The 144179-nt window shown below is 41.7% G+C and overlaps 1 protein-coding gene across 4 annotated transcripts; it reads left to right on the top strand.

Moving 5' to 3' along the window:
• The first annotated feature begins 23816 nt into the window (after positions 1 to 23816).
• TJP2 (tight junction protein 2) lies at positions 23817 to 142083 on the top strand. Of its 4 annotated transcripts, none has more exons than XM_057720969.1 (24): positions 23817 to 24003; positions 52464 to 52584; positions 104667 to 104720; positions 107269 to 107393; positions 108164 to 108266; positions 109654 to 110296; positions 113848 to 113951; positions 114683 to 114836; positions 116308 to 116416; positions 116524 to 116657; positions 118083 to 118149; positions 119026 to 119176; positions 122743 to 122851; positions 124037 to 124247; positions 125253 to 125440; positions 126437 to 126532; positions 127251 to 127330; positions 127754 to 127964; positions 133814 to 133914; positions 135475 to 135687; positions 136851 to 136961; positions 138157 to 138486; positions 140063 to 140148; positions 141139 to 142083. In XM_057720969.1, the coding sequence occupies exons 3-24, from the start codon at positions 104676 to 104678 to the stop codon at positions 141302 to 141304; spliced, it is 3537 nt and encodes a 1178-aa protein (XP_057576952.1). In that variant the 5' UTR covers positions 23817 to 24003; positions 52464 to 52584; positions 104667 to 104675; the 3' UTR covers positions 141305 to 142083. The 4 variants fall into 4 exon arrangements, with proteins under 4 accessions (XP_057576952.1, XP_057576950.1, XP_057576951.1 ...); XM_057720967.1 differs by lacking the exon at positions 23817 to 24003 and adding an exon at positions 48204 to 48224; XM_057720966.1 differs by lacking the exons at positions 23817 to 24003; positions 52464 to 52584 and adding an exon at positions 66883 to 67081.
• Positions 142084 to 144179: the final 2096 nt, after the last annotated feature.

Here is a 144179-nt window from a genome sequence, read left to right as displayed (position 1 = left end):
CCCCTTTTAAAGGCCTTTTGGTCCTTTCATTCGATTTTGTGGCATGTCACCTACAGGGCCCTGCTTCTTCCAGATCTGACAGCCAGTCCTTTGAAACCCCAAAGGACCCATTTATATGGCACAGGGGATGGAGGAGGGGAGAAAGTGAAGAGCCTTCTCATTCATCTGCCCTCAGGGTGCGCTATGACAAGGTAATGGGACCTGACTCCTTTCTCCTAACTGAGATGTGCCCAACACTGGGGGTAGCAAGAGTCAGAAACATGAACCCTGCCTCCTGCTCTGGGCTGGAGCTGTCTGGATGGGCAGAGGGCTCTGCCCTGCTATACGCCCTGATATTGCTTCCAATGCGGACTTCCTGCCTGTGTAGGCTCATGGTGGGAAAAACCAGAGTAACCCCGGTCGGTAGGGTCTTGCAGGGCTTTTAGAAAGAATTACTAAGGGGAAAGTTGGAAGACTGCAAGATGCCATAAAAACATCACAGTAGACACCTTTCCAAACTCATCAGAATCCAAACGCCATCCCATCACAACTGCCTGGTCTCATCTTTGTGGTTCACACGCTGGGTGACTTAGTAGAAGAACTCCAGCTCGGGTCTGGCTGTTCTTTCCTCTCTCAGGATTTTTCACCAATGTTTACAAATGTTTTGCCCAGACTACCCCATGCCCAAGGTAAAAAGTGCAAGCCATACAAAAGGTAAAATAATCTGACTCCCAGGGAGAGTTTTGTTCACCAAGCAAACTCCTGGACAAACTTCTCGGGCAGGGCAGAGATCTGCATCTTTGACCAACTCCCCAGGGGCATTCTTATGTAAATTGCAATCTGAGTGCAGAAGGAGAGAAATTAAGGGCTTTAGAGATGTTAAGAGCGGTTATTTGGAAAACCGTAGAATAGGGTGGATTCTGAAAAGGAGGAGAATCCAGACCTTTCCTTTCTTTCTGCTCTGAGAGAAGGCTGCAAAGGGCAATTATTTCCTGGAGCAGTAGCCAACTTGGATCTAAGGAAGTGGCCAGGGCTGGGAAGGGAGGGAGGAAGTTGGAAACAGGCATTATTACCGTCCCCTGCCTCACCCCTCATCTCTTCCTCACTGTCCCCAAGACTGGCGCTGGGACCCAAAGAGTCAAAGAGGTGGGAGGCCGGGCAGGGGGACACATTAACTCCCTGGCTGTAGGGGTGCCAGTGACAAGGAGACCCAAAAGAAAAAGAATCCCGAGTGCAGTTTGAAACCGAGAGGAGCTTCCTAGGGGCTTTGGGAAGTGAGGTCAGTATTGGGAAGGTGGAAACTGCCAGCAGAAAGCATTCAGGGTTGCATTTGGCTGCAAACCTATAAATACATTCTTTTCTCAGATCAGATACACGAGTCTAGAAGACTGGCCATTAAAAAAATAAACAGTATTAATAATGTTAATAATCATGAGTGCCAGTAGTGTTGAAATTTTTCTGGAACCCTTTCCTGAATTGCCTAATGCCCAGAGAAGGAAAATAACAGTGTTTACTAGACATAAATTATAGGATCAGTGCATGTAGCTATCCGTGCACGCAGATGAGAAGCCGAGGCTTGTTAAGTTGGTTTTGTTTTGGTCTAATTAGATGTTTGTGGTGTGTGTGTTTCATTTCATGACTTTTTTTTTTTTTTTGCCTGGGACTCTTCCTGATTTATAAAACAAAACAAAACTTTAAAATGGTAGGAAGTGACATATACCCTTGATGGATATGTGTTTATGTTAAAAATTGGCTTAGTAAATTTAACTGAGCAAAGGAAACTGTTAAAGGCAGTATTCCTGCCTTTATTTAATGATTCCTTTATTCAACTGACTTTTATTGATTGCTTATTTGATGCAAGCCACGTGCTAGGGTACAAAGGTCAGTGAAGGCATTCCCTCCCCTCAAGAAAGTCATGGTCTCCTCCAAGAAATAGAAAAGTAAACAAATAAAATGCAGTGTGAAAAGAGTGTGTACTATAGGCATACAGAGACCACCTTGTATTTATCCAGGCATATGTAAGACTGTTTTTTAAAATTATAAAAAGAAAAAATAAATTATAAAAGATACTACACTGTACCAACCGTCCAGCCACCTTGGTTTGTTTCTTTTTTCTTTGATTGATTGATTCTTTTAATTCAAGTATAGTTGATTTGGGGGTGTTGTGTGTGTGTGTGTGTGTGTGCATGCAGGCGCATTTTGTTTTTTTTTGTACAATATTCCCTGGAGATCATTCTATTGTAAAGAAAAAAATGTTGCGTGCCATTCCAGTTTTATAAGGATCAAGCCATTATCCACTGCAGTGCACCTTGGGGGAATTCAGAATAGAGAAAAACAGGAAACATTCTGTGCTTTGGCTATACCAGCCCCTAGATAGTTAAGATTCATATCTAAGGAAAATTTTCAGTGACCCCAGATTCTTGCATGTTTCCATACATAGATAAGCACTAAAAAAGAATGAAATAATGCCATTTGCAGCAACATGGATGCAGCTAGAGAGTATCATACTAAGTGAAGTAAGCCAGAAACAGAAAGACAAATACTAAATGATATCACTTGTACATGGTATCAAAAATATGACACAAATGAACCTATCTACAAAACAGCAACAGTCTCACGGACATAGAGAACAGACTTGTGGCTGCCAAGGAGGAGGGTATGGAGGGAGGGATGAAGTGGGAAGCTGGAATTAGCAGATGTAAGCTATTATACATAGAGTGATAAACAAGGTCCTACTGTATAGCACACGGAACTATATTCAATATCCTGTGATAAACCATAATGGAAAAGGATATTTTAAAAAAATGTATATATGTGTACAACTGAATCACTTTGTTGTACAGCAGAAATTAACACAATATTGTAAAACAACTATACTTCAATAGAAAGGAAGGAAGGAAGGAAAAAAAAAGTATAGGGGATCACTTTCCAAAAAGAAAAAAAGAAAGAAAAGCACTAAAATGATTAACTTGAGATGTCTGTTCTTTGTGATAAGCAACAATATTTTCCTGCTTGACTACATGATTTTCCTCAGCAAAATATTCGTATATATTCTGGCTCCTCCCTTACCTCTTCAGAACAGTTTCCTCAGGCTATAGTCCTCAGTAAAACACTGAAAAATTCTACTTACAGCTCTCATGTAGTGCATTTTTTTCAAGAGGACACTATCTAGTAGCTGTGCATTTAAAATAGATCCTCTGGCCCTAGGTGAGTGATGGGTAGGAGGAACTGTGACAATGGAGAGCAAATCAGGGAGGAGAATTAGCAATGGCGGGGCTGTTGTGGCATTTCATGGTTTGATGCCTGGTTGGGAGTGGAAGGCATCCAGGCTGGTGCTCCATCTAATGGACACTTCACTCACCCTCTTGCATTACTTCACGGTTTCTCTAGTGGAAGAGGGAAGTGGTGTCAGTGTTAGGGCAAAACTGAGAAGCTATTTTATTTATGCTGCAGATATGGTAGGCTCAGTGCTGTGCTAGTGTCCAATAATTATTGTGGTAAATACAATTTACTGTAAGCCTTAAGATCTAGGTAAGTCCATGGGAGGATGTTAAGCATCTATAATTTTTTTGGGGGGGTGGGTTGGGGCGCACCATGCAGCATATGGGATCTTAGTTCCCCCACCAGGCATCAAACCCGTGTCCTCTGCAGTGGAAGCATGGAGTCTTAACCACTGGACCACCAGGGAAGCCCTGATCTCTTCTTAATGTAACTATCTATGCAATGACCCTACTTACAAATAAGTTTACATTCTGAGGTACTAGGGGTCAGGGTCCAACATATTTTGGCCGGGGAGGCGGGGGCACTGTGTGTGTGTTCCAGAGACACAGTTCAAGCTATAACAACCCCTCCACCCATATCTGAACAACCCTAATTATTAAATCTTCACTCAATGTTCCAGACATACAGTTCTAAAACTTCAACCTGTTTTAAAGATTTTACCATATACATTTCTAATTGAAGCATTAAATAAATAAAAATTTGCCAGTTGTAAAATCCTCTGGCTCAATTGAAAAATGCTTTGTTAGAATTATTTCTGGGTGGTGAGAATTGGGGGTAAATTTTAATTTTCTTATACTTTCCTACATTGCAGTTTTTTCAAATAGTCATATTTTTACATTTTGACAATGAATGATGCATCTAGATTTTCAGAGAAATGAAGAAACCCATATTACTGTGTCTGCACTAAAATGATGATCACTGGGAGATGGGCTGATGGGACAAAATGGGACTTGTACAAAACAAGATAGAACATGACCAGAGAAGTCACAGTGAGGCCAGGCGTGGGAAGGGCAAGTAAGCTCTGAAAGGGAACTTAGAGTCTCCATTCCAGCAGCTACCCAAGTGAGTCCCAGGGGTCTAAGGGAATAAAAGAAGTCTGTGGCCAAGGAAATCTGGGACACCAGCACTACTCTCCCTCTTGAAAACTTACAACACACAAATCTGAGAAGTCCTGCAGTACAGAAACCTGTCCAGCCCAGAATTTCCCAGACATTTGGATTCAAAACCCTTTTTGGGAAAACCTATTACATCTATTAGAACTGGTGTTTTACTCTGCTCTAGTCCGCCTCTCCCATTTTATTCATTAGAAAATTGAGGCCCAGAGAGGTGAATCAAGGCCACACAACTAGTCAGAGGCAAAGCTGGGACAAAATCCAGGATTTATCCGCAGGCCCGCTGTTTCCTGCATTTCTTCCTGCTCAGGGTTGGTGAAGCTGTGTGAGGAACACTGGAGAAGAGAAAGATGAGTAGGACATCTCTGTGGGATTTAGGAAAGAAGGAGTCAGGCTGTTTCTAGAATAATAGCAGTGTGTTTGTTTGGAACTGTTGTTGAGTTTGTTTTTGTTTGCTTATTTGTTCTGCTATCTATCATAATTCTCAAATAACTTAAGCAAAATTTTTTAAAATGTTTATTTTCCTAGTTCATACTTCAGAAATCAGCCAAGTTTTGTGCATGAGATTTGCAACTTGCACATTGAGTCTCCAACTTATCTCCATCTAATCTTCCACTGGCCCTCGGCTGCGCTCTCCCATGAGAGAGATGTTTGCAGTGACGTGACATGGGGTTTCCTGCAGGTCAACATGGATTTCTCCCTCCATGCCGACTCAAAGGCAGAGGCTGACCAAGCTCTGCTTTACATGGTTTCAGGATCCACTTATCAGAAGCCCTTTTGTTCCTGTGATGACACACAGTAAACATCTGCCCCGGCAACTCCCTCAGAAACTCCACCAGGCCTAAGGGCTCAATCAGGTGGACACAGACAGGGCCATCTCTTCTCTCTGCCAGTGAAGTCACACTTGGCATCACCATGTTCTGGCATGACACAGCCACCAGCACTCACGCCTAAAGCTGACAGCCTCGATCGAGTGTCTGGCTGTGGAGAGTGTAAAGTCCTGGAGGCATACGTGACTAGAAGCCAATTCTGACAGATGAGCTTTGAGCACCTATTGTGTACACTGCCACACTCCTCTCAAAGTTTACGGTCTGGTCATGAAGAGAGGCAGAGGCATACAGGACGCTGATCTAAAACCCAAAAGACTGCTTGATGAAAGTCTTAAAATACCATATGAACTCAAGGAAATTGACAATTGCTTTTGATTTGGAGGCGAAGGTCTTGAAGGATGAGTCACAACTGTGGCAGGTGGAGAGGGGAAAGGGGTACAAAAGGGTCAGCTGCAAAGGGAAGTGGGGACATTCTGGATACAGGGGAGGTTTGAGCAGAAGTAAGCGGGGAGGAACACGGATGTGAATGAAGTGAGTAGAAAACCTACTCTTGCTGGGGTGTGGGGAGCACAGCAAATGGGGGAGGAAGCAAATTTCCTCTACTCTTCTGAGTTTTTCTGGCTGGTCTGAGAATTAAATTAACATGAGAGAGATTAGCAAAACTCAAACAGAAGTTGTTGTTGTTTTGTTTGTTTTGTTTTGCTTTAAAGTAGGTGTTTTTTATTTTTTTATTTTATTTTTTATTTTATTATTTTTATTTATTTATTTATTTGGTTGCACCAGGTCTTCGTTGCAGCAGGTGGGCTCCTTAGTTGTGGCACGCAAACTCTTAGTTGTGGCATGCGTGTGAGATACAGTTCCCTGACCAGGGATCGAACCCAGGCCTCCTGCATTGGGAGTGGGGAGTCTTAATCACTGCACCACCAGGGAAGTCCCCAAAAAATAGTTTAATAACACGTAAACGTGGGAGAAACCCAGGAAAACTAACTTGCCAAGGTGGCCCAAACCCTCACCTTAAATATCATCATCAGCTAAAGACAAAAGAGGATATTGGGGGTTGTGGTTTGGGACTTCAAAGGGAAAGAAGGTAATGCACATGAAGATGGAAAAGCAAATGTTTGGTAAATAAATGTTTCCCAGGACATGCAGAGACGATGTGACACAGAGTGGACTCTGATCTCTAGGCCCTGCAAAGTTTCCCCCACCACACCTGGCCCATATTCTTTGCAGATATCTCTGGTGATAGGTCTATTCCAGGAACAGGCTTTTTATGAGAATTCCTTTAGGCAGTTAAGGGGACAGTAAGAAGAAAAACTTCCTGAGTTTTCTGTTTCTTAAAAACAACCAGCCTAACTTAATCCTCATGCCAAAGAGACATTTGGGGTAGAAAATTTTGCTCCCCTACAATGGGGTGGAGAGGAGATGGAAAAAGTTAAGTAGGGTCTAGATTGTAGAGGCCATGAATCTGTAGATAAGAGTTGGATTACACTCCTGTATCCCTGCTCCATGCAGCGATTTGGGGGAAGGAGAGATGTGCTTATAAATTATATGGCTTTATTAATTACTATACTAGGACTGTTACATTCAAAAAAATTGACATGTCATGCTATATATTAAATTTGGACATTCTACTACAATTAGTAAAAAGCACAGCTGGGGGCCTCCCTGGTGATACAGTGGTTAAGAATCCGCCTGCCAATGCAGGGGATACGGGTTAGAGCCGTGGGCTGGGAAGATCCCACATGCCGCGGGGCAACTAAGCCCATTCGCCACAACTACTGAGCTTGTGCTCTAGAGCCCGTGAGCCACAATAAGAGAAGCCACCACAATGAGAAGCCCGTGCACTTCAATGAAGAGTAGCCCCCACTGTCAGCAACTACGGAATGTCTGTGCATAGCAATGAAGACCCAACACAGCCAATAAATAACAAATAAATAAATAAAAATAAAATAAAACAAACAAAAGCCACAGCTGGTTTGAGGAATTTTTTGTTGTTATTCATGGTGTTGGTTTGCTTATGGCCTAGTATCTTTGTTAACTCTTATATGAGGCTTTGACATGCAGAGAAACTAGGATTTCTGAGTTGATCTAGGTAACATTCTGTGGTTATCACTTGTTATTTCTTTCCCTTTTAGAAACAGTATTTGTTTTTCTTCTAAATGTGCAGAATTTGAAAGCACAGGAATAGTAAGATCAAATCTATGTTTTAAAAAGAAAACCCAGATAACTCTAGGGTCAATGTCTAAGCTGGATTGGGTTAGAGGGAGAAAAACTAGAGATGGGAATACCAGTTTCAGACCTAGCTTGCTAGGTTGCTTTTATTCATTCATTCAGAGAATCTGTAGGAGTATCTACAATGTGCCAGGCACTGTTCTGGGCATCCCGAATAAAGGAGTGAAGGGACTTCCCTGGCTGTTCAGTGGTTCAGACTCCATGCTCCCAAAGCAGAGGGCACAGGTTCAATCCTTGGTTGGGGAACTATGATCCTGCATACCTCAGGGTGCGGCAGAAAAAAAAAAAAAGGAGTGAAGAAAACAAATCTCTCCTGGATCTTCCTTTCATCTGGGGGAGTATAGATTATAGAAACATGACTCTACACTGTTGGGTACTGATGTGCTAAGAAGGAAAAAGAAGCCGGTGAGAAGGATGAAGTGTGCTGGGTGGAGCTATTTTTCTTCCTTCCTTTTTTTTCTTTTTTTTTCTCATTGTGGTAAAATGTCTGTAACATAAAATTTACCATGTTAATCATTTTAGGGAGTTCCCTGGTGGCACAGTGGTTAAGAATCTGCCTGCCAATGCAGAGGACACAGGTTCGATCCCTGGTCTGGGAAGATCCCACAGCCTGCGCAGCAACTAAGCCTGAGCGCCACAACTACTGAGCCTGCGCTCTAGAGCCTGAGAGACACAACTACTGTGCCCGAGTGCTACAGCTATTGAAGCCTGGGAGTCTAGAGCCCGTGATCCTCAACAAGAGAAGCCACCACAATGAGAAGCCCGTGCACCGCAATGAAGAGTAGCCGCCACTCACCACAACTGGAGAAAGCCTGCGCACAGCAACGAGGATCCAACACAGCCAAAAAGAAAAATCATTTAAAAATTACAGTTCAGTGGCATTAAGTACACTCACATTGTTGTACAACTGAAATAGGAGGGAAGGGGGCAGGACACAACCTTTAAAAGAATGACAGCTGTTGGGAATACAATATAAACTGGTTAGAATCAACTAGGTTCAAGATGGTGGAAGATTCCAATTCCAGTAGACCTAAAGCCTGATTATACGCTCATTGTAATACAGCAACATGCTAAATGACACACCCACCAGCGCCATGACAGTTCCGAGGCTAACCATAAGGGCCAAAAAGTGGGTGGTGGCCCAATTCCTGGAAATCCCCACCCCTTCCACAAAATAGTTGGAATAATCCTCCCACTTGTGAGCCTATGAAATTACCCAGCCAATAAAAACTAACCACCCCCATATTTCGGGCCACTCTTGCCCTTTTTTTTTTTTTGGATGACCCATCAATTTTATTTACTTGCCGTTCTTAAGGTTGGCACCAGGCTGACTTTGGAAACACACATCCCATTTTGCAAATGGTAAAACCAAGGCCCAGTAAAATTTCACTATGTATAGCTGTGGCTCCTTCAGTTCTGCGTTCTCTCACTCATTCCCCTTCCCACTTATGCTCCCATCTCAGTGTATTTCAGTTCATTAAGAGATTGGGATGTATTTCTTCTCGCCTCCTCTAAGCCTTTTATTCTGACTTCATTCTGTGGATTCAGGTCATGGTACTATATAAATTCAAGGTGCTGGTGGTATTTGAACTCCGTAGGAGCATGTTTTAAAAGATAAGATTCATACTGCTCAGTGGAAATGATGACAAAACTCAAGTTGTCCTCACTGTCCAGAAAGTGATCAATTCTTTAGGGTCCTAGGCTGAGTTTGCCTGTTAGGTTCTATGACACTTGATACAAGGTCATCTTTGCAGTCTTAGATCTGCAGAGTCTGGGATGCAGCTCTTGAACAACAGAAATACATCTGCTTTGCATGTACTTAGGATCATATGGCATTGTGATCTGTCCATAGGTCAGCTACAGCCCTGACTTGATTTCTTCTTTACCTTGTCCCAATGTTTCTTCCTAGTACCGTAAGGTTCCCTGTACTAGCTTTCCCCACTATTCTGTATAATCCTTCGTCCTCCTAAATTCCTTCTATTTAGTTTTTTTTTTTTTAACTCTTTATTGGAATATATTTGCTTTACACTCTTGTACCCGTCTTTGAGGTACACCAAAGTGAATCAGCCGCATCTACACATATATCCCCATATCCCCTCCCTCTCGCGACTTCCCCCCACCCTCCCCATCCTGGCCCTCCAAGGCATCTCCCATGAAGTTGACCTCCTTTTGTTATACAGCAACTTCCCACTAGCTATCTATTTTACAGCTGGTAGTGTAAATATGTCTATGCTACTCTCTCACCTCGTCCCAACTTCCCCTGAGCCCCTCACCCCAGCCCCGTGTCCTCAAGTCCATTCTCTACTTCTGTATCTCCACTCTTCCCTGTCACTGGGTTCATCAGTACCATTTCTTCAGATTCCATATATATGTGTTAGCATACAGTATTTGTTTTTCTCTTTCTGGCTTACTTCACTCTGTATGACAGACTCTAGGTCTATCCACCTCATGACATATAGTTCAATTTCATTCCTTTTTATGGCTGAGTAATATTCCACTGTATATATGTGCCACATCTTCTTTATCCATTCATCTGTTGATGGGCATTTAGGTTGTTTCCATGTCCTGGCTATTGTAAATAGTGCTGCAATGAACATTATGCTACATGTTTCTTTTTGGATCATGGTTTTTCTTTGGGTATATGCCCAGTAGTGGGATTACTGGGTCATATGGTAGTTCTATTTGTAGTTTTTTAAGGAACCTCCAAACTGTTTTCCATAGTGGCTGTACCAGCTTACAATCCCACCAACAGTGCAGGAGAGTTCCCTTTTTTCCACACCCTCTCCAACATTTATTGTCTCTAGATTTTTTGATGATGGCCATTCTGACCAGTGTGAGGTGATACCTCATTGTGGCTTTGACCTGCATTTCTCTAGTAATTAGTGATGTTGAGCAACTTTTCATGTGTTTGTCGGCCTTCTGTATGTCTTCTTTGGAGAAATGTCTATTTAGGTCTTCTGCCCATTTGTGGATTGGGTTATTTGCTTTTTTGGTATTAAGCTGTATGAGCTGCTTGTATATTTTGGAGATTAATCCTTTGTCCGTTGCTTCGTTGGCAAGTACTTTTTTTTTAACCACTTTAAAAATTACTTATTGACTGCGTTGAGTCCTCATTGCTGTACATGGGCTTAGTTGCTCCATGGCATGTGGGATCCTCCTGGAGCAGGGATCAAACTAGTGTCCCCTGCATGGGCAGGCAGATTCTCCACCACTGTGCAACGTAGGAAGTCCCTTGCTCTTGCCTTTTGAGACAGATGGCATTCTATGGAATGTGTATCTAAATAAATCTACTTCTTACCTATCACTTTATCTCTTACTAAATTCCTTCTGCACTGAGACATAAAGAACCTAAGCTTCGTTAAGTCCTGAGACCAGGTATGCAAGATTTCAATTAAAAGACAGTAGGTTCAAGTCCCAGCCTGTGGATTTAAGTCCTAATCTGAGTTGTGCAGTTTCACAACCATAACCACCACCCATCTCCAGAACTGTTTTGGGTGGAGGAGCTCTTTTTGGTAGAGTAGTTGAAGACTTCTCCAATACACTAGCATCTGAGTAGAAGCCTGAATGAAGTGAGAACAAGCTTTGTGCATAGCTTAGGTCAGTGCGTTCCACACCCAGGAAACAGTTAAGATGACATCAATAGCCCAGGTGAGAGTTGATATAATAAAGTTTGATGTAGCTGAAACCCCGCCCCCAGAGCACAAAGAAGAAGGGACTTGGGAGTCACTTTTCTCCCAGAAGTAATACATTTAACAGAGATGCCAACCCAGATCTGTGAAGAGACAGACAATTCAGTGCTAAGCACAGGCTCTTAAATCATGAAGTAGATCCTCATATCTGTCCTGGAATCTGGCATCAGAGAGCACGTGGTGGCTGTGAACGCAAATTTATGAGGCTGTGAAGCTTACCGAGTTTCCTTTTTGAGTTATAGAACTTTCTTCCATCAGATATGATTGAGGAGTCATGAGTTTTCTTTGGAATGTCCTTTAGCTTGTTGGTACAAGTTTCCCCTTTGCAGGAGCAACTCAATATTGAATACATTCCATTTTTCTAGGTACAGAGGAAAACAGGGACATGCCTGTATCTCCTCTACTTTGCCACCAGAAATACCTTTAGACCTTAATCTATTCAGCTAACCTAATAATTTGTCATCCATGAAACTTTCATATGTTCTGCATTCTGCATCTGATTCCTCCTGTTCAATGAAAGATCCAAATCATGATTTCTTAGCTGGGTATTTGAAAGATTACCTTGCTGTGCTAATACCATACAGGAGTCACAACACCAAGCCTTGTGCCACAGTCACGTAAAGGAAATTAAGGGATACACAAAAGAAATTGAACATGTTGTCCTCCTCTGAGTTGCTCTTTAAATTTGCTTTCTTTGGAAACTTGCATAGAAACTTAAATATGTTTGCCCAAGGTGGGTTTTTGTTTTCTTATTGATATGAAAAGCGGTAAGAGGAAATGGAGTTGTTTTACCTGTAAGGAGGAACAATCCTTATAAACAGAGGCAAAGTCAGTGCAAATTTACAGTTTAAGAATTTGGGGGTGTATATAAAGAGCTTGCAAAATTTTCTACAGGGCTGATACAGTGTGCAGTAGTTAGGGTTAGATGTATTGTGTGTTTGGGCAGCGAAAGCAGAGACTCTGCAGTTTATAAAGAAGCTGCAAGTACAATGTGATGTGTTGAATAACCCATCACTAACTACACATCTCCCAAGGGTTTAATTTTACAAGTTCACAACCCTTTATCTGAAACTCTTGGGCCATATGTTTTGGAATTCAGAATTTTTTCAGAAATATGGTACATATACTACATAGCATTACGTGATACTTCCAACAGAGTCTGGAATTAAACCCATTGATATATTCCCAGTGAAATGCATGATTATTTGTACTAAGTAGAATAAATAAAGATTATAAATAGACTTACATCATCAGTTCAGGTCAGATTTTGCTGCTAAATTAGTTTGAGCACCAAACCTTTGGTTTCAGAGACAAACTCTGAAATTTCAGAATTGTGGCTAAGGCATTGTGGGTTCATATAACCTTTCTCTGTGTAATTCCAAAAAGCAAGCAATTGCTTGAACCAATCTCATAAGTAGCTAGGATGCTATGAATCAAGAATCTGGGTTTGGGCAGGAGGGAATTACTCAACACCACATCCTTCTACACACAGTGAATGTGTCTGTAATAGGGGGTCCTTTGTTGGGGTATATATATTTGGTATATATCACTGGCACCTGAAAACACACAAGTAAGAATAGACATTTGCGGGGTGCTTTTTTCTGTCTGACCAAAAGGCAGAAACCCAATGAATCATATCCCGCTAGGCAGGTGCAGGCAACAGACAACCGATATCTCCCAAGTGTGTTTGAAAGGATCTCATTACCTAAGATCCTAAGGGGGTTGTTGCCTTGTTGCCTTGGGAACCATAGGTAAGGATAATGAAGTGAGCTCCTTATTGTAGTCATTCTTCAGTTCTCAATACACTTTCTTGCAGACATGGCTGCCTGACAGTTGCCAGACCTGCACTCGGGACATATTCCTTCTCCTTGAAGTTTCACGTGGCACCTGTGGCTGCTCCATCCCTGGGCATGCTCGTGGACCATGCTCTCCAAGCAGGCCACACGCTGGACGGCCTCTGGTTTCTGTCTCCTGGGCTTCAGATTAGCTAGCCCGAGGCAAAGCAACCTGGACAGTGTGGGTCATAGCATGGCTTGGGAGCCAGGTGAGTATATTTTTATTTTTTCCTCACTGTGGGTATTTCCTAGTGAAGGAATATATAGAACTTTCTTGACAGGAGCCTTTACTTATATCAAGTCAAGGAATTAATATTTTGCTTTTGACTTACTGTTCATATAGGAAATCTTACCTTGATGAGGAGACAGTTTAATTTTTCAACTCAACACATTATTGAGCACATATTATGTGTCACTCTGCCAGGTGTAAGCTATATCTGCAAAGAGTTTAGAGGCTAGAGTACGTGTGTGTGGGTATGTGTGAGTGTGGAACTAGGAATAGCCTTAGGATCCAGAAAAGCTTACAGGAGAGCTCACAGGCTGACTCAGCCGTTGTGGGCTTTTGCCTACACCATACTCTAGATGCCTGAAGGTGGAGGACCCATCTTGGACCCATGAAGATCAAAACCACAGGCAAAGATGGCAGAGGAGAAAGAATGGAAAAACCTTGTCCCCTGTATTGTTGTTGGCTTTTCTTGTCCTCTGCTTTAATCTTAGAGTTGCTGTCAAAACAAAAACAAAAAAACAAACCCACAAACAACAACAAAAAACCCCCAAAAACTGAACTATCTGCCTCCAGATATTTTGTGATGTGAAATAAAATAAAGGCCTATCCTGTTTGGCCACTGTGGTTGAGATTCTGTTATCTATTGCCAATTATAGTCCTGATACAATATTCTTCTAGAGCTTTTCCTCTATGTATATAGATACATAAATTCTAATACTAACAACAATCTATTAAGCAGGTAATATTAGCCTTACTTTTAAAAGGGAAAACAGATTCAAATAAATCCAGTGAGCTTACCTCAGTCACTCAGCTGGAAAGTGACCACGCTGGGATGTATGCCCAGGTCTGGGGGACTCCAATGCGCAATGCTCTTTCTCCTGTACCACGTGCCTCTCTCTAGAGCTCTTGGGCTGGCAGAGAAAGATACCCCTCCAAGTCTCTTTTTAAAGTACACATTGTTACAAGGCTTGAAGCAACAGATTAACATGTGTTTGTTAAAAGGAAACATGTTAGCTCAGATCTCATTGCTCTTCCTGATACTTTTCCTTTTTGCACAATTATTTTTAATCCCTGTTCATCTGCATGCACAGCTGTAGCTATTCTATCCATACGAATTATGCTTTTTTTCAGCTAACAATAGTATTTCTTGATGTTTCTATATATCTCACAATATTTGAAATTAAAAAATACTCAGTACAATCTGCAAAATGATGAGGAGGGGGGGAAATCATCTGTGCTATTACTACCTCCCAAAACCCCACAAAGTTTGTATTTTGGTTTATTTTTCTCTGTCCTTTTGCCCATGCATTTCATTTTTGTGTTGGGGTAGTTACAGTATGTGAATTCTGTAGTCTGTCCTTTACGCTGAATATTATATTGTAAGTGCTGTCTATCCACAGGCTCTGCGAGGACAAGACTTGCTGCATTGTTTTGCTCACCATTGTATCACTTGTGCTTAGCATGGTATATAGTAAAGCTGGCTCAATAAATACTTGTCGGCTGAGTAAATATTGCTACATACTCTTCACACCTAACATACAGATGCCTACCTAGTGTTCTTTTTAGTGCTTATGCCTTAATTTACCTAACTTTCCCATAATTATTGGATACTTCTGTTGTTTTCGGGTTTTGCTCTTATGCTGATGAAAAATTTTGTGTGTATAGTTTTCTCTGCATTTGTATTATTGGCTTCAGATACGGGTCCCAGGGTAAAAGCACAGGGTCAATGATTTTTTTTTTACAAATCTTTATGCATTTTCTGAAAATACTTTTTAAAACAGCTGGAGCAGTATACAAAGGCAATAGCAATGCAGCAGTGTCACCACACCCTCACCTGCCCCGGTTTTTGTTGTCTTTTTATTTATTTATTTATTTTTTTGTTTCTGTTTTATGTTTTGGTTTTTTGGCCCTGAGGCATGTGGGATCTTAGCTCCCTGACCAGGTATCGAACCCACACCCCCTGCATTGGAAGGCGAAGTCTTAACCACTGGACCGCCAGGGAAGTCCCAGTTGTCTTTTTAAATTGTGGCTATTCTTAAGCAGAAGAATCCCTCAATCAATTAACATGCTTATAGAACTTCAGTTTAGTGTCACAGGCATTCTATGCCAAATAAATACTCATTAAAATGTGAGCCCATCATTTTGGTCATGTCCCTAATACCTCTATTATGCGATGCATAATAAGCACAGGTGCAATTCAACGGTTTCTCAGCCTCTAACTTCTATGATCTATACATGTAAATACCAGTTGTAATTATTACAAAACTATTACTTTCTTGTTTAGGGCTTTTTGAGCATCATAATGAGAAAGATGATTTTTACACGAGACACTATAATCACATCCTCGTTTTTCTACTAAGTTGTTCAATGAATTTATCCATGTATATTTCTATCTCCCTGGAAATTCCAGCACCAGGGAAAGTATGCTTTTCATGTGTATTTAAAATCAACATTCACCATAGGCTTAACTAAAACTACAGTGAACTTTGGACTAACAAGTAATCAGGACAAAGTACTATATTTTTATGAGTTGTTTGTCAAAGTCCAAATAATTAACATTGTTGAATGTCATAAAGCAAGCAGTGCGCCACTTACCTGAACAGATATTTTCTTAGAAACACTTCCAAAGCTTTGGCCATAGGAACAATGACTCTAGAGGTAACCCCAGCTCTAAACAGAGAGTTATAATTTGGATGACTTAGGATATCTCGCCAAAGTAGAGGGGACTACAAAGGGTGTTAAAGGAGATCAAAGTGATCTTCAACCCAGTGGTTGCTGAGCATGGGTCTTGCCTTGCTTCTCAACACTGTGACTGGCAGCCACACACAGGGTGTTTACCTGCCCCATTTCTGCCTTTGCCCAGGGAGAAGGTGGGGCTGCTGCCTGCTGTGGCCCCATGGAGGAGGGCCTTGGCCCAGGAGCAACCCTGCTCTCAGGGTGTGTCTGGGGGATGAGGCCAGGGTAAGGGGTGTTGAAAGAGCACTTAGCAGTCCCTTGACCCAGGCAATCATGGCCTCTGTTTCTGGGAGCTGCAGCTGGCCTCATTCAGTCTTCAGAGAGCACCAGAGCCCCATGACCACAACTTCCCACCAAGTCCCCCTCAAAACTGCTGTGTTCCATCCCCCTAGGATCACTGCAGGTGTCAGCCGGAAGACACCTGGCAGGTCTTTCACATCATGCGTTCATTTGACTTTTGCTTTTAATTAAATTCAAACAGTGCCCCCACAAATGCAGGTCTATATTCACCACCATTCACCTCTCCCCCTAAATCACAGCTTTTCTCACTCACTTTTTTTAGCATTTAAAGTACGGTTGATTTACAATGTTGTATTTAATTTCTGCTATACAGCAAAGTGACTCAGTTATACATATATATTCTTTTTCATATTTTTTTCCATTGTGGTTTATCATAGGATATTGAATATAGTTCCCTGTGTTGTACAGTAGGACCTTGTTGTTTATCCACCCTGTACATAAGCGTTTACATCTGCTAATCCCAAACTCCCAATCCTTCCCTCCCCTGCTCACCCTCCCGCTTGGTAACCACAAGTCTGTTCTTTATATCTGTGAGTCTATTTTTGTTCCGTTGATATGTTCATTTGTGGGGGTTTTTCGTTTGTTTGGTTTTGGTTTTGGTTTTTGCCCCACCTCCTTGCATGCAGGATCTTAGTTCCCCAACCAGGGATGAAATCGTGCTCCCTGCAGTTTCTCACTCACTTTTCCAGTTAACCTCTGTTGCCAAGATGCAGGGCAGCCTTCCAACCCTTTATCTACTTATTCGCATAGAGATATGCATGTATTTATTCCATAAATAAATACATGGATGCAAGGTTCATACCATATGTATTGTTCTGTGACTTGCCTTTTTTTTTTTTTTTTAGCAACATGTCTTGAAGAACTTCGCATGTTGGTTCGTATAGATTAGCTCACTGCTTCTAACTGATGGAGAGTGCTTCTCAGAGTCCGTCAGCAGAAATAGCCTAAAAAGTTGTGACCCCAAAATTAGACAACGCCAAGAAAGACATCAGCATTCAATCAAACCCCCCCTTCAATTTTTATAAAGGACAAAAGTCAAACATACAAAATAGCAGAAAGACTAGTAAACACACACGTATACTCCATTAGATTCAACAACTGCTACCACTTTCACTGGCTGTCATTTTTTAAAAAATAATTTTATTTATTTATTTATTTATTTATTTATTTATTCATTCATTCATTCATTCATTCATTATTGGCTGTGTTGGGTCTTTGTTGCTGCGCACAGGCTCTCCATAGCTGTGGAGAGTGGGGGCCACTCCTCATTGTGGTGCGCAGGCCTCTCATTGCGGTGGCCTATCCCATTGCAGAGCAAGGCTCTAGGCGCACGGGCCTCAGCAGTTGTGGCATGTGGGCTCAGCGGTTGTGGCTTGAGGGCTCCAGAGTGCAGGCTCAGCAGCTGTGGCGCAGGGGCCCAGCCGTTCTGTGGCTTGTGGGATCCTCCCTGACCAGGGACCAAACCCGTGTCCCCTGCATTGGCATGTAGACTCTCAACCACTGTGCCACCAGAGAAGCCCTGGCTGTCATTTTAATATCTGCTAGAGTCGTGTGGTACTAAGCTGAGAGGTATATGAAAAGAAGCAGGATTCATTAAGTCCCAAGGTCTTAAGAATTAGGAAGCAAAGACATTTACAAATTGTAAGAGCCAAAGAAATATAAAACCTTCTTAAGTGAGTAGAAGGTGCAGATTTCTATGAGTAGAAGGACGAATTAGTAATCTAAGGATGTGGGCTAGGCGGCTACCCCTTCTTGAAGTTATGGAGTGACTGGCATAAGTATAAACGAGGTTTAGTGAGTTCCACCCAGATGCATTTTTCTGGTGGCTATGCATCTTCTGACATACTTAGGCAAAACCGCTAAAGACATGGGATGATATATGTATTTCCTTGATGAATGAAAAGAAGAATCACTCTTCTTGTCTGCAAATTCTGATCTTGAAATGGTCTGAAATCTTTTCCTCAGAGTTCACTAAGAAAGTAATCATCTGCCCAGAGGGTGGGCATCCTTTTATGCAAAGGGAAACAAAGTCAAATATAGAAATGGAATATTATACAGGAATAAAATTGGATGAAATTTGGCTATACTCAACAACCTGAATAAATCTTTGAAATACAATTTGCAGTGAAAAAGAGCTGGTTGCAGAAGACTACATACAGTGCAATTCTATTCTTATAAAGCTCAAAAACTAGCAAATCCGAACAACATATTGTTTAGGAAGATGTACATGTCTTGGTAAAAAATCATTTTTAATGAATACATAATTTAGGATAGTGATGACCTTGAAATGGATGGGGGGTGAGTTTAGGATCTGGAAGCATGTGGCATTATCAAAAGCACTGGTAATGTTCTATTGATTAATAGTGTGGTGGATTCATGTATTCATTTTATTATATGCTCCCAAGCTTATATAGATGGTACTTATTTTGTATGTATCAAATCTAACATAAAATTTTGTAAGTGAAAATAAAAGCTAGACTTACAAAACAGAATAATAAAAATGTGTAAAATTAAAGCCTAAAGAAGAAATAGCTTTGGGATTTGTAACTTTAATTAATTGAATACTTATTTTGGAACCAAAGCAAATCTCTGAATAGTTCATACAAAAAACTACCCTGAAAGGCACCAGAATACATTTAGCACATCATCCAGATGTACCATTGTTTATCTAGCCATTCTTTTCGTGGCATTTAATTTTAATTTTTTGCTATTCTAATATATTTCTTTCAATAAGTGTGTAAGTATTTGTGGGGGAGGGGTAGATACCTAGATACCTAGAAATGGAGTTGCTAGGTCGAAAAGTGAAAAGACTGAATTTGAGACTCAGGGAAGTTAAATATAAACTTGCAATGTGGGGGGTGGGGTGTGGAGGGAATTGGAGGAAGATGGTCAAAAGGTAAACTTCCAGTTATATTATTATAAGATATTATAAGATCTTATAACACATTATAAGATATTACATCCCTAAGAATGTAATGTACAACATGCTAACTATAGCTAACATTGCTGTATGATATACAGAAAAGTTGTTAGAAAGGTAAATCCTAAGAGTTCTCATCACAAGGAGAATATTTTTTTTTGTTTTCATTTTATTGTATCAATATCTGTATGAGATGACGGATATTAGCTGAACCTATTGTGGTAATCATTTCCCAATATGTGTAAATGAAACCATCATGCTGTATGCCTTAAACTTATACAGTGATGTGATGATTATTTCTCAATAAAACTGGAAAAATGCAAAACTCAGGATCACACAGGCAGTAGGTAGCGAAGTCAAAACTAGAAACAAGGCTCTTTCTGGGGCTCAGTGATGCACCTATTGCCCGTAAAGAAAACACCTGTCTCACCAAGGCAAGTGCCCCACTTTAGACTGTGATTTGACCCTTTCCCCATCCTGTCTGTCCAGCCTGTAGGTGAACCACAGTATTGATTTCAGAATCTCAGGGCACAGAACACAAGAGCTCCCTGTCACGAGAGGCAGCAGAATAGGGCTTTGTCTCCCAGGAAGGCAAGATGGTTTCTATGGGACTGACTTGGGGCCAGTGGCAGGAAGGGAACCTCTGCTGAGCTCCAAGTCAGAACCCAGAGTTCTTGTCCCATTTTTCAGAGTACTCTCCCTGTGGCCCATGGAAATGTCTCTTTTTTATTTCCAAGAGCAGATTCTGCAATGTTTAGTCTTCAGAGTGGAAATATTTATTAGTTACTGAAAATGCTGTTTTGCTGATTACAGAAAAGTACAAAGGCACACATATAGCCCCTACAGAAAATGAAAAGCGTGGGTGGAAAAACAAAGATAATGTCAGTTACCAGCTAGGCCAGCCAGAGTCCCTTTCTTCCTACCTGAACACACTCAAAGAACATCCAAAATCCAAATCTTCTCTGAAATGTTCGTTTCATTTCAGATACAGAAAGAAATTAAAACAGGTGTTTTGTGTGTGTGTGTGTGTGTGTATATAAAATATAAAATAAATATGCCACCCAAACACATGTAGTAGCAACACCAACTCCGTATACCAGATTAAATCAGTGCACGTGATTAAAACACTGAAAACATTTTCCTAATTTAGGGACTATCAAGTTTCCCCAAATAGTTCATCATTTTGAATCAGGACCCAAACAAGAAATGCATGTTGTATTTCGCTGGTATCACTTAAGTCTTTTAATCTATAAATTTCTTCCCCTATCGTTCTTAATGCCTTGCTACTTTTTGAGGAAACTGGGTCATTTGTCTTTTTCAAGTTTCTCACATCCTAGATTTTGTTAATCATGCCCCCTAGTAGTGTTAACACATTCCTCTGTTCCAGGAGTTCCTCTAAACTGCTAGTTGTATCTACAAGTTTGATTAGATTCAGGTTTGCTCTCTTTTGGTAAGAATGTGTCATCTGCAGTGTTGTATTTTTCTATCAGATTGCCCATAATGTCTGGTGATCTTTTCTGTGATATTAGTGGATATTGATGACCTTTGCCTTGATCCATTATTTTATTAGGGTTTTAGAAAATGCTGATATTCAAAGTTTGTCATTTCTTATTTATTTCCTAGAATAACTTCCTCATCAACTATTTAGTTATTCTGAGATACAATGTGTACAGGGCTTAGCTTGGGTTTCCCAGGAAACAGAGTTCTTGAGACATGGGCTTTACTGGAAGCACGGTCCTAGGGAAAGAAGTGAGGGGTGGGGTAAGCCAAGAGAGCCAACTCAAGGGAGCCTCAACCAGGAGTCTGTGGCTTCAAGCACCTGATTGGTTGATCCTCTGTGACTTGATTTCTGAGAACTGATATAGACTGAGTCTCAGAATAATTCATCCGGGGAGAAAAGGAAGGAATACTTATTTATCACCTTCTATTCCCCACTGGTCAAAGGTTGGACAGTGAAACATTAACTCACCCAGCCTTCAGGGTGGTGTATGCATAGGCATCTAGATAGTTTCCATAGATCCCCACACTGGCATTAACAGGGAAGTGCTGGGGTGGGAGGTAGGAGATGAGGTTATTTGGGTTATTCCTGCATGAAGCTGGAAAGAGCCCACCTAGAACTTGTTGCTGCACCAGGAGCCGGAATAAGAGACAGGTGAGGCAAAGAAGATCTAAAGTGGTACATATGAAGTGTTAGATACAGTCCAGAAGAGTCAGATAAAATGTGTAATTCTCTCTTGCAATTTACCAGCTTTCAAAATAATGAATTAGTTCTATTGCATCTGCAAAGGTAACCAATTAGGGTTTTTTGTTTGTTTGTTTGTTTAAAGTATCCTTGTGACTCATGGAGATATACATATTTGACAAGTCTCAATTCATTGTAGTTAATTTCTTTATTGACACTCAAATTTATCCCACTTTGGCCAGTGGGTGCTTATACAAGTTGGCTCCCAATTCCATTTTCATGGGAGCCTATTAGTTTTTGATAGCTTCCTTGCTTTCTGTATTGGCAAGATACCCCAGTCTTATTTTAGGTACTTCTTGCCTTTAACCTAAAATAAATCACTTCTCTAAGTAGGTCTAGTTTCTTTTAGGGAAAAATGGTATTTAGAGACCACAATCTGAGATCTAGGAGTGCTTAATCCTGCCAGGTTGGTCACTGTTTGGTGGACATTTTGAGTAACAGAACTTGGAAAAAAAATTTTTTAAAGTATATTGTATATTCTAAATGATAATTCCAACTCAAATTTAATATTGCTTAACTTTGACTTTATATTTATCTCTTTTATACTGAAAAATATTGATTCCTAAGAACATTAACATAAATTACTACTAACATTATGATTACTGAAAAGCAGTTTATGCTTTGTTTTTTTAACATTCTCTTCATCCTTAGGGTATATTCCTAAGGGATGTAGAGTCAAATAATTGTGTTTTAAAGTCACCTGACATAACTTCCCTTTACATGGTTAAGCCCCCAACTGGATACCTACATTCACTGGTTGCGTTTTGCTTTTTAAATTTTTGATTTAATTTTCATAAAATTTATATCATTCCAAAGTTAAATCTACCAAACAAGATATGGTCAGAGAAGTCTAGCTTCTATCCTCATACTTTCCATCTTGTTCCATTTCTCCCAAATAAGTAACCATTTCATAATTTCTTTCCATTAAAAAAATACATAAGCAAATGTGTGTTCCTGCTTTGTTAAACAGTAGGACACTATTTACACCTTTATCTCGCCAGCACTATGTTTCTGACAAACTACTGTTCATCTTTTTAAAAATTGTACTGTCTTGTAGTAGTTTAAAAATTGTACTGTCTTGTAGGCTCAATCTACTCACTTCTTGGAATAACTTGTTGACAGGTACCCCCCAAAGTCTAAATGAAATGAACTTTAATTTTACTTTTTTCATTACTTCTGGCAAAGGTTTGTGTGAGGGAGGAGGGAAGCGGGGCTTGGCAATCATAAGCAAAGCTATCTTTAACCAATGAGGGTATGACTGTCCCAGGAATTTTTTTTTTTTTGGTGGTAAAATACACATAACATAAAATTGATCATTTAAACCATTTTTAAGCACACTATTCAGTGGCATTAAGTACATTCACATAGTTGTACAACCAACACCACCATCCATCTCTACAACTTTTTCATCATCCCAAACTGAAACTCTGCACCCGTTAAACAGTAAGTTCCCATAACCTTCCCAGGACTTTTAACAAGACTAAGTGGGGGCTTTCTAGGTGGCGCAGTGGTTAAGAATCCGCCTGCCAATGCAGAGGTCACGGGTTCGATCCCAGCTCCACATTGCCGCGGAGCAACTAAGCCCCGTGTGCCAAAAAAAGACCAAATGGAAGGAGCACCTGCTTGCCAGTTGCAGGGGGGCCCTAAGGGGATTCTGCCCTCCCAGTTGAACAGAGATTCCCCTGGTGACTAAGCCAGCTCTAGGTTAACGCTCCCGCCCTCACATATTGTCCCAGCGGGCGGAACCGGTATTTCCTGATTGGGGCCTCAGACCCTGTGATCCCGGCTAAGAGTAAGGGAGGTTGGTGGAGGAGGGGAACGGAAGCTGATCATAAAAGTTAACTTTCCACCAAAATAATTAACCTGCTTTCGCATCCCCCCACCTCCCCAAATACCACCAAACACCCACAATGGTCCACAACCATCCTCCCGTGGTCTTTGAAAGGGTAGCAACGCTGACCCCTTCCTTGCCCACACCCCTGGAAAAGATCGAAAAGCCGACCAGATCACGAATTCCGCTCGCCCTTGGGCGGGAAGAAAGCTCAGCAGCAGTCTTGCAGGGAAGGAAAGAGGTAGGGGAGTGGGCGCGCAGGCTGGAGTGGCCAGCGGGTCCCTGCGGCGACAGCAGCCCCTACCCCACCGCTGCGTGGCGTGCGTGAGCTACCCCTCCGTCCTTCCCTATACCCCAAAGTAGTGCTGCAATAAACTGCGTTTCTCCCGCGGCTCGCTAGCTTGGCACCCTCGGGGGCTCGAAGGAAGCAGGTGACAGCCGCAGCCCACCCTCGTCCCCTCCAGGCCGCCGCTCTCTGGCTCACCGCCGCCCCAATCCCCCTGTCCCCACCCTGGACATATATTTTTTTCTTTCTCCCAAACCTCCAAACAGGAAATAGCTTGAGTCACAATAATACACAGGAGCAGCGGCCGAGGCTACTCGCGCCCGCCCATTCCCGGGGCCGCCTCCAGCACTCCGGCTCGGCGAGGCGCCGCCGGCGACGCGCGCGGGGAGCGCAAGGGACACCGGCCCAGCAGCCGGCGCCGCGTCCGAGGCGCCCAGGCGCCAGGCAGAGCCGCCTTCGCCTTGTGCCGGACTCCGCCGACTGCGGCCGCCACCCGCCTCCAGGCGAGTACCCTCCTCCCTCTCCCTCCCGGGCCACCGAATGCCCACGGGCGTCCCGGCGCTGCCCTCGGCGAGGCCGGAGAAGAGCCGTCCCAGGCGCAGCAGCCGTGCTCTGGCAGCGCCGGGATATCTCCCCGCGGTCCCGACTTTGGCGGGGGAGGGCTTTGCGGGCTGCGGCCGGGCGTTTGCGCCCTGGATCTTTCGTGGGGACGGTGGGGGGGAGGCGTGAGTAAATGCGAGTTGATGTCACCCCATGCCCCTCTGGATTCGGGGTGTACTTTATTGGGCATTATTTTTCCTTTTTGGGGATGCTTAACTGTTGCCTCCCCCCTCCACCCCCCCCCACCCCCCCGGATGACAGTCACAGGGGTTTCTCTTGAATCGTCTGGAAGTGGGTTCGGGCGCGCAACTGGGGCAGCCACAGGTGCCTGGGAGCCACCTTCTTTTTCCTACCTGGCCTGTAGCCTTCTTCCCCAAGGGATGGGAACTGTTTCACTTTCTGTTGAGCTTCTCTTTAACCAGATTAAAAGGGCCTCTGAGTTTCTGTTGGCGCAGTCAGCGTTTGCAGTATCTGGGGTGGGGGGTGGGGGGCGCAGGAGCTGGTGCCTTGGATTTACACGGGCCGAGAGAGGAGCGGGTTAATTGAGAGCAGGTGGGGGCTGCCTGGGCTGCGGGCGGAGTCTCAGCAGCGGAGGCTGAAAACTCCGCACACCTGAGAGCCCCGTGAATGCTGGTTAGCTCGCGCAGCCCGGGAGCGGCGATCTGTACTCCCAGCTGAACAGAGTTTTGGAGAACTTTTTTTTTCTTTGTTTTTCTTTTCACTGTCTGATCCATTTGTAATGGAGGGGCCGAGCTTGTCAACATGCTGGGTGTTGTCAGACTTAAAGGGCTACATGGAGAGGTTCTTCTATAGGGAACTCAGTCAAAACTGAGTTGGACATCTTTACGTTGGATAAAGGCCACTGAATTCCAGGCATTCTTCGAGCTCTAGAAGGGTGTTTTCAAGACTGTTTTGAAGTCGGCTTGAGGGCTTTCTGCAAAACTGCCGCTCCGTCAGTTATCCTCATCGTCTGCGGCTGCTCGCTAGTCCTGGAGGTGGTGGGGGTGGGGAGGGGGGTTCTCTTAGGAGGCTCCGTTCAGTCAGGGCTTCTATCCAAGTTTCTCAGCGCATTTTTACAAACTGTGGTTAGTACGTAAGTTAAGTCCTTAGCCAGTTCTTTTGAAACATATGATCAACCCTCGGCTTTTCCCGATGAGAGGACCGTGGTTTTAGAGGGTTAGAGTGTTAGGGTGACTGTCTTCACTTCAAACGCTGTGGGGCCTTGCGGCTCTGAGAAAGGTTCACGGTCCAGCAACAGCGGCGGCACCTGGGGGCCTGTTACCAATACAGGGTTTCAGACCTACCCAGACCTGCTCAGTCAATGCCCCCAGGGGACCCTTTGCATAGTATCGCTTGAGAAGCAGTGGCCGAGGGTTATGTTGGGGTGACGTTTTTTGTCCAGTTTAAAAAAGTGATTTACAATGTTTCCCTACATTTCCATCCAGTCCTACATTCGTGCCTTCATTTGCCAGACCAGGACAGACACACTACAGCTTCGTGGATCACAGCCCCTCCACCCTAGAGTGGCAGGCTCCCGAAGCAAGATTTGGACATGTGGTTAGCACACTAGCCTGTGTGTTTTTTGTTTCTAGATACTTTTATTCTTTCATTGTTGTTATTGTGATAAAATACACACAACATAAATTTGTCATTTCAACCATATTTTTTTCCCGCCCCACGATTCAGTGGCATTAAGTACGATCGCAGTGTGCAGCCATCACCACTGCCCTTTTCCAGAACTTTTTCATTGTCCCAAACAGAAACTCTGTACCCATTAAAGAACACAGTAGTGCCAGCTCTTCCCAGCCCCTGACTTCTGGATACTGTTAATGACATTTTCTGTAGAGTACAGAAAAGGTTGAATAGGAATGTAAAGTAAAAGTAAAATCATCTTCACAGAATAAGAATAAACGTTTGGAAATCCCTGGGTCACTGGCCTGGTGAACTTGGCACTGTAACTCCAGATTCTTAAAGTGCGTGTGCTTTCTTTAATGGAGAAAACCTGAACCTGTGAGGGCTTCCTCTTTGGTTTCATGAGAAAAGAATGGAAATGCCCAGGGCTCATACTGCACTAATTAAGTGCAGATGACTGGTAAAGTTTATCTCTGTGCTTCTTTTAACTAGCTTTATTTTAGGGGTCCTGGTTACATCGAGTTTAGTTTTTGGTTTTTTTTTTAATATTGATTCAAACTTATTTTTGAAAGTAGTTGAAATAAACCTTAAGAAAAAGTGTGGTTGTTTGGTGTACATATAGGAGGAGGTCACAGCGAGACTTCAGAAAGACTTGAAATAATTTTCTAAAAGACACCAAATTATTTTGTTTTTGTTTTAATGTTAAGTGAGTCTGATGGTCCAAGGACATTATTTCTGGTTGTAAAAATGTGTAATTTAGAGAAGCTTTGTTGTTGTTTCAATTGAAGTATAGTTGATTTACAATGTATTAATTTCAGATGTACAGCAAAGTGATTCAGTTATACATATATATCCTTTTTAAGATTATTTCTCATTATAGGTTATTACAAGATATTGAATATAGTTCACTGTGCTATACAGTAGGTCCTTGTTTATTTTGTAAATAGTAGTATGTATCTGTTAATTCCAAAGAGGAAGCCCTCATAGGTTCAAGTTGTCTCCATTAAAAGAAAAACTTTGTAATACTGAAAGTCATCTGCTTGCATCTGCTTAAAATTGTCCAGGTTGTGGTTTGAGGATATGCTTTTCAGTGAGAACAGAAATGTGAATTGGCAAATTAATAAAAATGGTTTCATTCATGATCTAACAAAGACATTGTTATAGGTCAAGGATGTGGTTCAGAATACATAAGTGAACTGAGATATTGGGAAGATTTAATAAGTAGCCAAATAGTGGCAGATCCTTAAAATTCTTCCCAGATTCTTTTTTCTCTAAGACCCTTGACTTTGCTTGTATTGTGACTTTCATTAGAATGAGGCTATCACCTTGTAGGAAGGAACTTACAGCTTCCTTTGATTGAAAAGCCCCTTTGAAATGATGAATGAAGATAATTCAAATAGGCAAGATTTGGCAGAAAATTCTCCTTTTTCAGGAGATTCTTGCATTCACAGAATTTCAGAATGTTATTTTTTTTAAATTATAGTAAGGCAAAGAGAAAATGTTTCCCCTCCTTCACTATGTTCTCTTCCAAAATAGCAATATAGTTCAGTGTTTTATTTGGTGAACAAATGCTGTTTTGTAGTCTACACAGGAGGAAAAATGAGTGAGTGGATTTGTCAGTAATTCAGTGATGCCTGGAGATTCACTTGGGTAGTTTAGTAAAAATGGAACCTCTCCAACTACTCTAACCTTTTTTTTTTAAATTTATTTATTTATTTATTTATTTATTTATTTATTTATTGGCTGTGTTGGGTCTTTGTTGCTGTGCGCAGGCTTTCTTTAGTTGCGGTGAGAGGGGGCTACTCTTCATTGCGGTGCTCTGGCTTCTCACTGCAGTGGCTTCTCTTATTGCAGAGCACGGGCCCTAGGTGCGTGGGCTTCAGCAGTTGTGGCTCATGGGCTCTAGAGCACAGGCTCAGTAGTTGTGGCGCACGGGCTTAGTTGCTCCGCGGCATGTGGAATCTTCCCAGACCAGGGATCAAACCTGTGTCCCCTGCACTGGCAGGCAGATTCTTAACCATTGTGCCACCAGGGAAGCCCCTACTCTAACGTTTTGAATGAGACTCTCTACATTGGAATCTGTAGGTTTAATGACACCTTGGCTAATTCCAATATATAATTAGGTTTGGAAGTCACACACACACACAAACTAAGATATTGAGAAATTAATCTGAAAGTACAAGAGAACAAAATTTTATATTAAACATGAAATAAAATTAATAATGAATTCTTCCTTAAAATTAGGTAGTCATTGTTTCAGGTTTGGCAAATCGAATCAACACCTTTTGATGTTGGTCTTCATTCTTGAGATCTGAGGTTTAGAATTCTGAATGTCCAGAAGAACCCACTGGTCTCCTTAAGAGAGATCAAGGTATTAGACTATTTGGTTCAGCATCAATGAACTTTTGTTAAGTGTCCATTTTGAACTGGGTATTTTCATACATATTCTCATTAAATCTTTACAATGACCTTGAGAAAGGTGTTTCTTTTTTTATATTACAGGTGAGAAAACTGAAGCCAATGTGAGCCTTCCTACTCTAGAATGTGGTCCTTTCCACAGTCCTTCCGTGTAGAATAATAAATCCCTGCCTACTAACTCCCCTTCACCTCTAAGAAAACTATGTATTCATTAATTCTTCATTCAGCTCTTTTGGAACATCAGGTACTACCTGCTCTAGGCTTTGAAGCAAAAAAAAAAAGATGAGCCCAAACTGAAATAAATTCCAAAAGAGCAAAGGACTCAACAGCAAAGGGTTCTTTCCGTGGTACCACAAGATCTCTGATGGGTGATCAGTTAGATTATACTTGGCTTGAATGTAGCATTAGCATAGCTAGTCCACCTCCCAGAAAAATCAAGTCATGGGCATTCTCCTTATTGAGACCGGTCAGCAGTGCCATCTCTGCATATCAACCTGATGGTATTTACGAGGCACCCCAAGTCACTACACAGTGTGGAAGAAAGGGCACAGAATTCAGGTGCAAAAGAACTGTTATTTACCCTGACCAGCTGACTGAGCAGGAGTAAACCTCATAAACTCGGAGCCATCATGTCCCTAAATAAAAAATTAGGTAAATAATTATCTCCCTCTAAGATTATAGTAGGGACTCAAAAGCACCTCATTTATAAAAGTGCTTGTAAAAAAATGGTAATAAGAATTTCTTACCTTCATTTGGGAGAAATTTACAATGCAAAGGAGACAGAAGCAGCTACACATCTGATGTACCTAACACTTTTTAGTTAACTGAGTTTGTTTGTAATTCTCTTCTCGCTTCTAGCTCATTTTTTAAAAAACAACTTTATTGAGATGTAATTCATGTGCCATACAGTTCGCCTGTAAAGTGTACAATTCATTGGTTTTGAGTATATTCACAGAGTTGTGCAACTATCACCAGAATCAATTTCAGGACCTTTTTGTTGCCCTAAAACAAACACCACTGCTTCACGAACCCCTTCTGCCCCTTAGCTGGTGCCTTCTAATCCCCTGCCTCCCCCACCCTAAACAACCACTAATTTACTTTCTGTCTATAGATTTGCTTATTCTGGGTATTCGATATAAATGGAATTATATAATATGTGATCCTATATTTCTAGCTTCTTTCATTTAGCATAATGTTTTTTGGTTTGTCTACATTGCAGCATGTATTAGAGCTTTCTTCTTTTTATTGCCAAATAATATTCCATTGTAAGTGTATACCACATTTTGTTTATCCATTCATCTGTTGATGGACAATTTGGGTGTTTCTGCTTCTTGCCTGTTATGAATAATGCTGCTGTGGACATTTCTGTTTTTATGTGGACATATGTTTTCATTTATTTGGGGTATGTACCTACAAGAGAAAAACATATGCTAACTCCATATTTAACATTTTTAGGAGCTGCCAGACTGTTTTCCAGAGTAGCTGCACCAGTTTACAATCCCATCAGCAATGTGTGAGAGTTTAAATTTCTGCACGCCCTCATCAGTCTTCTTTATTTTAGCCATCCTAGTTGGTGTGAAGCAGTTTTGGTTCACACTCCTCTGATGGCTAACGATGTTAAGCATCTTTTCATGAGCTTATTTATGAAGTCATCCTTTTCTGACCTTTTTTTTTAAGTCTCTTTCTAAGAGAACACTAGATAGAGGAAGAGGAAAATCAACTTTGAGTAGATTCCCTAGTTTCAGTGGTTTAGAAAAATACTGAACATGTAAATTGAAAACTTTGCTCTTTTAAAATTTATTTTGGTTTTGGCTCATCTTTTTATTTGCCTTGCGGCCTGGTATATGTAGTACCTGATGTTCCAAAGGACTTGAGTGAAGAATTAATGCATAGATTCTTGGAGGTGAAGGGGAGTAAGCAGACAGGGACTTACTATTCTGTGTGCTGATTTAACGCCCACTAAATATCAGGCACCTCTCAAATGTTGATAACACGCCAAAAAGCATACTTGTGCTGATGATGGACATTTTAATATTTATTTATTTATTGGCTCTGCCGGGAGTTAGTTTCAGTATGCAAGATCTTCGTTGCTTCGTGTGGGATCTTTTAGTTATAGCATGCAAACTCTTCGTTGTGGCATGTGGGATCCAGTTCTCTAACCAGGGTTAGAGCCTGGAGACCCTGCACTGGGAGAGCAGAGTCTTAGTCACTGGACCACCAGGGAAGTCCCGATGGTGGATATTTTAAACACTTGAACTAAAATATTGTTTGATATTGTGTTGGTTAACATATGTGCATTCTACTTATTAAAATATATAAGAATATACTTTACAAATCATATTAATAAATTGTTTATATCTTTTATTAGGGTACTCTTGATTTTATTTTCTACTCCCAGCAGGAGGGTAGGCTGATAGACATTTTGGCGTGATTTGTACATTTTTGTTCTTTCCCAGGCTGTATGGCAGTGTTTTTTCTCTATAGCCATGTGGAGAATCGTCTTTCGTGTTCTACAGTTACAAATCAATCATGAATATTTAAAGTACCTGTTGGCATTTTCGAGGTCCACTCTATTGAACTTGGGTTGTGCTGTTTGGATCTTGTTTTACCAGCACATGTAGGGAGCAGTAAGAGAAAGAGGGAAATCAGCTGAATTTAGAAAAAGAAAATTAATTCCATTTGAAAATGAAGACAGCCTTGGAATAAGCAAATGGAAGTGTGTGGTTCAGTGGTGCTAACACATTGGGCTGTATCTGAATCACCTAGAAACTTGTTAAAACAGACATTACTGACCCCCTGAGTTTGGTTTCTGTGTCAGTCTGGGGTGGGAGCCTGGGAATCTGCATCTTTAACAAGTACCCAGGTGATGCTGGTGCTGCTGGTCTGGGACCTCAGAGAACCAGTGAATTGGAGGCAATTGGAAGAGTAGGACTGGAGCGAGGGTGAGGGAGGGGCCAAGGCTAGAGGTGGGCTCACACATCCTGTGTGTACAGGAGCTTAGTAGAGCCAAGGAAGTACCTACAACCCAGGCTGCGCGTAGACAGATGCTGGGAACTGGCACACGGATTCAGTGGGGAGGGGTGGCTGGAAGAACAGCCTCTGAGATGGGGGAGGAGTGGGACAGGGTTCTGAGGAGACAAAGGCCAGTGAGGCCCCCCAACTCCCTGTAAACTGGGGAGTGAGGACCCACCTTCTCACCACTTTCAGGAAGGCCAGCGTTACAAGGTATTGGGATGGGCTGTTTGGGGACAGGGCCAAGTTGGACTTGCCTGCAAAAGATAAGGGATCCCTTTAGTCCTTCAGGCCACAGTCCTAGAATCATGAGTGACCCTTCTTCCTCTTGCTTATTACTGTTAATCATAGTCAACCTAGAAGCCGGGGAGGTTTGTAAGCCAGAGCAGGAGTCCTTTGTGCAAGTAGTGGCCATCAAGTTTTAGTTTTCCTCCTTTCATGCCTTTGTCTGCTCAGCTTAATGGCTTAAAAATTCATGCTACCAGGTGTCTAGTCTCCTTAGCATCACTTGGCATAAGCCGATTCTGAGGGTGGGTGCTGAGAATCCATGTCCTGAAGGTCAGGTTTGCTACAGAGAAGAAATCCAAGAAGGGCAGCGGCCCACTGCTATCGGGTCCTGCAAAGCTGAGCTGTGTCCCACCCTCCCTGCGGTTTCACAGACTTGAGACAAATGTCTCCTAATTGTATTTCATATTTTATTTGAAAGGAATCCTCAGTGTATCTGAGGATATAAAGCACTTCTCTCGGGCTTTGGAACAAGGCCGAAGCCTGCCTCAATGTGTCCTGTGTTATTATCTGGGGGCATCTGCCGTCAGCAGAGGGAGGGGGTTTAGTATCAGTGGGTGTGATCTCTGCCAAGCTCTGCCTGTGACTTGCTGCTGAGGTCAGGAGCTGAGTAGCCGCCGCCCACGTTAGACTCACCTCTGTGTCCTCCATCCCACTCAGCCAGTTGCACAATTTTGCATTTCTGCCTGGCCCCTTTGGCCCCAGGGTGTGCACTTCCTCTGGTTAATGGTCAGGACTGGACAGGAAGTATTTCTCAGCCCTGCTTCTGGGAGGGATGCTGTCTCGGGATACCTACGGTTACCTCCAGTTTCAATGATTCACTAGGAAGACTCACAGGCTTAGCGTACATGTAGTCATACTCACCTCTATGATTATTACAGTGAAAGGGTACAAAGCAAAATCAGCAAATGGAAAAGGTACATGATAGAAATCTGAGGAAACCAGGCGCAAGCTTCCAAATGTCTTCTCCCGGTAGAGTTACACAGGACATGCTTAATTCCAGTAGACCATGTGTGCAATGTTGCCAACCAGGGAAGTTCATTAAAGACTCAGTGCCCAGGGTATTTTTTTCTGGGGACTTATTATTATGCTGGCATCCTCTGCAGAGCATGTACCAAAAGTTCAGACTCCCAGAAGGAAAGCAGGTATTTAGCCTAAACCACATTATTTGTGTAAACAGTTTAGGGACAGTGAGCAACTCCTGTCAGTCCTGGGACTAGTGGACCCTTCCTCAAATCCAGACTTCATTCAAGGGCCAACCTTGTAAGGAGGCCTCTCAAAGGATGTTAATGCTTTTGTGCACAGGTGGGGATGAGGATGGAAAGCGAGGATGGTGACAGGAGCCCCTGCATTTGGGGAAAGGGTCTGTCCACGCGGCTTCAGAGGCCGGTGCTGTAGGAGTTATTCTCCCTCTGACCAAAGCGGGACTGGGTGGAAGTGAACTTGGGTTTTGCACTTGAATCTTGGCTTCAGGATGATAATAGGGATTCTTTCACTTCAAGGATGGAGAAGGGCGAGAGTGCACATGGCAAAGAGTTCAAAGTCCTGGTTGTTCATGTGCTCATTCATTCTCAGCAGGCACTTTTTTTTTTTTAAGTTTTATTTTCTGTTTTGATATATCCTCATACTTTTTTTTCTAGACACTTCCCAGAACTGGGAGAAGGTTAATGCAGGGAAGGGAGAGAAAGGAAAGTAAGATTTGGTACACTTTTGTTGTTGTTGTTGTTGTGTTTTTTCTTTGCCACCCTGAGAGGCTCCTGGGATCTTAGCTCCCTGACCAGGGATCAAACCTGGGCCTCTGGCAGTGGAAGTGGGGAGTCCTAACCACTGGACCGCCAGGGAATTCCCTTGGCATGCACTCTTGATGACCATACTCTGCCAGGCCCTGTGGCAGTTGCTAGGGATACAGTGGGAGCAGAGCAGAGTCTCTGCCCTCATGAGATCCTAGAGGGAGACAAATCAGTAAAGAGGAAATTCCATTTCATTATGATGGGGACATACCTAGGGCCCCAGTGCAACTACCCAGGCTTAGTGGGTGTCAGAAGGTATGAATTTTGTGATCAGACCAACCTGGGTTGGAATCGCACCTTCACTACTTACTATCGGTGTGACCCTGGGAAAGTTACCTAGTCATTTGGTGCCTTTCTTCATCTGAAAACAGGGATAATTTACATCCACCTCTGAAGGTCATTGTGAGAATTACATAAGGTAACACATTTTAAGGGGAGCACTTATCTCAGTGGCTGACACAGTGGACATGTTCATTTAGCCACATCTAGGCAAGGGGAAGGGTGTGTTAGCAGCAGGGGGTGGCATCTGCCACACCTGCTCTGTGCAGAGCCTAAGGTCAGAAGGCATCTCTAGCCCTGAGCTCGTAGGTGCATCACAGGCTGCCTTCCTGCCAGCTCACCCTACTTACTGATCTGAGAACATTCTTTGCTGTTTTGCTTTTCTGGTTCTTGGGGATATTTTTCCCCTCTGCCTGGAATGCCTCAGATCCTTTTGTCAGCTTCAGGAATGTGTGCTTATATTATTAATACCTAACCCAAGTACCTTCTCTGTGAAGACTTTCCCAAGCCAGTCCTCTTGGACAGATCACTCACTCTCTCCTTTGTTCCATCCCTGTTCCATGGTCACTCGCATCCCTAGTACAGCTGGGTTGCAGTTACTTATTGCTCGGTCGACTGGGTGGTTCTGGAGGGCAGGGATGGTTTCATATTATTTGTATGTACAGCGTCAATTAGAGTGTTGGGTAGGGAGCAGCTCAGTGGTCATCCTGGGAGTGAGTGAGTGAATGGAGTGTGGGTTTGGATTTAGAAAACAGGAAATGGACACAGTGTCAGCAAAATAGGTATCTGCCTTCAGAGCAGAGCTTACAGTCTAGAGGGAGAGAGAGAGAGAGAGTAAACAGGTAAACATATAATTAGAGAAGTGACAGGAGGAAAACAGAGTCTGGCTCAGCAGCAGGTGCAAGAGGAGCAGGTAGGGAGAAAGGGGCGGTTCAAATGTCGATGCCCTGGGCAATGTGCAGTTATCTTCTGGAGCGTGGGTGGTGCTGGAGGCTGGAAGGACTGGTCAGGCAGGGAGCCACCCCAAAAGAGCCAGGAGTCCTCCAGATGGGGATGGAGGGGTGGATCAAAGGATACCAGCACCTCAGCTGCCAAAGGACAGGACTGTAAGGGGATTTAAGTGGACACTTGGAAGTTTGAAATGGTCCACTTGGGAGGATGGAAAACTGGGGTTGAAGAACACAGGGTTGATAGAGGAAGTGACAACCAGTGAGCTGAAAAACCTGTCTGGGCTGGATTTCTGACCTTAGTCTGTTCAGGCTTCCATAACAAGATGCCACAGCCTAGGAAGCTGAAACAACAGACCTTTATTTCTCACGTTTCTGGAGGCTGGAAGTCTGAGAGCTGGGTGCTGGCGTGGTCCGGTTCTGGGTGAGGGCCATCTTCCTGGCTTGCAGAAGGCGACCTTCTCACTGTGTGCTCACGTGCCTTCTCTTAGGTGCATGTGCGTGGAGAGAGAGCCATCTCTCTCTCTTCCTCTTCTTATGGGGGCGCCTATCCCACCATGAGGATCCCAGCTTTGTGACCTAACCTAAACCTAATTTACCTCCCAACGCCCCACCTCCAGTTACTGTCATGCTAGGGATCAGGGCTTTGACTGATGCACGTTGGAAGGACACAAACATTTATCCCATAATAACCTGGGCCAATAAATATTTGCTCAGTAAATAATAATCATAGCTGGCACTTCACGCCTCAGATGGTTCCGGCTCTAAGTGCTTTGCATATATTTATTAAATTAAATTTGCATACAACTTTAATAGGTAGATGCCATTAGTATCCGCTATTTACAGATGAGGAAACTGAGGCCCTGGAGAGATAACAGAGGCTTGCCCAGGCCACGCAGCTAATTAAATGTGAAACTGGAATTCAGACCCAGGCAGTCTGATTCTAGTGAGCAGGGTTTTAACCATTATACCCTGCTGCCTCTTAGTTAGGAAGTAAACCCTACTATCATTGGGTATCTATCATACACTGATTCCTGAGAGAGGAGAGATGCTAGAGATACAAGGATGAGTACGACATCGTATCTATCTTCTAGGCCATCATAGAATGCTGAGAGAGACAGAGCTATGATTTTTGCAGTCAATTGAAAGGTATTGAGGCCAACAAGGACCTTCGTTTCACCTTTCTTTTGTAACTGTAGTACATAGAACCATTGGCAGAGGCAAGTGTTTTGCTATTTCAGATGCATGTGGTTGCTGAAGTGCTCACAAAGTTACATATATTGTTTAGGGAATAGTGAGCTGACTCATCAAATTAAAATTGTCTATTTTTACTAGAATTTCTGATGTAATGATAATCAATGATGGTAGCACATATCCTAAAATTTATAATACTTTCAAGATATAATTTGAGAAAAGTGTACTGTCAAGATACAACTTTATAAAAAAGTTTTTTAAGCTAAAAATATAGATAATTTAGAAATAGTTTACAGGAAAATGTTAAACAAAATGACTTAAAAAACCTTGTAGTGTTTCAGGATCTTGACTATTAAGGTCATATGGAAGCTCAGTAAACCCAGGAGGTAACTCACTTCTATTGTCTGGATGGGGGTGTCCACGGAAAAACCCAGCCCATGAGGAGGAGGCTAAGGAGGACAGTGACCCCTAGGTGGGAAGCCAGCTTGGTGATGGTTGGGGGAGGGCGGCTTCCTGGAGAAGGAGAAAGAAGAGGATGTTTTCTTGCCACAAACTCCATATTTGGATCCACTGGAAATAGCAGATTTGGGAAAGAGGAGGTGAGGGAAGGGAAAAGCCTGCAGCTAAGAGGGGGTTAGAGGTTCGGCATTAGATATCCTCCTGTCTCAGAGGAAGCAGCACCTCTGCCAGGGATCAGGAAGCAGATGTGCTGTCCAGATCCTCAGATGCACTAAGGCCCACTCAAGAAGGCTCTAGAACAGAATAGGAAAGAGTAAGACCTGGGCTTGAATATTGGCTGTGTCACTTAGGAGCCATGTGATCCAGGGCAGGTTTCTCAACTCTAAGCCTTAGTTTTCTCTTTGTAAAAGGGGTCAGTAATATTGACTTCTCCCTGAATTGCTGTGGTTCGAGTTTCATTGCTCTTATGGTTATTTTCTTTCTCAAGTCTGCACCCTTCTGTCTTGAGAGGAGGAAGTTTTGTCCAGCCACCCATACTCTCAATCAATGATCATAAGCTCCTTTTGAAGGAACAGAATTTGGCTTTGAGAAGAAGACGGAGTCATTGCAGCTTTCCTTCAAGGTCTCCAGCTCCTCACAGCCACAGCTCAGCTTGTCATTTGCTTTAGACCTTTCCTCCTCTTGCTCTGCCTCAGCGGGTAATATCCCAACAAGCTGCATTTCCTTCTCTTGATGGAGTTGCATCATCTCATTTCCTCTCTCCTGAAGGTTTGGGACTGCACTTTCACCCAAGGCTTGCTCAGTCTGACATCATTAAGGTGACTCGTTGCATCTGCTTTTCTGTTCTCTTCTTTTGCAGCGCTGGTGTGAATTGATTTTTCTCTCTGTCTTGGGTCAGGTGAGATGCGTGCTTGGTTTTGCAACGTTAGTCAGTTTCCTCCTGGATCTTCACGCCTGGTCATCAACATGGTTGCCCTCCCCTGATTCCAATTTATTACCCTGTTCTCTTCTCCAAGAGAAGATGATCGCTTTTTAAACATTTTTTTCGAAATATAATTGATTTACAATGTTGTGTTGTGTGTGTATATATATACTTTTTAAGATTCTTTTCCACTATAAGCTATATAGTAGGTCCTTGTTGTTTATCTGTTTTATGTATAATCGTATATATGTTAATCCTAAACTCCTAATTTATCCCGCTCCTCCCGCCCCACCTTCGCCTTTGGTAACCATAAGTTTGTTTTCTATGTCTGTGAGGGTAAACTTACCTTGTGTTCAACCAGTCCCATCAGACACTTGATCCAACTCCCCACACAAGCCCTAGAGTGCCGTCTGGAGATCCCAAGTCTTTTTCAGTTGCTTGTAATAGTTTTATATGGGATTTAACTTCTTCCTCTTGTATTTTATTGGATTCAGCTTCTCACAGTATCAGACGGTGGCTCATCTCGAACATGGAGCATTTGCTTTTCCCAGCTGATTTGCTCTAAAGCATATGTGCTGGATCAAACCACAGGCTGGTCATGTCCAGGCCACCTAGCTTTTCTTCTGGGCTTTTATCTTTTTTTTCTCACTTGATGAGAGCTTTCCTTTTGTCCCCTCTTTTTCCCAGTTTTAGGCAGCATTATGAACTGTATCCGCCTCCCCCACCCCCACCATTCACACGTTGAAGTTCTAACCTCCAGTCCCTCAGAATGTGACCTTATTTGGAGATAAGTTCTTAATAGAAGTAATCAAGTAAAACTGAGATCATTAGGGTGGCCTCTAATCTAGTATCACTTATGTCCTTATAAGAAGAGGAAATTTGGACACAGACACCTACAGAATGAAGATGGTGTAAAGATACAGGGAGAAGATGGCCATCTGTAAGCCAAGTAGACAGCCCTGCTTCATGGCCCTCAGAAGGAACCAATCCTGTCAACACTTTGATCTTGGACTTCCAGCCTCCAGAACCTGAGATAATAGATTTCTGTTATTTATGGTGCCAGTCTGTGATACTTTGTTACGGCAGCCCTGGAAAACTAATACAGTCAGAATAAGAAATTCTGCCTGGAACCAAGAGAGATGTTAACACAGCAGCTGTCACATACACTCCACCATCTCCCACTGATGCCCCAGGAGAGCGAGACGGGGGCTCCTATTATCGGGTTCTTCTGCCTTGAGCTCTGAAGTGTCTCCTGGGTTTGCCAAAAGTACAGCTTTGGGGCAGGATAAGGCTCCTCCAAGGGGCCCCACACTGAGGCTCTGTGGCCACCTTGGCCACAACACTGTGATCACTAACAGGCTCTGCCCGGAATCATACCTATGTCTGACAGCCAGCAGACCACCGCTGGGGCGGGTTGGGGGCAGACCTGGATCAATGTAGAACCCAAACCCGCCAACGCTGCCTCGGACTCCTTCTTAACCTTTAGTTAATCTTCTCTTTCCATGGCCCAGAGGACCGACCCTATCTTCACACATAATTTAAATTCATCATGGTTCCATTTTTGATAGATGAAACAAAGTATTTGAGAGGGCAGAAGAGGGAGTTACCTAGCCCAGCCTGGGTAATGTAACCAAAGAGAGCTTTCTGAAAAAATGAAGATGTAACTAATTAGCAAGGAAAAGAAAATAACATACTTACATGACATATATTATATGCTGGACGTTACATATGCTAAGTGCTTTACACGTAAAAACTGATTTAGGTGGTTTTTTTTTAATTTTCTTTTTGTTATTTCTTTTTTTTCCCTCCAGTTTTATTGAGATATAATTGACATACAGCACTGTGTCATTTAATGTGTACAGCGTAAAGATCTGACTTACATACATCATGAAATTATTATCACAGTAAGTTTCGTAAACATCCATTATCTCATAGAGATATTACAAAATTAAAGATATAGAAAATTTTTTGTGTGATGAGAACTTTTAGAATATACTCTCTTAACTTTCATATATAATATACAGCAGTGTCAATTTATTTATCATGCTGTACTTTACCTCCTTCGCACTTATTTATCTTATAACTGGAAGTTTGATCTTTTGACTACACCTTCATCCATATACCCCCTCCTCCCATCCCTGCCTCTGGTAATCACATATCTGATTGCTTTTTCTATGAGTTTGTTTCTTTTCTTTTTTAAATAAAGTTATTTATTTATTGGCTACATTGGGTCTGCTGTGTGCAGGCTTTTTCTAGTTGTGGCGAGTAGGGGGCTACTCTTCGTTTTGGTGTGCTGGCTTCTCATTGCAGAGGCTTCTCTTGTTGCAGAGCACTGGCTCTAGGCATGAGGGCTTCAGTAATTGTGGGTCACAGGGTCTAGAGTACAGGCTCAGTAGTTGTGGCTCACGGGCTTAATTGCTCTGCGGCATGTGGGATCTTCCTGGACCAGGGATCGAACCCATGTCCCCTGCATTGGCAGGCGGATTCTTAACCACTGCGCCATCAGGGAAGTCCTGTTTGTTTGTTTTTAAAGTATAAATGACCTGCAATGCTATGCTAGTTCCTGGTACATAACATAGTGATTTGGTATTTCTATACATTTCAAAATGATCACCACGATATGTCTAGTTATGATATGTCACCATACAAAGGTATTACACAGTTATTAACTATATTTTTCCTCATACTGTACATTTCATATCCATAACATTTATTTTGCAACTGAAAGTTTGTGCCTCTGATTTAGCTTTCAAAACAGGTCTATGAGGTCAGTGCTATTGTTAGTCCCACTTTACAGATGGTGAAATTGAGGCAAAGAGACATTAAGTGACTTGTCCAAGGTCACACAGCTAGTTAGTGGTGGAGCTAGACTTCAGTCCTGAGTGGTGTGGCCCCAGTTCATGCTAAGGAGGTTGGGGGCAGGTGTCGGCAGGTGGGATGTGGGATTATGGGAACTACTGTCTCCAGCCACTGGCCACAGATTGCTGGATCTCAACACTTCACACCTTGTGTAGTTACTACCAAGTTCCAGAGACTCTGGCCCTTTCCGAAAATTGCAGAGCAAAGGTGACTAATATCCCCCTAACCCAATGAATAGCCAAACCCTTCTTGATTTAAACCAGCTCCTGTCAGTGTTCTAAAGTCTGTGCAGTGCCACTGCTCATCTGCTCACAGGCAAGAGACCTGTCAGAATCCTACAACTCTAGGTTCAGAATGGAAGTGTAACATGAACACAGTTTCTCTCTCTCTCTCTTTTTTTCTTTAGCCACGCTGCTTGGCTTGCAGGATCTCAGTTCCCCGACCAGGGATTGAACCCAGGCGATGGCAGTGAAAGGGCCGAATCCTAACCACTGGACAACCAGGGAACTCCCTTTTTTTTCTTTATTTTTCTTTCTTTCTTTTTTTTTTTTGTACAATTTTTACCAACAGTAATAAGGAGTGAATTTTCCTTACATAAGGAGTTGAAAGTTGTTTATTTCTTAGGAATGAGGGTACTTGTAGAATTACTATGTATTCAAGTTAAATGGGAGGGACAGTCACATGATTTTCATTTTGGTTTTTAATCATTCAGTAGCAGAGATTAAAAATCTTTGAAATATGGTAAGGAAGAACCTCCCCAGTTGGTGAGTACCACCTGAGCTGGGCCCTTTTCCTCTGCTCCCTACAGCAGGCGCAGAGACCCTGCTTTCTCCTTTTCTTGATGGTTTCCATCATTCACGCCAGCTCCTGGGTTCCTGTACCCTTCAGCCAATCTCCCTATTTTCCCAACAAAACCATTCAGCCTTGGGCTTCTCCGTAGCTGCAGGGGAGGGTCAGAAGTTTGTAAGTACTCCTTGCGCTTGGCTGCAAAGAAATGAGGATTGAGGAAGGTTTCTTGAAGAGGTACTAGGAATAGAAAAAGAAGGACGGATTGAGAGAGATGGAAGGAAGGGAGGGAGATGATATCCACTGAATGCATATACATCATCTCATTTATTCTTTAAAGCTACCCCTGCGTCCTGGTCTTCTTCCAGTTTTACAGATAATGAGATAGGTTCAGAAGGGTCAAGTAACTTGTTCAGAGTTACGTGGTGTTAAACAGCAGAGGTGGGATTCAGATCAAGTCCTCTCATTTAAACTCAGCTCTCTTTCCCTGTGTCACGGGGCTGGTGTGACTAGGCACCCCAGGAACGGGTGAGGCTGGCTTCAAGGCCTCATGCCTGGAGAGCCAGGAGGAGGGTGCAAGCAACAGCGAAAGGCAAGAAGCAGCTGCTGCTGGTGGCTGGGCAGTGGGTTCCTTCAGGCAGGTATCTGGTTGAGTAGGAGGACGGGGTTGAAAGGACAGATTTGGTGACCTCTAGTTGAAGGTAATCGTATAACCCCAGCGGTGAGTGCATTCTGAGCCTGGCTATGACGAGAGATCAGTTTGAGGTGACAGGGGTGGGGGGGGGGTGGGGAGGAGGAAGTGTTACATCTAGAAGAGCCGTGACTAATCTTGACCTCTTTGTAATTCTTTTTACACCATGTAGTCTGTTTTTCTTACAGTGTTCTAGTGGCTCATCTGAGTAGCGAATATATAAAGATGTATTCTATATGAAGCTGTTGGGGGCGAGGGGGGATGAAATGATGCCTAAAGTCATAGTGTATTTTATTTGTAGTGGAGTTTAAAAAAAAAAAAAAGGACTGTTTCCCTGACTCTTCTACTTTTAGTTAAGGCTTTTTTCAGCTCCCTGAAAAGCAGACCACACCCTATATAACAGCCTGTTTGGAGCATTAGTTCATTTCCATTTTTATACTTCTAAAGCACAGGAACAGCCAGAATACCCTGTGAAGAAGGATGTCCACTGTTTTTTTTCCTCCAGCAGAAATAAGTAGATATAATCAGTTCAAAGGGAAAGTCAGTCTTAGCTGTAAATTTTTATATTCACTTTTAATCATTCAGAAAGAGAACTTGAGCATCCTGACTTAAAAGTTTTTTGAATAATGTATAATTAACATTTTTTAAAAAATAAGTGATTTTTAATCAGATAGTTATAGTTATAAAAATTTTCTAGAATCCTGGAAATTGGAATTAACCAAGTAATTGAATATATCCAAAGACTTTCTAGAATTACAAAGAAAATAGCCATAAAATTACATATCTGGATGGGGTGTTTTGGCTAGATTTATTTTTTTCTGTGTGATTGTCATCATGTACTATTATGAGGGAGTTTGTACAAAGATGGCAATTTTTAAAAATGAAAAAATAAATTAGAAAACTGAACAACTCATTTGTGGAAAGAAAGCAAATTCTTTCTAATTACTTGCTAAAGCAGAATTCTTTTCCTAATAAAAGACCCAATTTTAATTTTGTATAAGATCATCATAGGTAAGAATCACTTTGTAAGAGTTATGTTAAATGCATCAGAAATTCCTACAGAAAATGAAACTTTAAAACATGCCATTTATAAAGTATTGTGTCACTTTCATTATAGTAAAACAGCTTCCAGTGGATAACAAGTTCAGCTTGATTTTTTGTTGTTGGTAAGTCAGACTTCATTTCTTGTTTGAGAGGTTTGTGTAGTAATTGTTATCGTGCATCATTAGAAATACAATTTGTTAGAACAAAGACTGTTGTATAAGTATAATTACATCGTCCTGTATGATAAAATGAGAGCTGTATTGAAGCTTTCTTTGACAGTGGCAGCTGTAGCCAACCAAGTTCAAGTTCAGCCTATACAAGAATTCCTGTGACTAACTGGTACTTATTGTTTGTAGAACAACCAGTGGGAGTAATATCATGAATACTATGGAAATGAAATATTCCGAGACCAAATGGTTTGTCCCTTGTTTTCACCACTTACTTGTGTTCAGATTATATTACAGTATCCATGGGAGACTGGTTCCAGGACCCCCAAGAGTACCAAAATCCACAGATGCTCAAGTCCCTTATATAAAATGGCATAATATTTGCTACAACCTGCACACATTCTCCTGTATACTTTAAATCATCTCTAAATTACTTATAATATGTAATATAGTGTAAATGCTACTTAAATAATTGTAAATACAATGTAGATGTTACGTAAATAGTTGTACGTACAATGTAAATGTATAAATAGTTGCCAGAGCTCGGCAAACTTAAGTTTTGCTTTTTGGGACTTTCTGGAATCCCACTCCTTCAATATTTTTGATCAAAGCTTGATTTTATCTGTGGATAGTAATCCTTGGATATGGAGGGCCGATTGTAATTATATAATTGGGCCAAGCGAAGTAGGGGCTCTTAGTCTGTTGCTGTTGTTGGACGATAACTTAGCATTCATCTGTTCAGGCCTCTCATCTAATGAAGAAGGAATTTGAGGCTTAGAGAGCAGTTGAAGTGTTAAGTTACTGACCTTGAAACATTTTTGCCATCAGATTTTTAAGCATACTCTGTAATATATATGAGTGTATTACTTTATAAGTGATATACTTTTGGGACTTCCCTGGTTGTTCAGTGGTTAAGACTCCACGCTTCCACCGCAGGACTGTGGGGTACGTGGGCTCGATCCCTGGTCAGGGACTAAGATCCTGTGTGGAAAGTGTTATAAACCTATTACAGTACAGTACAATATAGCTGATTGTGTTAGTTGGGTACCTAGGCTAACTTTGTTGGACTTTTGAACAAATTGGACTTATGAATGCACTCTTGGAACAGAACTCGTTCGTATGTCGGGGACTTACTGTATTAGTTCCTAAGGTAAACATTACAAATATTTAATAACATAAATGCTCAAACTAAAATTTTAATGGACGAGAGACAAAAAGGAAATAGATGGTTTAATATTTTCTTTCCATACCCCAAAGATTGTTGGTATATGCACCCCGCTTTGGAGACCACTGATTTAAGTCCCTTAGGTTAAAAAAAAAAAGAAAGTTGCTGTTAAGGAAAGAGACTGTGGAAGAAGAGTTCAAGATTTGGGGGCGTATGGAAGGGTTTGGGATACTTATTCACTGTGAATATCAAGGTTAGTCAGAAGTATTATAGGACGACTCTTCGATTTTACTTCCCTTCTGTATATGAGTTTGTTTAGACAAGGAGCAGTACAACTCATATTGCATTAAATAGAAAAGAAGAAAATACCTTGAATAAGTGGTCAGGGAGGCATATAAATCAGAACTCTTTCAGAGTGACAAAACTCAACTTGAATTTCACAAAAATCAACTTATTATCTTAATAAAAGTGTACCTAGGCTGTCCTAGGATGACAGTTATCTTAGCCATAGCTGGTGGATCCAGAAACTCGAATGATGTCATCACATTTCCCCTGGTACCATTTTTCTCAGCAGCTAGTGGTGAGCCATCTCCATCTGGTAGGGAACATGATTGCTAACAGCCCTAATTTCCTATCAGCCCCTGTTACCAACTCCAGTGGAGAGAGAGCATTTCTCTTTGAATGTCCTATTTTCATCCCAGGGAAGACTGGTCTACCCAGGCTGGGTCATGTGTACCATAAGTGGGCCACTAGGATGGACCATCCACCTCTACCCCATGGAAAGAGGGTAAGAAAAGTCCTTAAAGCTGGGAGGAGACATTCATAAAAAAAGGGAGAGGGGTTCCATTCTGAATATTCCAAGTAGTAGTATTTCCATGCTAGCAGAGCTCACCCGTGTTGGGTTTTAGAGGTATTTAAAAAGATATTTTTTAAAGAAAACAACAGAATTGTTTCTCTATTAATTAATCTTCGCTTTGCAATTGACACAAGCAAAAGGTTTATAGCATTTAGAAATGCATTGCTGTAAATGACTGGAACTCCTTTTTCAGTGTCAAGCGCAGCCTTTTAGAAAGAGGTATTTGTAGAAGGAACAGATGTGCTTCTGATTTTAGTTCACCCAGAGGCATGCAGGCTTTTTGGGACCAATTATTATTTTACTACTAGACCTTGAGATAAATCACCTGCTGTGCCATTAGTACTTGAAGGATTAGTGGCCTCAAAGATTTAAGTGCGGATTAATTGGGGAGTGTACGTTAGATCGCTGTGTTTACAACCACTGTCGTCCTGCAAATCATTTTCATTAGAGCTTTATTCAGAATTCTCTAGCCTTATATAATACTGACGTCGCAGGGAAATCTGAACTAGCCTTTTATTTATTTATTTATTTATTTATTTATTTATTTATTTACTTATTCATGGTTTGGCCTTAGCCTCGCCCCCACGCCTTACCCCCCACGGTAGAGTTGAATAGTTCTGGCTAGGGATACGCTGAGCATCTAAAAGCAGAGCGGCTTCCAGTATTGAAAAAGATTACTTCATCTGCTTCAGCGGAGCAGTGTCCAAAATTTACTTGACCTTGTACTGAGAGAGACAAGATGAGGTACAAGAAATATATGGCTATTCTGGAAGCAGCAGTTGGTATCACCCCACTTAACAAAAGAGAACTTCTACCTGAGAGCAGAAGACACGTGAACCTTTGGCAGCACCCTGGGTAAGCAGCAGAGACCAGAAGATGCTTTGTGTGTGTTTCGGGGGCCTAAGTGGAAGAAAAGGTCATCCCTGTCATAAGGGTAATAGATGTTGAGTTCTTCATTGAGAACTAGTTTGTTTCTTTGCTTTTTTTGTGTGTAGTTAGCCTCCCATTTATCAGCATTTTAAGTAACATTGCTCCGCACAGCAATGTATACATTTTATCTTGTTTAGCATATTCATTTTCTAAGCACACTACGTTTTTATGGCTAAAGTTAAACTCCATTTCAAGTTCAGTCTGAGCTCGGATTCCAAATTTGTGTTGTCTCAGCAAATAGGAACTTGTTTCTTCCTGGCAGATATGGCCTTCCCAGACTGAATTAAAATGGTCAGTAATGAAATTCATGGTAATGATACTCTTAAGAAAATTCCTGGTCTAGCAGTCAAGAAGATGAAGTAATGGGTGTGTTAGAGCCCATGTTTACATTCAGATATTTTAATTTTATGATTTTGAAAAAAATTTTACATTGTCTGTAAACGTAGCAGTTCTTGAAAATGAAGTAAATTGTGCCTTATTTTTTTTTCCCTACAATACAAGTATTTTTCTGACTGAAGCATACATGCAGACTATGTTTCAGGTAAACACTTCTCTTGAAATAGCAGTCTTTGCTTCACGTCTCTTTCTACGGCCCCACTGATTTACCATGTTGAAGAAGGATTTCTGAATGGTTAAGAGGCCTCAATCCTGACTTTCTTCTCTGAAGTCCTTCTTTTGAGTCTTTTACACATTGAGGAGAAGTTTTAACTGAAGATGTCTGTATGCTACACAGTATTTTTTTAAATTAAATAATTTTATTTATTTTATTTATCTATTTATTTATTTTTAATTTTTTAATTTATTTTTTTTAATTTATTGGCTGCATTGGGTCTTCGTTGCTGCGAGTGGGCTTTCTGTAGTTGTGGAGAGTAGGGGCTACTCTTCATTGCGGTGCACAGGCTTCTCATTGTGTTGTCTTCTCTTGCTGTGGAGCATGGGCTCTAGGCGCGCGGGCTTCAGTAGTTGTGGCAAGTGGGCTCATTAGTTGTAGCTCACGGGCTCTAGAGCACAGGCTCAGTGGTTGTGGCACACGGGCTTAGTTGCTCCGCGGCATGTGGGATCTTCCTGGACCAGGGCTCGAACCCACGTCCCCTGCACTGGCAGGTGGATTCTTAACCACTGTGCTACCAGGGAAGCCCTATTTATTTATTTTTATTGTCTGCGTTGGGTCTTCATAGCTGCGTGCGGGCTTTCTCTAGTTGTGGTGAACGGGGGCTACTCTTCATTGTGGTGTGCAGGCTTCTCCTGTTGTGGAGCATGGGCTGTAGGTGTGCAAGCTTCAGTAGTTGCAGCACTTGGGCTCAGTAGTTGTGGCTCACGAGCTCTAGAGTGCAGGCTCAGTAGTTGTGGTGCACTGGGCTTCGTTGTTACGCGGGGCATGTGGGATCTTCCCGACCCAGGGATCAAACCCATGTCCCCTGCATTGGCAGGCAGATTCTTAACCACTGCACCACCAGGGAGGTCTCTCACAATATTTTTAAAGACTGAATTCAATTTTTAAACTGAACAAGCCACACATTGGCACTCACTCAAGGATCAACTTGAGGTATCTGTGTAGTTAATGATATTTCTTTTTAAAAAATAGAAAGTCACTAGCTTATTTTTATCATATAAACAATATACATTCAGAAAAATGAGGGGAAAAAAATCATCCATCGTCCCATCTTCCTACAAGGATTACCGTAATCACTTAAGTTAGTAGTTCTCAAGGGAGGATGTTAAGAGGCAAAAATTGTCCCCTACAGGATATTTGGCAGTGTCTGGTCACAATTTTGACTGTTCCAACCCAGGGCTGTGGGGGTGGTACTGGTATCTAGTGGGTAGAGGCCAGGGATGCTGCCCAGCATCCTACAATGGACAGGACAGCACCTCCCCACCCCCGCCAAAGAATTATCCAGTGCAAAATGTCCACAGTACCACTGTTGAGACACTTGATTTAGGTAGATCCTCTTGAAATCTAAAAGGTAGTTTTTTTGGAAATAAATTAGATATTTCTTTGGGAAATTTCAGAGATGCTTTAGAATGGAATCCTAAGGTGGAAAGATGGTGACGATGATGCTTTTGCTGTTGTCCTGAAAGTAAAAGGAAGTGTGTATGTGTGTAGAGGGTGAAAGACGTAAGAGTGACCCTAGGAGAGGTGATGTCGGTCAGTGTTTAGTGATGGCTATGGAAAACATTTTGTAATGACCAAATTGTGATTCTTCAAGTAGCCCCTAGAGATTGGGTATACCTTAGCCTGGACCTTTGTCCCAGTGACAGAAATTTAGAGTTGGAAGGACATTTTGTTAGGGATGGCAAACAAATTTCACGTGTCATGCCAGAGCCTGTTGATGAATGGACAATTTAAAGGGTCAGGTCCTTCCTGACCAAGGCCAAGTACGGAATATTGAGAATAATGAGGGATGCTTGTTCTGGAAGTATAATTTGGAGAATTGGGAAGCTGTAATACACATGGTTTATATCTTTACCATTCCTTAATTCTAATTTAGGCTTCGAATTTTACACGTGTGAAACAGCCTGAGTCATCATGATCAAGGGCTTGGCCCTCAGACAGCAACTGGATGTTCTTAGTTTCTGGCTCTCATTAAGGGATTCACCCTAAACAAACACGTGTGATTCAGATGTGTAAGCTGATCGCCACATTGTTCATTTCTTTTTGGAGATAACCTTTTCCAGCCATCGGAATGAGTAAGTACCCTAGGTAGAACCACCTCTGGTTGTCCGGTTCTCCTCAATTTCCCAAGTTTAGTCAAACAGAAGTCAAATTATTCATTCCAAAGTGATCCTTAATAAGGGAAGTTGAGTGTTCCTTTTTTTTTTTTCTTAAGAGAACATTCCTTTAAGCCTCATGAAATAGCACTGCATCGCAGGTCAAGATCTTCCTTATATCTGTAATACTTTGAATTCTTTGAATATACGTGGACAAAACAGTATTTTGCTGATCCTCATTTTTTGTTTGCTGACTCTCTTATCACCTGATACAGCCTTCCTGTGGACATATAAATATCCCTCACCTTGTGGTAAACTCTCCTTTCTCCATATCCTAGGACGGATTATCTCCTACTGATTAATTTTATTAATGAGTTCTAAATCCTTTAGAGGCACCTTGATATCTTATTTCTCACCCTTTAATGTGCATATGAACCACTCTGTTAAAATGCCGATTCCATATAGAAAAATGGTACAAATCAACCGGTTTGCAAGGCAGGACTAGAGACAAAGATGTAGAGAACAAACATATGGACACTAAATGGGGAAAGCAGGGAGGGTTGGGGGGGAATGAACTGGGAGATTGGGGTACCAAATAGTACACTCTAAATATATGCAGTTTATTGTCTGTTAACTGTATCTCGATAAAAGTTCTCAAAAAAATGCAGATTCCAATTCTGCAGATGTGTTGGGGCCTGAGAGTCCGTATTTTAATATGCTTCCAGGTGATACTGTCAGTTCAGGTGATGCCCAGCCAGAGGAAGGTCCAGATGGACTGAATCATACTTGGAGGCACAAACATCTAGAGAGGGCCTTTCCATGATATCCTACTTGCTCTCTCTTGACCTCAGAGTTCTCTGATCTTGCTGAAAACTTTTTGTCCCCATACCTTCCTTCCCTGTAGCTGTTAGACATCTCAGTGGTAAGAAGGTAGGTGGTTGGCTGTGCTTCTATGGAGGGAAATCTGCCCGCGAGCATTCTCACTGGAGATTTCAGTTGAGCTGGTTGACTAAATAGTGGGGCTGGTATTTCCTCCAAGAATTCTGTCCCTTTCATTCTTTTTTTTTAATTAATTGATTGATTGATTGCTTTGGGTCTTCGTTGCTGCCCGAGGGCTTTCTCTAGTTGCATCACGCGGGGGCTACTTTTTGTTGTGTGCGGGCTTCTCATTTCAGTGGCTTCTCTTATGGTGCAGCACAGACTCTAGGTGCACAGACTTTAGTAGTTGTGTCACGCAGGCTCAGTAGTTGTGGCACACAGGCTTAGTTGCTCCTCAGCATGTGGAATCTTCCTGGACCAGGGATCGAACCCATGTCCCCTGCATTGGCAGGCAGATTCTTAAGCACTGCACTACCAGGGAAGTCCCTGTCCCTTTCATTCTTTTCAAGAAATATTCCAGTTGCTGTGACGTACATATAATACTGCATAATATTTAAGAGCAGCTCTTTTTGTGTTTTAAAACATAATTGGAAGTCAGGTCATGATTGAGTTTTCAAAACCTCAAGGAATTCTTTCACCATCAAGCCCCTTCTCCTTTAGTACTTTGTCTTGCTGTCTGCAAACAGGGCTGTGCTGGGGCTTCTACTCTGCAAACTGTAATCTCATAATAGGCCAAAACTAGCTACCAACCAATTGGCTGAATGCTGCAAGTTTATTGAAGCACAGATTGGATGACTTACACATATGTATATGGACCCCACATAGCCACAAATTTAAAAAAAAAATTTTTTTTAAAGAATTAACATCCAGGGACTTTCTTGGTGGCGCAGTGGTTAAGAATCCGCCTGCCAATGCAGGGGACACAGGTTCGTGTCCTGGTCCGAGAAGATCCCACATGCCACAGAGCAACTAAGCCCGTGTGCCACACGAAGCCCATGCTCCGCAACAAGAGAAGCCACTGCAGTGAGAGGCCCACGCACCACAGCGAAGAGTGGCCCCCACTCACCACAACTAGAGAAAGCCCACAAGAAGCAACGAAGACCCAATGCAGCCAAAAATAAATAAATAAATAAATCTTAAAAATAAATTTTTCAATCCATGAACACGGGATGTTTAAAAAAAAAATAATTAACATCCAATTGCAAACATACTGAGCCACTTATGGATTTTCCTTTTAAAATTTTGTAAACTTTTCCAGCACTAACTCATGTTACCTGACAAAAATTTTACATATTGGACACCAAGAGTATTGTTTAACTCTTTCTTCCAAGCTTATTATTGACAAGGTAGCCCTAGTCAATAATAGCGTATTTCAGAAATGGCTGATTGTTACTGGTGATTCCTGTACATGTCGAAAACCTCAGGCAATATCATAAAAGAAAATTAAAATCAGGATGTTATCAAAATGCAGAAAACTGATTTAATTCAAAAAGCAAGTCATTTTAATAAAAGAAGCAAACTCTCTTTGGAATTGACACCTGTAGGAAAATTTCATATTAAGGCCAAAAATATAACCAAGCCCATCTTGATTTGCTGGGCATTTACTTATCATGGGAAGTAATAATAGAAACTGTATATGGGCTGGGCTCTAATCCTGTTGCTTGCTTTGTAGGATATCCAGATGGCTCTGCTTTAGCCTGTGCCCACATTTCCTGCTGATCCTTGGAGCAGGGAAATGTGTCCCCTGCCTGTACAAATAAAATGAACACTATTTCTTATTTCTGTTTCATTGTGTAGGGAGTGTTTTGCACAGATGCCACAATATCACTTTGTCTAGCAAACAGAAGAGTATGTCCAGGGCTGGTGAGAAGCCACATTCCTCCTCCCACTGGAAGTGTTCTCTGTGATGCCCCATGTGAAGCTGCTGGGGCCCAGGCCCAGCCCAGAAATGAGCTTGCCTCCTTGTGCTGTTTTGAAAGGCACATGCAGGATTCATAAAAATGTCCAGAAGGAATTTCTTTGGGTTTCCTTGGGATGAGGGGTAAAAAGAAAAAGAATTTGCCATCTTCTCTGATTGGGAGCAACCCATATAAAAATATAGAGATGAGCCGGTATTATAATTCCCTTTTAGTGGAATATGTTTTTTCTATTGTACACTTTAAGATGGTAAATTTTATATTATTTTATATATATAAAATATTATATTTTACCACAATTTAAAAAAAGTTTTCTCTAGATGTTTTCTCACCTGCTGAGTATTTTTTTTTTAACTTGAAAAGTGAATTCTTATAAGAGCTTGATCCTCAGGATGGTCCCCAGGCGGATTGATGTGCCAAACTTCACATGATTACTCATTTTTTTTCCATTTTTTGAAGACTGGAAACATTAGGGGCAGCAATTTCACTCAAAGATATATTTCCGAGAGAAATGAAAACTAGGTCCATATACACATTTGTGTATAATAGCTAAAAAGTGGAAACAACCAACCCAAATGTCCATTAGCTGTAAAGTGGGTAAGTAAACTATGATATATTCATACAGTGGAGTGAAGTTCTGACACAGGCTATGTACAGTGTGGATGCAAGTAATAATAGAAAACATTATGCTAAGTGAAAGAAGCCAGTTACAAAAGGTCACATATTGTGTGAGTTCATTTGTGTGAAGTCTCCAGAAGGGGTAACTCTATAGAAACCAAAATTAGATTGGTGGTTGTCTAGGGCTAGGGTGGGGGAAGGGGAGGGATTGGAGGATTGGGGAGTCATATTTAAAGGATTCTGGGTTTCTTTCTTTTTTTTTTTTAAATAAATTTATTTATTTATTTATTGGCTATGTCGGGTTTTCGTTGCCGCACGCTGGCTTTCTCTAGTTGTGGCGTGTGGGGGCTATTCTTCGTTGCGGTGTGCGGTCTTCTCATTGCAGTGGCTTCTCTTGCTGCAGAGCATGGGCTCTAGGCACACAGGCTTTAGTAGTTGTGGCATGTGGGCTCAGTATTTGTGGCTTGAGGGGTCTAGAGCACAGGCTCAGTAGTTGTGGCACACGGGCTTAGTTGCTCCGCGGCACGTGGGATCTTCCCAGACCAGGGATCGAACCCGAGTCCCCTGCATTGGCAGGTGGATTCTTAAACACTGTGCCACCAGGGAGGCCCCCGGGTCTCTTTTTTGAAGCAATGAAAATGTTCTAAAATGGGTCGTGGTTGTGGTTACACAAGTCTGTGAATATATTAAAAGCCATACTATATAAACGGGTAAATTGTACAGAGTGCGAACTTCAGTGCATTTCGAAGATCTTGCCAAGCTGAGAATGACCGTGCTGGATTTTTAACAACACTGTCTTTTTCAGGGTGCGAAGTACCACATTATTGTCATCTCCCTGTGAGTGGGATTGGCACCCCAGCCACACCTCTTGGCACAAGTGCTCCAGGAAATACAGACTCGTGCCGGCTGACAGCCTGCTTTACCAGGTACTTGCTTTTTGTCTCTCATCAGCCTGGTTACTGGCTTTCCCCCATCAAAAGTTTGACTTAAATTATGTCACATCCTAGAAGTCAAGGTGACCATTTTCGATGTTGCTGATAGTGAAACTGTTTAATATCCAAGAAAATTTTATTGTAATGGCCTATTTCCCAAAGAACAGAAAGATCTTACCTGCATTTATGGTCTGAATGGATAGGTAGTTTTGAGTGAATGCTAACTGAGGTTATTCCTACTAAAGCATGTAAGTGCAGCCCTTGCAGTTCAGAATAAACGTCTAGCAAGGTGTTTTGATGTCTAGGGTTATAGGTCATTTTGGTAGGTCACATTTTTTCTGTTATCTTTGAGGTAGCAGAATTATATAACAGTGGTAAGCACTTTGCTGAAAATAAAAAAGACATCAGTCACACTGGCTTCTAAAGATTAATTACGTACAGGCTTTTAGTGAAAGAGCTGAGTATTATCTATTTACTGATTCAATTTTAAGTATGAATTAAATGGGATTTACAAGGTATTAAATTTTATTTTGATAGATGCTGAGATGTATTTGTTCTTAGTTACACTTTAACCCCTGATTATAGGCCAGTCCATGGCTGGCTGGAATGGGGTTAGAATTTTTTTCATGTGCTTGTTTCATAATTCCTGTCTGTTTAAGCTCAAGGACCCTGCTGGGGTGGATTCCAGCTTCATGTCAGCATTGGAATTTAGTGGCGTGTGAAGAGCAGATAGCTGTTCAGATCCTAGTGTTCCTGCCTTCTGACTCGTGATCTTGGGTACATCTTAATGTCTGTGAGCCCCAGATCTGTAAAAAGGGAGTGTTAGGGAATTCCCTGCAGTCCAGTGGTTAGGACTCTATACTTGCACTGCTGAGAGCATGGGTTCAGTCCCTGGTCAGGGAACTAAGATCCCTCAAGCTGAGCAATGGCCAAAAAAGAAAAAGAAAAAGAAAAAAGAGTGTTAACATGAAGCTGGATGAGTTAACATATAGCGAGCACTGGGCACATACCAAGGCCTTTCTTGGAGTCAAGTTGTCCAAATGCAGACCCTTGAGTAGGGAAGTCCTCAGTGTCCACTGAACCGACGGGGCTGGAGGGGATTTTATTTACTGAGATGTTCTCTATGGAGCTCTTAAAGGTTCCAAACATAAGAGAGGTGCTTGCCCAGACCCTAGAAGTGGTTTTCCTCACAGTAGATTTCCAGGTAGGATCTGATGCTTTAGTCAAATGATTTAGAGGGGTGGATGGAGTATGGTAAAGCGGGCTTGGAGCTGGCATTGTCTTTGGAGGGAAGGATCTTTCTGACTCAAGCAAGCCCCTCCTGATAAATATCTATAAATATCTCCGTGGTTCTGATTCCCTATAGGAGTGACCACATTCCCTTCAACATCAGTTTGGTTTCCCAAGTCAGCATCTTACTCCAAAGCTCCTTCATGTATAAACACTGAAGCCTGGGTCTCTGGGTAAATTAGCCTCAGGTGAGCTTGGGTGGTACGGTTTTCCCCACATGGCTGTAGTTTCCAGTCTGGCAAACGTTTATTAAGAGCCTTTTACTTGCCAGGCACTGGGCAAGGTGCTTTCACCCATCTTGTTTATCCTCCGAACATTACTGAGGTGCTATTGCCGGCTTCCTTTTCCAAATAAGGAAACTGAGATTCAAAGATTTTAAATGTTTTCCCCAAGATTCCATAGCCTCTGATTCCCAAGTTCAGTGAGATTCCTGCAATAGCAGCTGTTTTCTATACTAACTCTACAGAGCTTGAAGACTTCACTCCTAAACTATGATAGTAACAAGTTTTTCTCAAGGGCCAATTCTGATCAATTGATCATGCCTGCCTGGAGTGAAGGATTCATAGGTACTGTCCATGTTTGTCGAGTAAGAATGTCGTGATCCATTAGCAATGTCTGGTATGGGTGGAGGAGGGTCCCTTTCCAGCATGCCCTTGACCTGAGGTTTCTGATCATCAGCTTCTACCTGCAGCTGCCCTCCTTTACAATCTTGGAGTCTCTGGAGAGCACTATTTGCCTACTTGTTGCTACTTTAAGAGGCTTTGGTGTTCACTTTTCTGATGTGGCAAAATCATCCTTGCTTCTTTGCTCTCAGGAAGGATGCTGAGTCTGGGTAGAGCTTCACTTCTTAGACATGGATTCGCATTGTTAGGTAATTTAGGTACTTTAGAGTTATCACCAGCTCATCCCATCATATGGGCATAGAAAAGTAAGTAGAAGGTGCAAATTAAAAACTTTTACTTCTGTGCCCCTGGGAGCCCCTCTGCAGTCCCCTCTCCCCTGGGGGCTCCTCATCTGTAGGGATACCTGGGGAGCTCACACCAGCAGCCCAGCCTCTTCATATGGAATTGGAGATGCTCGGAGCAGTAGCTGCATCAAAATCACCTGGAGAGCTTGTTAAAACACAGATTCCTGCCCCGCCCAGAGTTGCAGCTTCAGTCAGTCTGGGGTGAGGCCCAGAAATTCGCATTTCTAAGAAGTTCCCATCCAGGCTGCTACTTCTGGTTTCCTCATCACACTTTGAGAACCACTAACCTGGACAGTACTTTTAACAGCTGCTGTAGTGCATGGATTTGTTTATAGATGGTGTGTGGCCAGTCTCCCTACCTGTGGTGAAGGGATTCTTTCCTCAAACATTTAATGAGCACCTCACACAGCACTGCCTGAGAGAAATTTAGAGGAATGTAAAGGCTTGTCATGGAGGACTTGGGAGTCTAATTTGGGATCAGTAATTACATTGCTGTATGAAAAGGGCTGCACTCACCCTGTACTGTGGATGTGAGTAGAAGGCCTGAGGCACTGATTATGTGAGAAGAGGCCTCCTGCGGGGAGTTGATATTTGAGAGGAACCTGAGGAGGGAAAGTTGTCGGCCAGGTGTGCAAGAGGGAAAAAGAAATGCCGGGAGCAGAGACGGTACGTCGGAGGCCTGGAGATGCTGTGCTGGGTGAGAAGAAAAATTGTTTGTGCAGAGAATTCCCTTGTAATTCCGATAGGAAGTGAGATATCAACCTATGGTAACAAAGATGAGAGCTGTATGTTTATTCAGGTGCTTTTGACAGTGTACTTGGTTCTGTGCTGCGTGTTTTACTTGCGTTGTCTTCATTTAACTCTCATGCCTACCCTATGAGGTGTGTAGGTCCAACTGTAATCTTTTTTTTTTAAATCAATTTATTTACTTATTGGCTGCGTTGGGTCTTCGATGCTGCACTTGGGCTTTAGTTGCAGCGAGCAGGGGCTACTCTTCATTGTGGAGTGTGGGCTCCTCATAGCAGTGGCTTCTCTTGTTTGTGGAGCATGGGCTCTAGGGCATGGGGCTCAGTAGTTGTGGCACACAGGCTCAGCAGTTCTGGCTCACAGGCTCTAGAGCACAGGCTCAGTAGCTGTGGTGCACGGGCTTAGTTGCTTCGCGGCATGTGGGATCTTCCCGGAGCAGGGATCGAACCCATGTTCCCTTCATTGGCAGGTGGATTCTCAACCACTGCGCCACCTAGGAAGTCCCCCAACTGTAATCTTGATTTGTATTAGTTTCCTAGGGCTGCAGTAAAAAAGTATCGCAGCCTGGGTGGTGTAAACAACAGAAATGTATTGTCTTGCAGTTTTGGAGGCTAGAGGTCTGAAATCAAGTTGTTGGCAGAGTTGGTTCCTTCTGAGGGTTAAGAGAGAAGGATCTGTTCCAGGCCTCTCTCCTTAGCATGTACACGGCCATCTCCCCTCTGTGTGCATCTGTCTCTGTGTCCAAATTTACCCTTTTTATAAGGACACCAGTCATACTGGATTAGGGCCCACCCTAAAGACCTCACTTTAACTTGATTACCTCTGTCAAAGACCCTGTCTCCAAATAAGATCATATTCTGAAGTAAAGAGGGCTAGGACTTCAACATGTAAATTTTGAGGAAACTGAATACAACTCATTACACCATTTTACAGATGCGGAAATGGAAGCTTAGAGGGTTTAGACAAGCTGACCAAATCACACAACCATTGGGTCCAACTATGGAAACTTGCCATTTTTGTAGGTCAGAAACAGTTGAATATTGGCAATAAACCTAAGAAGTAGCAGAACTGGGGCTTGTTGAATTTTCCATCAGCAGTTACATTGTGTGCTGCCTGTATTGGGCCCCTGGTGCTGTGGCTGTGTGGGGAATCCTGGAGTAAGCTGATTTTATGATTCCCATTACAATAAAATAATGCAATTAGCTTCTGGTCAGGAGGAGCTCTAATTTTGGTACTTCACATTTTCATTAGTTGAGTGGTTGGTGACAGCCATTTTCAGTTCAGCCAAAATTTTGATTCATTTAGAGGTAATCTGATTGTATAGCGAAATTAGACAAAACACCCTGGATAGGAATTCCCCCACATAATCCTAATTTTACTGATCTTGAAAAAAACTATAGATTTTTGAAAAAATGTACATGATTATTTAATTATAATTATTATTCATATTTGACATTGATATTTGCAATATAATTATTGATAGTCAAAAAATCAAAATAATTATATATGTATGATTATTTTTAGTTCAGCTCTTAAGTCTGGTAACTAAAATAACTGTGGCAACACACTTTGAAAGAGACTTCATAATATGTTAAAGTTAAATTTGTCTCTTCTGATGGCTTTAACTCAGTAGAATACATATGGCAAGATTTAGAACAAGAATCAAAATACTTTAGCAAGTGGAGGATGGTTCCAACAGAGGCAGAACTAGATCAGGGAGAGGGAAGATAGGTAAAAAATAAAATGTCATTGGGAAGAATAGCTATTGGGCTGGCCAAAAAGTTCATTTGAGTTTTTCCATAAGATGGGAAAAAACCCAAATGAACTTTTTGGCCAGCCCCATAAAACTTTATGTGATTTAGTATACAGAACATAAATCTCAGAAAGCCTTGAATCTCTTGGAAATAAATCTTAATTGATTTGTTTTAAAACTTAGATAATAACTTTGGAGGCAGGGAAAGCTGAAAGGCCCATACCTTCCTGACATTGAATGAAAGATTTCACTCTTACATTACCCTAGCCCTCATGGCCCAGATTAGCAAAGAATCTGATGTACCTTCTATGTACATAATTTTATTCATTACAGCCTCCCACCCTGCTTGCTTCTCTCCATTACTCTAGGAGTGTGGGAAATTACCTTGATGCAGTCTTAGCCTCCAAGAACACTGCCAGGCAAGCTCTCCCAGATACTGTGAGAAAGGCTCAGAGACCAAAGTGAAGGTGTTCCAATCACACAATTTATTTAATTTGAAAACATGCAGTGAAAAGCAAGGGGAAAAGATTCAAACACTTTAACATAATTAGGTTAGGATATAAATAGGGTGAAATGTCCGCTCTCTGGAACCCTGTGCTTGCAATCTTCATAATGTCCTATCTCTGTGGGGTGTCAGCTTTCCCCAGTGATGGTGTGGTCACAAAGACCAGATCTGTGGTTGAACAAGGGGTCTTAGCAGGTAAAAAGTGTCTGAAGCCAGCATAGGCTTGCCCCATCGGAGGGATACAGAGCAAGTATACCTGGCCAGTAGCTACAGCTCACTAGTAATTTGTCTTGCGTTTTGGGGCGGAGTATACATGGGGCCAGAATTGGACATAATGGGTGTTACCAATGGGTGATCAGTTTAGGGATGATATAGCTGTCAATCTGGAGGCAACATGAGCTGGGCTTTATTATGTATTATTAATATTTTATTAGATAGGAAGTATTTATTATTAACAATAACATAAACTGAGTTATAAAAATATATTATTACACTATATTATATCTAAATAAATACAATTGTAAATTAGATGTTATTACATTTATTAACATTTTATTCAATATTAATATTTATGATTTATTTTGTCCTTCCATCAGAACCCTTCTATTTATAAGTAACATTTGTTTCATTCTTTTCATCTATATTTAACACAAAAACACTCCATTTATTTTGTTTTTTAACATCTTACACATTACTAACATACTATGTACACTATACACTATATGGTTTGTTTTTTAATTAATGAATTTATTTTGGCTGCACCAGGTCTTAGTTGCGTGCGGACTCTTAGTTGCGGCACACGTGCATTTTAGTTCCCCAACCAGGGATCAAACCCAGGCCCCCTGCATTGGGAGCATGGAGTTTTACCCACTGGACCACCAGGAAGTCCTGTACACTATACACATCTTATGAATTGTGCCTGAGTCTTACAAACTACTTGCTTTCTCATTATCTGTGGAAAATAAATCTTAGGAGTTTCATCCAATTTTTACCTTGTCCTCTATACCAGTTATTAAAATAACTTTAAAGTATTTATTCAGCAAATTATGTTATATTCATACAAATGGAATATTATGCAGCTAGAAAAATGATAATATAGCTTTATATTGCCATGAAAAAATTAGCCAAACAATATTCCTATGTAGAAATAACAGGTAGCAAAAGAGCATGTCTAGCATAGTCCCAGGTGTATAAGGTTATATATGATATCAACCTGCTTACCTGTGCATGGAGGTACCTGGAAGGATGCTCATCCAATTATTAACAGTAGTTTGCTCTGGATGGTGACATTTTAGTTGCATTTTACTATTTTTTGTATAATCTACTGTATGGTTTGTGTAAATAATTTGTTTATTTAAAAATAACTGAAATCCAAACGTGTATATACAAATATGTATGCAAATCAACATACCAAGAGGATTATAAGATCAGACCCTTTCTTTTGTAAACCAAAGACATTTTGCAAGTAGAGAATTATTTTCTTACCTTCAAAATGTTTTACCTGCTTCAAAATGGTAATCTTGCTGTCTTGGGTCAGAGAATTGTAACAATGTTCCTTTAGCAGAATTTCCTAACCTCCCTGATGATAAGACTCAACCTAGTGGGTGTGTGCTAAAAATGTAAATTTCCCCAAGGCGCTTCTCAGTCCTACTGCATCAGTATCTCTGGGAGGGAGCTGGGATGCCTCAGGTTATTCTTATCATCAGGGAAATTTAAAAAGCTCTCCTTATAGAAACAAATGTTATGAGCCATGTTTTCAAGTTTTATCGAATGCCACTTGGAAATGTTTTTCCAAGGCCTAGCTTCCTTTGTTTTAAGAGGCCTGCACTATTTTGCCCGGCTGCCCTGGAAAACTGTTTGCAGCTTTTTTCTGAGGCCCTTTTCAGATCTGAGGATTCTTTTACAATCAAGGAGACACTTCAACAATTTTCATCTGTGTCTATCAGGGATACTGAATTCTTAGGGCTAGAGGATTCTGGTGATAATTTTTTTAAAAGCAATTCAGGTGTTGCCAGAGGCCTCTCTGGTCTCCCTAGAGGACTTGTGTATCACATGGACAATCCCCTGGGCTTCTTTCACCTTAGATTCCCTCCCTTGCATGGGACATGAGGGCTTTTTTCCTTAAAAAAGAAAAATTTTTACCTTATTAAAGTGTTTTTCTTAAGGAGCGTATTCTGGGAGAGGGAACACTGGAATTCTTAGACACTTAGATATTTGAATTGAGGATTCTAATTCCTAGCTCATTGGCTAGAGTCAAATGACATTTTCAGCATTTACCTTTTTAATAGTGCACAGGAAGATTTTCACAAATGTGATTCCCTAGCATTGTTTGCTCTTAACTTCTGCTAAAAGGATCCAAAAGGAAAACAACAATAATAACAATCAAAGACTTACCTCTACCCCAACTCTGTGCAATTGTCTTATTGCTATAGAGGCAATGAACTGAGGGGCGGGAGAGCAGTGATGAGAGTGGGCTTTGAGTCCGATAGGTTTGAAGTCTTACCCACTATCTACTCAGTGATGACCTCGGACAAGCTGTTTTCCTCTGGGAAGCTCAGTGTCCTCATCTTAAAGCAGGGCAATAATACCAAATATACAGGGGCAATGGGAGGAGTTACATTAAATGAGTTAAAATAGTGTTTGAAAGATCTGCAGCACAGAATGTACATTTAATCACTTTTTATCCAGGTTTTTGGTTTTTTTGTTTTTTTAATGGAGGGTTAATTAGTGACACCTGTCCCTGAAGAGTATGGGTTTTATATACTCTGCAGTGTAAATAGTAGTAAAATAATAAAAAATATCAAAACGCAGAGCATAGTGCGTTTAGGACCCAGGGCACCTTGCCAGGAGGGGAGGGCTCCCCCATAGTTCAGAACACCCTCCCTAGCAGGGTCTCTTCTGATGAGACCATACCCCAGAAAGTGCTTCGAGGATCTCCAGGTTCCGTGTTGGATTATGTTCTATCTCAACTCTCTATTGATCAGGCTGAGTATACCTTGACCTTGCCTGCCAGCCTGAGCACACCCAGACCAGCCCCATAAGTCTCCTAGAAGCCTGCCCACTGACAGCCTGGCACCCCAAGCTCAGACAAGACCACAGCCACCTCCTTCCAACCAGAACTACCCCCCAACACCAGTCCAGGGCCTCCTCAGACTTGTAATCCATCCAGCTGACTCTGAGTTGCACAGCTAATTCTTTTGTCAACTTTGTGGCCAGCTGAACCCATCATGGCCAGAAACACTGCTGAGTTCTTACACAGGGCGGGGGGTGGGGGATGGGGATGCTGAGGTTTGGAGTTTGTGCCACTGGCAGGGAGAGCAGAGGAGAGGCACATGGAAGGCACCATCCATTGAGAACTGAGAACTTTCTCTCCCCGTAAGTCTGATTACTGGTGTTTTCATCCCTTTTGCACTTATTCTAGCATCTTTTCACTGTAGTGACAATAGCAATGCCGACATATTACCAATAATAGTGATGATGGTCATGTTGTTTAAAAAGAGGGAGCTCTTCCTTGGGTTACTCTCCCTTCCTGCTATAGTTCCTCTCTGGTCTTCCCTTGCCCTAAACAAACCATCTACACTTTCATACCCCTGAACTGGGCTCTCTGAAACCCTTGTTTCACGGTAAATGAAACACTCAGCTGGACTCCACCTCCTTGCTTTAATTTAAACTTGGCTCTCTCCTGAGGGCATCACTTCCTGGTAGTGACCTCAAGGGATGCTTTCTACTTCAGATAGAAAGGGAAATCTAAGCAGGAGCTGGCTCTGTGGTCCAGGCAGAGAAGCTTCAACAAAGGCTCTAGGGCAGGAATGAACTTGGCAGGGTCTCAACAGCAACAACTACAAAGAAAGGCGAGTGCAGCTCCAGGAAGTGAACTTGGAAGAGCGCAAGCTGAGCTGAGCATGGAGAAGGCAGCAGGGTCTACTCATGTAGGACGTGGAGGCTGCCTTAGCTCAGGCTGCTGTAACAGAACACCACAGAAAGGGTGGCTTAAACCACAGACATTTAACTTCTCACAGTTCTGGAGGCTGAGAAGTCCAAGATCAAGGTGCTAGCAGACTTGGTTCTTTTTTTTTATTTTTTTTTTTTTTATTTATTTTTCTTTTATAGTTGTGGCACATGGGCTTAGTTGCTCCATGGCATGTGGAATCTTCCCAGGGCAGGGCTCGAACCAGTGTCCCCTGCATTGGCAGGCGGATTCTTTACCACTGCGCCACCTAGGAAGTCCCCAGACTTGGTTCTTAGTGAGGGCCCTCTTCCTGGCTTGTAGACAGGCGCCTTCTCTCTGTGTGCTCACAGGGCCATTCCTAGGTGCATGCACGTGGAGTTAACAAACTTTGAAAGTGAACAAGAGTAACACTAAATAACTAAATGTGAAGGCATGAGGGACAGAGCAGAACTCTGAATGCCTCTCTCCTAGATGTTCTTTTAGGGGCTGTGAGGTGGCTGCTTGTGGAAGGAGTCCTTTAAGTGAATATGCACAGTTACTGGTATAGTGTTTTGACTTGGGAAGGTAAGGGAATGCCAGGCCTTTTCTCCTGAAAAGTGCCCTTCCCTTGGGCAGAGTTTTAACTGCCAGCAATTCAGTCGTACATGTATACATGTTGTTGAGCAATTCTTGTACCTTGTCATCGTTTGTTTACTCCGTCTTTCTCTTCATCACTCTGTGAGCAAGCCCCCCCCCCCTTGTATATTGCCTTTATCTTCTGTATACCTACCCCAGGGTACATGCTAGGCATTCAAAAAATGCAGAGAGAGTGTCTTTATGATTCTAATCTGCGATCCAGTGTATAAGCCAACTAAATTGCTCAGCCTGGAAACTTTTCATATTAGGTTCCTTTGCTCCCATTTAATGATACTTTATAATCATGGTGCAAATATGTATGTATGTATATATGTGTGTGTGTGTGTCCCCAAATCTTAACATTCTTGAGGAAATCTGATTAAAAGTGTTTAGTTTATTACATTTATTTGAGGTCTTCTGACCGTGATTTAAGGACCTTATACACTATAATACATAATGGCAAGTGTTGGAAATTGTCTATTGCACAAACAACATCGCACAAACAATAACGACAATTTAAAAAGAAAAATACACACAATCCTATCCATTCATCAAATCATGTTCTCATATACTTTCCAATTCTTTTATTTTTTTAGTTTTTGTAATTTCTTTGTTATTGCCATCAGGATAGACTGACACACTCTCTCTCTCTCTATATATATATATAAATATATATATATATATTTTTTTTTAGGCTGCACTGAGTGGCTTGCGGGATCTGAGTTCCCCAACCAGGGATAGAACATGTGCCCCTTGTAATGGAAGCGTGGAATCTTAACCTCTGGACTGCCAGGGAAGTCCCAGAATTTTAAATGATGGCTTGCTATGCCAATTAAATTGATTTTCTGCAACTTAATAGCACAAACAAGATGGTTTCCATCTTGTGTTATTATAAATAGGCATACAATGAAGTGCTGTCTCACCTCCCAGTCACCCACTGTCATCTAACCTCCAGTCCCATCTTGCCATTGAAACAGTGCTGGCCAGGATGAGCAGTGTTTCTCTTCCTAGTGAATGTCTTCTGTTCTTTATCTTAACTGAGCTCCTCAAAGTTCCATGTTGGCCATTCTTCGCTTCTTGAAATTCATTCTTCTCTTGACTTTTTGGACACACTGTTCCAGAGGATTTTTTTTCTTCCCCTCTGGCAGTGCCTCTTTCATCTCTACTCCAGGTACTTAAGCTTGCCTGTTAAATATTGGCATCCCCAGGGATGCGTCCTATCCTTATTCTTCTCCTGCCTCAGTCTTCATCAGGTCTCTGAATAGTCTCATTACCTTTCATAACTTCAGCTTTCTTGATACACTGGCGATTTCCAAATCTCTTCCTCCACCCCAAATCTCTGTACCTAAACACTCGTCGATGCCTGGCACATAGCAGACACTTGAACATCACCTGGAGGACCCATGGCCCTCAAAACTCAATCAGGCCTTAACTGAATTCACCATCCTTCCTCAAGCCCCTCTCAAGACCTGCTCGCACTCCTGCGTTTCCTATTTTGGCAAAAGGCACTGTCATCTGCTTAGTTAAGCCAGAAACCTAAGAGTCACCGTAGACTCACTTCGCTCTTCCTTACCTCATATCTGAGCAGGCAGTCACCCAGCATGCTGATTATACTTCCTTAATATCTCTTGAACTGGCTCCTTTTGTAACTTCATAGCCACATCGTCTCTCACCTGCATTCCCACAAAAATCCTTTGTTTTTTTCTTTTTTGCTGATCTTGTCATTCTTACTGATGCCCTTCCCCACAACCCCCACCCAACTTATCCATCTCCCAAGAAGCTGACAGTGATCTTTATAAAATTCCAGTCCAATCCCACTTCTGCTGTGTCACAGTAGAACACAGCCCCTGCTTGCCTGATCAACCTTACCTCCTGGCACGTCAGGAGCAAGCCCATGGTCTCTTCCTTCCTTGTTGCTCCACTTGTTATTTATTGCTTTCACCTGGAAAGCTCTTTCCCCTCTTTTTGTCTCACAAACTCATTCTTACCTGTCCTTTAGAATGTGTAAGCTACCTCATCTCTGGAAAACCTTCTCTAAACTCCATACCCCTAGTCTGGGAGAGGAACCCCTCCTGAAAGCCCCCAGACTACCCTAAGCCTGCTAGGAATGTCCACACTTACATGGTTTCTGATAATTTACTGATTGTCTACTGCAGCAGACTGAACTGTCTGAGGTAAGAGCCTAAGTCTTTTATCAAGGGATCCTGAATTGACAGAAGATGTTTGGTAATTACGTGTTGAATAGAAGTTCTTTGGAGAAAAAAATTCTAGGAGTGGGATTCACATGTGCAAGCCCACATGTGAAAATATGTACTACTATAACTTGCTTTTCCAAAGAGTTGTATTGATTTATACTGCCACAGAATGCTACTGTATCAGTTGAATTACTTTTTTCAACATCTGAGTCAGAACTATGTATTGTGCCAGAATATTGGTATTTCTACTGTAAAATTATGTCATCATTTGGAGTAGTGTAATGCAATAGAACTTTAAAAAAAAATAAACTTCAGGTATAGTTTCAAATTTTTTACTCAGCTCTTTATTGGAGTATAATTGTTTTCCAACGTTGCGCAGTTTCCACTGTACAACAAAGTGAATCAGCTGTACTTACACATACATCCCTTTATCCCTTCCCTTTTGAGCCTCCCATCCCTCCTCCCTATCTCACCCCTCTAGGTCATCACCAAGCATCAAGTTGATCTCCCCATGTTTTGCAGCTGCTTCCCATGCAATAGAACTTTCTGCAATGATGGAAATATTCTGTATCTACACTGTCCAGTATGGTAACCACTAGCCGCATGTTGGCTACTGATTGAGCACTGAAAATATGACTAAGGCGACTAAGAAACTGAATTTTTTGTTTCCTTTAATTTTAGTTAATTTAAATTTAAATGTATTCCATACTCATGTGGCAAGTGGTATCATATCGGACAGTGCAATTCTAGAGAGAAAAAGGAAATCATTCAGCAGATATAATTGCTAACATTCTGGGTTCCTTTCTTCCTTTTTAAATGCTAGTGGTATGAGCTCATGTCACTAAGGTGTGACCGATTCACATATGCTGTCACTGTTATTATGAGTCAGCACCACCTAATTCAGGAAACTTTATTTTTAAATGGTGCTTTCATCAGGAGAGTAACACCTTACATCAGGAATACAACCAAAACGTCTAATTCTGGAGACTTGAAGCAGAATAGGAAATTTTACTCACAGTGCTTTTTATTCAGACGCAGGCACATACTCATTCCAAAGGAGGCCACAAGCCTAACACTTTCAGAGAGGCATCTGCTGGACTTGTTTTTCCACATAAACTGCCAAACTTGTTTGGATTAGGCAGGAAGTGAAGCAACATTTCAAGGGAGAGAGCCTGGCATCTGCATCTTGTCAGCTGGTCAGATCAGACCTTTTACCTTTACCTTCTAGTGAGCCTACCCAGTTTCGCTTTTCAACTTAAAAGAAGAGCAGGATGGGCCTTACTTTTTTCCTCTTACAACGTGGTTTCCTTAAGATTTCAAACCCAAAGTTACATTTTTAATCAATGTACCTGTTTTGACTCTCCAAATAATTTACACGCCCTTAAAATAAGGAAACATTTATTTATCGTGCACAGTTCTTTATACATAGAAAAATAAGTAAACGTTTATTTATCGTGCACAGTTCTTTATACATAGAGGACTCTAAAACGAATAAATGTACCGAATTGAATTCGATGAATCCTACCTGATAAGCATTTGTGACCTATTTTTTTGTGGAAAAAAGGCTTTGAAAAGCTGGTGATAGGAGTTTGTTGGAAATATGCCAAAGAGGTAACCTGCAGTGTATTTTCCTCAAAAGTCATGTTTTGTTATTTAAGACAAACATCTTAGACCCTCCGAATTCGGGGAATCAGTTGTCGAGCTGAGGAACGTGGGTGGGTGTGTGGGTGTGTGTGTCTGTCTGTCTGTCTAGAGAGGACACAAAAAACTTTGGCGTCTCCCCGATTCTTCCCTTTGGAAAAGAATTGGGAAGGAGATTCTGCAAACCTCTCCAAAAAGTGTTCGTACAGGATGCGCACGCGACCCGTGGACAAACAGGCCCCCTGCGCTCACTGCTGCCCGCAAACTCGCAGGGCTTCCTTGGCGCGCGCCCGGAGCGGGACCTGATGTCCCCAGTGAGCGCCGCGGAGCGAACCATCGGGTCCGCCGGGGGGAGGGTTGGGTGTGAGGGCCGCGGGACCCTCGGTCCTCGGGGTCCCCCCTGCTGCCTCCGCCCTCTTCCGTCCGCGGCCGGGAGTCATGCGTGACACGGCCCTCTGCGGAGACCCCTGGGGCGCGGCGTCAGCGGAAGACTTCGCCCCCCCCCCCCCCCCGGGGGCGCGCGAGGGTGGTAGCGGCCCATTTGAGAGTTTCCCGGGCCGGGCGGCAGGCGCAGAGGCTCTGCCTCCGGCGGGGGGCGGGCCGACGCCGCCGCCGAGGGGAGGAGGGACAAAGGGGTGGGTCCTGCGGGCCCGCACCCGGCTAAAACCCAGCTGCGGGTGGGAGGACTGACCTGCCGCCCGGAGAAGGAGGAGGAGGCGGAGAAGCAGGGGCCAGGGCCGGCGTGACCACGCGGGACCCGCGCCCGAAGATGCCGATGCGAGGAGATCGCGGGTTTCCACCCCGGCGGGAGATGTCAGGTTGGCTCCACGTAAGTGCCCTCTTGCGTTCCGCTTCGTTGGGAGAAGGGTCGCAAGGAGAGAGCATGGAGCGCGTGGTGGGCTTCCCGGATGCGCTGTAGGTGGCTGGGATTCTCCCATCCGGAGGTGGAGTAGAGGGTAGGGAGCAGGTTTCACCGGACAGGGGTGGTGGCTCGTGGCCTTCAGGGCTCCTGGATCCTTTTCTCTGTTCTCTGAAGTCACTTGGATTTCAGGTTAAGTCGCGAGTAGGGAAGACTGTCTTGAACTCTGTGTCGGATCCCTGCTACTTCGGAGGCATCTCGTTGTGCCTGTTGTGTCGCCTGCCCTATGCCTTTGTGTTTTCCTTCGCTGTTTCAAACGGCAGTCTCTACTTGATGCAAAATTACAGGCATGTGTGCGCGACACAAATTGACAACTCTTTGGAGACCAGAATCCTCATTTTCCCTTTTAATCAGTTGCATCTGCAATATAAGTAAAAGGTATTTACAGTAGGGAATGGAGATGGGGTTTTGGAGGACGCCACAAAAAGAGAGTGATGAATGCTTTGTACTCTGGTATTATCTTACCTGTCACTAGTTCCTTTTCTTTTATGTCTTCATTTGTAAAGTTTCTGCTTCACACAGTAGTTTATTTTAAGTTATAAACCAGAGTTTTGACTACGGGGTTTTAACATTCTTGAAATGTGGATGAACTTGGGAGTGAATACTCCAGGGCTTAGTAATGGAAAGGAATACAGACTCCCACCTCTATTTTAGCTTCGGTTCTTAGGCAGCACTGCTTCCCTGGCAGCTGTCTGGCCTGAGTAATGGTTGTGGTTTCCCTGCAGTTCCCAGTGGAGACTCATCCCGTCATAGAAACTGCTCTCCCTCCCTCAGCTGGGGGAATCCCAGCAGAGAAGGAAAGAGGCCCTTTTCCTCAGATCTTTAGGTGGTCTGTGCTGGGTGTCCTGATAGTCGCCTTGGGAGAACAGGTCCGCCTGTGTCAGGATTATTCCTGAGTGAGGCCGTCTGCATGCAGACCTTGGAAGTGGACCATTTTCATTTTAAGTGAGGAGTTGGTAGTAGTGATTGCATTTGTAGCAAAGTGCCATTTAATATCTTGCCGAAGAGAATGAAATTTGGCTATTCAGTACATTTTCATAAACAGTTTCACTTCAGTGTGCAGAATACAAATGTTAAGAGTGTGCTTCTATCACAATGTCTTGGGGGAAGAATGCAAATAATTAAGACTCTAATGCATTCCAGTTAGAAATGTCAACAGGATGCTGCAGTTTCCCCTCTCTAGGGAGGTGAGAGGAGGAGGGTGCTTTACTAAGGCAACGGTGGCTTTTGAGGTGTTCCTTGAGCTTTTTCAGAGCTGCTGTCAGAGATTGGTGAAGGTAGATATTTTACCCCTGAGTTGCTGCTGCGACTTTTCAGGACCACGCGGCTAATAACTTAATGAGCACCCACTTGTGCTGGTCCACTGTGAGGGAGTGGGGGTACAAGGTAAGCAAGACTCAACTTCTGCCTTCAAGAGTCTGTTCGATCTGAAAATTTTAGATGTTTTTTAAGACTCTACAAACTCTCAGCTGGGATACCTGTGGCCAAAGGAGTGCGTATGCGATACAGATGCACACGCTGCAATACAGAAATGCAACAAAGTGCGGGATTGTCCTGTGTACACTCCCTTCAGGGATTCTTTTTGGGAAGAAAGTTTGCCATTTGAACAGATACCTCACAGGGTAAGCCAGTCTAGAAGATGGGGCTAATAACACATCTCATAGGGTTGAGTGAGGACTGAGTGAAATGATATAGGGTGCTTGGCTAGTGGATGCTAAGTAAACAGCAGTTGTCCCTCAGTATCCTGGGATGGGGGGAGAATGGTTCCAGGACCCTTCTTGGATACCAGACTCCAAGGATGCTCAAAGTCCTTCATATAAAATGGCATAGTATTTTCCTATAACCTAGGAGCATCCTCCTATACACTTTAAATCATCTCTAGGTTACTTACAATACCTAATACAATGTAAATATTATGTAAATAGTTGTACATACAATGTAAATGCTGTGTAAATAGTTGCTGGTGTGTGGCAAATTCAAATTGTGCTTTTTGGAACTTTCTGGAATTCCCCTCCCCCTGTATATTTTTGACCTGTTTGTGGTTGGTTGAATCCTTGAATGTGGAGAGCCAACTGTAATATGAACCAAAACAGGTGCTGAAAACTCTTAAGTGCTGGGCTCTGGGTTATTAAGGGAAGTGGGACCTAGAAGCACAAATAGGAGGTGCCAGGTAGGTATTAGCGCAGTTGCTGAGGGAAAGTGCAAGAGATGCTCACACTCTCTTGAAAGGCTTTGAATGTCCATAAGAGAACTCTGAGAAAAAGAAAAAAGAAAAAAAAAGTCACAGAAATCCCTAATGTATTAATGACTTGACTTTTCCTACAAAGAAGTGAACCAGTTTCCCAGCTCTCTGCCCCACCTCCCCTACACAGGGAATATTACTATTTGGGGGGCACTCATGCTTAAGACCCCACCTTTTTTAGCATCACCCCTGGGGAGTTCCATTTGCAAGGATTTCTGCCTACGTTTGTTTAACTTTTAATCTGATTCTTTATACATTGACAAAAGGTCACAACCAGACATTTTTCTTCTGTAGGAGAAGTGCCAAGGAATTCTAGGGAGACGTTAAAATCCCTACAGTGACTTGAGCTTAGCGAGGTTTTCTCTTCTGAAGAAGGCTTTCTTTTTAGGAGACAGATAAGTTCTTGAAACTAGGCGGGGTCACCTGTAGTCCTGTCTACTGTCATGTGTCCTGTAGTTGAAAAAGTCATGCACATTTGGCAGGGGTGTGGCATGAGGTGTGGGAGGGGTGGATGGGTGAAGGGTTAGTAATCACACTGAAACTTTCAACATACCTTTACCAAGAATATGAGCCGTCCGGGAATTCCTTGCCTAATCCCTAAAACAAATCCCATTGAGGAGTTGTGGCTACAGATTAGTTTATCGAGGTTGAGAGTTGACACCCTATAAAATGCCTCATTGATCAGTAATCAGGGGGCAACAAGTGCTGGCCAGAATGGCCTTGGGCCAGCCAGCCTTGGCTTTGAGAGGCATTTTCCATTGAAAATTGGGTAGGTATGGCAGAATTATCTCAGGTGTTACTGCTGAGTTTGTATCTTCATCCTAAATCCAAGGGTCGGGGTCAGGGTCAGGGTCAGCAACATACACTCAGAGGTTTAGATTCAACACCTATTTAGTGGGTTAAAAACTTCGATGTTTTACATGGGCTTTTTTTAAGGTTAAAAAATAAATGTTCCCTAAAACGATTAAGAGCCTACTTCATTCCCACAAGAATTTTTATGATAACCTTTGTGAGTAGAAGCTCATATAGCTAGCAAATTTATGAGGGTCTGAGGTGGTATTCACATTAAAAAATTTGCAAAATCCGTATAACAGCAATGGAAAAAAGTTATCAGGCACTCAGTCCTAATATCCAGTATTGGCAATAGCTAGTTCCAGGTTTGAAGGTTACCTAGGAAAGCAGTCATTTAAGCTTGTATGCTGCCTATGTCACTGTGAGGAAGAGTTCTAAGTTAGAAAGTACCTGCTTCCACTTTTGCAGCTTGATTAGGAAATGCCCTTCTTAGAACTTCGAGTCTGACTGCTAGAGCCTGGGGAGGCCTGCATGGGCCTTCCCATGATGGTGACTGTTTCATTCTGGTTTTTTAAGGGGCCTAGCGCCTCCATCATCCAAAGCTGCATCAGCCTCGATAACCTGTGAGCTCAAAAGAGAGACTTGGGACTCTCATATTGAAAAACTACCTATTAATTAAGCATTTTCCTCTGTCTTTTTTGCTGTCTCCAAAACAGTGTTTTTCCCAAAGTGTGCTGTGCAGACAGACTTACAGGTGGCACAGGGAGGGACACAGCCCATTCTTTAATTACTGTGCATGACTCTTGTAGTTTGGGAATAAAAAACATAAAGCCAGTCACCAAACTCATTTATTTCATGGATAGATTGCTTAGAATAAGGCAAAAGCAAGTGTTAAGTAAAACAGTGTTTGATTTAAGAAAAATAATAAATTATCAGGATGAGAGTTTTGAGAATAAGGCAGAAATTGTGAAGATAGCCCTTGTAATCTGAGATTTGGAAAATACTCTTAAAATAGGATTGTGACATTTAGGTATGGAGAGCTGTGTATACCTCGACCACACCTTTAGAAGAGTTGGACATAGGATGGCCCAGAAAAGGCAGGAAAGTTGAATTTGATGGACTTTATGTCTTAATGTGTGCATCTTGCTCTTGTCCACCCAGTTGTCTTATGTTACTGCAGATAGTATATTTGTGAAGCTATTTAATGTTTTCCCTAAGTCTCATTCCTTTCTGTGCTTCCCACAAGCATTCTGCAATTTTAAGGTCTGTTGGTGTGACATTTGTGGTAGGATAGAGTGAAAAGGGCGGGAAATGCTCGGGCACTCCTGGGGGACATCATCACTGTTACCAAGGCCATCTCAGTCACCATCCATCAGTGCCTAAGAATACAGAGACCCAAGCAGCCTCGCATGTAAGTCATCTAACTCTTTAAAGATGGAGCTTGTATTGGTCAGTAAAATAGGCTTTAACAAGGATTGTTATAGGAATTGGAAGTCTTGGAGTAGGAAAAAGGGACCATGCCATGACCTGGAGAAATGAGCAATTGAAGTTCATGTTCATGGTAGGTGAATACAACTACCATAGAAAACACTTTGCTTCAGTCACCAAAATCACTAATTGTGTGTGCGCGCACACTTTTAATGAGAAATCCTAGGCCTTCAATTAGTAACTTGCACTTTAGTCATTTAAAATCAGCACAGATGTTTGTTTAGTGCCTCTGCCAGACGGTTAAAGTTAAATCAGGTCTTTAGCCTTAAAAACATAATGCAGCTTTTCTTAGTCACACATCATTCTGTGTTGCAAACTATAGCAGTATAAATTTTTGTAATAATGAGTGTTTAACTTTCAAAGTAAATATTTAGCCTGGTTAGAATATTCATAGATTACAGTTTCTATTTACGTTTCTCTTCCCCCGTCATTGTGTGTGTGTGTGTTTGTGTTTGTGTGTGTGTGTGTGTGTGTTGAGGGGGTGGGGAGTTTGGAGGGTGGCAGGAATGGTAGTGGTGAAAGACTCTTGATCTTTTGAGAATAAAATATTTGTTGGGTGTTACAGGAAGCTCTACTGACCCCAGAATTTCAAATTATACCATTAATCATGGCAAAGACCTCCTGTCACATTCTTGAATACAAATGTTTACTGAATTTTACCTATTTGCATATGTAAACATGGATTTCAGAGTTAACATGGTAATTAATTGTATTGTAGACTTTACTCAGCCATATGAAATATATACATGATATATTCACAAGAGAAAATGACATCATCTTTTGAAACTTTGATTATAGTATGCTATAGACACCCTATATAAGCATGGGGCTAAATATATGTTATATGTTTATAGTTAGTGACAATATAGTTGGTGACAATATAGTTAGTGACAAGTCAGAGCCACTTAAAGGGAATATATTTATATATAAAATACATTGTGGGAGAGAATTATTGGGATAATCTTGCTAGTTGGTAACAGTTATTAGGCTGTAATTAATAGGTAATGATTAGAATCCAGTTGTATCTGTGTGTGTGTGTGTGTGTGTGTGTGTGTGTGTGTGTGTGTGTGTGTTGGTGCCGCCTGCTTTTGGGATCTTAGTTCCCCCGACTAGGGATGGAACCTGGGCCCCTTGCAGTGGAAGCGCGGAGTCCTAACCCTTGGACCACCAGGGAATTCCCAGAATCCAGTTGTATATTTGCCATTGTATGTGTTAGAAAAAGCTTTGATAGAGATGAGAGAACACTGCAGATGCTCTAGATTTTGTCACTTAGTTGAAGGTGAAGCGGGAAAATAATGCATTCTAGTCATCAGTAGAATTTAATGAACTCCTCTTCTAGGACCTGTGGCTGCTTGGACCTTTGTTCTTCTGAGGAAGAAATAACGTTCCAAGTGTAGCTGTTTGTTTCCATTCGCTTAGAGCCATTTCTTATAAAGGAAGTGTTCCAAGTCCTAGGTTATGGGGTTTCTTCTCTGCCTCCTATTAGCCGCGAGCACCTGAGCCTGCGTGGGCGGGGCTCCGCGATTGGGAGGAGGGGTAATGTACTTTTCGTACAACTAGCGCGTTCTCAGTCCTCCGCAGACTGTTCCCAAATGTTGATATATCTAGCAAAGCGGAATGAAAGTCTTTGAAAGAATTAGTATTACCCAAACTAGCCATTTCCGCTTTTGAGAAGAATGAATAGTTCAGGAGAAACTTCCTGGTGAGCTCATTTTCAGAAGCCCAGTTCCTCCCTTACCCTTCGCTCAGGCGGAATCGGTTGCCTCCTGGCCTGTAATTGGTTAGTGTGCACATGCCAGTGTTTATTGGAGCCCTTATCACGTCTGCCCCATGCCAGCCATTTCCCGTTCGCCGTGAGCCCCTCCCTGGTTTGAGTCATCCTGGTCACCCTAGAAGCTGGCAGGGCACCAAGCACATCCACTAAGTATTGACCACATTGTACTGACTTGATTTGGGGAAGGCTTGTTGCATAAACTAATAAGAGTTGAAGACTCATTGAGAACTTAGAAAAGTGGATTCCTGACATTGATACAATGAATGGATGTTATTTTGTCCATAAGAAAAAAAATTTTATACAGACCCTTTCTTTAATGGTGTATAATCTGTATTACAAATCAGCTTGGTGACTTTAGCTGAGGTATGTAATTCTAGTTCTCAGTTTATAGGGAAATGAGTAGTTATATTTGACCATCTCTGAAGTCTTTTACAGTGCATAAGATTCTGAGTGTTCAGTATAAAGCCTAGAGAACATTCTAAATAATTTCTGTTGGTTCTTGTCTTCTCGAAGTGCTTCCATGCTCCTTTCTATCTCTGTGTTTTCTCTTTTAAGAAGAGATCCAGTGCATTCTCTCTGCAAAGCAATTTCCCTAAGAGTGGCTGTTTTGTTTAGCTCATGAAGTGATGGAAAGATCTGTTATTCAGTTGCAGCTTAAATAATGTACCAGCTCAGTGGGTGCTCAGTTTGCTTCCTCACTCGGCCGCCACAAGCCAACAACTGCAGCCATCTCACAGAGCTTGCGGAGAGTCGTTCTTTCTCCTTCCTCTTCCCCTCCACCCTTCCTGGTAAAAGCTGCATCCTGGGAGCCTCCAGCATCCCCTCCTTTCCCCGTGGCCTCCTCTCCCAGGGACCGCATTGCCTGTAGCGTAAGCATGGAAGATAAAGCAGGCCTGCCATTGGGAGCCCTTTCTGATTTGTTCTTCACAAATGTGCTGAAGATGAGCCTCCTGGTGACTGTCACAAGACCTCATTCACTGTTACTGACTGATGTGAAGTCACTCGCCGGCAGCCACGTTTCAGGGTTACCTCAGGCGCATGGGAGTTTTTCTGCCTAACTTCAGGGAGAGCACTTCGCCTGCCTTGGCTTGGTCTGTTTAGTGTCTGGGTGAGTTTTAAGAGGGGAGAGAGATTTGTGGCATCTCAGACACCCATTGAAATTTTCCAGAAATGGAACTGGAAACGTTTGTGCTTTTCCTTCTGGTGTTATTGTTAAAAGAGTCTAAAAACAGGCAAGTGGCAACATGTTGAAATGAAGAGGCAACAAGTTCATTTTGAATATTGGTGGCCTTCTTTCTAGCAGAACCTAAATTCAGATTTTATTCAAAGGTCTGGGAGAAATATTTGGTCTGCTTGTACTGCTTAAGTGCAGTGTGCAGATGTCTTTACTCAGGCGTCAGGAAGAGGCAGGAAAGGTAGACTCAATTTACCAAAGAACTGAGGTTAAAAGCATTTGCCTGGAACTGAGAAACATTTTCCTGTGCGAACAGTGGTGTCCTGGGTCTGTCTTCCAAAGCCTGCTTACTCACAGTGAAGCTTTTTCTATATTATTATTGTCATTTTTTAAAAAATATTGAAGTATAATTTACATAGAGTAAAACGTACAACTCTCAAGTGGAGAGCTTGATATATTTTTTTTATTGTAGTAAAATACAGTAAGATCCACCATTTAAGCATTCTAAGTGTACAATTCAGTGCTATTTAGTTGTGCAACCACCACCACTATCCAGTTTCAGAGCTGAATGAACTTTTGCATGAATGTATTCACCTGTGTGATTACCACCTAGATCAAAAAATAGAACTTTCCATCACTCTAGAAGGTTCTCTCTTGCCACTTTTCCAGACTGTTACCACCCCACCCACAAGGGAACCTCTCTTCTGACATCTCTCACCATTGTATACTTTTGTGTCACGTTGAGAGGATCCTGTAAAAGAAATGAGCATTTGGTATCTGGTTTCTTTCCTTAGAGTAACCTTTGTGTTGTTATGCAGTTCAGTAGTTTTTTTTATTGCTGAATAGTAAATACTCCATTTATATGAATTTATCAGTTGGTTTATCCATTCTTTCATTGACCGATATTTGGGTTGTTGTCAGTATTTTGTTTTGTTTCTATTATGGATAAAGCTGCTATGAAAATCACCTAAGCTTTGTTCTGTGGGCTTACACACCCATTTCTCTCATGTAAATTCCTAGGAGTAGAATTGCCGGGTCATGGGTTGGAGATACGCTTAACTTTCACTCTGTATGTTTAACTTTCATTCTGTGACACTGAAGTCCGGTAGACCTGGGTGTGATTTCTTTTTGTCCTGACACTTACTTGGCCCTAGGCAATTTACTTTTCTCAGGTTCGGTTTTCTCAGCTGTGAAATGGGCATTAAATACCCTTTGGGTCAGGGTTCAGTGAAGAAAACAGACATCATTCTAGCTAGTTCAAGGAGAAGGGAATTTAATGGAGAGAATTAGGTGCCCGCAGAACAAAAGGCTGGAGGGATGAAAACCAAGGGCCCATCCCTAGCTCTCTGATTTGCCCTCTAGAAAGTTAACAAGCTGCTGCTGCCCCAAGCCAGGACCTTCAAAAACCCTTTCACCTTCTCAGCCTCTGTAGTCCAGAGGAGCTGAAACAGCAGGGAGCTTGGAGGTAGTTGCAAAGCTCAGGTGTGGGAAATCAGTTTTTTCCTATGACTGCTGCTGCAGGAAGAGGAAGAGGAAAACAAATGGCATCTGCTTCCCTTCATCCTTTTAGATCTTAAGTAGATACTTGCACCTCATTGGTACCCTGTTGGCAAGGGGATTGGGGGCTTCTGGTGACTGGGACTAGGGGAAGCTGAACAAGAAATGGTATAGATGCTTCCTGGGGTCACAGTGGCAATTTAATGGCAGTGGTTATCATTTATTTGTATATCATTATTTGAAGAAAATGATGCCATTGCCAAAATTTATGTTCAGAATCAGTCCTTTGACTTTATAGTCACCTGCTGGAGTGTGGATGCCACCCTTAAGTCCTCCCTGTCACATAAGGTATTGTTTCTCTGAAGGGACTCAGTTTCTCACAGACTGAGAGGTGACTTGATTCTAAGAGCTGCTGCTTTGATGTATAACTTTATGAAAAAATGAATATTTTCTTTTTGAAGCCATTTTGATTTGGTTTTTTATTTTAATTTTAAAAGCATTTTATTGAAATACAGTTAATTTACAGTGTTGTATTGGTTTCAGGTGTACAGCAAAGTGATTCAGTTACACATATGTATAAATATATATATTCTTTTACATTACAGGTTATTTCAAGATATTGAGTATAGTTCCCTGTGCTATACCGTAGGTCCTTGTAGGTTATCTATTTTATATATAGTTATGTGTATATTTTAATCCCAAACTCTTTAATTTATCCCTCCTCTGATTTGTTAGTTTTGAATAAAGTAAAAGGTGTGTGTGTGTATGTACATATACACATACATACATCTTATAGATGGGCTGAAGAGAATAGTCCCCTTTTCCTCCCTCTGTCTTTAACTTCCTTTATCTTTTGATAAGTTGAATGGAGGGTCAATCTTTAGCCTATTGTGTGCCTCAAATCTCATGCTGACAGCACGTTCTAGTCTACCAAAACATTTAGCAATAGTGTCTGTCCTACTTCTATTTATTTGTGAAATACGAGCCATAATGTATTGCTCTTGAGACATTTAAAAATATTGACTCAATTCTGGCAAATCCTCCCTGTAAATGATGTCCCATGTGGCAAGAACTGAGTTTTTCTTACTTTGGAATGTCTGTAAATCTTCTCTCTCATTCAAATAATTTTCCCTATGACCCTGACTGATTTAGGGACCTTATTACTATTTTTGCTTTCAGGTGAGTAGCTAGAAACAGACTGGCCAAGCAGTTTATTGATTAATATTTTATTTTAGGCTTATATCTACAGTGCTACTTCTGAAGACTCCTTACAGAGAAATTTGAAACGATAAGGAAAGTGAATATTCTAAGTACCAAGATAAGCTTGAACAGTAACTTCATTTCAGCCACTGGTTTAGCAGTTAGAGTGAGCTGGCTCTGTGGAATGCTTGCATAAATTTGAATGTGCTGGAAATACATTGACAGAATCTCCTGTTTTATCTCTTTTTCTCCAGACTTATCCAGTTGGCCAGGGCTAACAATGAATGTCCAAACAGTTTACAGTGGCTAATACAATGCACAAAGGCTTTCTTTGTTTGGAGAGTGGAAAATAGAGCTGAAGGGGAGCTTCTTAAGGGCACTGACCTAATTCACTCCTTTGACAAAAATGATTGGTTTTAAACATATATGTATTCTGACCCAGGTGTCTATAAATATTTCAGCTAGTAGTGTTACAGCCTGAGGAAGGGCCGTGTGGTGCTGCTTTGTGTATTTTTGTAAAATAGCCTTATTTTTATTTGACAGTATCCTTCAAAGTTAAAAAAAATGTCAACTTCTGGCATGACCTAACATTCTGCAAAAGCTAGAGAATTAAGAAAGGCAGCTGGCGTTGCATCACCACCCTCCTCAGTCCTTGAGACCTCACATTTGGGGACTGGTTAGTCACCCGCTTTTAAAGATAAAGTTCTCTGTGCGCTGTTCCTCTATAAAATGTGGGGAAACAGAGCTGGGTTAAAAATTAAATTAGTTCAGGGATTGCTAGATTTTCTGAATTTCTTAATTTAGTGTTTGTGATTTACTTTGTCCAGAAATCATAAATTGGCAATGTTTTTGCTGTTCATTACCATAGAATATTTTCAGGCAGTATGCACTGCCTTAAAGAATCTCTCTTCTATATTAATAGAACAGGAGCCAAGGAGAGTACACATGTCACTTTGTGGGGGGAGGGAGAAGGAAGCTCATTTAGCTTTAATGTAGTAATAAGCTCCAAGGAACAATGCCATTGTTGTTCTAAGTTGTCTTCGAGTGTGATTGGATGATCACATATAAATGTTGGCCTGATTGGATTGTATCCCAGCAATGAACTGTCCTGAGAAAACAGCGGTCACATATCACTCCAGACAGTCACCAGACTTGTCCTTTTGGCTTTATGTTTGGGATAATTTATGCAGTGAAGTGCCCTGGGAACTGGGGTGCTGTCATGTCTGTCTGTCTGTCTCTTTCATCTCTTCCAACTTGGATATGTTGGCTCTGTTTGTGTAGTCTGCTACATGGATCGGTCATTACCTTCATGAGAAGCAACATAAGCTTTTTGATTGGGATGAGCTTGGTCAAAACTAATGCTTGGAAAACAGTGAACTGCAAAAAAAAAAAAAGTCCTCAATTAGAAGTGAACTTCAGTTCATGTGTTTATCCTTTTGAAAGAGCAGTGGATTCTGCCTAGTGTTGGGAGGAGGGTCACTTAGAACGTGGTGGGGTTGATCGTGAGTTTTCGAGGGCAGGTTTGGTTCTTGGCATTACTAGTCCAGGCGTAGAACAGTTGCTCAGTAAATGAAGGAAGGTGAAAGGAAGAGAATGGAGACAGGAAGTCCTAAAAAAACTGAAATGAGATTGGCCTGGGTGTTTATTCTCTCTGCTTGCTCACTTCCCCTCTGCCGGTTCCCTCCCCAAAGCACTTTGCAGGTGGCTTGGAGACTGAAGCTGCAACATTCCATTACATTATTGGACTGACAGATGTGAAATATACATTAATGGAGTTTGTAGAATGGCTCTGAGGCTGTGTCGATTTCTGCAAGTATGGGTGTGTTGGGGGCTGGCTCACTCAGCTCAGTTCCCAAGTGTCCAGCAGAACTCCTGATGTCTCTTTAAAATGCCTAATCGTGAGGAGGCCCAGGACACAAAGTAAGATGCAGTCAGACTTTTCTCCAGTGACATGAGGGAAGGGAGCCACGTGGCTGATGCAGTGTTAGACCCTTGGTACAGATCTCACTGAATTCTCCTAACCAATTGGGGTAGGTGTTAAAACCCAATTTTATAGGTGAGGACACTGAGGTTCAGGAATGTTAAGTAACTTGACTGGTGTCACAGAGCTCGTATGACAGGGAGGGAATCTGAGCCAAGGTCCATTTAATTTGAAACCTATAGCTGCTTTCCACTCCCAGCCTCTGCTTTTCAGAGCCAGATGAGCAGAGAAATAAGAGGGAGCAGCTCACAACCCTCTTTTGGTTTGTAGGATTTTACACATTATCACTGAAAGTATATAGAAGGTTTTCCTCCAGGGAATCATGAGTCACAATGAAATATCAATGTATTTAAGAGATGTTTTCATTCTTCAGTGACCCATGTGTATCTATTACTGTAGGACGCTCCAGAGATGCTAAGGTAAGACACAACTTCATGTGGAAATAGATTATGGAGATAACTAGTTAAAATCATAGTTTTTTTTTAATAGAAATATTAAGACTGCCTTGTCAAATGAGAGAGAGTTCACTGTCTTAAAGTCCACAGCCTCTAGTTAGAAATGACTGTGTAATCCCATCCCACAGAAAACAACAATTGTTATTAATGTCAAGAAAAACTTGTAGCTACAAAGCATCTAGGTTGTGGAGTTTGAAAGGCTGTTCATCTTTGATATGCTGTGTTTGGGAACTTGCCTGTTAAGGATCAGAATTCCATCATGAGTTTCATCAGGGTCAAAGTACATCTTTTAAAAAACACCAAGAGGTATAGGTTACCAGGCACTCACACTTTAGTGGGAAGTAGGTCATCTTTTTCTGATACCTAGCTGAGACCAAAAGCATCGATACAGTGAGAGCTTGGGTTGGGGATAAAGTTGGAGAGGGAACTTTGGAGCCAGAACATGTTGGTGATAGAGCAGATGTTATGGAGTGTGGGGTTCACCTTTGAACATTTTGAGGTAGGAGGACATTGAAAACCAGAGCAACTAGCACAAGGGGTGGAGAGAGCCAGAAAGGCTCCAAATACAAACTTTGTTTTTTTCCTGTTCCCCCTGGAGTCTTATTAAGGGTGCTTTTGTCTTTTCCTCACTGCCTCACTGCATGGCTTCCTTCTCCCAGAATTAAGTTCAGTGAGCGTCCATGGACAGTATAATAAGGCTGACACTATTTGAAATGCTGATTCTTGGATTCTAAGCTCAGCTATGACAAAAGCTGGATATATGATTCCGATCAGATTCTAAGTCAGACTTCATGGTGGGCAGTGGAAACTTCTCGCGCTTTCACGTTCTCTTTAAAAATTTCCTTCTGCAGGGGCATTTGCCTTGGGTTGTGGGTGCCACATCCTCACAGTCTTTTTGTGAGGGTACACAGACAGCAGCCCAGGTTGAGACCAGGAACCAAGGTTTTGACTTCTCTGTGTCCAACACATTTCCTCACACAGTGTCTTGCCCAGTAAGCGTGTTGATAATGCCTCCACCTGTAGTTAATTATCCACTTGGGGGATTATGTGTAGCAAGATTTTGATCTCAGGCCATCTTCCCCTGTGGTGTGTGACTAGGAATTGTGAACATGTTCAGATTTTTGTTTAGGTAAAATATAACCAGAGAAGTTCGGTTGCTACCAAAACCAAGTGTAGTTCACTTCGAATTGACCTACCTTTTGGATTATGTACCCACTAAGAACTTACGTCTTATTAATTAAAAAAAGAAAAGAAAGAAACAAGCAAACAAAACAGGATTATCCCCAGATATTGACTAGATGCTGAGGATAGTCCTAAGGCTCATTGAAGATAGAAGTGAAAACCAAGGTAAAGGAAAGCAGGAATCAAGAACTGTATGCACCTCCCTGGCTGCTGGTTTGTGAGCACCTCGCCGAGCAAACACTGTGCCTTGCTTGGGGAACAGACACCTGCACATCTATTGCTGGTCTGTTATTAAATTTTGCATAAGTGTAGACCCGGGGTTGGCACACTGCAGCCTGGTGCATGGTTGGTGGGTTGTTTTTGTTATTTTTCCTGCCTGGTAGCTAAGAATTGTAGTTACCTTTTTTAATGGTTACATTTTAAGTGGTTATATGAGTATCTATCTAATATCCTCTATTTGCAAAGCCTAAAATGTACACTATGTGGCCCTTTAAAAAAATGTTTGCTGGGCCCTAGTTTAGAACTTCCAGAAGCAAGATGCTTGGTTTCTGGCTTGTTCTGCCATCTCGGAATAGGTATGTCGGATGCTGACTTGTGAAAGGTTCTGGCTTTATGCCGACACTCTTTGTCCAAGGTCCCTCTTGGCTGTGGGAAAGCCCGATGGAGAAGGGTGTGGGTCTTAGCGCTGAAGGGCTGATTTGCTTCTCGTTTCAGTCTCGAAAGGTGCCTGGTAACAGGCCATTTGAGAAGTTATGAGTGTAGACTTCCTCCAATTAAGCAGTAACTTAAGTACAACAAAGTGTGGAGAAAGTATATGTCAAAGTGCATTTTGTTTTTAAGATGTCAAAAGGCCGTAAAACTGAGATGTCCCTCTACAATAAAACATTTCTCTCTGGGTTTTGGATGTTCTTATTTATGCTCTGGATTTCCAGCTTTGGAACAGATACTGTTTGTTGTATTTCTAAGTTGTTGGCTATTTCATTTTCAAACAATTCTCTTTCCTGTCAGGGGAAAACTTCAAAGATATGATGAACCACCATCATGGTCAAAGTTGTGAAGAAACATAGTGCAGAAGAGGAATAAATGTTGTTCTTTTGGCTCGGGGGATTTGGAAAGGCTTGGGGCTGATAAATCAGTGATTTATATGCCAGTTCAGCACACATTAACTGCCATTGTTCTCTAACAATGCCATTCCAGGCCTTTCTACGTCCTAAAAAAAGGCATCCTTTCAGGGTGGGGACTGTGTTCCACTTCGATAGGCCTTTGTTTTCAAAGCCTGAGTCATAGTAAATACTTAAATGCTGAATGACTAAATGCAATCTATTTAAAAAATTTTTTATGAAATGTATACCATATTGCCTTTTTTTAGAGTGAGATTTATTAAATATAGGAAGCACCCCTCATTTGTGTGAAACTATGGTTTGTAAAAACTTCCACATAAAATTCTCACTTGATCTTGTCAAGAACCCTGTGAGGTGGGTATTAACACCTGAGATGTTCAGCGAACTTAGAGGTTTTACAGTTGCTTAGTGCAAACCTGGGACTCATCCACTGACAAACGAGAACAGCTGGAGAGAGCTCAGCCTGTTGTGTTGTTGTCTGGCCACACCCCCGCCCCCGGCCCCAACCTGCCAGGGAGGCAGAAGCCTGAGTTGTCTTGGCAAATGCAGTGGAAGTCCTTACCTGAGTTTTCTTTCAGTAGACAGGGTTTGGTTGTTGCCTTTCTTCAGATGAGCACTTCCACCCTACCCCCACCCCATCATGTTGCGTAGCTTGTGGGATCTTAGTTCCCTGACCGGGGATTGAACCCTGGGCCCTCGGCAGTGAAAGCGCCGCGTCTTAACCACTGGACCACCAGGCCGTTCCCCAGATGAGCACTCTTGATGGTGTAGTTTGTTCCCTTGGTCCTTTGGCTTATTCTGGCATCTGCATCCATTTCTCAGAACGCCTGGACACATTCCTGCTGCGAGCCCTGATAGCAGTTTCTTGCTCTCTCCTAAATTACTTGGTAATTGTTCATCGCTGGGTGCACCCAGGGAGGTGCACACAGTTTTTGATTCCTGCTTTCCTTTACGTTGGTTTTCACTTCTATCTTCAATAAGCTTTAGGACTATCCTCAGCATTTAGTCAATATCTGGGGATAATCCTGTTTTGTTTGCTTGTTTCTTTCTTTTCTTTTTCTAATTAATAAGAGGTAAGTTCTTAGTGGGTACATAATCCAAAAGGTAGGTCAATTCGAAGTGAACTACACTTGGTTTTGGTAGCAACTGAACTTCTCTGGTTATATTTTACCTAAACAAAAATCTGGACATGTTCACATGTTCATCGCTGGGAACAAACTTTTGCTCCTGTAACTCTCCTGTATCTCTCCTGTATATTGTTCCTCCATAGCAATTAGGTCCAGCGATGAACAATTACCAAGTGCTTGCCAAGGTGGCTTTGGAACTTGGCTCAGAAATTATGGTTTGCTTTAGTCTTTCCTCACAGTAGAAGGGGATCTTGACTGGGGGTTAGACCCTTGGGTGGGCCCTGGGCCTCAGCAGCCCTAAGAAGGCCATTACTGCCCCGGGAATTCACTGCAGCTCTCCCTTTCTTCCTTCTTCACACCTCTTGTCTCCAGTAACCTGCTGGGGCTATCGCCTTAGGCTTAGATTTCTTCCCTGCTTCTCAGTAAAATGAGGAATTTGGACTCAAATATATGAAAATACAAATCCACTCATGCCATTGAGCTGCTTCAGACTTTTACTTACTTTGCTCACAGATGAGACCACGATCCTTCCTGAGACCCAGGTGTCCCCATCTGCCTCCCTCTCTGTGCCCCAGCCGTGGTGGTCTCTCGCCTTGTCCTCCCCTTGTCCTCTGTGGGTTGCATTCCCTATTTCCACGGGGCTAAGACGGAAAGCCTTCCTTGATCTCCCTGGAGAGGCCAGTTCTCCCTATTCTAGACCTTTCTGTACTTTGCCCGTTAGAGCACGTGTCAAAGTTTTAGTTCTGCAGTTGCTGACAGGCTCCTTAATTTGCAACTGGGCCCCCATTAGCCTGTGAGCTCCGTGGAGGCAGGACCTTGTTTGTTATCCTCACTGTCTAATCTCTAGTGCTCAGTACAAAGCCTGGAATGAAAGAGGTGTTTAGTGATATTTATTGAATGAACCAACGAATGGATTCCCCCTTCTGCGTGAAACTTTCGCTCCGGTAACTCCTGTATCTCTCCTGTATATTGTTCCTCCGTAGGAATTAGGTCCAGCGATGAACAATTACCAAGTGCTCCCGTCTGCCTTCCAGGTGGCTTAAATTGCTTTGCCTATCCCACAACCAGAGCAGGGTCAGAAACCTCATAGGGTGTCAACTGATTGTAATATGCTCTAGTAGTTTTGTTTTGTTTTTTTAATATTAATGACAACTAAAAGTATAATTTTCTGCCTTTCGTTTTCTCCCTCGAGTTGCAAATGTACCTTGCCTCTTATAAAAGTGATAATGGTGGGGTTTTATTATAATTATTAAAGTTTGTTTCTAATCTCTGAATTACATTTTGAAATTTTAAATTTGAAGGGAAACAGCACTCCCTTTCTATTTCTGCATCATTGCGCCACCTAGTGGGTTATATTTCTGTTACTGTGCAGTGGCCTTTGTTGATTTCCTAATAACCACACATTCCAGAAAAGGAAAATTTTGGGTGCCTTTTTATGCTTTAAGATCACATACAGTTTCTGCCAGCAATTTATGTTACTAGGCATAGACAGGTTTTTTGAGAGGAGCTCAACATTGTTTAACTCCGAATTAAAAAATAATATTGACCTATATCTGAAATTTACCATGTCACCAGTGAAGGAAAACAGTGGCAGAGAGTGGAGATGGGGCGGGGGGGTGTCCTACACATTTTTTTATGGACTGCCTATTTAACTCAGTTTATATAATAATGCCATACAAGATACTAGATCAAGGAATGTGGTCTCTAAGTTTAGCAATAAGGCTGGTTCAAACATCTGAACTTTTTTCTATCTTTCAATTTTGTCATGAGAAAAAAAAATTAGGAAAAGCCTATTATGATACAACTTGCTTCAATTTCATTTACTCTATTTTCTTATTAAGTCAAAATCATTAGTAAGGCTTACTGATGTACATTTTCGTTATTTTCAATAGCTTGGCCTGGGCTCCCACCTTTCATTGGTTTGGGAGCTGGATGCGGGAAACCTCACCTTTCCCCTTCCTGTCTCTGGTCTTTGCTGTCCCCTCTCCTTAATGGAGTGTGTTCTTGAACAACCAAGTGGGTCTTTGTTTTTCTTCATTGATTCCCTGGAGTACAGTGCACACTGATTATGCTGAATATACCGTGCAAGTACATATTCCATTGCCAAGTTTATGATATTTTAAAATGTACAACAAATATACAACTCAACAACAAAAAAACAATCCAATCAAAAAATGGGCAGAAGACCTAAATAGACATTTCTCCAAAGAAGAAATACAGATGGCCAATAGGCACATGAAAAGATGCTCAACATTGCTAATTATTAGAGAAATGCAAGTCAAAACTACAATGAGGTACCACCTCACACCAGTCAGAATGGCCATCATTAAAAGCTTGACAAACAACAAATGCTGGAGAGGATGTGAAGAAAAGGGAACCCTCCTACACTGTTGGTGGGAATGTGGGTTGGTACAGTCATTGTGGAAAACAGTATGAAGGTTCCTCAGAAAACTAAAAATAGAGTTACCATATGATTGAGCAATCCCACTCTTGGGCATATATCCAGACAAAACTGTAATTCAAGAAGATACATGCACCCCTGTGTTCATAGCAGCACTATTCACAATAGCTAAGATGTGGAAACAACTTAAATCTCCATCGACAGATAAATGGATAAAGAGGATGTGGTACATATGTACAATGAAATACTACTCAGCCATAAAAAGAATGAAATAATGCCATTTGCAGCAACATGGATGGACCTAGAGATGATCATACTAAGTAAAGTAAGTCAGAAAGAGAAAGACAAATACCATATGATATCACTTACATGTGGAATCTAAACTATGACACAAACGGACCTATCTGTGAAACAGAAGCAGAATCATGGACATAAAGAAGAGACTGGTGGTTGCCAAGGGAGAGGGGATTGGGGGAGGGATGGAGTGGGAGGTTGGGGTTAGCAGATGTATAAGTTTTTATATATAGAATGGATAAACAGCAAGGTCCTACTGTATAGCATAGAGAGCTATATTCAATATCCTATGCTAAACCATAATGGAAAAGAATAAAAAATATATATGTATAACTGAATCACTGCTGTACAGCAGTAATTAACACAACATTGTAAATCAACTACTTCAATTAAAAAAATAAAAATAAAATGTATAACAAACACTTAGGCAGTTGAAGCCATGTATTGTAAACTTTTAAATCTCATCCATAGATTAATGATTTAATAGAAAATTATTGCGTGTCTTAGTGAGAGCTAGTTAAATTAGTGTTTTCAAAGGGTCATTTGCTAAGCTGTATTGATGTGCCTACAGAATGAGTTCAAAATATCTTTTCCCCATAATTTCTTTACTTTTTTTGCAGGAAAAGTTTTAAAAGGATACCAGAAAGATCTTTAAAGTATGAAAACAAGCACTGCTTCTGTAAATAAGTAGTATTTTGTTTCTTCTCAAAATGGTATTTGACTCATCTTGATACAACACTGTAAACTGCTAGAACTTGTTTTAAAAGTAATAGGTCAGTAAGCATGAAAAGGCTTAGACATGAGTACGCTTTTTAATTCAGAAATACTACAAATTAGTGGGGGGGTGGGTTACATGTACAATAATGTTTGCCATAGTATTTGTTATAGTAGCAAAAAATGGAAACAGCTTAAATGATTGTTAGGGATATGGCTAATTAACTATTTACTAAATGTGGCTGTTTACCAATTTGATTGAATTAAATTAAGTTAGACACGCAGTTCCTTAATTGCAGTAGCCACATTTCAGGTGCTCAGTAGCTGCAAGTGGCTAGTGGTTACCATGTTGGACAGCACAACTACAGAACACTGTCATCATGGTGCAAAGTTCTCTTGGGGACCCGTGCTTCCCCATCTTTAATGTGGACATTAATCACATGGCGGATCTTGTTAAAATGCTTGTTCTTATCAGCAGGTCCACAGTAGGGCTTGAGAGTTTGCATTTCTACAGGTTCCCAGGTGTTGGCAATACAGTATCTAAAGGTGCAGTTCTTTAAATTCCTGCATTTATTCCGCAGTTCTCATAGGAAAGGCATGTCTCTGAAGCTCAGGACTGTGAGCTTCCTAACTTTCTGGGGATTAAGCAGGCACACTAAGATATGGCAGAAGCATAATGTAGCTCCTTTCTGTGTGAGCTATCCTCTGATGGTGCCTTGGGCCTGGGAGGGACAGTTGACCTTGGGTATTTAATACAGGGCCAATCCTGTTGGCAGGATTTAGCTGAGCACTCTAACTGGTTTTCTAACCTGCCTTTTGACAAAGCAGTTTATAATTTTCTTTATCTTGGTACCAGCATGGGTGGTGGTTTGTATGTATGTGTGTTTGTTTTAAGTGAGGCTATGTTTTAAAGTTATATGGGCTTAGTCAGATTTAAAATCATAGAGTAGACAGGGCTGTGTTGTGTTGCCAAATTAGCTCCTTCTTTTTTGGCTTATTAGTGGCTTCTTTGTGATTACGAATAAGAATGGCCTGTTAAGTTATAATTATACTTTATGGTTTCGTGTACCAGAACTGTGAACATAGAGGTTTTAAATGTAATTATTTGCTGATGGTGGGTTTTGTTTTTGTTTTTTTGCCTCATATCTTACTAAAATTGGACTCGTGCAGATCTGGATTCAGATCGTGACCATCCACCTACTAGCTGTGGGGTTATGTACGAGCTCCTTAATATCTCAGGATATTACATATATATATATATATATATATATATATATATATATATATATATATATATAAAACATAAATAGGTTCCAGGACCCAAGGCAGATACCAATTTCAGGGATGTTCAGCTAAGTCCCTTCTATAAAATGGCATAGTATTTGCACATAACCCAGGCAGTTCCTCCTGTATACTTTCAGTTATCACTAAATTACTTATACTATCTAATAATATAATGTAAATGCTATGTAAATAGTTGCTTGCATGTGGGAAATTGAAGTTTTTTTGTTTTTTTATTACAGTATTCGTTTTTTATTTTTCTTTAGTGAAAAGATAGTAGAAGTACAGAAATATAGCATCACTGAAGAAATTCTTTTTTTTAATTTTTATTTTATACTGGGGTATAGTTGATTTACAATGTTGTGTTAGTTTCAGGTATATAGCAAAGTGGTTCAGTTATACATATACATGTATCCATTCTTTTTCAGATTCTTTTCCCATATAGGTTATTACAAAATATCGAGTAGAGTTCCCTGTGCTATAGAGTAGGTCCTTGTTGATTATTTTATATACCGTCATGTTTATACATTAATTCCAAACTCATAATTTATCCCTCCCCCCCTAAAGTTTTACCTAAAAAAAAAATTTTTTTTTTTTTTGTGGATATTTTCAATCCATGCATCTGCAGAACCTGCGAATACAGAGGGCCGACTATAATATGCATTTAAGTTTCCTCCATGTCTTTTCATGACTTGATAGCTCATTTCTTTTTAGTACTGAATAATATTCCGTTGTCTGAATATGCCACAATTTATCCATTCACCTGCTGAAGGACATCTTGGTGGTTTCCAAGTTTGGGCATTTATGAATAAAGCTGCTAAAAACCATGTGCAGGTTTTCGTGTGGACATAAGCTTTCATCTCCTTTGGTTAAATACCAAGGAGCATGATTGCTGGATCGTATGGTAAGAGTATGTTTAGTTTTTTTAAGAACCTACACCAAACTGTCTTCTAGAGTGGCTGTACCATTTTGTATTCTCACCAGTGGTGAATGAGAGTTCCTGTTGGTCCACATCCTCACCAGCATTTGGTGGTGTTATTCTAGATTTGGACCATTCTAATATGTATGTAGTGGTATCTCATTGTTAATTTAATTTGCATGTCCCTGATGACTTAAGATGTGGAGCATTTTTTCATATGATTATCTGCCATATGTGCATCTTCATGGTGTGAGGTATCTGTTGAGGTCTTTGGCCCATTTTTCAGTCCAGTAGTTTTTTTTTCTTATTGTTGAGTTTTAGGAGTTCTTTCTATATTTTGGATAACAGTCCTTTATCAGATGTGTCCTTCGCAAATATTTTCTCCCAGTTAGTGGTTTGTCTTCCTGTTCTCTTGACATTGTCTTTCCCAGAGCAAAAGTTTAAAATTTTTTTAAATTAAAAAAAAATATTTTATTTATTTATTCATTTATTTATTGGCTGCGTTGGGTCTTTCTTGCTCCGTGCAGGCTTTCTTTAGTTGTGAGCAGGGGCTATTCTTTGTTGCAGTGCAAGGGCTTCTCATTGTGGTGGATTTTCTTGTTGTGGAGCACAGGCTCTAGGTGCACTGGCTTTACAGTAGTTGTGGCACTCAGGCACAGTAGTTGTGGCACTCAGGCTCAGTAGTTGTGGCACATGGGCTTAGCTGCTCCACAGCGTGTGGGATCTTCTTGGACCAGGGATCGAACCCATGTACCCTGCATTGGCAGGCGGATTCTTAATCACTGCGTCACCAGGGAAGTCCCAGAAGTTTTTTTATTTTGATTGAAGCTTTTTAATTCCTTGTTTTGTGGGTCATCAGTCCTTATGTTTTCGTATGTCCAAAAGGGAGGAATTGCATAGAATTTTTGGAAGGATCAGTGGGCAACAGTTGTACAGCATTTAGCACAGTGTCTGGCACATTGTAACGTTCAATAGTGGTGATGTGGGTTATGCCCCCTCGTTTACACATGTGTTCACAAGGGCACAGCTGTTAGTGAACTTATACCTGACTGGTTATTGAAAGAACCAGAAATAAAGTGCAACCCGATTCCCTTCCTGCACCCTCTTCTTATGAAGTCACTGCAGAAGAGTTACTGAGCCGGGTTGACCGAACCCAGGCCAAGTGCTTGAAAGCGATCATCATGCTTTTTAAGATGTTCTGAGTTGTCAGAGTGATTGGACCCATTGCAGGTCTGGTGCAAGCACCAAAAACTGTGGCCTTTTTTTTTTTTTTTTTTTTTTTTTTGGTTGGTTGGTTTGAAGGCCAGGGACCAGTTATCACTCATGGGCAGGGTCTGAAAGGCACAATCGCTCTATAGTGGAAGAGGTAGTGTACCTCAGTCGAAAGGATACAGGTTTTGAGCCACACTGACATGGGTTAGAATCTGTTCTCTGCCACCTTTAACTTGTATGACCTCAAACAAGTTACTTCATTTCTCTGACTTCAGTCTTCTTTTCGGTACAACGCGTCTAATAATTATGATAATAATAGCTGAAAATGACAGAGCATTTATTGTGTGTAGGGCACCACCCTGTGTTCTGTACATGATCATCTAATTAATTTCTAACAACAACCCTAGGGGAATAGGTCTCGTGACTTCCCCTGCTTTACAGATGGGGGAAACTGAGGCAAGAGAAGTTAAGTAATGGAAGTAAGTGGTGGAACAAGGATTAGAATCCCTTCTTTCTGGGAATTCCCTGGTGGCCCAGTGGTTAGGACTCCGAGCTCTCACTGCTGAGGGCCCGGGTTCAATCCCTGGAAGGGGAACTAAGATTCTGTAAGCTGTGTGGCACAGCCCCTTCCCCCCCCCCAAAAAAAAAGCTTTATCGAGATATAGTTCACATACCAAAATAAAAGTGTACAATTCAGTGGTTTTTAGTATATTTGCAGTTGTGCAACCAACATCATACCAATTTTAGAACATCTTTGTCACCCCAAAAAGGAGACCCCTTACCCCCTTAGCAAGTCACTCTGCCCTTCTCCCCGTATTCCCCTATTCCTAGGCAACCACTGGTCTCTATTTGGTCTCTGTGGATTTGCCTCTTCTGGACTTTTTTCATAAATGGAATCATAATATTTTGTGATTCCACAAAATATTATGTGTCTGACTTCTTTAATAATGTTTTCAAGGTTTTTCCTTGTTGTAGCATATGTTGGTATTTTTTTCCCTATTGGGCTGAATAATAGTCCATTACGTGCATGTACCACGTTTTGTTTACTCATTTACCAATTGATGGACATTTGGGTGGTTTCCACTTTTTTGCTATGATCAATAGTGCTGCCGTGAGCATCTGTGTGCATGTGTATGGACATGTATTTACATTTCCCTTGGCTTCCGTATGTGTTCTTACTGTAGGTAATCGTACTCTGGGAGAGTGATTTCTTCTAGGAGAAAGAAAACAGGTTCTTACTCGGGAGTGGTCACCTTACATTGCTGCTGCAGAATTAATGATGGGGACCTTTACAGAGAGTGGTAATTGTGTGATGTGCAGTGGGCGAGGCTGTTGACAAGCATTGCTCCATTCAGTTCTCACAACAGTTATAATGGGGTAGGGATTTTGAGCCCATTTAATAGATGAGGCAACTGGGCCTCAACGAGCAAACTGCTCAGGGTCACAGAGCTTGTAGAGTGTGTGGGAGATGAGCTTGGACCCAGGTACGTGCAGTGGCCTACTGGGCTATTCCCACTGTGTTATGTGGCCGCCATTGAAGGTTTACTGGCCTGGACGTTACAGTGTTTTTTTTTGTGGGAGTTTTCCTCATTTCACCCTGGGAAACAGATGATGATATCCTTGTTTTCACCAAGTGGCAATGGAATTGAGTGGGTGCCCAAGATCATGGGTCAGCTGGGAGGGGCAGAGTCTTGGCTAGAAGGGTCTTCTTGGGAGTCTGGGTTCATCACTCTGTGCATTTCAGCACAACTGCTTTCAGAACTGCAGATTGCGCCCTCAGGCATACTGTCATCCTCTCCCAGTTCTCAATTACTTATTTAAATATGCGCCCTCAGGCATGCTGTCATCCTCTCCCAGTTCTCAATTACTTATTTAAAATGGAAATTTTACCTTAGGTAAACACTCTGGTACCCATTAGCAATAACCCTGGAATCTAATCCTTTGAATTCTGTTGAGGTGTCGAGAAACCCTCTTTAAACTTCTGTGTCTAGCTTTTCTCTTTAACCCTGGTCACACTCAGGCTGTGTCCATTTTGAGTCGTGTGCTGTGAGCACACCATGCACGCTGGCTGTCATTGTCCCTGTCAGTGCTCACCTTCGTGCGTTGTGAAGGGAGGGTAAGGAGCTGGTGATGACATTGTCATTGCATTTGAACGTGACATTCTTATGAATAAACTGTGAAAGTTTTTGTTTGTTTGTTTGTTTTGGAAACCAAGAACTACATAAGGGGTTAACTCACTGCTGACTAGTTTACTGCTACCAGGGAGAGTTTAGCTTTGAAGAGACACAGGCAAGTGCCTTGAAGCCAAAGATTTGGTTGATAATTTTTAAAAGTGTTCATTTTAGGAAGAGCAAGAGTGGAGCTCATTTTTGCCTTTTCTGGGAGAGAAGGGTTCCTGTTTACTTATTGGACAGGTATTTCAAAATTGTGTCTGGTGAAGAGAATTTTGATTGACTACTTCACAGCCATTAAAATAAGACCAATTTCCCGGGGGAAGTGAGGGAGTGGGGTGGACCACAAAAGCCCTGTTATCAGCTAGAGGTAGGGGAACTATGGCTTGCCCATCCATCCTGAGGCTGGCTGGCTGGCTGTTTACACTCTCTCTTTCTAAGAACTTGAGATGCCTTCTCAAATGACATACTGGACACAGCGTAAAAACACCTGAGGATCCTGGTGCAGAAAACCGTTAGCCCATTTTATGCTAGTGGTCTCCCAAGATTTCAGATCTGTTGTTTAGAGCCTTGTAGGAACCTTAATTATTTTACTTTGTGCTCCTTCTGTCTTACTTGCTTTCTTCCTCCCTCCTTTTATTTCCTTCCTTCCAGGTGTGCATAACATTTATTAAGGGCTTAGTGTGTGCAAAAGTGCACATCACATTCTACAAATAGAAAAGGAATCAGATCTGGGGAGGGGCACCAGCCTCACACCCATGTCTGACAGTGTTAGCTGTTAGCTGCGGCCTCAGTTTTTCTGTTTGTAGAATGGAGACAGTCGTGGCTAACTCACAGGGTTGTGGGCATCAATGAAAAAATTGTACAGAGAGCTGCTGGCGAGGTGCCTGCTGAGTGTTAATGGCTTCCTTCTGTTCCAGTTCCCATAACCATCTTGTCTCCTGTTTCCAGGCTGGGTGTGTGTTTTAAGACTCCCAAGCTGTAGATTAAGTCATTTTACACCTCTGCCTGTGCTGAGAATGTAGCATCCCATGTGTGTTATTAAACAGCTTACTTCCCAGCCACGCTGAATGCTTGCAGTGTCTTGCACACACCTTACAGGTTATCTTTCCTGCTCTGCCTGCAGTTCCCTCCCCACGATAATCACCCACCAGACAAGTGAGTCCTCTTTCGGCTCTGAGCTCGTGTAGAATGCGGGAGGGCCTCCCCTGCCGGTGGGGCCCGCTTGCGTCCACCCCAGACCTCCCCTCCCGGTTAATAACATGCATTCACACCATCAACTTCACATTGTGTGCACCTGCCACTACCTCAGGGGTCCCCTTGCTCCAGCCCCACGTAGCCTTTTTTCTTTCATGGTTGTAAGCTTGTTTCTCACCGTATGATCTTTGCATCTGCTGTTCCCTCTCCTCAGAGAGAGGTCCGGGTTTTCTTTATGGTTCATTCTTCCCAGTGTCACATCCCGTGGTACTTCCTGCCATTGGAGATTGTAATATACGTTTACGTGTCCGTTGTCTGTTCCCTCCGTTAAAATCCTCCCTGTGAGGGGAGGACTCTGGCTTGTACCCCCCCAGCGTCTGCTGTAGTGTCTGACACATCCTGGGTTCTTGGGGAATATTTGTTGAAGGAATGAGCCTTGCACCCTCGTCTGCTATTGTAGTCTCATTGAGTTGTGATTATTATTTACGTGTCTGGGTTCCCCACTGGACTGTGACTGCCCTGGGGGTAATGATGTAGGGTCATTTTTCTTTTATCCACTGGGCAGGTATCTGCTTGCTCAGTAGATGTTTCTCGAATACGTGACTATGGAAGTTAGGGATCTTGGAGAAGGTGAAACCCTAAACTCTTGAGATCTTCTTATGGAGGCAGCTGTCCACCACAAAGAGTCCTTTTGTCCTTTTGATGCCACTGGTAGAACCAACTGCTCATCAGAAGAGGCTGCAGTGGTTCTGCTGGCCTTGTCCCTTGTGGCCTCTCCCGCTTTCCTTTTTCAGGGTCTTTGCCCTTGTGGTATTCTTTGGGTCCTGCACAACCCCACCCTACCCCCAGTTATGTTCATTCTTCAGACCCCATCTCAATGTCCCTTGCTCATGGGAAACACCCCCCACTCCCCACTCACCCGGCGAGGTCAGGTGCTCGCTCCTCTCAGACTTCCTGAAGGCAGTGCTGTATGTGATTTGATCTTCATTTGATCCTCAGGGTCTGGCATGTTGCACTTGGTAAACATTTGTGAATGAATGAGTAAACAGTTAGTATATGTGCACACCTCTGTTCATAGTAGCATTATCCACAATAGCCAAGAGGTGAGAGTAGCCCAAGTGTCCATTAATGGATGAATACATAAAATACGGCATATACATGCAATGGAACATTATTCAGCCTTAAGAAGGAAGGAAAATATGACACGTTATAAGGATGAACCTTGAGGGCATTATACTAAATGAAATAAGCCAGACCAAAGAAGTCAAATACTGTATGATTCCATTTACATGAGATATTCAGGGTAGTTAAATGCATGGGAACAGAAAGTAGAATAGTGGTTGCCAGGGGCTGAGAGGAGGAGGAATGAGGAGTTGTTCAATGGGTATAGAGTTTCAGTTTTGCCAGATGAAAAAGTTCTGGAGATTGGCTGCACAACAATGTGAATGGACCTAACACGACTGAACGGAACACTTAGAGATGGTTAAGATGGTACATTTTATGTTATTCGGGTTTTTTTTTAGCACAATTAAAAAAAAAAGAGTGAGTGATGGCAGAAACTGTGACTTTTGGAAATCATTGAAGAAAAATCTGGAATTCTTAACTTGTAGGGTGCCTGTGACTTCTGGGCCGTCTGCATAAATCTGAGGGAAAGAAGTGTTTATTTCCTCCTCAGGGAAGTAGGAGTGGTTTCCTAAAGGAATGAGCTGCTTTGTGCCCTCCGGCCTTGCTTTTCTGTGCCTGGGGCCCTGGGCTAAGCCTGGCTGGTGCAGGGCGCCTGCCTACGTCCACACAGCTGGGGTCGAGTCCCGGGCACCCGCTCAGCTTCCAAGGATCCTGCTTCAGTAGGGCTCTTTTGTCCTCCTTGCCCTCCTCAGTGTAAGTTTTGAAACAAACTTTCATTCATTTCTGATCCTATTTTGCTGTCCCAACACTTTTGAAGGTCTTACTCCTGTAGAGTCCAAGGGAAGGTTGTGAACACTTTCAAGTGCCCGTTTAGCAGTGCAGCCTGCAGGCAAAGGTTGCCTCATTCCAGCCTGACGTTGGCCCTCTGAGGTGTAGACGTGTCATCCCCGTTTTGTAAAGAAGACAGATTATCCCAGGCCCCACAGCTAAGTGACAGAACAGAGATTGCCCCGAGGTCATCTGCCTTTAAAACTCATGTCCTTGCCTTTGCTTCAAGTTGCTTCCTATGTGGTCTGCATCTCGTGGTCCACATTTAATTCACATCTCAACTGTAAACAAGTCAGAGGGCGCACTGCTCCCTTGCAGACTGCTCAGTCTGGCCTATTGGTGTTGCATACACCATGGTAGTGAGAAGGACCACCAGCTCCCTGAGACCATGCTTCCAAAATCCTAAACCCAACTTTCAAACCGCCAGCATCTCATACAGTCTTTTCTTAGATGTCCAGAAACTCAAAATGTGCTTTTCCACCTTCAACCCCTCCCCAAGTGGTAAAGACAAAGAAAGAAATAGATAACTGGGCTCTGTTATTCTTTTATCTGAGAAATTTACAGAAAGGGGAGAGGAGGAGTCTCTGCTGAGTGAGCGCTCTGTCCCTGCGGTGGCTCTGAGCTGCACCAGCTGCTCAAGTACAGCTTTAGTTATCTCCAAGGATGAGCAACTTCTTATCTTCATGCCTTTTAATTTTCTAGGTAACAGTAGCAATTCCGTTCTTCTGAAGCATTACCAGTTGCTGTTCAGCTAGCTTATGCTTTTCGTGTGTGTGCACGCATGTACGCATCTATGTAAATAAATACTTCTCTATGTGTTCCTTTCCACAATCTTGCTCTAGAATGCCCTACTTACTTAATAATTTTTACTTGGATACTGAATCATTTTACATGTCTAAAAGGAATATTTACTCCAATTCTCTGGTTCCCTGGCACAGGAGAGAGGGAGGAAAAGAAAGCCAAAAGAGTGGTACAAATCCAAACTGCTTTCTTTTTTTCCTCACAAGTGGTGCTTTTCAAAGCGTTTGGCATCCCTGCTGTATGGATGTGTCACTGTGCGAGATGACAACAGGATTTGCTGGGAATGTGGGCCACTATTGTATCCGCCTTACGTAACCACGTGGAGGGATGGCAATGGGTGAGCAGCCTGGGATGTAGGCAGTGGTCTGGTTGATGAACCTCCAGAGGCCATGAAGACCGCCCAGGTCCTCCAGAGGATGTGGATCCAGGCTGTTAAAAAGTTGGGGAGATTGAAAGGCCATGTGAGTCGCTCTGCAAGCTCTCCCCCTTTTCTTTCCTGACCTTTTCTTTTGTGGGAAGTTGCGGGGGGAGCCTCTCACAGTGATTCCTTTCTCCTCTGATTTATTTGTGCTCCTGGCAGCTTTCAGAAACACATTGTGAGATGTGGATTGTAGTCATTGGTGGGTTTTTTAAATACTTGTCTTATTTTTAGCAGACTTAGGCGAAACTGATAGCCTCTTATGGGATCTGTGAATCAGAAGCTGCTGTTTTCCATGTGTTGGGAATCTGCAAGCAAGGTGTTGCTCCCTGGGGCTAACTTCATAATTTGCCTCCTGTAAGATGTTTGTATTTGGGTAATTGTAGTTTGTTTGGGGGAAAAAACTTTTTGTTTCCTTATCCTGTAGAAATCTATAGTCTTATTCTTTTGAAAAATATTCTTATGTCTCAGATGCTAAATGATAGAAAAAAAGTTTTTCCCTTGTTCTTTTTTCCCTCTTACAGTTTGAACGTACATGGCACTATAACTTGTTTAAGTGTTTACTTTTATGATGGGATTTTTATCAAACATGTTCCTTATGGGCAAATATTGATCTGTCTTTAGCTTTGGCTCCGATCCTCCATCATTGGGAAGCCACAGTTTGTGGACAAAAAGCTTAAAAGTGTCCTGTTGGGGGGAGTCAGGGCAATGAAGATGTTTGGTATCTGCCTTCTGTTGGTTTTTTAACACGTTTCCATATTCTTTCTGTAAAATATGGATTTACCTGTTTGGCCAAGATTTTTCAACGGAAAGAAATTTTATGGCAACTAGAGATTATTTTTAAAAAGACAGATCAAATAATTATTTGTCTTTGTCCCTTTCTCATTCTTCGTGTAAATACCTTACTGCTAACACAGAGATTTTTATTTATGATAAAAAAAAAAAGGAATTGGCCCCCTTTTATCTTTCCGTGTTGTCTAGGAATGAGTCATTACAATTTTGTGGGGGTTGGTTATTCACACTGCTTACAGGAAGAGTGAAAGTGATGTGGGAAAGAGGTGAAAAGTACTCTGGAGATCCTCTTGCTGCGGGAATGTTGACTCCTGATGTGGAAAGGAGACTTGGCATCTTCTGTAGCCTGCTGCTCCCCCAGAGCTAGCCTGCTTCTCCACCTCGCCTGCCTTCATGCACCTCTCAAATTACTGTTGCCTTCCCCACCTTGCCCTCCTCCAGTCCAAATGGTCACACTTTCTTCTGCTCTTTGGCTTTGCAGAGCCTCTGCTGCATTAACAAATATTTGGTTTGAGGTCCTTGGGTGAGGAGTCATTGGGTACCCTTTGATGTTCTCTCATGAACCTGTCCCCTTCCGCCCTGTTCTTTAACTTACAAAATGTTTGGTACATATAAGAGAATTATGTGTCTTAAATCATAAAGCATAATTATAAAATATAGCCATGAGCCCATCACACATACCCGTAGACCCTCACCAACGTGGACCCAAGGTCCCTTCTCACTCCTCTGCCTCATCCCAGGTCACACACACATGCATACACACAAACATCTCTAAACAAGATGAGTTTTGTTTGATTTTTTTTCCATTATAATTGAAAACACATAACAAAAAACTTACCATCTTAATCATTGTTAAGTGTACAGTGCAGTGGTATTAAGTATATTCACATTTTTATGAAACAGTGTTTGCTCTTTGAATTAAATAAAACTGATAGCACACTATGTAACTTCTAGGATGTTTTCCACTCCTGACTGTGTTTTTGAGATGCATCTGTGTGGTGGATGTGTGGCTCTATTCACTGCGGTATAACATTGCATTTTAATATATCACAATTTATTTGTCTGTTCTGCACTTGATAGATTGTCCGGGTTATCTCCAGGTTCGGGCTGTCGAGACACTGCTGCTGTGAGTTCTCTGTGTGGATCTGTGTGCACACACTGGCACATTTCTCTCAGGACTCTGCCCGGGAGAGGAATCACTGCATCATGAACACGTGTCCCTTTACTCTGATATGTGTCTGCTCTTCATATAGCCTTGCTTATAAAGCTCTCCCAAGGCTAAGCTGCCGGCATCCATGCAGAGTCTAAATATTGATAGCAATTCTCTGATCTCTGCACAGCCCAGCACAGGTTGGGTGGGGCCCGAGCCTGTTGGCCCGGTTTGAAAGGCATGGTCTCAGCTCTCAGCTAAGCTGCTGCACGCCGGCAACCTGCCCCCGGGGATGTACCCGGAGGTGATTTTCTGGGAAATATGTGTGATTGTGTGGGGTGCTTTGTGTTTCTGGAAAGGTAGTATAATATATAGATGAGCCAGAGAAGACTCTCAGTGATTTGCTTTTTGGGCACACCTGTGGTTGTTAAGTTCTACGTGGGGTTTGGCTGTTTTATTCACTGGTGTAGTCCAGGAGCCACAAACCACATACTTGGCACATAATGGGTGCTCAATAAATGTTTTTGAGTGAATGAGTCAGTCAGTGAATGAATGAAGGGTTTTCTCTGAGACCTTTGTAAAGAGTCACAGCTTTGGGGGCTAAATACAACATGGTGTACTTTTAATGCTCAAAGGCGCTATTAAAATTTATTTTTACTCTAATTTTTGCACCTTTAAAATTGATTTAAAATTTATCACTTAGTATATTTTAATATTATATTTAAGTAGTCAGTGGTTTGTGTCACAACCCATTAAACCCTAGGTAAGAAGAAGTCGCTTAGAATCTGAGCAGTTTCATAACAAGTTGGTGAAGTCTTTGGCATCTGGCAAGGTCTGATTGATTAAAAACTTGAATCAGTCCTGTTGGTGTGGTAGTGATAAGGGATTAATCCTTTCTCTGACAAATCGAATTTAAATTACTCCTGTAGGCAGCACAGGAATTCTTAAAGACAGTATAAACTTATTAAGGAAGAACAGTGAATTTTAAAAGCCAGGTACTTGGGCAACATTTTGAAAATAAAATTTGGTAGTAATGCACTTATTTTGCTAAATGACAAAAGATTTTAAATCCAAAGCTTTTAATAGAGTTTGCTGTTTTTATTTTTGACATGTATTCTAAAAGCAATGTACTCTTAAAATATTCTCTGCCTTACCACAACTCCTGGGGAAATTTAATATTTTTTGGTATTTACTCTTCCAGTCTTTTCCCTGTATACTTATAAAAATAAATAAGTATATTGGGGAAATAAAAAACAGGAACAATGATGTTTCATGTCTTGGTTATTTTCCCCTTAATAGAGATTTAAGTATAAATATGCACATATATATGTAACCAGTCTCCTGTTGTTGGACATATCATTGATTATCTATTAAAAATTATAAGCAGCTGTAAACAAATATATATGTGTATCTTTGTGCACTTGTGCAAATATTTCTGTAGAATAAATTCCTAGATGTGGAATTGATTGTTCAAGTTGCATGTAGATTTCACATTTTGAAACATATTAGTAATTTGCCGCCTGGAAGGTTTATACCAATTTATATTCCCACTGCTTCTACCAACAGCAAGCAGACCTGAAAATATAAAACAAATTCCTTTTCTAATTGAAAACACAGTCATCATGATGAAAAAAACTTTAAAAATGGACCGAAGTTAAATGATTTTTTCAGTGTCTCTGTGTTTCATTGTGTTGATTCATTTAACCTAAACATCACTCTCTTTTTGGACACTGTACTCGCCTGTGTCCCATAGCATTGCCCAATCCTAGGGGTCATTGTCATGGTATTGGTTCTTCCCTGATGATTTTTATTGTTTTACATTTTATTTATTTATTTATTTATTTATTTATTTATTTATTTATTTATTTATTGGCTGCATTGGGTCTTCATTGTTGTGTACAGGCTTTCTCTAGTTGTGGCAGGTGGGGGCTGCTCTTCATTGCGATGCACATGCTTCTCAGTGTGGCGGCTTCTCATGGTGGAGTATGCGCTGTGGGTGCACCGGCTTCAGTAGTTGTGGCACACAGGGCTCAGTAGTTGTGGCTCACGGACTTAGTTGCTCTGCGGCACATGGGATCTTCCCAGACCAGGGCTTGAATCTGTGCCCCCTGTATTGGCAGGCGGGTTCTTAACCACTGCACCACCAGGAACGTCCCCTGATGACTTCTAAATACATTTTTGGGGTAGGGTACTATGTGATGTTTTTTATGTGTGGGGGTATAGTTATATTCAAAGAGGAGCTGGCAACTGTATTTATTTTACCACAATTTCCAGAGTAATTCCATTTGTTGAAATTTGTCAGCTTTAAGGTATAATAAAGAGCAGAGAAGAAACTTGGAAAATGTACATGCTAGTAAGGTCACTTCTGGGTGATAGTGGATTGGTTGTACAAAAGCCACGTTGAAAACTGAAGGTGCCAAGAAGTTAGGAGGTGTTGTCTGGAAATAGACAGGGATGATCAGTTCTGATCAGCTGAGTTTCTGCGTACTATTTCCCTTTAAGAAAAAACTCTTTTTAAAAAAAAATAGAAAATGTTATTAAAATCTTGGAAATGTGCTATACTGGCATAAGTTGGAAAATGCAGTTATAGGTATAGACAACAAAATTCCAGAGAGGCGTGGCTATAAACTATTCCTCTCTGGAATACCAGACCATAAGCACCTGAGTTTCCAGCTAACCACCTCAAGTGTGCTGTGGAAGAAGCAGAGGGCCACTGACTGTAATAGAAATTTCATTTAAGAAAACTTGTACATGGTAGAAATCAGTGCCTTCATCATATTAATAGGGTGATCAATGAATAGTTTATCCATCTGTTTGTTTATTGAAAAGAAAACCTTTTTGAGTGCCTACTCTGTGTGCCAAACGCTGTTCTAGGAGATAGGGGACAAAGTAAATGAGGTATAAAAAGCTCACCTAAAAATCCACTTTCTCTCTCTCTCTCTCTTTTTTAATTGAAAAACAGTGGTCATGGTGAAAAAACAAACAATTGGGGAGATTTACATAATTTAGACGATGATCTTCTTTTGAATATTTACATATTTCCTTGTGTTGATGTGCCTGCACTTACCCTAAACGTCACCCCACTTTGGATGCTGATGCCCCCCTCCCCCCCTCTCCCAAAGCACCCAGTCCCATGTGTGCTGGTAGCACAGATCCTAGTTCTCACCTTTTCCAGGTACCATTTTTTTATTTCTTTTTAACTCTAGAGGTGATTTGAATTCTATTTTTAAATCTCTCTGAGAATTCCCATCTCTGGGAGCCAGATGGTATTAACCAGGGAAATGTCCCCAAAGTGAGTGCATAGAGGGAGGGGCGAACTAAAGGATTATAAATTCCTCTCGCTTTGAGTAATCAGTTATAGCTACTCAAGAGTAGGCTAGCTCATCTTTCTCCTCTACAAACAGAATCGCCTTTTCCTAACCCCGTTAGGAAATAAATTATCTGCTCCAATATATCAGTTGTTAGAATTGCCGTTTATGCTAAACATCTTTCCCCCCACAAGCCTAAAAGTTTGTTAACTGGGTAAAACAGGAGCACATTATCTGGACATGTTTTGATTCTTTTCTCTCTGTCATGTTAGTAGCAGTGCAGGAATGGCAAATTTGATAAAAAATTTTTTTAATGTAAAGCAACTAGTTTTTCTTAAACTATTTGTATACGATAAGGCTTTTTATTCATACAATTAGATTTCTTCGTGTCCTTATGTTTTAGATATCCTCTATTTAAAAACACATAACTGGATCTTCTTGGTTTTAATCCATTCTGACCATCTGTCTTTATATTGTGATTACTCTTCCGTATTCTTCTGTATTCGTTTCTACAGTCATAGTTTGTGTTTTATATTTGCCCTGCTTTTTCTAAATTTCCCATTTTGTCTCTTCTGCCTTCTTCTGGATTGACTTCTGTTTTGTTTTTATTCTTCTCTCTGCTGTTTTGGAAGTTCTGTACTCTGATTATTCCTGCAGTGGTTACACCAGAAAGTTTTACCTGTGGATTTTATTCAGTGAAGTTCAGAATTAATCAACACTTTAACTGCTCTTGAATAAAATATTTAGAATAACTTAAATCATGTTTAAAGTCTTGTGGATTTATATGCTGTGCTGCCCTGTGTTTTAGTTCTCTCTTACTTGTTTAACTCTCACAAATTACATGTTGTTATTTAGTTGCATATAGCCAGTATATGTCCAGGCTTACTCACATTCCTTCTTGTGTTGTATGTCTTCCTTTTGGGATCATTTTCCTTTCTTAAATTTATCCTTTGGAAGTTCTTTTATTGCTTGTCTATCGTAATAATCCATCTCAATTTTTGTTTTTTTTAAAAATATCTTTTCTGCCCCCCAAATCAACAGATACTCTTTTAAAGATACTGTTCTAATGAGTTCAGGCTTTCATTATTGCTGTTTCAAAATAGGCTGTTGTTCTGATTGCTCTTTTTTAATCTCTTCTGCTTAGCCGCTCTCGTCTTTTTCTATAGTAAGAGTACCATGTTTTTCAAAGTGCTTTTCTTTCTCTCTTTTTTAATTTACCCTGTTTGTGATGTATCAGGCTTCTTGAACCTGACAAATCATCAAGTATGGAAGAGCCATTGTCTTGAGTATTGCATCTCACCCACACTCTCTTATCTTCTTTTGGAAATCTAAGTGGGCACATTGTAAGACTTTCTCACTCTTAATTTCTTTCAGCGGTCCCATTTTCTTAATGCTTTGTTCTGTATTCTGCATAATTTCTTCATATCTGTCTTCCAATAATGTCTTCAACTGTGTTTAGTATGTGGTTTAATCCATTTTAAAATTTAATTTTATCATATTTTTTTATTTGTAAAAAACTTTTAGATTTGCTTGGTCATTTTTTATGTTCTCTTGTTCTTTGATTATACTTTGAATTTCCCCTTTTAATTTCTTATGGAAAACACATGAAACATACTTTTCTTTTGGTCTGTGACTGGTATTTCCAATATTCATGGTTTTTGATTCTGGAGTTTTTTATTTCTCTTAACTCTCACTAATGATGACTTGTGTGTGTGTTTAAACTGTGAACTCATGTTCCTCAGATATTGATTCTTATCTGGGGGAATTCTCTGGAGCCTGTGTTTTAGTGTGTTCCTGGGGGAGTATTTCATGCACTCTGTGTACTTGGGTAGTGCTACCAATGCAGAACCACTTTGGGTGTGAGTGTTTTGCCGGGGGAGGGGGGGGGGAAGGGTGTAGTCACACCTATAATATGAATCTCAGTCTCAAACCTCAGTAAATACAGGTCTACTGATACAGGAATTCTCCAGGGAGATATTTTTTGTTATTTCCACTCTACCCAGAGCCAAGAATGATGAAGGCGACTGTCCCTGCTCCTCCACATGCCTGGTAGTGTTTTTGCCCCTAATACAGCTTCTCTGATCTGATCTCCACCCTGTTTGCATTCTACAGTTTCTCTCTCTTCCCAGCCTCCCGCTGAAATGCCTGCTTCAGAGCTGCCTTATCTCTTGGGCTTTGACCTTTCTTGCATTTCTTGCCTCTAAGGATTTCCCCTCAAAGGTAGTCTGCATTTAATGGAGTGTTATTATTAAGTGATATCCACTATTTTCAGGTTTGTCTAGACATCCATTTTAGGATATTGTCAGAAACTGTAGCCCAGTGGTCTGTTTATGCTGGCATTCTCATCTTTCACACCCTCAATACTGATGGAGAAAAGGCCAAGGGAGCACACAGATTATGCAATTTGGCACTCTTGATAAGGCCAAGGATTCCTTTAGACTTAAAAACGCATAAGCTTGCTTAGGAGGTCACCTTTGACAGGAGGAAGGGGAGTGATTTTTTTTTTAAAAAAGAATGAAAATATATTTGTTTGCAACTCTAGATGAGCGCTTTTATCATGACAGTGTTTTGGAGTGGTGAAAATAAAAAAGCTTAACACCATTTCATCCTTTTTTAGGGTACATCTCTCACTATGTATTTCACTAATGTTCTAGTATTAAGAGTTCCATCTCATTGAAGGAGAGTGTGTTTGAAAATAGGTAGTATAATGTTCCTAAAAAAGATCCACTCTTTTTGGTGTATAGAATGTGTGAGCTGGATTTCCTCTGGCGACATTTTGAATTACAGTTATATTTCTAGCATTGAAATGTTTGTGGTTTTAATCAAATTGGTTTTGATTGTTTTAAAACAGACCCCAGGCATGGAAGAACTGATATGGGAACAGTACACTGTGACCCTACAAAAGGTGAGTACTACACGTCGTATCTGCCACAGTCTGTTCTTGAGTTTACAGATCATGGATCTTGTTTTCTTGTTTGAAGGATAGTTGATTTACAGTGTTTCAGGTGTACAGCGCAGTGATTCATATATATTTATACACACACACTTTTTCAGATTCTTTTCCATTATAGGTTATTACAAGATATTGAATATAGTTCCCTGTGCTGTACAGTAAGACCGTGTTTATCTGTTTTATATATAGTTGTGTGTATATGTTAATCCCAAACTTCTAACTTCTCCCTCCCTACCCTTTCCCCTTTGTTAGCCATGTTTGTTTTCTATGTCTGTGAGTCTATTTCTGTTTTGTAAGTTCATTTGTATCCTTTTTTTTTAAGATTCCACATATAAGTGATATCATGTGGTATTTGTCTTTCTCTGACTTACTTCACTTAGTGTGAGAATCTCTAGGTCCATCCATGTTGCTGCAAATGGCATTATTTCATTCTTTTTTATGGCTGAGTAATATTTCATTGTATATGTGGAATCATGGATCTTATTTTTACACAAACACAATTACTGCATTAACAAGGATTTGCATATTGTTATATTTTTTGGCTAAGATCTGTATAATATAGAAAATGGTAGAGGTTATTTAATGTATTCACCTGTCTCCAGATAGAATAGTTTATTAAGAAAGAGAGAAAAGGAAGGGAGGAATGGAAATACTATTTAAGGACATTGAGGTAGCTTCTACAACTTTCATAATTTTAAATATAGCACTTATAACTTATCATTCCCTCAGTGAGTTTTAAGTCCAAACTAAATTTTAAAACGTTGGTTTAGCACTCAGAAGACATGGGTTGAATTCCTTGTCCCACTCCTGATTATATTTATAGATGCTGAGTTAATCAGATTTTTAACAATAATGACCACCCCTCATGAGATTGAAGGTAGAAGGAAGACCACATATAAGTGTATTTTATTTAATTTTCAAAGTTATTTCACAGGTATTGCCCCTCTTGATTAAATTAGGTAATGCCAAGAGCTTCTAGTCCTTGGAATCCAGCACATAATCGCTGCTTAATAAATGTTAGCTCTGTTTCTTTTTATTCTGACAGCAGAGTTGGAGGTCGGCATGGTAGGTGATAGCCCCACTCGAAATGAGTGCAGCCACCAAGATGTTTGTAAGTGATTTGTGTGCAGCTGAGCCACACTAGACATGCACTCGAGACTCCAAAGTCTTATTCCATTACGCCACCTTGGTCAGCATCGTGATTTTCCTGGGCCCCGCATGGGTCTTTTTCCACTCTGAGTCCCGCCAGTCTCTGTCGCCTCTTAGATGGATTGTAAGTTCCTCAAAGGGAGACTTTTCCTTCGACCATCACAATCATGAACTTCAAACCTTGACTTCAGTGAAAATTTGGTTCTTGAATAAACGTGTATTAAGTCAATCCAGGTAGAAAAACACAGATTGGTGCTCAGGTGCTGAAACTTCTGGAGCCCTAATCATGGTTTCTTCTGTGGAGGGGCTTCCCCCTTTAGGTCTTATTTTTCACCTCTCATCTTCTGACTCTTCTCTGTGCCCTTCCATCCCATACCATTTGGATCCGGAGTTGGCACAGGTGGGAAACACTTTAGGCCTGGTATAGAGGATGGAGCTATCTCTGTGTAAAAACACATACCAGTGATGGTGCTGAGAAATTCAAAGCCATGGGATTAATGAACAACAACCCAGCCTGTTCTGTGTTGCTCATTGTTTGTCATCAGTTGGCACAGTGGGCCCCACATGGGAATCTTTCTTGAGGGGGCGTTCTTTTATTCTGAGTAGATTGTTACATAATCAAACCCATATTTAGCATTATAGTCACATATGCCCCTGTCCTCTGGATGAAATCCAGGAGCTTAGCTTTTTTAAACACTAAAATGAATTAGGATTCTGTATTATCTGGGTTCACTGTTATACATTTCTAGATTAATCTTGAATCTAATTAATCTGTATTTCCATCTTGGACGCATGTAGAAAAGAATTTAATGCTTTGCTCTCTCATAAGATCTCAAAACTAAGTTCCTCTTCAGATTTTGTCTTTAAAATCCATTTACGTCTTTTTCACCCTGTATTAAAGTGAAACCACTAACTCCCTTAACTTGGAAGTTAAAGGTATTCTTTAAAAACATGATTTTAGCACAGATTCAGTTGTGACAAGCTGTTCCAGCTCAGGCCTGGATGTGGAAACAGGTGTGATTGGTGATTCCAATAACACATCCTTATTTGGACAGAAGATGTAATTTCCCATCCCCTGCCAGCTTCTGGTGATAAGTCCAGTCTGTGCTATCAATCTTGTCCAGCTTTCACAAGGCTGTTTCTTTTAGATAAAGAATTTCCCTTTATAAACGCGTTGGCTAACCATGATGATGCTGTATTCTGTTACTCACTTGTTTCTCTAAGTCCTCTGGTTCCTGAGCTGTCTCTGGTTACTGGTTTGACCTTTCTTTTATTGACTGCTTGTAATAAATACTGAAAGCCACTTACAGAAGAATTTTATTTTAATTTTTCTCTTAACTCCAATGAACAGGATTCCAAGAGAGGATTTGGAATTGCAGTGTCCGGGGGCAGAGACAACCCCCACTTTGAAAATGGGGAGACATCAATCGTCATTTCTGACGTGCTCCCCGGTGGGCCTGCCGATGGGCTGCTTCAGTGAGTGTCTTTCCTCCCTGCCCCCAACCCCTGCCAGCCCACTGGTGGCCCTAGACAGGGGGCTTTGGGTGGTGTACACTTTTAAAATTAAAACAGAAAAAGGAACTTTAAAAAAAATAATAAATTTATGTATTTAAAAAAATGCATGTCTGACTCTCAGGGCAGATTCTAAAGATAACCACACAGCTGCCTTGGCCACATAGTCCCAAAATTTAGGTTCTGTTGGTATTTCATCTCAGTGGTCCTCTCAACGTTAGTATTCTTTCAAACAGAGAGTATAGTAGAATTTTTGCATGATTTTTGGGATGAGACAAAGTAAGAGTTAGGCTTCTGTGACCTCATAATTTCTTTAAGAATCTGAGGTGAGCTCTTGACTTCATCCCTTCCAAAATATCCGCCTCCTTTGGGGGGATCTGTAGACTTGCTGTAGTACACGGTGTACCATGGGCAAGGAGGGCCTATTGCACAAGTTCCTTTTGTGCTCAAACCTCACTGCCGTCCAGTGCCCCCTGGAGGGAACCCATGGGTTTGGGTCCTCCTTCCTAGGTGGGTTCCAGGAGACAGTGTCCAAAGTGGGCTGAATGGTTGATGGGTTCCTTCTTCAGAAGAGCTCAGACCGAGCTGACAAATTAAGCCTCAGGAGTCATTAGATATTGAGCCCTTTAATAAGCATTTTGGGTCAATCTGCTGCTTTTACTTGTTCTCAAATAAATGATTCAGAGGGACAAGATGAGAATTTTTCACGTTCCGTTTTTCTGTTTTGTTTGCAGAGAAAATGATAGGGTGGTCATGGTTAACGGCACCCCCATGGAAGATGTGCTCCATTCATTTGCTGTTCAGCAGCTGAGGAAAAGTGGGAAGATCGCTGCCATTGTATGTTCCGGGTTTGTTTTCAACTCATCTGGTAGCACTTTGTTTTTATGCCCAGAAGAAAATTACTACTTGCTCTTTACCACTTGACAGAATTGCACAATCTAGGGACCATTGCTTCTGTATCCTTAGTACTTGGGAGGGTGATATTAAGGGTGATATAAAGATGTATGTGAGTGACCCCCCCACTGCCTTCTTCTCATCCTTCTAACGTAAGACCAGTGCTTCTCTTATCTGAGTGATTTGCCGTAAGAGCAAGGTTAGACAGTTATTCCCTAAAAGAATTAACTAGATGGAGAACAATGGTAAAACAGCATTAATTTAGAAACTAAATTATGAGCTTGAACTCATTTGTGAAGGCCCTCACAGGATCTGTTCTATCTTCATAAACTCACGTTTCTTAGAAGATACTGGCTGTCTGTACCATTCACTCATTTATTAGCTCACTCAGTCATTCAGCAAACATTGGTTGAAAATCAGCTTGGCCCTGGAGCAGGTCTGAGCTTCAAGGAGTGTTCACGCCAGTGGGTCAAGTGGACACACTAAGCGAGAATTGGAACACTGTGTGTTAGGGGCAGTGCTGGGGGGATGCACTGGGTGTGTGGTATTTAATTTTTTTTTTCAACTTTATATTACAAAAATTTTCAAACAAAAGAAAAGTTCAAAGGTTAGTATAATCAACACATATCTTCTACAGTGTTAATATTCTGCCACATTCACTTCATTTTTCTCTATATGTGTATATAAAGACATACGTATTTTTAGTGAACAATTTGAGGGGAAGTTGCAGACATGAAAGTTCAATCCTTCTTACTTCTCAAGTCTCCTAAATAAGGACAGTCATCTACATAACTATACTATTATCCTATTTAAGAAAAGTAATGACTCTACAATATCATTTAATACACAGTCCATATCCTAAGATGACTTTGATAGACTATTTTCCCTCCCTACCCAGGATCCAATCAAAGTTCACTCATCACATCTGGTCCTTATCTCTTTAGTCCCTTTTAATCTAGAAGGATCCCTCTTTTACCTGATCTCTTCCCCTCCCCCTCTTTTGAATGACATTGACTTTGAATGAACATAGGCAGTTGTATACAGAATGTCTCACCGGATTTTCATTTTTGTAACTTAGTGATTTAAAGCCCCTTGGTGCTTTTCACACTCTGAGCAGAAACAGATTTTGGAGGCACTGTGCGCAGAGTTTTATACTCAGTGTGTTATTTTATTCTTAACTCCATGAGGTATTTATTGTCCTTGTTTTCCAGATGAGGAACCTGAGGCTTAGCACCTGGGCAGGGACACCCAGTTTTCCTGGAAAGAGAACCCCGGCTCTTAACCACTGCATTGGTTGTGATTGTCTTGTGTCCCCACTGTTTGGTGACAGGTGGTCAAGAGGCCTCGGAAGGTCCAGCTGGCCCCGCTGCAGGGCAGCCCGCCCGTCCACGGGGATGACCGTGCTTTCGAGCTGATGGATGAGTTTGACGGCAGAAGCGCTCGCAGTGGGTACAGCGAGAGGAGCCGGCCCAGCAGCCGAGGAGGGCGCAGCCGCAGCTGGGAGGACAGCCCGGAGAGGGGCCGTTCCTACGACCGGGCGCGCGGCCTCGAGCAGGACCTGAGCCGTGGCCGGAGCCTGGAGCGGGGCCTGGACCATGACGACGATTACGGGCGAGCCCGGGAGCGCAGCCGCGGCCGCAGCCTGGAGCGGGGCCTGGACCATGACGACGATTACGGGCGAGCCCGGGAGCGCAGCCGTGGCCGCAGCCTGGAGCGGGGCCTGGACCGTGACGACGACTACGGGAGAGCCCGGGAGAGCAGCCGCGGCCGGAGCATAGACCCGACCTACGATCGCCCCTACAGCCCGGAGGGGGAGTACGGCCGCAGGGCCCAGCCCGATGCCCAGTACGGGGCGTCCCGGAGCCGCAGCCGTGAGCACCTCCACTCCCGCAGCCCCAGCCCCGAGCCACGTGCGCAGCCGGACTCGGACAGGCCCATCGGGGTCCTTCTGATGAAAAGCAAAGCAAGTGAAGGTAGTCATGGTTGATGAAGAAAAGCACTATGACAGTAGCTAACTCTTAGGTGGTACCTGCTATGTACCAAGCACTGACCTAATAAATACTCCCGCGGTTTAGCTTATTTCATCCTCACCACCACCTCCTGTGGGAGTTACTCTTATCTTCATCTTATAGATAAGAAAACTTGAGGCACAGAAAAGTTCATTGACTTGCACAAAGTTGTATCATCAGTGGCTGAGCCAGGTGATGGACGTTTGGTTTTAAACTGATAGGCCAGTGGTTTTCAGAGCAGCATAAGTATCACTTGGACACTTGTTAGAAATGCAGATTCTAAGGCCGCAGCCCTCAGTGGATCAGAAACACTGGGGTGGCCCCTGGAGTCTGTGTTAACAAGCTCTCCTGGTGAACCCAGTACAGCTTAAACTGATGAAACCCACAGTAGGGGACAATACTCCAGCTAATCTTGGCTGAGTTTTTGCTCTATGCCAGGCCTCTGTGGAATAGATACTTTCTTACTTAATCCTCACCAGAAGCCTTTGTGGTAGGTAGGAGACTTCATTCCTCTTTTACAGGTGGGTATAGTAAGGTGCAGAGAGGTTTTTGGTATGTCCACGGATGAGGCAGGCTCTAGCCCGGGTTGCCCATCCTATGTTGCATGCCTGGAGTACTTCAAACACTTAATCACATCCAAATTCACTAAAGCCCTGTGTGGCAGCTAGACAAGCAAGTAGCACTTTGCAGTTTAGGTGAAACTCAGAGATGGGAGGTGACTTGCCTACATCTTGAAGCTGGTAAGTAAATGATGGAGTTGGAACTCAAACATCATCTCTTGGAAAAAAAATGATAGGAAACAAATAGGTGAATGAACAGGGATTTAGACCCATGTTGAGATACTCTTTGCGTTGATTCTTGGCTTTCAGCTTTTTGAATTCCTTGTAACATACCTTTAATCTCCTTTTGTTCTCTTGTCCTCCTTCAAAGAGGAAAAAAGATGAAGAGTAGCCAAGTGTGCAAAGTGAAAGAACTCTTGCTTTTCAAGGTTGGGAATATGCATTTAAAAGATCCTATCAGATGAGAGGTTTGTTTTCTTTAGTTCTAGAGGAGCATAAAGAGTTGAGTTATAGAATTGGGTGCATACGGAAAGACCTGATATTGGAAGGATATTGAAATAACTGCAAGTGTGTGAATAATGGGATACCTGGAGCCCAGGTCCAGAAAATAAAGGTGAAAGTTGAGATTGTACTATGTCTGAGGAGTGTGCATCTTAGGAGGTTTAAGGATTCTAGAGAATCTTTATAACCATTGAAAATGACATATTAATTCATCAACCCCCAAGAGTTGCAGAGTAAAAACCATTCTGCTTCCAGATTGGAAGTGGACTGTAGAGAAGTTTTGAGAAAGATGACTTGGCATGGGGCCTCCTTCACAGAAGTCTGATGCATGTCCTGTAGGACTTGCACCCAGGTTCTTGAATTCCCTGATTTTCAGTATTTTCCTCCTCCTCTTTCTCCTTCTCTTCCCCTTCCTCCTCCTGCCACAGAAAGAACCACATCTTGCAAATAATCTTGGAGACACCCATATGTGAAAAACTTGGCCAAATGTTTCATGGAACAATACTTACTCTGTGTGATGATTTTTGAGAGTTTCCATTACATTAAATTAAAAAGTATTGGTCACAGCTCACTAAATTGATTTCAGGACTCACTCATGAGTTCTGACCCACAATTAAAAAAGATGTTGTCTGTCCTAAGAAACTGCCCAAGTCATGCCTGGTCTTAGTAATACAATCAAGGAACAAAGGGGGCTCATGCCTCTTTGCTGATTTATTTATTTTTTTATTCCTTCTGGACCATTTTGTTCCTTAAACTTGGAATTCAGTTTTTTTTTTCTCCAAAGTTACACTTTTTAAAAGATTTTTTAAGCTACCTTTTGCTAAGATGACACAATAATTTAACTATCACTGGCTAGAGTTGCATAAGAATTAACCTTTAAAAATATCTGGCTCTAGCCGAGACCTACCCTTGATTAAGAAAAATACGATCCATTCACATGGGCAGCTTTTACATGTTTTATGGGCATCAGATAGCCTTGCTGGTAAAAGTCTTAGAAGCTGGCCAGCTGATTTTTTTTCTTCATTTGAGAGATGCCCACAAACACACCAGTAGCAACCTGTTTGTAATTTTACAACAAGAGTGTAGTTTTTAAGAGGATGGAGGAATTATTGACACGTGAGAAAAGTCATTGCTCAAGTTTGTCTCAGCCTTCTGTCCTGGGCTATGAGGCTGTTTAACCAGTAAGGAATTGCCATCCCTGAAAGAAAATACCGTCTGTCTTAGCTGTATTCTTTCTTGACTATCAGCTTCTTAAAAGCTAGGGGTAGACTTTAACAGTTTTAATACTTGTGGTAAGATCTGAATCTAACTTACTATAAGACACTTATCTTTAAATTTACTTATAAGTGGCAGAAAATTACCTTGTTTTAAGATTTTGAGTCCATAACAATAATAATAAAATTTGGATGTCCCTATTTTAAAACCTGCTAGGTTTAGGTAGCTTCCTAAAATAACCAAAATTCATCCTTAAAGTATGTATTTTTACAAGTTTAAGAAGTAAAATCAGAATAGTCTGAAAAGTATTTAAAATATATATACTTAGTAAATACAGTGGTTTTTCTTTTGGGAGCAACGCAGAGTCCATAAATCTCTAGAGCTATGCCAGTTTTAGTTGAAAACTTCATTCGTTGCTTTGCTGTCTCATTTACCCATTTTCTTCACACACTGACGTTTTTTCAGTACCAAACTCCACACAATCTAAATTGTTACAGATGGAGGGGAGGGTATATTATTTGTGGTACCTTCCTGTAGGCAACTGTATTGTCAGTAGAACATAACTGTTAAGATGTACTGAATTGTTTTTTGTTTTTTTTCTCAACATTTTGTTTTGAAAAGTGTTAATTTTCTGGCAAATACTGAAATAGCCTTCACCTAATTGTACCAGTTGTTAACATTTTGCCACATTTGTTTTCTTTCTCCTTTTTTCCCCATTCTCCCTCCTGGTCTTCCTCTGCTACCTCCTCTGTATGTCTCTCAGCGGTGTTTTGAAAGTAAATTGCAGGCAACGTGACCTTTTACCCCTAAATATTTCAGCAGGTATCTCCCAAGGATAAAAACATTCTCCTACATAATCATAATGCCATTATCACTCTTAAGAAAATTAGCATTAATATGCCTTTTAATATATTATTGCTCAGTTCATTTTGAAGTTGCTCCAAAATAATGTAACCCACCACCCACCTCTATGCCATATTGAATTTTGGATCTAGTGAAGTTTCATGCAATACTTTTGGTTTTAATGTCTCTCTTAATCTAGAACAATTACTCTACCTTTTTTTTTTTTTTTTTTTAAATGACATTGACTGTTTTGACTAGTTCAGGTCAGTGGGCTTACAGACTGTCTCACATGCAAAGTTAATTTTTCATACATATTTTTAAGTCGTCCTAAAAGCCAGACTTAGTTTTCTGCACACGTTGATGAAATATGTGTGTGTTTGTGCGTTTGTCTCCTAGAGTATGGTCTCCGGCTCGGGAGTCAGATCTTCATAAAGGAAATGACCAGAACCGGTCTAGCATCTAAAGATGGCAACCTGCATGAAGGAGACATAATTCTCAAGGTGGGCAGAAAAGGACAGAGAACAGCTGGGTTCACGCTCAGCTTCATAGTCTGCATTTCCATGTTCAAGTGCCAATACAGTGAAACTTTGTTGAGATGCGAGTAGTCGATAATAAGACAAAGCCAGGATGAGCAGCAGAGAGATCATTTTTATCAGGAAAACCAGACTTGGAGATTTGTAATAGTGTAATGTCAGTTAAAAAAAAAAATCTCAACAAAGACTTTCTTCTTCCCTATTTATTTAAAGTTTAAGCTCCTATTCTTTAAATGAAGGAAAGATGAGAGGGCGAGTTGGTGGTATATGAATGCTGAATATTTAATAGTTTTTGTAAACCTCTCCAGTCAGGAAACATGTCCTAGTAGTAAACCAAACCATCATGTTGAGCTTGAAAGTTAAATAAATTAGCAGTGTAACTTAAGTACACTACAGCTTTCTCATGCCTGTGTTTGAGTTCCAGGCATGCGGGGTTATCTTTAATTTAAAGGATAATTCTTTTTTTTTAAATTTTTTAAATTGTTTACAATAAACTGCATATATTTAGAGTATACAATTTGGTATCCCAATCTCCCAGTTCATTCCCCTCCAACCCTCCAGGATAATTCATTTTTATTCAGTCATTCATCCTAAAGCCCATGTCTGTTTGAACAGCTGCTCAAAGCCTTTAAGTTTTGGAAAGGGAAAATAAGAATCTTCTGTTTTGCATGGAATGTTACTGTTCTTCATAAACACAGATAAATGGAACCGTAACTGAGAACATGTCTTTAATGGATGCTCGAAAACTGATAGAAAAGTCAAGAGGAAAACTCCAGCTCGTGGTGCTGAGGGACAGCAAGCAGACACTCATCAACATCCCCTCATTAAATGACAGCGACTCAGAAATAGAAGGTAAAGAAAGGGGAGGCTGTGAGATTAGCTGGAGGCGAGGAAGGCTGTCACTTCTGCATCGTCATCTCTGTTCAGTGTAGCCAGTCACCTGGAAGTTAAATTTCTAATGGAAGTCTCTCTTTTAAACCTTAATTCCAAGTTTGGTTGTTATTTTCTTATTAAAGGGTCTGCTGAAATTAAGATTCCAGTATGAAATTCTGGGGTACTTGTGAATCCCAGTGGACTCTGATTTAGGCTATTGAAACCAAAATGTTAGTAAAAAAAAAAATGTATGTAGGAGTGGTTTAAAGAACTAACCACATACATTTGTAAATTGCTCGTTCTTGCACTTTCTCATGTGGTTTTTTTGAAGTGACTATTAATATTTCCAACAAAGAGAAGACAATGTAGAGGACAGCTAAAACTGATAGACACCATCATAGAATGGCTGAATGTTGTGGGATTAATTGGTTAGCAGTCTGTGTAGCCTTTTCTCTTTTATGAAGCTATATTCATTTCTTTTTTTAACTTGAATATGAATTTTACATAGGATAACATTTATTTGGTTGCTCTTCATTTATTTCCATACACAAGCAAATCCAACTTCTTGTCCTTCAGAACAGTCTTGTGTCTTCTTGGCCCTTTATTCTTTTTTTTTTTTTTTTTGGGCTCTTGGGCATGTCTATTATTTATTTTTATTTTTTTAATTGAAGTATAGTTGACATACAGTATGTAGGATAACATTTTAACCATGTAAAAATTACCAATAAAAATAAGTAGGCATGCTATTTCCTACTTAACCATCTAGAATTGCCTTTGTGCAGAAAAGTTTAGAAAATATTAAGTTCTCAAGTTTAGAAACAGACTTTTTTTTTAAAGAATTATTTCATAAAACCTTAAAACTTAGTTTAATTTCTATTATATAACATGTCTAATCAGGTGGTTACTGCTATACGTGTACAGGAAAACAAATAGAGCATGAGAAATAGTCCCAGTGTGCTAGCAGCTTACAGTTTATTTAAGTGTGGTCCTCAGCCCACTAGTAGCATTGTGTCACCCACGAGTTTGATAGAATTGCAGAATCTTGGGCCCCCATCCAGAACAGTTGCCTGCTCACAAGTTCCCAAGTGACATGTGTGCACATTACAGTTTGAGAAGCACTGGTCTATGTGCTAAAAATGAGTGTGTGTGTACACACACACACACACACACGTTCCCGTCATTGGATTTTGTCTCTTTAGCGGCAGCTTTGATGGAAAGTATAATGAAAGAGGAGCATAAAATTCTGAATTTGTATTCCTCTTTGTTAATTAATGCCTTTCCTTTCAAACAACCAGTTTCTTTTTTTTAAGGAAGGACTGTCAGACTCATAGCACACTTACTGCCTGCCCTCTCTTCCGTTTCCCATGTTTCCTTGCCCAGAGAATAGAAGAGCTTCTGGCCCAGGTCTTACATATTTTATTGAAACGTCTTCTCTCATTTTTGAAACCAGATATCTCAGAAATAGAGTCAAACCGATCATTTTCCCCAGAAGAGAGGCGGCAGCAGTGTTCTGATTATGATTATCATTCCTCGAATGAGAAGCTGAAGGAGAGACCAAAGTAAGATGATGTGTATTTTCCCTTGTGCACACATCCCTGTGAGTGTACTCACATACACATTCGCACATCTGTCACGTGATGAGATATTAACATGACGTGTGCTTAAGTTCAAGAGAGGACGTGCAGAGCAGATGGTCCAGAATGGGCGCCACACCCACTCCCTTTAAGTCCACTGGGGATATTGCGGCTGCGGTCAGCACAGAGCCCTGCAAGGAACCCAGATACCAAGAGGAATCCCCAGGTGAGGCTCATTGTAAACAGTTGTGTTCAGGTGTCTGTGCTTGATAATTCCAGAGGGTGGCTGGAAGGAGAGGGAGAAATTATTTTTTTTAAAAAATCATTCTCATATATGGAAGAAGCACTCCTAACTCACTTAATATTGAAAAAATATATATAAAGAATAACAGCCCTTTGTATGTGCCAACAGGTTGGTCACCTTTTGTTGTATTTCATTAGTCATGGTCCTTTCATCTCCCATCCCTGATCCCAGCCTGAATTGTTTTCTGCTCACGACACTTCTGACACCAACTGTGTGGGTTCTGTGCTCCGCCCAGCTACCAGTTCTCAAATTCTCCAGACACTGACGGGTGTCCTACAATTCAATTCAGTGCTGACACTGACTACCTGAGTTCGTGCAGACGTCCCAGCTTAAGGGCTCAGTCTCACAAGATGCCTCACCACAGACGCCAGTCATAAGTCCCAACCAACCAGCTCTAAACTGGAGATTCCCATGACCCCCTGCTCAAGTTTGATAATGTGCTAGAATGGCTCACAGAACTCCGGAAAGCACTTTATTTACTACTATTGTTCTTTTTTTAAAGGATACAATTTAGGAACAGCCAAGTGTAAGAGATGCATAGGGCAAGGTATGGGGAGAGGGTAGAGAGCTTTCATATGCCTGCCAGGCACTCCACCCCCCCCACCACCTCAATGTTTTCACCCACCCTGAAGCATTCTGAATCCCCTAATTTATGGAGGCTTTGTCATATGCATGGCTTCCTCCTCCTGGTGACCAGCCCCATCTTGAGGCTTTCTAAGAGCCTCTCAGGAGTTATCTGTTTAGAACAAAGGATGCTCCTTATCACCAAGGAAATTCCAAGGGATGTAGGAGCTCTGTCAGGAACTGGGCTCAAAGACCGAACATTAGAGGAAAAGGATGCTCCTGGCACCTCTATCACTTCAGAAGTTACAGGGATTTTAGGAGCCCTGTGTCAGGAACTGGGGGCAGAGACCAAAGACATACTTCTAATTATGTCATAATCACATTTTGTCAGATTTGATTAGTTGAGGTCCTTTTATCTCCCGTCTCTGATCTCAACCCCATTCCCTACCCCTGGATTTAAATGCATAAATATTTATCCATGGGGAAAAAAAAAACAGCATTATTACGTGGCTTTGAAGTTATTAAATAAATGCTACCTGCTTGTAAATGTGATTATGCACCTTGCATTTTAAAGGTTCATTTCTCACTTCTTTTGAGAAATCATTGACACCTGCTAATGCCTCAAAATTAAACTTTAAAGACTTATTTTTGTTGTTTGATGTGATGACATATATGTAGCATAACGTACAGACTTGAATTTTTTTGTGGATTTTGCGATCTTTATATTTAAAGACAGACAAAACCTGTTAGTCCACGTTGATAATGATGGTTTTTAATCCACAGCTCCTCCGCCAAAACCAGTCCCGAGAACTGTTCTTCGTCCGAGTCCTGAAGATTTAGCAATATATGGGTATGCACTCCCGTCTGTCTTGCTTTCCCCCTTTCTTCCTCCACACAGCTCTGTCTCCTTAACTGAAATCCGGAAGAATGGTGTCCTTAAACTACAGATGGTGATTTTGCATATAATCACCTGCCTTTAACCCACCTCTGTGCCTGGTATTTGTGAGAAAGAGAAATCATTTGTAGGGAAAGTAAAATGTGGAAGTGAGTGAACTTTGTGATGTTAACTTTATCTGCTTGTCTACTTACCTGGCTAGTTTCCCAGATGTTATTCTGAATATTTGAGTTTGCCAGATCACAACCTCCCAGATGGGTGAAGTACTGCTTGACTACAGGGCCTCTGTAGGGGCTATAGTGACAGGTGATCCTGGCCTGTGGAGGGAAGGGAGAAGTGATACAGTGCTCTGCACTTGACAGTGAGAACCCTGGTTCCATGGTGTTCAAGAGCAGAGGCTCCTGGATTAGGATCCTGCTTCCCTGGACCCAGACTGTGTCTCCATTTAACAGGAGCCTTATGGGGTCAGCAGGCTTTCCTTTGAAAGAATCCTTTGAAGTAGAAGTCAGATAGCCTTGATTTTTGCCCTAACTCTGCCCATTATTTGCTTTTAATCTTGAATGAGTTTACTTTCTGTTTCTGTTCTTCCCTGGTAAAGTGGCCTACTGATATGCATCTCACAGCCCCAAGGAAGATAAAATTATAGATTATATGAGAAAAATGAGAGAGAGCTTTTTAAAGGGTAGATCACTCTATAGATAGAATAAATTAAATCGCTCACTGCTAATATTGGTTCCCATTTATAAAAAAAAAAAAGCCTCAACCCCCCCCCCGCCAAAAAAAGAAAACTCACCTCCCGTCTTTCTTTCCTAAAACTCGAACCCATTGCAGCCCCAATACCAAAATGGTAAGGTTCAAGAAGGGAGACAGCGTGGGCCTCCGGTTGGCCGGTGGCAATGACGTCGGCATATTTGTGGCCGGCATTCAAGAAGGTACCTCAGCGGAGCAAGAAGGTCTTCAAGAAGGGGACCAGATTCTGAAGGTATGAAATCCCAACCCCGTTTCTCGATGTCGCTGGGAAAGAGTGTGGTTTCCTGGAAGGTCTTACGTGAGGGACGGGGAAGTGGTCCAGCTTGTGAAGAGAGACCCGCTGCAGGTTTCTTGCTGCTGAGCATCGGGTCTCTTGTTTCCGTCGAATGTGTCTTGTCTCCTCAGTCCTGGAATCCGAAACGCATTCCTGTGCCTGTGGGACTTCATAGTGTTCAAGACCCCCAGGAAGATTTTTATGAGTTTGATTCACAAAAAAACTGAGACTTTAATTAAAGGCCTAGGTGGAAGATCGTTCAAAAGATCTTGCTGTTGGTTGGGTTTTAGTTGATTCCCCTGCCTGGTTGTCCCTCTTCAGGCCGTGACATAACTGAACAGAGTTGGGTGTTGGCATCAGATCGTCTGATTGAATCCTGTCCCAGTTTCATATTCGTTGGTGGCCCTGGCTCCAGCTCTGAGACTCGGGTTTCTGTATCTGTTCAGTGGGGATAAGAATACCTGCCTCACAGGCACCCCGGGAACATTAAAACAGACGATAACACACAAGGCACCCAGCAGAGTTCTTGGCACAGAGTAGGAAGGTCAGTGTCTGTTCTTTTTCCCATTGCAGAATAAGGAGTTGCTGCCCTCAGTGTGTTACTTACATCGGAAATTGTCCAGGAAGAAGGATCCCTGGTTAATCAAAATGTTGGTGCTTTGAAATTTACTGTGTGTATATTTGTGTAATCTGTTGGTTTAAAAAAGAACGATAAGCAACTCATCTTTGTTTTGACGTTTTATGAGATACATATCATGTGTTTTCCACCGACTTGAGAATTAACTTCAAGAACACTGAGTAACTTATGACTATAAAAATATCGAATGCTGGGGAATTGTCTTCAGCAGAATTTCTGCCTCTGTAACCTTGTATTTCTTATGCGTGAGTTACTAGGGTGTCTGGTAAGAGCGTCTAGCCTCAAAGGAGAGGGGAGAAAAGCAGAATTCCCAAGGAAGCAGGCAACAGAACACAAAAAGAGGTGGTCCTTTTCCTTCTTGGCCCTGTGGCCTCATGATGGTAGTTCGGATTTCATTTCTGGAGCAGATGAAGGGCAAGCCTTGACTGTGAGCTGTGCTGAAGTTTTCTGGTGACATTCTAGACCCTCTCTGGCTCTCATCAGGATCCTAGAAGACTAAGTGTACCTGAGTGAACCTCAGGGTACCACATGATCCTAGGAGATCCACTTACCACGTGCTACCGATAAGAACCCCGTTTGAGGGCCAGCTCATACAAATTTACTCCTGGGCTGATGCCAAAGAAGAAGAATTATGTTTCCTAACTGATGTGGGACCGTAGGAAGTTAGGTAGGAATTTGGAACCTTTTTGCTCACGAAGGTTCCAGGATGACATGTTTCTGTACCCCGGGGGGGGGAAAGATTTTCAGAATTTTCATGAAAAAAAAAAATAAATTCACTAAGAGGCTTGACAGACCTCTCCAAGTCATTAAAGATGAGGAGAGTCTCTTCCACGGGTAAAAGTTGTGATACACAATGTTTTCTACCTAAGAAAGCGTCGTTTCCTGTTACCACCCTGGCGACAAGGAAGAAACTGTGGGAACCAGCTTTTGCAGTAGTCTCATGTGGAGGTCAGGCAGTACATGGTCCTCGTTCTTGGGCATGCATAAATTTTCAGTTGACTACAAAAGGAGCCCTCAGTTCTGCAAAGGGCTGAAAAAGATTGATCTTGCCTACTGGGGCAGAGAAGTTGTGACACAGTCTTAGTGTAGCTGACACAGAATCCTCTTCAGGCTCATAGCAGACACAGCTAGACCCTGTAGACTACTAAATAGATAATGAAAGAGAATATTTATTGGGGAGGGCTATACAATCTAACCAAAGTGCTGTCCTGGCCTTTTTCCCTTTAATTTGTTTCAGCACTCCTTTTCATGGTCAGATTGAGTGTATCAGGGTACGATGTATGTACACTAAGCGCTTTATTCTGTTTTGGGTTTTTTAAGTGTAGCTCTTCCTTTTGTAAAGGTGATAGCTTGATATGTGGAACGAAAACATGAGTGTGCTGGGCTGTGGTGAAATACGTGCCTTGTAAATAACAGAAATACACGTGCTTTAGTGCTTGGCTTAGGTATCTCTTTGCTTATCTTTTAATCTGGTATGATTGTCATGTCTTTCAGAAACTATTAGAGGAAGGAAAAAAGAGAAAACCTTCCAAGTTTAGTTATTAACCATGTGAATTTTAGCTACCATGTGTGCTTTAATTTTGACCATTATAGTGTTTAGCTTGACAGAAAGTCAAGTCTCAGTCCATAGAGATGGACAGAGGGACCTCCAAGGTCTTCCCCTTATTTAAATAAACAAATACCAGCATGTACAGTACGTAAAAAAACATACACGTGGCCATATATAGATGCAGATGTAGCTCTGCAGATGGCACACAAGAGAGGATTAGATACCAAGGTGCAAATATTCCTAATTCAGGGACAGAAAGATGGAAATGAGCTGTCTTAAATGCTAAATATTGTTTCAAAGGAAAAGGAAAAGTTAACATGATTGGTTTAGTAAATCACTCTATTTAAAAAGCAGCAAGTAAATTTTAGTCTCATGCCTATTTTCACTTAATTGTAAATTCCAGCCTTAATTAAATTAGGCTGACTTAATGATTTTTTTTTTAGTAGTAAGGCATTACTCTTTGATTAAAGGATTCCACAAGTCCTCAATGATTGAAGAACGTATTTCAGAGGAATTCTGTATCTTCACTTCTGTAATACATTATTAAAATATTAGGTACTTTAAAATCATTTTTGCATTTTACTTATGTGTAATTATTGTCTTAAAGTGGTTTCAAGGTACGGAACAAAGATGTCAAATGTCTTTTTCTTTGTACCACTTTTCAATTTTACTTGCTTTCTAACTTGTCTCCTGAAAGCTGTGTACAGTGTACACTACTTGATCAGTGGGGAGCAAATGTGGGCTTCTTGCCCATTATGTATCAGAAGCTTAAATATATAAGCCTATATATTAGGCTAACGGTCTGTCGTAGAAGACTAATGCTCTTCAATTTCAGGTGCTAGAAGCAATAAGAAAAAGGTGGATTTGGTCAGAATCCTTATTTGTAGGCTTTTATTTAAGCCAATTTAAAAAGTATTAATGCCTTAAGCTGGGCCAGCACGCTCATTTTCCATAGACCCCACCACTCCTTATTGCATTATAGTTGTTGGATTCATAATTGTACATTACCTCCCTGGCCACCAGGAGGAGACTCGAGAGGAAGACAGACACAAATAAAAGAAATTGTAACCTGATCCAGTGACAAATCCTTGGTAGAATGGCATATTCCTAAGGGGTAGTGGGCTGTGTGGGGAGGCAGGAGGGTATGGTGGTGCCCACAGCCCAGGCCAGGTGCTTGGGAGGGCCTGAGTTAGGGCGCTAAGGATTTCTTTACATCTGGGGTTTTGCTCTGGGCAGGCCCTGATGAAAGCAAACAGATAAAAAGCTCACATGGCACCTTTTTGAGAACAACTTCTTATTTTTTTTTGTTTTTTTTTTTCTGTTTGCCCCTCCTATCAGGTGAACACACAGGATTTCAGAGGGCTCGTTCGGGAGGATGCCGTTCTCTACCTGTTAGAAATCCCCAGAGGCGAAATGGTGACCATTTTAGCTCAGAGCCGAGCTGATGGTGAGCAAGTTTGGTTATGAGTTTAGTGGGTGGTAGGGGAGGAAGGTAGCTTGGGACCAGAATAGACAAATCTGGGTGTTAAAAAATTGAAGTGGATCTTGACACCTAATCTCTAGGTCATAGGTATGTGGAAAGAATTTGGGTACCATTTAACTTCCTATAGGAAGGTTTTCTATGCACTCACTGAAAGAATTTCACTAGTTGTATGGTTTTGGGAGTAAAACTGCTTTTCTGGACAGAGATCCACCCTTAATTACTGTCTGAAGTCATTATTGAGTTTTTCCATATGACAGATGCAAAGGGCTACACCTGCTGGTCAGCTCTCATATTAACCCTTATCAGTCTGACAAGTTGTTTCAGCTTTCCAGGCCTTATTGTTCTCATTTGTAAAATGGGGGTTAGTAGAATCTTCTTGTCTGCTTCAGAGGGTTTGCTGGCAGCTGTATTAGTCAGGGTTGGTTCTCCAGAGAAATGGAACCAATAGGATGTGCTTGTGTGTGTGTGTGTGTGTGTGTGTGTGTGTGGAGAGAGAGGGAGAGAGGCAGACAGAGAAGGGAGAAAGAGAGCTATTTATTATGAAGAATTGGCTCCCATGATCATGGAGCCTGGCAAGTCCCAAGATCTGCAGGATGAGTTGGTGAGCTGCAGACCCCAGGACAGCCGGTGGTGTAGTTGCTGTCCAAAGGCAAACAGGCTCAAGATCCAGGAAGAGCCAGTGTATCCCTTTGAGTCTGATGGCAGGGAAAAAGCTGATGTCACACTTTGAAAGCAGGAACAGTTCACTCTCTCTTACTCAGAGAGCATTTACCTTTTTGTTCTGTTCAAGCCTTCAACAAACTGGCTTAAGCCCACCCACATCTGGGAGGGCAGTCTGCTTTGCTTAGTCTACCAGAGTTCAATGCTAATCTTGTCCAGAAACACTCTCACAGATACACCCAGAATAATGTTTGACCAAATATCTGGGCACCCCATGGCCCAGTCAAGTTGACACATGAAATTAACCATCACAGCAACTTGTGTCCTTCTTCCTGTTTGAATGGTGGTTCCCGTGGGGCCTGTGCACTGAGTTCGCTAAATGCAGAGAGGGTAAAGAGGGTGATCAGAGTTCAGAGAAGCTAGTAACTCTTCCAGAAAAGACCTCTGGCCAAGCTGAACGCCACATGCAATGATGCTTTTGTCTTTCAGTGTATAGAGACATACTGGCTTGTGGCAGAGGGGATTCGTTTTTTATAAGAAGCCACTTTGAATGTGAGAAGGAAACACCACAGAGCCTGGCCTTCACCAGGGGGGAGGTCTTCCGCGTGGTAGATACGCTGTACGATGGCAAACTGGGCCACTGGCTGGCTGTGAGGATCGGAAACGAATTGGAGAAAGGCTTAATCCCCAACAAAAGCAGGTATCTGAGACCACACGCCCCCATACAACACCCTTAGACCTTCCCCCCACAAATAAACAACACCCCTCCTCCCCCCCAAAGGAAGCCCCATGTGACGTCATCGTTTGTCATCGTGACCTCTTCCATCGTCCACTTCTTGTGTGTGAGGAGTGGCCTGGAACCGTGAAATTGCCGCTGCTGATTTGCTTTGAGAATCTAGCATTGTATGGATGACATTTGGACAGTTTCCTAAGGAGCGTCTCTGGCAGTTGGACAGGGGGTTTCTGGTGTGTTTGCTGTATAGGCAGACCTTGAGGATGTTGCAGGTTTGGTTCCAGACTACCAATGAAACGAGTATCACAATAAAGCAAGTCACACAAATGTTTTGGCTTTCCAGTGCATGTAGAAGTTACGTTTATATTATACTGCAGTCCGTTAAGCGTGCAATAGCATATGTCTAAAAAAACAATGTACCTACCCTAATTAAAAATACTTTATTGCCAAAAAATGCCAACCGTCACCTGAACCTTCAGTGCTGGTGGAGGGTTTGAAATTTTGAGAGAATTCCCAAACTGTGACACAGAGGCACAAAGCGAGCAAATGCTTTGAGAAACAGGTACTGATAGACTTGCTCGATGCAGAGTTGCCACAAATCTTTAATTTGTTTAAAAAAAAAGAAAAAAGAAAAGGAAAAGAAAACTAAAACAGAAATGCAGTATCTGCAAAGCACAATAAAGCCAAGTGCAGTAAGACAGGGTGCGTCTATAGCGGCCTGACAGAATGGGCCACGTCAGCGTGTTCACTGCTGAGCTGCGTCTGCTGGAGTTTCTGTGCCTGCAGCCTTTCTTTGCCCTCTTTCGGAAGAGAAGCCCCCATGTTTCTCACCCCGTGAAACTTGGTCGTTGTCAAGCTGCATCTCCTCTAATCCAGGTCAATAAGCGACATTGACTAGATTTGCTTAGTGACCCGCATAATTTGCGCATTTCCTGGCTTTAGAGCTTTACTTCCCCTGGTTTCTTCTCTCAGAGCGGAACAAATGGCCAGCGTTCAGAATGCCCAGAGAGACAACACCGGGGACAGGGCAGACTTCTGGAGGATGCGCGGCCAGAGATCGGGCGTGAAGAAGAACCTACGGAAGAGTCGGGAGGACCTGACGGCCGCTGTGTCGGTCAGCACCAAGTTCCCGGCTTACGAGAGGGTTTTGCTTCGAGAAGGTGAGGAAACCAAGTGGGGCCAGGAAATAATCCGACTGGGTTCAGAGCCTGTTTTTCTTTGTTTTCTAACTTCTTTTTCTTTTTTATTAATTTATTTTTTGGCTGCATTGGTTCTTCGTTGCTACGCCTGGACTTTCTCTAGTTGCGGCGAGCAGGAGCTATTCTTCATAGTGGTGCATGGGCTTCTCATTGCTGTGGCTTCTCTTGTTGCAGAACACAGGCTTTAGGTGCATGGGCTTCAGTAGTTGTGGCACTCGGGCTCAGTAGTTGTGGCTCACAGGCTCTAGAGTGCAGGCTCAGTAGTTGTGGCACACAGGCTTTGTTGCTCTGCAGCATGTGGGATCTTCCAGGACCAGGGCTTGAACCCATGTCCCCTGAATTGATAGGCAGATTCTTAACCACTGCACCACCAGGGAAGTTCCTGTTTTTTAACTTTAATGGTCACGTTCCAACTTGTATATATCACTTAGGCGAAGCCAGCTTACAGAGTTGGAATCATATTTAAACACAAAATAAGACTTAAAAAGTAAGCCTTGCAAACATGTACTTCTACAACCTCTGTTATTTTTTTTATACTATCATTCAGAAGTTTTTATATATTCTGTAGAGCAAGGTTTATCTTTAGTAATTGGGAGGGGAGTGAGCTATAATAAAAGAGAGAGCGCTTTTATTCTTCAGAAAAGAGCTGGTCTGAAATGGAGGTGGGAGGACGCATAGTTTCTCTTTCATTTGATTGTGTTATCAATAGCCTATAAAATACTTTTGCTTCTTAACAAGACATGTAGGTGTCTTCATGGCTTTCTTTTTTTAATTGAAGTATAGTTGCTGCACAATATTTTATAAGTTACAGGTATAGAATATAATGATTCACAATTTTTAAAGGTTATAATATACTTCATTTGTAGTTATTAGAAAATATTGGCTATATTTCCCATGTTGTACAGTATATTCTTTTAGTTTATCTTATACCTAATTTTGTGACTTATCTCATTTCAGCTGGTTTCAAGAGACCTGTGGTCTTATTTGGCCCCATAGCAGATATAGCCCTGGAGAAGTTGGCAAATGAGTTGCCTGACCTGTTCCAAACTGCTAGTAAGTCTGTCAGTGAAATTTTTTTTCTCCCCCAGTTTTTATTTTGAAAATATCTAACATACAGAAAAAATGAAAAAAAGAATAAAAATGAACACCCACATACCCTTCACCTGGAGTCACTGCTACCAGGTAACATTTTACCATGTATACTCTTCCCCCCATAGACACATGTGTGCGCACACACATACACACACAAACACACACACAGACTTTTTACAATTGCTGCTGAACTATTTGAAAGTTTAAGTTGCAGGCATTATAATACTTCCTACCTCTGTGAATCTCCTAATTCTCCTCCTATACAACCACAGTACCATTATCCCAGCCAAATTTCCTCCATTATCCCAGTTATGTATTTCGTAGCTTGTTGTTGGTTTTATGTTTGGTTGGTTTTTTAATTCAGAATGCAACGAAGGAACATGTAGTACATTTGATCTTTGTCTTTCTGGTCTCCTCCTTTTTCTAAATTATTGTGTAACATGATATTTTGAACAGTCCAAGCCACTTGTCTCATAGGACGTTCCCTGTTGGCCTGGCCTGTTTCCCCTGGTTAAATTTTGGTTAAACAGGTAGTGTGGGTCCTTCCCATCGCCTCTCATTAGGAGACATCGAATGTCAGGTGTCCCGTCCTTGCTGATGCTAGGTTGGCGTACTTGATTGTCACTGATTTCTAAAATTTTATTCAGTCCCTGCCCCACTTTTCTTTTTGCTTTTGCAGAAACGGAACCAAGAGACGCAGGATCTGAGAAATCCACCGGGGTGGTCCGGTTAAATACTGTGAGGCAAATTATTGAACAGGTGAGAACATTCACCTGAAGGCCATGCTGTCAGAAAGAACTGGGTCATGGTCTGCTGCAGTCTTTTTAAGAATAGAATCTATACTTTAATAATTATTCACTGTTAATGATAAAAGCTGAATATAAACATAATCTGTTTCTTTGTGTGGAAACCAGTTGGCGTTCTGTGGCACTGATGTGTTGGTTCTCTCTGAGTTCTAAGCATTATACCAAATAACCTGTTAATTCATTTTCTCATAAGTTCTCATAGATTGATAATATTAAAGTGGACCTAATGTGGAGGGAAACGTTTTCTACTTTTTGATTTAAATTGGCACACTTTATCTGATGTAGCCTTTACTTGTTAACACTAACTCTTTAATGCTGTGTGCCTTTACATACCTATTTACATACCTATTTACATAACTTTTTCCCATTTTTGCAGGATAAGCATGCACTCCTGGATGTGACTCCTAAAGCCGTGGACCTGTTGAATTATACTCAGTGGTTCCCAATTGTGATCTTTTTCAACCCAGACTCTAGACAAGGTGTCAAAACCATAAGACAGAGGTTGAATCCATCATCCAACAAAAGTTCTCGGAAGTTATTTGATCAAGCCAACAAGCTTAAAAAAACTTGTGCACATCTTTTCACAGGTAAGTAAAATGTAGTCTCTTTGCTCAAAAGTGAGAAATAGGGAGCTGTAGAATGGAAGGAATAGGAAAATAATCTGAATGGAGAATAGTAATCTGAAAGCCTATTCATGGCTCCTTAAAAAGTCACTAATCCTGTAAAGTGAGTATACTAGACTCATTGCATTTGTATATTTACCTTTGTAATTTTGACTTTGTAAATGATCGTAAAGATCCATAATACACAATAACTGGTCGTTTTGATGAGGTTCAAATTTTTGTGTGGGACTGCAAGGCTAGTGGCTAAGCCTGGCTTATCGCTGAGTACCCACATCTGTTATGGATTGTGTCATTGTTCTCTGCTCACCATCCATGCATGCACTGACTTACAAAGTGATAGGAACTTGCTTTCACTATTTTTAAGTAGTGAAATAGAAACTTGAACATTCTGGACATTAGATGATATTAAGCATTTATTATTCCTGTTTTTAAGGTGAAAATGACATTGTGATTATGTTTTTTGTTTTTTTTTAAGAGTTATTTTTCAGGCATGTATACTAAATAAAATATTTATGGATAACCTAATATTATATTTGGGATTTGCTTAAATAATCTTCGGTGAAGAGAGTAGATGGGGCTATAGACCAGACCATCCAAGAGTTGATAGTTGTGGAAGCTGGGTGATGTGTACATGGGAGTTTCTTAAACTGTTCTCTCCACTTTTGTATACGTCGACAATTTTCTATAATAGGATATTTTTTAAAGTTCCTGAAATGAAGACCTACTGCTACTATTATTCATGAAAGTAAAATGATTTAACTGAATATATGCACTGCATATGAAAATGAGTAGTTCTGTGAATGTAGTGTGACCAAGGGTTTAACAGGGTCACATGACGTTTTTGGTCATGCAGTCTTGTGGGAGTAATGTGAGGAGACTGTGTGGATGTAATTAATATCCTTAGGATAATGATAAAGCTCTTTTGAGTTCAGTGCCAGTCATCATCAGCCTGTGTCATTTTTAGCTTATCTGACACTGGGAAGGGCAGGGGAGGAGGTGAATGAATGATGAATGTCCACATTGGACCCTTGTTTTACTGTTACTGGCTTTTCTGGTTGAAGAGTGAGAGGCAGTACTTACCACTATGGTGAAGTGCTCTGAGAGGTGATCTAGCCAAATGCAAAGAAGGGTGTGGTGTGTCATAAACTGTTTTTTGTGAATGTAGAATCTTAAGAGCTTGTGCTTTTGGTATGTTCATATATAATCTTTCCACTGTTGTTTTTACTACCACTATACTGCTATAATAATTACTATTATCATTACTGTTTTTATTATAGTAATAGCTAACAGTGGTACAGCCTTTCAGGTGTGCTGTCTTATTAGGCCATAGGAAAGGCCAGGCGACTTCTGCAAGGTCACACATTGGTGTATGGCTGAGCCCAGATGAACACTGTGGTGTCTTTGACTGTGTGTCCAATATTCTGTACACTTTACAGCACGGACGTGTTATCCTAATGCTGAAAGGGGTTATATAGTGCCATTCCTCCATTTAACAGATAATTCGCCCTTTGAACTGAGGCCCGTGTGATTGTAACTGATGTTAAGCCACTTCATGTCCTCTCTTACCTTTGTTTAAGTCCATTGACTGGCTGGGGGCTTCCCTCAGAGGGTTGAGATTGAGGTTCATGTGAGGTTATGAGATACCAGGCAGGGAAACGAGTTGTGGAGGAAGAGTCGGGCTGAGGGAGGCTGGATGAAGGGGAGAGCAGGGTAGAAGCAGGTAGCCAGTGACAGCAGGCACTCCCTAGGTCTACCTTTGAGTCGGCATTGTCTGCCCTTTGGAGCACAGGCCACCATAGCTGGCCACGTCTGATCAAGGATCTGAAGGAGCCTAAGTGTATGCAAGGATTTAGCCATTCCTTGTTCAGCTCCACTAAGAGATGAAGAGATCCTTGAAGGCAGCGACTGAACATTTTCCAGCTCTGGGTGCTGAAGGCATACACGTGTAGCAAGGCATACACGTTTGTTTCTTAATTAGAGCTGCCTCTGACAGTTCTTGACTAAGTTAGTCAGGAAGTTAAAGGTTTGGGGATAACTAAAGTTGGGGGCTGTGACACTGTGAGTGTCCAGTTTCATCTAGAACTTTGAGCTGACCCGCTCTCAGCATATGTTTTCAGCCTTGAGTATGGAATGATTCAGTCTCAGGATGGATGGAGCAGGGCCCCAGTTGTCTACCAGATGGCCTTTCGAGGCGTTCTTCCAGGCTTCTAAGTTTAACTCTTGAGAGCTATGTGGATGGACCCGCTGAGTGCTTTCTGTGCCCCGTGTCTCACTCAGCCTGGCCAGGTCGTGACTTGATTGTGTGCACGGTGGTCAGAATCTAAGGTTTTTTTATATAATTTTAAATTTATGGCATTTTAATGAATTATTAAGTGGGGAAAATAGAGCTACTATGATGAACAGTATGTTGCAGGTGGTTTCACTAGATGAATATCTTTTTTCCTTGTTGCACAATAACAACAAAATCTTATTTCCCACAGATGAATATTTAATTATGAGAGTATTAAAATGGCTCTCCGTGAAGTTACTGTGTAGTAAAGGTGATTGAGTAGAAGAACTGAAGATTTGTAAACTGTTAGTGTGTTGGTAGATTGTTAGCATTTCAGATATAGGACAAATCAGGGCTTAGGATGATATAACAGTGGGTGGTTACAGGAAAAGCTAGCATTGCTAGTGCTTGTTGATCTACCCTTTTTGTACTATTACGCTTATGGTTATGTCTTGGTCATTTTTGAAAGGTATAAATCATTTTGTCTTTTGGTTTTTTACATATAGCCATTACTATTTTTACAATGTAACAAATGCCTTTTACCTCAAAAATAAAAACTAACAAAAATGAAAATAAAATGGCTCTCCTTGCAGACTCAAGACACTTCTCAATTAAGTTGAGATGACCAGGGAAACTTCATTCAGAGATTTGCCCAAAAGCAAGTTAACTTGTCAATGTAAATTAAAATATTAGGCTGCTCAACCCTCCACCCCCATTTAAAAAAATTTATTGTAGAATACATTTGCATGCACATGTTGCAAAAATTATTTTTTAGAACCTGAAGTTTAAATTACACGTTTTCTTGGAATTGCTGAAGCACTCAGTTTGTAGTTTAAAGACCAAAAAAATGGAATTGTGGACTTAGAGACCCGCAAAGGGCTATGCTTTGTATAAAATTGTGGGATTTTTAAATTACCAAAAGATATTCTAGCGCTTTTATCAGTTTTCCCAAATTTCATTAATGTGAAATTTGTGTAATTCAGTCCTGAGACTTTGGAAATGCCAAACAAATGCTATTTAATAGTAATACTATTTTATACTTATTTTTTTTTAATCTTTAAATGTTATGTATTGTAAAAGAAATTTTCTATGACATAATATAGTCTTTGAAAAATCTTGCCTGGGGTGGGGGTGGGGTATTAGTGTGAATCTTGTACCAGCCAAAAGAACCCAGAATGCAGTAGGCAGTTCTTGGTTTCCTGAGGACAACTGGAAGCAGAAGAAAGTTGCCACATTCCCTGGCTGGGCACCTTGGTTGATGCTTGCCTATTTAGAGAGGGTCCCTGCCACGTGAATAGCTTTATTGAAATTTAATTTATATACCCTACAATTCACCCACTTAACGTGTGCATTTCCGTAGTTTTTAGTATATTCAGAAATGTACAGCCATCACCACCATCAATTTTAGAACTTTTCCATCACCCTGAAGAGAAACCTCACACTCACTACAGTCACTCCCAATTTCTTCCCACCCCATCCAGCCTCACATGTCAGCTTTTGCTGTTGCTCTTGGTACTTCCCAACCTCCTTGTTTGGGGAAGGTTAAGGAACACCGAGCACACTCATGCCAGGGCTGGGAATGGATGCCCTCAGAATCCCAGGACTCCCAGCCTAGTTATAGGCTGGGTGAAACTCCTTTCAGTATTACACGTTCTGGCGTTTGAGAGATGTATTTAGTCTATCCAAGGGAACATGGGTCCAGTCCAGAGGTTGGGAACAACAGGAATTATCCAGTATTGCTTTCCGTCAAAGAATCTGAAAAACCTAATGAGCAAAAGCCAACAGTAAACCAAAGGAACTCGATTCCAAGTGAAAGGGAGGCAGCATCATTGTTGCACACCCACCTGTTAAAGAGAGGTCAGGTGTATGAGTTAGAGGCTGCCAACTTAGAAATTACCTTTTTATGGGGCTTAGGAAATTAGCTACTGTGAAACTCTTTTTTTTCTTTTTTCCTTTTTTTCCCATGTACTTGACTCAGTGTGAATTCAATGAGGTTTCTGGCTTTTTTCATTTTATCAGGGGGCATGAACATATTTTCTGTATTCCATAAACAGCCTTTTTAACTTTAGGTTTTCTTCATGATAAGTACAAACTGTACTCGTCTCAGAGAACTCCAACATAAAGCTTAAAAAGGCAGCCACATGTTCTGTATACATTTAGTACGAATCACTCATTTTGTCTCTGGGGTGCCCATTGTCACTTCTGCTACCAGGACAGTAATCTTTACAAAGTACCATGATAAGGATACAAAAGTCCAAGGAAACAAGGTTGATTTTCCTTTAGTTGTCCGAGGTATCAGTTTATTCTATAAATAATTAATAACCATGGACATTGTAAGCTCACTCAGGATTTTCCAAGGTCACTGTTAGGACTTCCTAAGTGGAAGAATGCTATATGTTACCATGAAGAAAGCTTGAAGAAGAATTGCTTATAAAATTTGCTCCCTGGTTCTTTTTGGCTATTTATAAAGAATTATGTAGACTTCAGGATAGGTGGGGCAGGCTGTCAAACAACTTTTACCAACAAACACCAATTTTCTTTTGGGTGACACATGATGCAATACCACTTAATAACAGGCCATGATGATGTAGTTTTCAAAAATTCTAATTTACCTGCAGTTTGATCATTTTAGGCCCAATTTTGATTGTCTGGTTTACCCCCATTAGGTCTGTAAATACATATTGCTGAAGAATGATCACATGCATTTTACTTGGTTGGTATTTTATATTCGTGCTCTAAATTCATGTTTTTAGATGGGATGTGTCATGCAGTGGCTTAAGCCATAGGCTCTAAAAGCAAACTTCTGAGTTTGCATCCAGGCTTCTCCACTTGCTTGGTGCAAGGCCTTGGGCTAGTTACTTTTGCTTTTGTGCCTCAGTTTCTTATCTGTAAAATGGGGATGATAGCAATACCCACCTTGCAAGGTTTGTTTAAGCATAAAAGGAGTTAATCCATGTAAGGTATTTGGGAAAGTACTTGGTCAATGACAGTAAGTGCTATTATGTAAGATGCATTTGGTTCTGAATAGAAAATGTATTTTCCATGAATATACACCTGTGGAGTTTGGTTAATCTGTATCTGTATTTTGAAATGTTTAAGCCTATCAAAATGGGATACATTTTAATGTTACCTTTAGTTTTTTATTGGAGATAAACAACAGTACATTGGTATATATTTTTATTTGTAATGTATGTCTGTGTATTGATCTTTAAAATATGGTACTTTTATATTTGGTTTAGATGTGTTATCTTTGACCCTGAAAACACACTCTTTAAAAACATATCTTTTAAAGGTAGCTTTTCTGAAAAATAAATATTAATTCATTTTTAGCTTTATGACATCCACCTATAAATGTAAACTCCAATGGCTAGATGGTAATAATTTTAATTACATTTGACTAAAAGGATTTAATGTTCAACTTTCTCTTCCATTTGCAAAAGTTTTAATTTAAATATGACAAGTTAGGATAAATTATATCAAATAGGATTTCTAATAAACATTTTTCTGGAAGTTGAGGGACACCTTTTGGTTTACATTTCTATAGCTACAATCAACCTAAATTCAGCCAACGATAGCTGGTTTGGCAGCTTGAAGGACACGATTCAACATCAGCAAGGAGAAGCAGTTTGGGTCTCTGAAGGAAAGGTATGTGGCACAGACACTCTGCTACGAGGTGAGAGTGTTCTGAATTTTTTCTCAAGAGGATGGTGAATGTAGTAAAACCATGCCCATTTCAAGTGATCCCAACATGTGCATCAATTGTTTGAAAATTTATAAATTCTCTGAAAAAGTAATAAAATGAAGGACTTTAACAAGAAAAGCAGAATGGGATATATGCAGCCCTACATTCACTTCCCCTTTGCTTTTAACATAGTAACTAGTGTTGTGTTCCAAGCACACTAATCAGAGCTTACAAGACCTTGTGCTGAGCTCCACAGCGTATTACGAAGGACTCAGGAAACCCAGAGTGGAGAGGTGAGAGGTGACGTTGAGGGGCATGGAGAACATGATTAAAAATTAATAGAAGAGGACTTCCTAGATGGCGCAGTGTGGTTGGGAATCCGCCTGCCAATGCAGAGGATATGGGTTCAATCCCTGCTCCAGGAGGATTCCACATGCCTCGGAGCAACTGGGCCCGTGTGCCACAACTATTGAGCCTGCACTCTGGAGCCCGTGAGCCACAGCTGTTGAGCCCATGGCTGCAACTGCTGAAGCCCATGTGCCTAGAGCCTGTGCTCCACAACGGGAGAGGCCGTGGCAGTGAGGAGCCCGCACACCACAACGAAAAAAAAAAAAGTGGCCTCCGCTCTCCGCAACTAGAGAAGGCCTGTGTGCAGCAATGAAGACCCAACACAACCAATATATACATACATAAATTTATTTTAAAAAATTAATAGAAGAAAAGCTAATGGAATCATTGGCTTAGAAAGAACGTTGGCAGAGAATGTGTCCTAGGGGTTTGAGTAGGTGATGAGAGAGCATTGGGTACTTGTATAGGCTCCTAACCTTGGCTCACTTCTCATCTGTGGAGGCAGTTTACGCTCTACTGCAGGGAGGAAGCAAAGAAAGTGGTTTCTAGGAGCCTTTGATGCTGGTATTCTGTGGTCCGGCTGAATTGAGGTAGTTTGTGAGACTTCAGAGGTATGATTTCTGTTGCAGAAGTACCTCCACCACCAATTAGACGTTGAGTCCTAGCCTTGCCCTTCAGGCGCTGCGTGTCTAGTCAGAGTCCAGCATGCACTGAGCGCTTACACCTGCTGCGGCTCTGTGCTAGCCTCCTTGGTGAGAACAGGTTGAACAGGACAAAACTTCTGCCCGCAAGGATTTGAGAATCTTGATGAGTGGAGAGGTGCGCCGCTCAAGGCAGCGTGCACTTATTGCTAGGAAGCAAGTACAAGAGAAACAGCTGGAGGGGAGCCAGATCCTGGAAGAAAAGTGCAACAGTCTGAGGAAGCCTGGCTCGGTAGTGGTGTATAGGATGAATGGTGGTCAGGAGACATAGGGTGGAAGGTTTCTAATCTGAGTCTGCACAAAAAGTAATGTAGTAATTTAAAGCTGAGTGATTTCAGGAAGATAAAGGGGACTTCCCTTTCTAAGACAAGTCAAGGTTTCAGTCACTTGGCTGTGCCCTTGGGAATTTTCTTGAGTCCTCACTCCCAGGAGCCATGTCAGATCCCACTGACCCTCCAAAACAAATTCCTCTAGATGGAAGGGATGGATGATGACCCCGAAGACCGCATGTCCTACTTAACCGCCATGGGCGCGGACTATCTGAGTTGCGACAGCCGCCTCATCAGTGACTTTGAAGACACCGACGGCGAAGGAGGCGCCTACACTGACAATGAGCTGGATGAGCCAGCTGAGGAGCCGCTGGTGTCTTCCATCACCCGCTCCTCGGAGCCGGTGCAGCACGAGGAGGTGAGGCGAGGCATGCCGTGGGCTGCCCGGCCCCGGGCAGGACAAGGAGGTTCTGATGTTTCACTTGAATTCCTCTGGCCACCTGCTTATTCAGGGTGCTGTGGCAGGTATTCCTGAGGGTTGGCGCTGACGACATCTAGGGAGCCTCTCATTCCAAGCCAGTGCCTGTATGATTGTGGATGTGGTCCATGGGGGAGCGGGACAGGATGTGAGCGCTGGGAGAGGTTGAGTGATCAGCACGCGTCACACAGATGCCCTTGGGCATGACGTCATGATGTCAGGCCAGCTCCAGATTACAAGTGGGACATTATTTTTAAATACAGTATTGTTGTATTTACTTGTAACCTTTGATTAGGTCTCTCTCTGTACTCGTAGGTGTCTGTGCTTTTTCTTCTCCACCCTACCTTTAACGTTTCTAATCTTGCCAAAACTCCTGAGGGTTTCCCCATCAGTTTCCTTCTCTCTTGTATTTCAATTTTTAATTGAGTTTATTGATTAATTATATGTCTGATCTCATGTACTATGCATCCACTGGCCAGTGAATAGACAGCTTCTGTGATCCTAGAACTCACATTACCCACACTAGGGACCAGAGCAATTATCAGTTGCACCTCAGAGAACATTGGGATAATGACCTTTGTAGACAAGATTCTCCATATATTTGGGTACTTAATTATTTCTGTGGACTTCTCTTTAGCAGTTTAGCTCATTTCAATGAATGATTTTATTCTTTATGAAATAGAAGTACCAAAAATATAAATTGAAAGGAGGAACAACTCACCGTGACAAAATAATTAGTATATACTGCCGGACAAGTTGTAAAGAATAAATTAACTGGTGAATGGCGGCAGATACAGCTGAGCTAATGCTCTAAAATGTTATCAGTTGTTAGTGACAAAAGACTTTAGGACGACCTTTTGTTTTTCACTTTAACGGGAGAGATACAGCTAGTTTTGGAAAAATGTATGTTAAGTTAAACACTTGCTTTAAGGGGGAATATGCCTCTTCAGTAAAGAAGCACTGGGTCAGTAGCTCAACGTACGCAAGTTATGAACCTTAACATCTGAATTCCCACAAATTCAAAGAACTCCAGCAAAGCAGGCCAGTGCGCTCTTCTTTCTGCTGGGATGTTCTTGTTGTGAATGAACCTTTATGTCTTGTAGAGCATAAGGAAACCCAGCCCAGAGCCACGAGCTCAGATGAGGAGGGCTGCTAGCAGAGATCAACTTAGGGACCATAGCCCGCCCCCGGCATTCAAGCCAGAGCCGCCCAAGGTACGTGGCTGGAAAGCCCAGGATGGGAAGGAGGAGGAAGCACACGCTCCTGGAGCGTGCTGTATAGCCAGGGAGGAGCACGCACAAGAAGATGGCGTTGGATTATGTTTTTGACTCACTGGGGTCTCTATTAGAGCCTATCTTTTGGCCTTTTGGGTGAGGCCAAAAATTAGGAAAAGGCGAAAAAGTAGAATGGAAATACCGTTTTAGAAGAGGGGACAATTTTAGGACTGTTAGTGTTTGTTTCCATTTGTTTTGTTTGTTTATGTAGAAAGAATAAAAAAGTTTGACGAATACTGCATGCCCAGAATCACTTGCCTTAGAATCTGTTTTTCTTTTTCTGTCCAATTAAATTTTTCTGCCCACAATCTGATTTAGATGCACCTGAAAAATCCTCCCTGGTGACTTGCTAAAGAAAACAATCACCACCATTGTTGACAATGCCTCTCATTATGAGGAATGTTTATTTTTTAAATAAACCATTGTCCAGAACAGAATCAGTCTGACGACATGTGGGTGTATGTCATATGATTCTTTACCCCTCTCTGAATCAAAGCTATGACTATAGGCTTTTTCTTATAACCCAATGAAACTTCTCTCTTTAACTCAATATTTTAGATAAGAAGAAAGTAATAATTGATTGTGTGAGCTTTCAGAAGTAATTGGTGACCTCATAAAATAGATCAGTGAAAACTGACAAGCAGGCCTAGGATAGAAGTGTGAAGAAAAAGTGGCCATCAGCATGACATGCTCCCTCCCTGCTCCCCACTCCAGTCTCCTGCATCTCCGGCTGGACTTACGGGCCAGGACACGCACTGTTGGTGTGGTGTGAACTCAGGAGCCACTCTTCCATCCTGAAGTCTGACTTGCTCTGAGGTCTTCTCCAAAATTCTGATCTCCTCTTGTACAAAGTTAGGTCCTTTCCACCTCTAGCACTCGCACACCTCCCAGCGTGTTCATCCCCAGCACCCTCTTGGTTTCCTCGAGCACTTAATACTCTTCTGTAGGGAGTGAAGTAGGGCTCTGGATGCCAGATCAGTGGCCACAGGCCTTGCCATATTTGATTCCTTGGCAGAGTGGAATTTGTTGACTACCTTTGGAAACTGATCAGGAAATGGAGTGTATTAAATCACTAATAGAGATTTGAAAATACACTGAAAACTCAAGGTTAAAACTATGTCATTGCTCTCTGCAGGCCAAAACCCAAAACAGAGAAGAATCCTTTGACTTCCCCAGACCCTATGAATACAAGTCAAACCCCTCAGCCGTTGCCGGTAACGAAATTTCCGGGGCATCTACCAAAGGATGTCCTCCTCCGATTGCAGCAAAACCCTCCTTTGGACGGCCTGTATTGAAACCCTCCACTCCCATCCCTCCCCCAGAGAGTGAGGAGGCGGGAGAGGGCAGTGAGGAGCAGGACAGTGCTCCCAAGTCTGTCCTGGGCAAAGTAAAAATATTTGAGAAGATGGATCACAAGGCGAGATTACAGAGAATGCAAGAGCTCCAAGAAGCACAGAATGCAAGGGTAATTGTTTTTCAGTCACTAGGTCATTTTAGCGTGTCAACAGTAAAAATTTTAAAGGAGTTGCATTGCAGTATTATGATGTGCAGTCCTTTTGCCACTGCCACAAACATGAAAAGGATGTTCATATACGTGATACAAAGGCACATCCTGTGTGTGTGTGATTTCCAGATTGCCAGCGATCAGCGCATCCCTTTTTCCTTCCAGGTCAGAAAACCTGACAGTGTAGGTGAATAGGATTCTGTTCTTCATACTTCAGAACTTTATATCAGGTTCTGAAATGGGGAAGTGTGACAAGAGAATCAGTGGCTTCTTTGAAATTATTTTTCATTAAGACAGTTGGTAACTGAGTTTTCATTTGCTCCCAGATTTGCCATAGGAACTATGCAAACCTTGGGTGCTAAAATTGAAAGGCCCATAGATTGTCCTTTTTGATAGTGTTTGAATTTTTGTGCCATGTGCACATATAACCTTTCAAAGAAGAATTTAAGTAAAGGTTCATGGAGCATATTCTGCCCAGTGGTTATGGGATTTTTCTTCATTTAACTTTGTCACAACAATTTCAGTGCTGCTGAGCCTTTTTCTTTTTTTCTTTTTTCTTTTTTTGGGGGGAGTGGGGGAGAAGGAAGAATGTATTACTTACAGCAAGTAAGAGAGCACTGGGAATCTTTTCCCAAAGCAGTGTCTCCCCGAACTGCAAAATTGGGGAAGTTTGAAACTAAGGGTACATGCATATTTATGAGAGGGCTTGAGCAGGGGAGAATTCAGCATAGAATTGGGGCAAGGGTTGACTGAGCCTGGGCTTTAGTTGATTGAAGACAGGAGGGTCAGTATCATCATTCCATTCTCCACTGGGTGGGGGCCTTAGTTCCTGGTGTCAGGACTTACTGAAGCTCAGGTTCTTTATGTCTTGTCGCAGAAGGAATTTAGTGAGAGACAGAGTGATAGTTAAGAAGTGGATTTATTTAGAGATATACATTCTGTAGACAGAATGCAGTCCATCTCAAAAGACCAGAGCAGCCCTGAGAGAAATACACTCCACAGAGTGTAGACCATGTCAGAAGGCAAGAGGCCTCTTCTCTTTTTTCTTTTTTTGGTGGTAAAATATGCTTAGAACTTACGATTTTAACCATTTTTAAGTGTTTAGCGGCACTAAGTATATTCACATTTTTGTGTAACAGTCTCCGTCATCCGCCCCCAGAACTTTGTCATCCTCCCCAACTGAAACTCTCTATGTGTCAATTATTCCCTGTTACCCCCTCTCTCAGCCCCTTAACTGCCATTCTTTCTGTCTCCATGAATTTGACAGCTTAGGGCCCTCATATAAGTGGAATTGTGCAATGTTTGTCTTTTTGTGGCTGGCTAATTTCATTAGTTTTAAACTTTTTTCCTATTTGACATATACCACTAGGCATGACATACGACCCTGGAAAATAGAGATTTATTTCTCGTTTTCCTCTTCTCCTTGAAATGGGATTGAAAAGTGGAACCAGTAGGAAATGAGCAAGCTGACTGTCTAGTCATTCATCCCTTCCCTCTTGTTCTTGTTCTTTTTTTTTTTTTTCTTTAATCACCACAGATTGAAATTGCTCAGAAGCATCCTGACATCTATGCAGTTCCGATCAAAACACACAAGCCAGACCCTGGCCCACCCCAGTATACAAGGTAAGGGCTGCTAGGAGGGTATAGGTCTAAAAAAGGGGCTTGTCTAGGACTTGGATGCCTAAGAATTTTTTTCACCTACATTTCAAAGTAACAAGGTTTTTTTTTTTCCTGGTCAACTGTTTACTTATTCAGTCAAATTTAATTGTAAAGATCAAGAGCCCTAATTTTATGGTAGTGTTGATTGTGTGCTAAAACTGACACAGTGTAATCATTGACATTCCAAGTCAGTCCCATTAGACCCATTGGAGCACATGAGCAAAATTCCTGGGGCTTAGATGCCAGTTGTTTCATTGCTAATATTTTCTAGCTTTTAGCCAAGCTCCTTTGCGTCACCTAGCAAAGTCAGGCCACTTGTGCTGAGCTGTGTTCTGAAGGGAAGGTGACATCAATTGACCGGTGTTGGTAAGATGCTTTATGTTTAAAGTGCTGCATAAGCACGAGTATTATCACAGTGTCTTCCTGTTGAGGTTTTACGCTGGATCATTTCCTGCTTCCGAGAATAGGAAACAGAAAAAAATCACATTTTCTTGCAGCCGTTCTCACTGGAAACTGGAGTCTAGTTTTACAACAACAGAAAACTAGAGGCAAATTTCTTCTTTACCAGTTCAACAGTATCACAACCAACCAGGTGGCCCCTGGCAACAGAGGGAGTTTGGTGTAATTGACTGAAACTGGCAAAGAACTTGCTCTGCTTGTAGAGCTTTCAGTCAGTGAGTTTGGGAAGGCACCCTCATCTGGCTGGAGAGTTCTTAGGTCGGGGAGCATGTAGCTGGCTTCCCCACTCGCTGCTCAAGTGGGCTTTGGCCTTGACCTGTTATGCCCATCCTCACTCCCACCACTCTGTGAGCCTGGAGCCATGCCAGGAGTGCCCTGGTTTGTCAGCAGAGTGAGACTTAGGTAAGCCATCTGTCCTGGGCAGTTGCCCACTGCATGCATCAGGCGCAGGGAGGCCCGAGCTTTGGGCTGCATGTAACCCTCTCACTTTGTTAGTTCCAGGCCTCCGGAGCCGCAGAAGGGTCCTGCCAGGCTTTATCAGGATCCCAGAGGAAGTTATGGCAGTGACGCCGAGGAGGAAGAATACCGGCAGCAGCTGTCGGAACACTCAAAACGCGGTTATTACGGCCAGCCTTCCCGCTACAGGGACACGGAATTATAGAGGCCCGAGGATCACCTCTCGTGCACCCCACCGCAGCGCCCTCAGAGCAGCACTCCCACCGGCCTTGGGAGGATGGCTCTTTCCAGTTTCAGCGCACTGTGGAGATGTGGGGGCACCTCCTGGGGATCCCTGGGGACTGAGTCTGGGGAGTTTATGGCTTTTTGCTCAGAATTAAGAGAAACACTACAGTCTGATACTGTTACCTGCTTCAGTGGACCAAAATCTGTATTAATCCTGTTTGCATATTTTTAACATGTATATTAAGAAGTGATAACTATTTTTCCTCATTAATAGCTGCCTTCCAGGACTGTTTCAATGAGAGACAGAATGTGAAAAAAATAAATAAAAATACTGTCGGACTCAAACTAAATTCAAATAAGTATTTTATTACAACTCTGTAAGTGCCTTTGATGAGAAGTGTCTTAAATTTCTCCCTTTGAAGCTTTATGCAAGGCCATAATGGACTAAAACATTTTGACTTAATTTTTTTTTACCAGTTTAAGAGCTATGGTTTTCTCTGCACTGTGTTATCTTTTCAAGGCATTTGTCTTTGAAATATTTTCTATAAATTCTGACTATATACATAATAGCTATGCTTGGTAGTTTGGCTACCAGTGCTAAATAGCTTGAAGACCAGGAAGTCGGTATAGAAATATTTTGTCTGTTTAAAACCATGTGCTCCACAAAAGCAGATACTCAAGAAAAACGCATTTCCAAAAGTATGTGTATTGACTACAGTCAGTTTTATAATTTAATAAAAAGGAGGACATTGCAATCAATAAGGTGCTTGTGGTGGATTTCTACACTACTTCCTGCTTTGAAGTGCATCTTTTATTTCAATTTCTGATCATAAAAGTGAGGACATGCTCATCACTGAACACTGGAAAATGGAAACATGAAAATGAAAATAAAAATTACTTTAATCCCATCCCTCAGATAATTTTGGTGCATTTCCTCCAATTATATATTTGTGGATGTCCATTTGTGTGGTAGCTGGGGGTACACTGCAGTTCTCTTTCCTACTTTTTCTGAGTGTTTCAGATAGGTAAAAGTCATGCAACATCATTGCTGATAACTGTAGAATAATAATATATGCCATGACCGTTGCTGCATAAGTAGATAGTTCTGCTGTTTTTGGCTATTTGGATTATTTCCGATTTTTTGCTTCCTTTTACATGAAACACACCTCTGTATATATAATCCATTTTGTATATCAGTGATCAGCATTTCAATCCTCTTCTGCAGGTAGGTTCTCAGAAATGAATTACTGAGTAAAAGCAGAGGAACATTTTTAAGGCTCTTGATGTTTACTGCCAAATTGCTTCCTAGAAAAGTTGCATCAATTTAGACTCCTGTATTCACGCTTTAAAGGATAAAATATGTTTAGAATTTTTTTGAAAAGCTGAGAAATTTAGGCTTGTGTGAATCAAGAGTACCCTGAATTTAGTAAAGGAGAAGAGTCTTGGTTCCATTAAGGGCTTTTTGTAATATGAATTGGCACAAAGGTGATAAGTGTGTGTTTTAGCTGAGTTGGAAATTCAGTTACTCATAAATGAGTTACGTTATAAATGTATCCTTGGTTGTGTCTGTCAATTTGGCTGCTGTAATTTATAAACCATTCAGTGTAGTACCTTGAATTGAGCAGGCTTCAGGGCACTGACTCAAATCTGTGTATTTCATAAATAAAAGCCACCTTTTGTGGTTAGGGGGAAAAGAGTGGTTAAATATATGATGGTTTAGTTTACTTGAGCCCTTTTGCAAACTCGAGGAGGGGAAGAGAGGAGGCTTTTGAGCAGGAACTGGGCTGTCATCTGGCTCCAGCACTTTTTTGTGATGCTTTAGGTGGGACGAACAGGAAGGAAGGGCCTCTGTTCCCTAGAACGTCCCAGTGGTGCCCAGTGGACCACCAGTGTCTGCCCCCCTCCCTCCTTTTGAATTCATATTCAGCTTTGTCCTGGGGAGGATTTAGGGCTGCCTACAAGGAAGAAAAAATGCTGCTAGGCAAATGAGGAAAGAGGGAAGCATATCAGCATAGGAAGGACAAACATGAGTGACGGTAGTGTTCACTCTGCATGGAGGAAGGGGGAAAGTTGTTCCAGAATTCTCTCCCCTCCCCCATCCTTTTTATTCTGTGGGGGTCTCATTTTGCATCGTGCAATCATGTCCACTTAACTTTGGGGATTTTGGAGGTCCATTTCTTACTGTGTTCTTCTACGTAGTAGCATAATTCCGTGGGGTATTCAGTGAAAGTTCTGGAGAATGCACCTAAAACTGCAGTGTAGAAACACCACTCTGACTTCTAATGTAATCCAGAGATCAATTCTTGAGCATTCAGGGCTATTGCCTATCAAATAGCAATATGACATGCGTGGAGCCCCAAGGAAAACACATTATCCATCTTTCTGCAAAATCCATTGTACTCAGTGGGGGGTGAGTGTTTGAAACGCAGGGTAGGTCATGCAGCAGAGTGCAAACCTCACAAATTTCTAGGATAAAACAGGGGACTTATGTGAAGTTTTGCAGCCTTAGCAGGTCTCTTTGGAGCACTTTCCCCCTGCAGCCTGAGACTCCCTGAGTCTGCATGGTAGTCCTGATTCTTGAGCAGCGTGTTCGGTCTCTGCTGGTTAGAGAAGTACACCATAACCTTCCATCCATCCCTGTCTTAACTGCTTCTGTCGACTATGATTTTGTCTCATGAAGGAAACAACAGTAGTTGTCGGGTGGAGGCTGGGGGAGATCGCAATTTGGGTAGTAGACCCCAAGACCAGGTTTTTAGTGTAAGTAGTTTAGGAAATATTGGGTTGGCCAAAAGGTTCGTTGGGTTTTTTTTTTCTGTAAGATGGCTCTAGTAGCACTTAGTTGTCTTTAACTTCAT

This window comes from Hippopotamus amphibius, chromosome 2, assembly GCF_030028045.1.
Source record: "Hippopotamus amphibius kiboko isolate mHipAmp2 chromosome 2, mHipAmp2.hap2, whole genome shotgun sequence".
Lineage (NCBI taxonomy): Eukaryota > Metazoa > Chordata > Mammalia > Artiodactyla > Hippopotamidae > Hippopotamus > Hippopotamus amphibius.
Note: the sequence above shows the minus strand (reverse complement) of the source record. Positions and strands in the feature narration are given on the sequence as shown.

Coding starts and splice junctions, on each gene's coding strand:
- TJP2 (XM_057720966.1), top strand. CDS start 67,022: ATGCCGATGCGAGGAGATCGCGGGTTTCCACCCCGGCGGGAGATGTCA. Junction 125,441..126,436: donor GAGGGTTTTGCTTCGAGAAG/GTGAGGAAACCA, acceptor ATCTCATTTCAG/CTGGTTTCAAGAGACCTGTG. Junction 135,688..136,850: donor AGCCGGTGCAGCACGAGGAG/GTGAGGCGAGGC, acceptor TATGTCTTGTAG/AGCATAAGGAAACCCAGCCC.